Source organism: Capra hircus, chromosome 4 (assembly GCF_001704415.2).
Source record: "Capra hircus breed San Clemente chromosome 4, ASM170441v1, whole genome shotgun sequence".
Classification (NCBI taxonomy): domain Eukaryota; kingdom Metazoa; phylum Chordata; class Mammalia; order Artiodactyla; family Bovidae; genus Capra; species Capra hircus.
This window is the reverse complement of record NC_030811.1, coordinates 105,960,324-106,104,326: the sequence shown is the minus strand read 5'-3', so window position 1 is coordinate 106,104,326 and position 144,003 is coordinate 105,960,324. Positions and strand designations below refer to the sequence as shown.

Genomic DNA, 144,003 nt, shown 5'->3' with positions numbered 1-144,003 from the left:
ATTTGCTCTGTTTTGCTGTCTTGTCTTCTTTAGTCCAAACTCTCATCTCTCTCACCTGGACTATTAAGAACTTACTGCTGATCATTTTCCCTGTATCCTCTGTGACCACTTACAATCTATCTCATATACAAATATCAGAGTCATATTTTTAAAATGTACATTTATGGCCGCCAAGTCCCTCAGTCCTTTCTTCCATCTCTCTTGGAGTCAGTCTGTAGATGGATGGGTGAGGCTTTCCTCATAAGCTAAGCGGTTAGTAATTACTCTTTACATTATAACAGGCTCTAGGAATAAACAGTGAACAAGATAAGACTGTTACCCTGAAGTTTAAAATCTTAACTACATTCAGGAATGCTGTTTCATCATAAACAGATACACTACTTCCTCAGAACTTTATAGTACTATTTTCAGTTTGGTTATAGTTTGTTTTTCTTGTTCTTTGGTTCCTGACTCATCCCTCTTCATCTCATGTCTTGCCTTCGTTTTGGTGACCTTAGTATTAATCCATGTGGCCGACTTAACCTAGTAATCAGGTGATTCTCTCTTGGTTTCACTAATGCAGCCACCCATTTTCTTGGCTACACTTAAAACTGCTTTATTCAAAACTGACTAAGGCTTCCGTTTTGAAATTACTAATTGTAGCATTCCATGCTTTTGGCATTGCTTTCTAATGTGATCAGATTTTCACTCCTAGTGTGCCTGGTCATTCCTTCAACAAATCCCTGTTGTCCTGATGAACCTGTCTGCAGAGCAGCGATGGAGATAAGACACTGAGAACAGACTTCCGGACGTGGTTGGCAGGGAGGAGGGAGAGGGTGAGAGGCTCGGAGAGGGGAACCAGGAAGCATACATTACCACATGTAAAATAGACAGCCAATGGGAGCTTGCTGTGTGACTCAGGGAACTCAAACTGGGGCTCGGTAACAAAGAGGGGTGGAATGGCGAGGGATGTTCAGGTGGGAGGGGACATGGGTAGACCTATGACTGATTCATGTTGATGTTTGGTAGAAACCAACACAATACTGTAAAGCAATGATCCTCCCATTAAAAATGAATAAGTAAATAAAATACCTATTGAGAACCTTCATATGCCAGGCATCATTTTAGAGACGAATACAACACTTGTCAAAGACAAAATGTCTGTCCCTAGGGAATTTACATCCTAAAGGAGAGGGACAAAATGCACAAAATAGGTAGGTGATAAGAATAATGAAGAAAAATAAAGCAGGGGTGGGGGGCAGAGCTGTGGTTCCCACATTATGCACCCTGATCCCCCAGGGCACCACAGAGAACCTGCAGTGTGTTACAGGGTATGTCAGATTTTCCAGGAAATCGCAGCTCTGTTTATTGCATAGCACACAGTTACTTGCTTGAGGTAGTTCATAGTTTTACTGTTCTATTGCAACGTTCTTTTGGATGACTTATCTTATGTAAACTGTGGCTTTAGCAATTGATGTGAGAAAAGCAAATAGCACACAAAAATTAGTGACAGAAAATGTTCGGTATGATTACAGTATTTGAGAAGCTGTGGTGTCCAACAGGTGCTAAATTGTTAGGCCCTTAATACCTACTGAGTTGTTTGAACTGTATTCTGAAACTGTTGTGGAATTCTGTTTCACGTAGGTGTACCGTGCAAACGGATGAAATCAGCAGTGTTGGAGAATGGTGTGTAGCTGAACTCATTACCTTCCTTTCCATCCCAGCCCTGATTTCTGTGATCTTTCGCTTCGGCCATGTAGCAATACCCTTGATGTCACTGTCTGCTCTTCCCTCATCTGTTCCACCAAGGTAACCGCTCACTTGCCAAAATTAATGGTGTATTCCTCAGTATAAGGTCAATATGTTACCCTGTGAGACTGGAGAATGTGACTTACTGTCTCCTGCTTTTAAATCACTGCTGCCTGGTTTGTATACTGCCTAACTCTTCTCTGCATTATAGGTTTTCTCTTTTTTAAAATAGTGGTATTCTCTGGGATTTCATGTTTAGGACTCCCACTTTATACATCCATTACTTCAGATATTAGCTCTTCTCAGATCTGTAACACCAACCTAAACCTCATTTCTGAGCTCCAGATCTGTGTTTGGCATTTCCAACTCATATTTAAAATGAAACTTATTTTTCTTCCCTCCTCAGGGAATGAATGGTATTAACGTATACTCAGTCCAGAATTCTGTAACTTAGCCTAGATCTTCACAGTTTGCCTGGAGGCCTCCTTCTCATTATTCAGGTCTAACAACTCCAGGTGGTGAATTGCAAAACAACCATAGTTCTCTATCTTTCCTGATACCCATGGCCTTTGCACTGTGACTCTTCAGCTCCTCCCAGTGGCAATACCATTCATTTTACAATTCCCTAAACCTGGACTGGTCTTGTTTCTTGATTTGCTAGAAAGAATGTGGGCAGTGTGACATGAGGGAAGCCTAGGCTCTAGGCTGTGGAGCTGTATCCTTTTCCACCTGTGCTGCTGCAAACCTGCCCAGCTGCCGTGTGAACAAACCCACCCCTGTGGAGAATGTGGAGCAGAGGCAAAGCCATCCTGCACCAGCCAGCTCACAGCCAAGGGCAGACACACCAAGCACCCCAGCTGAGCTCTGAAGGACCGCCTGGCTGATCCCACCAGCCCAGACTGCCAAGTGTAAGTTAAGTAAAGGAGAGTTCTTTTAAATCCCCATGCTTTATTATGTAGAAAAAATAACTGATTTTAAAATCATTACTTTTTCTTTACCTGAGATTTTAGACTTAGAATTTTTTTTTCCCCTATAGTAACTTACATGTGGTTTCCTTATCTTTGGCATACTTCTTAATATATTCTCTATGTGGCTGTAAACGTTGCCTTATTGACATGCAAGTCTGATCTGGAAATGGTACAGTTAGCATCCTACCATGGTGGTGATAGTTTAGGGGAAGCTAACACAGGTTCAGTTCAGTTTAGTCGCTGTCGTGTCCGACTCTTTGCGACCCCATGAACCGCAGCACGCCAGGCCTCCCTGTCCATCACCAACTCCTGGAGTCTACCCAAACATGTCCATTGAGTCGGTGATGCCATCCAGCCATCTCATCCTCTGTCATCCCCTTCTCCTCCTGCCTTCAATCTTTCCCAGCATCAGGGTCTTTTCAAATGTGTCAGCTCTTCGTATCAGATGGCCCAAGTATTGGAGTTTTAACTTCAACATCAGTCTTTCCAGTGAACACCCAGGACTGATCTCCTTTAGGATGGACTGGTTGGATCTCCTTGCAGTCCAAGGGACTCTCCAGAGTCTTCTCCAACACCACAGTTCAAAAGCATCAATTCTTTGGCGCTCAGCTTCCTTCACAGTCCAACTCTCACATCCATACATGACCACTGGAAAAACCATAGCCTTGACAAAACAGACCTTTGTTAACAAAGTAATGTCTCTGCTTTTTCATATGCTGTCTAGGTTGGTCATAACTTTTCTTTCCAAAGAGTAAGCATCTTTTAATTTCATGGCTGCAGTCACCAACTGCAGTGATCTTGGAGCCCAGAAAAATAAAGTCTGACATTGTTTCCCCATCTGTTTGCCAGGAAGTTATGGGACCAGATGCCATGATCTTAGTTTTCTGAATGTTGAGCTTTAAGCCAACTTTTTCACTCTCCTCTTTCCCTTTCATCAAGAAGCTCTTTAGTTCCTCTTCACTTTCTGCCATACAGGTGGTGTCATCTGCATACCTGAGGTTATTGATATTTCTCCTGGCAATCTTGATTCCAGCTTGTGTTTCCTCCAGTCCAGCATTTCTCATGATGTACTCTGCATATAAGTTAAATAAACAGGGTGACAACATACAGCCTTGACGTACTCCTTTTCCTATTTGGAACCAGTCTGTTGTTCCATGTCCAGTTGTAACTGTTGCTTCTTGACCTGCCTATAGGTTTCTCAAGAGGCAGGTCAGGTGGTCTGGTATTCCCATCTCTTTCAGAATTTTCCACAGTTTCTTGTGATCCACATAGTCAAAGGCTTCGGCATAGTCAACAAAGCAGAAATAGATGTTTTTCTGGAACTCTCTTGCTTTTTCCATGATCCATCGGATGTTGGCAATTTGATCTCTAGTTCCTCTGCCTTTTCTAAAACCAGCTTGAACATTTCACAGTTCACCTACTGCTGAAGCCTGGCTTGGAGAATTTTGAGCATTACTTTACTAGCGCGTGAGATGAGTGCAATTGTGTGGTAGTTTGAGCATTCTTTAGCATTGCCTTTCTGTGTGATTGGAATGAAAACTGACCTTTTCCAGTCCTGTGGCCACTGCTGAGTTTTACAAATTTGCTGGCATATTGAGCTCAGCACTTTCACACCATCATCTTTCAGGATTTGAAATAGCTCAACTAGAATTCCATCACCTGCACTAGCTTTGTTCGTAGTGATGCTTTCTAAGGCCCACTTGACTTCACATTCCAGGATGTCTGGCTCTAGGTGAGTGATCACACCATCGTGATTATCTGGGTCGTGAACATCTTTTTTGTATAGTTCTTTTGTGTATTCTTGCCACCTCTTCTTAATATCTTCTGCTTCTGTTAGGTCCAAACCATTTCTGTCCTTTATCAAGCCCATCTTGGCATGAAATGTTCCCTTGGGATCTCTGATTTTCTTGAAGAGATCTCTAGTCTTTCCCATTCTGTTGTTTTCTTCTATTTCTTTGCATTGATCACTGAGGAAGGCTTTCTTATCTGTCCTTGTTATTCTTTGGAACTCTGCATTCAAATGGGTATATCTTTCCTTTTCTCCTTTGCTTTTCACTTCCCTTCTTTTCACAGCTATTTGTAAGGCCTCCTCAGACAGCCATTTTGCTTTTTTGCATTTCTTTTCCGTGGGGATGGTCTTGATTCCTGTCTCCTATACAGTGTTACAAGCCTCCATCCATAGTTCATCAGGCACTCTATCAGATCCAGTCCCTTAAATCTATTTCTCACTTCCACTGTATAGTCGTAAGGGATTTGATTTAGGTCATACCTGAATGGTCTAGTGGTTTTCTCCAATCAGTCTCTATTTGGCAATACGGAATTCATGATCTGAGCCTCATTCAGCTCTCGATCTTGTTTTTGCTGACTGTATAGAGCTTCTCCATCTTTGGCTGCAAAGATTATAATCAGTCTGATTTCAGTGTTGACCATCTGGTGATGTCTATGTGTAGAGCCTTGTCTTATGTTGTTGGAAGAGGATGTTTGCTATGACCAGTGTGTTCTCTTGGCAGAATTCTATTAGCCTTAGCCCTGCTTCATTCTGTACTCCAAGGCCAAATTTGCCTGTTCCTCCAGGTGTTTGTTGACTTCCTATTTTTGCATTCCAGTCCCCTATAATAAAAAGAACATCTTTTTAGGGTGTTAGTTCTAGAAGGTCTTATAGGTCTTCATAGAACTGTTCAGCTTCTTCAGCATTACTGTTCGGGGCATAGACCTGGATGACCGTGATATTGAATGGTTTGCCTTGGAAATGAACAGAGATCATTCTGTCATTTTTGAGAGTGCATCCAAGTACTGCGTTTCAGACTCTTTTGTTGACCATGATGGCTACTCCATTTCTTTAAGGGATTCCTGCCCACAGTAGTAGATACAATGGTTATGTGAGTTAAATTCACCCATTCCAGTCCATTTTAGTTTGCTGATTCCTAGAATGTCGACCACTTCCAATTTGCCTTGATTCATGGACCTGACATTCCAGATTCCTATGCAATATTGCTCTTTACAGCATCGGACCTTGCTTCTATCACCATCCCATCCACAGCTGTGTATTGTTTTTGCTTTGGCTCCATCCTTTCATTCTTTCTAGAGTTATTTCTCCACTGATCTCCAGTAGCATATTGGGCACCTACTGACCTGGAGAGTTCATCTTTCAGTATCCTATCATTTTGCCTTTTCATGCTGTTCATGGGGTTCTCAAGGCAAGAATATTGAAGTGGTTTGCCATTCCCTTCTCCAGTGGACCACATTCTGTCAGACCTCTCCACCATGACCCGTCCATCTTGGGTGGACCCACACGGCATAGCTTAGTTTCGTTGAGTTAGACAAGGCTGTGGTCCTAGTGTGATTAGATTGGCTAGTCATCTGTGATTATGGTTTCAGTGTGTCTGCCCTCTGATGCCCTCTCAGAACACCTACCATCTTACTTGGGTTTCTCTTACCTTAGATGTGGGGTATCTCTTCATGGCTGCTCCTGCAAAGCGCAGCTGCCACTCCTTATCTTGGATGTGGGGTAGCTCCTTTCCACCATGGAAATCAGTTGGCAATGTGTATTGATAACTTTAAAGTTTATCATACATTTTTGGACCTAGTAACTCTTTCTAGAATCCTATCCTAAGGGGAAATAATTAGAAGTGTGGACAAAGCTTTTGATATAAACATGTTATTAGAATTGGTGTTTAAAAGAGTCAAAATTTGAGAACAAAAATTTCCCACGTGTCAGAAAGATTGAGTTGTAATTACTTGATAATCGAAAAATTTAAATTTAGGTTTACAAAGGGTTTTTAAGGACATGGGAAGTTTCTCGACGTTAATAAGCATGGAAAGGATGCTATGAAATAGACAACATTTCCAACAAAGACGCTAGATTTACTTTTCGGTACTGTGGCAGACTTTGTTAACAGTTCTCATGAAAATGAACTTTTCAGTTCAGTTCAGTCGCTCAGTCATGTCCGACTCTTTGCGACCCCATGAATCGCAGCACGCCAGGCCTCCCTGTCCATCACCAACTCCCGGAGTTCACTCAGACTCACGTCCATCAAGTCAGTGATGCCATCCAGCCATCTCATCCTCTGTCGTCCCCTTCTCCTGCCCCCGATCCCTCTTTTAGGCAGAATATGAAAGCATTTTTGAGAAGCATTTAGAGTTGGCAGTATCCTAAGAGATTATGTAATTATAAGGCCAATATCTCAGTGAAACTGCTGAAGCCTCTTTTGCCTAAAGGGTGAATTTCAGCTTTGGTTTTGATGGTCCTTTTGAACCCAGTAAGCAGAAGACAAAATGTACAGCCCACCAGAGGTGGGGAAAGCCAGCCCCTAAGGACTACACCCTCAAGGTAAGAGTGAGCCAGAAGTGAACCAGCTCCACTGTTGCTGCAGAATTGGTCACCCCAAATTCAAATTGGGTGCTAAAACAACTCAAGCTGTGAATTTAGCGGCCCCAGAATGAATACCTGGCAGGTGTAATCAAATCTTTGGGGGGTGCTAGGTTCACAAACAGTTTTCCTAGGAAATGAATGCCTTTTAAGTTTAAATTAATGAAGTCCATAAGGAAGAGACTAGCATCATGAATGAAAGGCAGCAAAGACCACAAGAGAACAACTTTGAAATTAGCACACGTATAATACAAAACGTCTGTGTTTATATGTTTAAAAAATAAAAATCAAGTTGTAAAATATCTACAGGGAACAAGGCATTATAAAAACTGACTTAGCATATGTGAAAAAGAACCAAGTAGAAATTCTAGAAATGGAAAACAGAAGAATTAAAATTAAAAATAAGCCAATGAGGAGGTTTAACTCAGGATTAGGTGGGCCCGAAAAGAGACCCAGCGGGTACAGAACAGAACAGGATGTAACACTGAAGAGAAACTTGAAAATGAGCGTGGAGAATAAAACTAAAGGGTCTAAGGTCTAGCTGGTAATAGTCTCAAGTAGATAAATGGGGCAGAAGCAATATTTGAAGAAATAACTGGTGAGGATTTTTAAATCAGTGAAAAATACCAGTCCACAGATTTATCCCAAGTAGGATAAAGATGAAAGGCTCAGCTGGGTAAACAATAGTGAAACAGTAGGATGCTAAAGACAGAAAGTCGTGAAAGCAGCTAACAGAAGTGGCGTGATAACCTTCAGGGCAGCGTCAGCTAGACTTTTCTTTAGCTGACTTCTCAACAGCAGCAGTGGAAGCCAGAAACCAGTTGGATAACTGTCTACAATGTGTGAGAGAAAAATAATTTTCAACTTAAAATTCTACACTCAGCAAATTTATCTCAAGAATGATGGTTGAATACAGTTTGAGATGGCAAAGCGTGAGCATGGTTGCCCCCTGCAGGTTCGTTCTCATTAAAGGAAATGCTTTATATAGTATGTAGAAAAATAATGAAAGGAATAAAGGACCAAGATTGTTATATAGATTAATCTAAAGGGACATTTACCATATGGAACCGTAATGATGTTTCTTGAGGTTAAGAAGTGAGGGATTTAAAAACACAAGAATAATATGTAAGTTGGTAGAATAGCGATTGGAACAAAATCCGTGTTACTTTTTTTCATTAAAAGGAGTACAGAGTGCAGATGCAAGCCTCAGAGTATGAAGAAATGGTTGCACCTCAGATAATGGCCAAAGAAGTAATACTCAGAACATCTAAATTCCTACATATTGTGAGAAAGATGTAAAATCCAATAGAAAATAGGCAAAAAAAACTTGAACCAGAAATTCACGAATAGGAAACCCACATGATCAGTAGACATAAAAGATATCCTTTGCCTCATTTGTAATGGAGAAATGAAAGTATAAATCAGCGGTACTGCATCACACAACTTCCAGGTTAAAATAAGGACACTGACAAATAACAAATGCTGTCAAAGATAGGAAGTAATGGAAACTCTCTTATTCTACTAATGCGGTTATAACCTCTTTGGAAAACATTTTGACATTCTCTGACAAATTTGAAGGTGTTTATAGTAAACCCACTCAAGCACTCTGGCCTGGAAAATCCCATGGATGGAGAAGCCTGGTAGGCTACAGCCCATGAAGTCTCAAAGAGTCGGACACGACGGAGTGCCTTCCCTTTCCTTTCCTGTACTTACTGTTGCATTATGATGTGGCGATTGAGTATAGACTTTGCTGCCCGCTATATGGACTTGATTCCCATCTTTCTAGCTGTGTGACCTTGAGTATATGACTTTATACATAAAAGAGTAAGACTTTGTCTCTCCTCCCCTAGCCCCTTCGTGCAAGAATCAGTTTTGCCCTCTTAAGATTTTTGTGAGGGTTAAGTGGGTTAATCTATGTGAACTACTCAGAACAGTACCTGGGAAATAATGAACACTGTAAAGTATTTGCTATCATTTTTACTTGCTAATCCTATTGTTATTAATATTACTGTACCACCAACAAAACCACTCCTGCATATACTTGCGGAAGATTAGGATGCTATACAAGAATGTTCATGTGAAGTGAGAATTATTTTAGCAGCTACAAGTTGGAAACAGTCCTAATGTCTTCATCAGTAGAATGGATAAGAAGTTATGGTATAGTCGTGTAGAAATGAAACTGAACTGTATCCCTTCTCATAATACTAATTGAAAGAAGTCAAACACATGTAGTATGAATTCATTTGTACAAGTTCAAAAACAGGCCAAATGAAACAAAGTTGTAAGAGATGCAGATATTAATGGTAAACTTGTCAAGAAAAGCAAGTAAATAACAGTCATAAACACTGGGAGGGTGGTATTTGCATGGGAACAAGGTCGTGTGACTGGGAATGGACACGTGGGGTCTTCTGTGGTCTGGGAGGCAGTGTTTTATATTTTGACTGTGAGATGTTTGTGTGAATATTTATCATTTTTCTTTAATTATGTTTTATACATTCTCCTGTATATGTGGTATACCTCACTGTTTCATTTTTTAAACTAGTAAAAACTTTGGAAGTGGGAAAAATAGCTATTGTTCAAAATAACAGCAAAGGAAACAGAGAAATAATGAAAATCTCTAAGTATACTGGAAGACTTTTGGAGACATTTGCTTAAGGTCATAGAAAAAAGGTAAGATCGTTGAAGAAGATACCAATAACCTCCTGCCCTGTCCAATACCCAGCGTAGTGGGCCTTGTTTAAAGAGCATTTCACCGTTGACTATGGTGTTGGATTTTTAAAACTACAAATTACTGGGTAGTTATTTTCCTTCTTTATTGGTATGGGATAGATTACCAGTTTAGAGGGTTAGAGTTTTTAAAAGCTCTCTAGGAAATTTTGACGAATTTCTGAGATTGAGTTTTACTGCTTTACAAAAACAAGAGTCCGTCATTAAACGAATAAAGCAGGGAAATATTTTATTTCAATTAAGGAGCAACCACAAGTTTTCTTTCCGTCAGCTTAGTTAGCTCCCCTCTTTTAGCATAAATCAACTCTCCACAATTTTGATGTATTCATAACATTTCATGACGTTAATCAAAATGGTGATGTAAGAACTTACCCATTTGTGAGAGAAATAAGAGTGTTACTTCTGTGTCTGCACTTGTTACTTTAATTCATCTGTTATAAAGGTCTTTGCTTTCTAGCCCTGGCACCATTTTATATTGATGTTTCAAATAAACTTGGCTTTGTAGTGAACACTTGGGATTGTTTGCATTTTCTCCTTGGTTTGTAATTTTGTTCTTTCATTGAGAGACCTGGTAGAAAAAAGACTAGAGGATCTTTGTAATGTCAGTTAAATTCATATGAAATTATTGACTTTGAAGATGGTAAGTTTATATAGCCCAATGTCATTTTTCACCCTTTCATTCTCAGAAATGATTTAGAAATGCATTTTGACTCTCAAGATTAGTGAATTAGAAACAGAAATTCACTTGTTCAAATTAATTTTGTGTTCTGGATTTCTGACAGAAACACAGAAATGCTAGGTTCAGTTGGCAATTATCATGAGCTTTAACAGATATTTCATTTCTGTACAAATTTTAAGATTAACTCGTGCTATTTTAGCAAAGAAATAATAGAATTCAGTGCTATATACCTGAAATAGTACACTCTCTTCAGGGTTTAAAACATCTTAGGGCAAAAGCTGATAAAAGTTGAATATTGAATAATTGTTGCTAAGCAACTTTGAGATGATTATCTGCATATGAGTGGCATATCTAATGATACTGCCACTCACCCTAGGTGACTGAAAGGGGAACCAACCACCAGGATAGTAAAGAATAGTAAAATCTTAAACTTAAAAATATATTGTTAATGAACTTATAAGACAAGCTCACTCAAAAGCATTTTGATTTTTAAATATGATTAAACAAAAAGGTTATGGTAAAAACAGTTGAATGAACTGGATTTGAATTTGTCAGTATTTTAAACCAACTTTTCTAAAGTATTTGGAGGAGATGAGCCTCCAGGTCAAATCTGTTTTTCTTGAGCACTGTATCTCTGAATCCAACCACCCCCCAATGTCCTAAGACCTAAAGACCACAGTTCAAAACTGAATTGATGCAACTGCCCTGAACCTGATTACCCTTCAGGGTTGGGGCTTCTTTTTCTGAACTGACTCTCCAGCTGTCATCACCAGAGTCTGCACATCATCCTCGATGGTGCCCTTTCTCACCTCCAAGTGAAATAAATTCCTTTTCCTCCTTCCCACTTTGGTGCCATTCATCACCAATTCCTATTGATTCTAACAGCACTTACATTCATTCATTTTTTTTTTCTTCTGTCAACACTTTCGCTTCACTCAAGCCAGTGTCTCATCTGTATTTCTGCCCTACCTGCTTAACTGTCTCTAGTCTTGACCCCTCCAACCTCTTCTGAGCGCGGCCAGGACAGTTTTTCTCATATTTAAATCTGATTATGTCACTTTCCTGCTTTAAAAACTCTTAAACCATTTTATTGAGGAGAAGTCCAAACTTCTTACCAGGTTTTGTAGGATTCTTTATGATCCAGTCTGTGTCTTTGGAATCAGGGGCCATGCAGGAGATAGACACCATACCAGGCACTTTTACTGGGCTAATTTAATATAAAGACTTGTTAAGTAGTTACTGAAGAGCTGAGAAAGCAAAAAGAGAACACCAAAATATCAGAGAGATGCCAGAAAGCAGCTCTCAGTTCTAGGGCTGGGAGTAAAAACGGAGAGGTTGAAATGACTAAGCTTTTGAAGCTTAGAGAGTGATTTGAGCAGCTGAAACCCAGACCTTTGAGGAGAGGGCAGTGGACAGCTGGTGTTTGTGTCTCTGAGATGGGCTGATGAGGCTAGTTTGCAAATGTCAGAGAAGGAGTTGCCGCTTTTAAAGTGAATGAGGCGACATTGATAGGCGAGCAGTGAGAGGTGAGAGTAGGCCTCTTCCCCACCTGTCTAGTAGTTGTCCTCTGGCGCCCCCTAGTGGCAGAGACTAACAAAGCCTTCTGGCAAAGCAAGGGTCTGCAGAGTTCCAAACCCAACATCACAAAACAGGGTGGGTTAAAGCGAAGGGACAGTTAATTACCTAATAACTGACAAACTCCATTCCTTCAACTACTCAGCACACATCCATATCCTTTCTATGCCTATCTTTCTTCAAACAATGACAACAACAACTCATACGTTTTCACCCAGAAATGCAACTATGCTTTGTTCAAATATATTCTCACCCTTTTCTGAAAATAAATGAATTTACCTTCATTGTTAGTCACACTATTTATCTCTGGGCTGTATTAATTGTTCCAGAAGCTCAGTCCCAGTTCTGTCTGAATATTTGGTCACCTATATTGTAAACTTGTATAAAATAATAAGTGGAAGGACATGAAAGAAAAATAAATTTGTGTTTACAAATACACAGACATACACCCACTCATACAACAAGCAAAGAGGAAATAACTTAGAGCGATTTCAGCCAATGTTTCTGCAGCTAGTCACAGGCTGTAACTCCCTTCTTCCACTCCCGTCTCATGTTTCCTGGTCTCAGCCATAACTTCAGAAGGTCATGGTTTCATGCCTGGTGGGATGTTCTAAAGCTTCATTCCTGATGGGTCAGAATCTTCAGGGGACTTGCTTTGGAGAGGGGTAGAGGAATTCCTGGAATCCAAATAGTCCTCTCTGTTCCATGCAGAGCAGCAACCCAGTTTCCTTTCAGTAATCAGGGTCAGTCAGCTCAGCAGTGGACTCAGCCCACCTTTACCTGGAGGAGCAGGAGTAGCATGAGGCCTTCTGCCTCCAAGTCACACGCAGCCAGAACCTTAATCCCTGGTCACCAGAGTGAGTTTCCCGTTTGGATTGTTACCCAGACTGTCGAGGCACAATAGGCTTACCCAGCACAATGATTGGGCTTCCCAGGTGATGCTAGTGGTAAAGAAGCAGCCGGCCCATACAGGAGATGTAAGGGACTCGGGTTCGATCCCTGGGTCAGGAAGATCCCCTGGGGGAGGAAACAGCAACCCACTCCAGTATTCCTGCATGGAGAATCCCATGAACTCCAGTATTCCTGCATGGAGAATCCTATGAACTCCAGTATTCCTGCATGGAGAATCCCATGAACTCCAGTATTCCTGCATGGAGAATCCCATGAACTCCAGTATTCCTGCATGGAGAATCCCATGAACAGAGGAGCCTGGCGGGCTGTGGCCCATAGTATCGGGCCACAAAGAGTCGGATGTGATTGAAGTGCTTTAGCACCCAGCACAGCACAGTGGTTGCTTAGCTTTAAGAAAGGATCCAGGAGAGAGACTTCCATTCACATTCATAATCCTCAACTTTACAAATTTGAAATCTCTATTTTTAAATTATTCTGGACATGTATGGAGACATTTTTATGAAGAAAATAGCACTACATAAACAATTAGCTGGCATCAGCTGGAGAGGCAGAAGCAAAAATACCTCAAATGAACCTGAATCCATAGTAGAGAGAAATGTCAGATCATTATCTTCTAGGTCAGAATCTCAAAAGGCACTTCTGTATACACACACATACACACACAAAGTGAAGTGACGTGAAAGTCACTCAGTTGTGCCCAACTCTTTGCTACCCCATGGACTGCCCGCTCTATGGAATTCTCCAGGCCAGAATACTGGAGTGGGTAGCCTTTCCCTTCTCCAGGGGATCTTCCCAACCCAGGATTGAACCTATGTCTCCTGCATTGCAAGTGGATTCTTTGCCAGCTGAGTCCCAAGGGAAGCCCAAGAATACTGGAGTGGGATCTTCCCAACCCAGGAATCGAACCGGGGTCTCCTGCATTGCAGGCAGATTCTTTACCAACTGAGCTATCAGGGAACACAGACACACAACCACATTTGAGTCAATGGTTGTGTGTCCATGATGTCTATATGTGGCCGTTTATTTACTGCCTTGGGATCTTTCCATCTGACTTACCTTTCATCACAAATCTGCCTAAGTGCTTTTGCCATAGGAATGGTAGAGGTCTATCCATTATCTTTTTAGAATGATAAAACCTCTTATTGAAAGGGCATAATGACTACAGAAGCAGAACTGAGAGATATGCTATAATAAATTAACTTAGAAATGAAAAATCCTCTCACCACAAGCGATAATGCACCTCACTGCACTGGTCACCAAACCACCTCTCTCTCCCCAAGTTGGTTATTTTTACAAGTTTAATGCACTGAAACCTAATGTGACTATGTGTCCAGTCACTTAGTGCAGATAGTAGGGATAACTAAGAAGATAGGAGAAACATTAACATATTTTGGCAAATGCTTTGAGTACTTCTCAGGGGCATTATCTTTTGCCTTTGAGGGTGTGATTGATTTTGGAAAAGAGTCAAATGTAGTAAATACAGTGGATGTATGGATCTGACACTACACCTGGCGTATGATTCAAAAAGTTCATGATAAACAGGCTGATTTCCTGGGCAGATGAGAACCAGTTCTGTTGAGGAATTGGACATATGGTTGATCAGGCTCCTACATGGAGGATTTCGTGTTCTGATATTCACTTGCACAGTTCTTCATGGTCCACCCTAATTCCCAGCCCTCTCAGTTTTTAAACTCGGAGGCTAGGTTATAGGTCTTAAATTACTTCTCAAAATGACCTCCAACTCTCGGCTTTTTCTTCCTAGTTTTAGAGTAAGTCTATAATGGAAGAGACCAGAATGTACTTTTACCTGAAAAGGTCTGAAATCCTTGATTGACTGGGGAGTTTAGAGAGTGGGCAGGCCAGAAGAGCCGCTGGAAAGCTTAGCAACCTCTGAGGGAAATAAATATAAAATGAGTCCCTTCACTTGTCCACCTCTGTGACATAAAAACAAATCACCAGGACTTTGTGAGGTCTACATGTCTATCCCTTTTACATTCAAAGTGCTCAGAGATCCAGTTGCCATGGCTTTATTAAGTTTAGAGTTGGGGAAATATTTTATATTTTATATCTCTGTCTTTAGAAATGTTTTCATCACAAAAATAATCCTAATATATAAAAGAGCAAGCAAGGACATACTATCCTGTCCCTAATAAAGAACTGAAAGGGGACACTTAAAAATTGGATCAAATAAAAAGAGTGGCGTGAGTAGCAACACATAAAGGTGCCAAATAAAGTTGGGGAAAAAAGGCTTTAAAGTACAGCCCAAAAATACGAGGTTGTTCCCGGGAAGATGGCGGTGCCAAGGAAGGATTCATAGGAAGAACATTACCAGTTTATTTCTGTTTCAGGATTGTCCTAATGTCTGCCTTGGTGACAAGGAAAAGACAGAAAGGAGTGGAAGTTCGTAGAGGTCGGCGTCAGAAAAGTGTGACAGGACACTTCGTTTTTCAACTAAGACGTTAGAGTGGAAACGGGCACTGACTGGATAGTGGGTTCTCTTGGGAGGGAACGCTGAGCAGGCAGGTCCTAGCAAAAGATGAATCATGGCCTCCGGGAGGAGACGTGAGCCGGCAGGAAGGAATCTTGGAGGCAGCGCTGACAGATTCGATAACAAAATGAAACAAAACCTGCAGCGCAAGACAAAAGCAACCCGGACACTCGGTCACATTTGAATTCAAAGAGAAAAGCGTGTGTCGTCGTTTTGTCAGTCCCAGTGGACACACTAGATGATTAATCCAATGAATGTACTCAACTCAAATTTAACTGGGAATTTCTTTCATTTCAGAGGAACCTGAGACAGTCTGCTAGAGGAGAGCAGGGGCGCAGGGCTGCACCAGAGTCGGGGCCTGACGCTGGTGCTGGTTTTGGCAGGGACGGGAAGGAAGCAGTGGCTGCAAGAGGGCTGCAGGAGGGGCCAGAACCGGGTGCCTTGGGAGCATGCAGGGTTTCTGGAAGTGTCCCCTCCTCCTCTATCGTGGCTATCCCACCTGGCTGGAGGCATAAAGGACAAAGCCGCAGGACAGAGTTCTCTACTGAGCACCTCAGACTCGCTGGGCTGTATAGGTGGCGGAGGCAGGGGAAGCTACGTGATACCCCTCTCCGTTTTCTGGAAGCATGAGGCTTTTCCTGTCTCATTTCCTTATGTTTGCTCATCTGCTTTCTGGAAGCATGAGGCTTTTCCTGTCTTTCATTTCCTTATGTTTGCTCATCTGCTTTCTGGAAGCATGAGGCTTTTCCCTCTTTCATTTCCTTGTTTGCTCTAGACATGAGTACCAAAAGGGTGTTTCTTTCATAAGAAAAATGACATAGCACACACACATGATCAGTGGTAGATGTTGGGGAGGCAGAGGGTATGGTGAGGATCACATCCACAGGATCGCCAACGTCTGGGTCCTGAGGGGGCAGAATCCAAAGCCAGGGAAGGTACAACCCAAAGACTGAACCCTAAGGTGAACTGTGACTTCAGTTAATAGCAGTGCATCAATACTGACTCCGCTGCACAGTGACCCACGTTGATGCAGGATGTTAATAAAAGGGAATACTAAGGGTGCATGTGGGCCTTCCCTGGTGGCTCCCTTGGTAAAGCATCTGCCTGCAAGGCAGGAGACCCAGGTTCCATCCCTGGAATGGGAAGATCCCCTGGGGAAGGGAATGGCAACCCACTCCAGTATTCTTGCCTGGAGAATCCCATGGACAGAGGAGCCTGGTGGGCTACAGTCCATGGGGTCATAAAGAGTTGGATATGATTGAGCAATTAACACACACAAGTGTGTGGGGACAGGAGAGGGTGTATATGGGACTCCACTACGTAAACTTCTGTAGACAAACTGTTCTAAAACATAAAGTAATAATTTTAAAAAGAATTTTAAAAGCTACAAAAACTTTGAAATTCACTGAATTAAAAAGAAATTAACTTTAGGTGCAATTAGAAACAATCTGAAGATTTAAAATGTAACAAGTAATTTCACCAGTCATTGTGGCCTTTGGAAAAATGGGATTCTTGCTTTCCTGAAGGAATAGATCCCAATGCCAGCAAACAGCCTCAACTTGCTGGAGGGCGGGGGGGCGGTGGGCACTGACCAGCATCACCGGGAGCTCCTTAGAACTGAGGCCTCCCAGGCCCCTGCTGAAGGGGGAGGAGTCAGAATCTGCATTTTAACAAGGTCCTGGAGAGGTTTCCAGGCAGGATAAGAAGCCCTAGCAGAGAGGTCAGAAACAGGGGGTATGGTATCAGGTGGCCTTGGTTCTGAGTTCGATTTATCACATGCTTGCTTCTAAGTGGGCCCCTGTGGTTACCTGAATGTCTTTAAGCCTCAGTTTTTAAATTTCCAATACAAGGGGAGTGAGAGTACCTATGTCAGTGGGTTATTATGAGGATAAAATGAGGTCATGCTTGTAAAGCTCTTAGCATGGTGCTTAGCAACCCGCTCAAACAGTACAAATGAACATAGTCAGTGAAGGTTAAGGATTGATATTGCTAATGATGTCAATGATAGCAAATGTCGAGGAAGCATTTGAATTTCTTATGTTAGAGTTTTGCCTTTTTAACTTCCAATATGGTTCCCCACCACCACCAAGGAAAGAAGGAAGAAAGAGGGTGACTAAAGGGAAAAAGGAAGAAAAGTTTTTTTTTAAAGGAATCATTATGTTAAAGTTACTCCTCAGATAATTGTCTGTCTGTGGACATGATGGGTCTGGTTCTCTTGGTATTCTGCATAAAAAACTAATGAATCACTTAGTCCAAATGACTCCTTGCTAGCTACTCATCTGACTTTCTTTCACACAGAAAGAAATACAAGGGTCCCCTCCTAGTCCTGGGCTTCTCTGATGGCTTAGACGGCAAAGAATCTGCCTGCAATGCAGGAGACCTGGCTTCAATCCCTGGGTGGTAAGATCCCCTGGAGAAGGTAATGGCAACCCACTCCAGTATTCTTGACTGGGAAATCCATGGACAGAGGAGCCTGGCAAGCTACAGACCTTGGGGTCACAAAGAGTCAGACACGACTGAGCTACTAACACACACATGTCCTAGCAAAAGTCCTAATACGTCTCACCTAGAAGACATAGTCCCATGAGATGCCATGCTGGGACAGTGCTGGAACCTGGAACCTGCCACTGGTATTTGTTTTGGATCCTACCGTTCCAAAAAAGGTGTTTAATGCTAAAATAATTTCTTTAAGGTGGGCAACTTAGGGAGTAGAATTGCATTTGATCTACACTGGACTCAGTGGTATGAAAGGTGTTCGTCTTCATCACGCCTTTTTATCTTCTGCATTTCAGATGCTTTGATTCTGGGTGCCTTGCTGACCCTAGAGAGTCTGTCCCTCCCCAGGGCTGCCAAGTCCTGGAGGCAGTAAACTCAGGAAAGCCCGGAGCATAACCTTCATACACAAATTAACCAGCCCAGACAGGGACACCGTGTACCCTCTATCTGGCTCTCACACTCTGGACTACTCTTTACCCACCCTGCTCACCCTGGCACCAGACAACCAGAGACAGCCCTCACCCCCCAGAGCCCTCTGAAATGATCCAAACCAGCCATCCTGAGCCTGCTTACCTGGCTCCTCCTCTTCCTCCCCATAGAAACCTCAGCAAAGGTCATAAGTGTCATGTTCTCCTCCAACGGCCTCTGCCTCCTGACTAACCCCACTGCTCCCCACCGTGGCATCCACAGTGTGCTGTGCCCTCCTCTTGGGAAATGAAGCAGACTTTGTGCACCAAACAAAGGGGTGCCTTAGGGTAACTCCTCGCAGTGTCAGAAGGTATACGGTTTGTTTGAATGAATAGGAGGACATCGCTGTGTTTGAACATGGACAGTGATTCAGCCATGAAGTGAAGTGTTAGTTGCTTGGTTGTGTCTGACTCTTTGCGACCCCATGGACTGTAGCCCGCCAGGGTCCTCTGTCCATGGGATTCTCCAGGCAAGAATACTGGAGTGGGTTGCCATGCACTTCTCCAAGGGATCTTCCCAAACCAGGGATTGAACCTGGGTCTCCTGCATTGCAGGCAGTTTCCTTACTGTCCGAGCCATCAGGGAAGTCCCACAGTAAAATATTACTGTGGGGTCCTTTCCTAATACTATTCCATTTTCAACAGTCCTTGTTCCTTCCATTTCCTTAGAATTCCTATGTGTTCCTTCCTTCTGGCCTAAAAGCACCTCCTCTGTGAGGCCCTCCTCAGCTCCCTTGGGCACAGCTCACGTGTTTGCACTCACTGTCTTTGGTGTTCATTTCTGTCTCATTCTGGGAAACCCTCTTCTCAGTGTTGGCCTTTGGTGTGTCTGCCTCCCCCAGCCCTGCTCCCCTGGAAACGGGGCTCATGCCATTAATCTCTGAATTCCTAGCACGTGGTGTAGAGAGACAGCAGTGGACACCTAAATACTCACTAAGTGAGGTAGTAGTAGAGCTGTTTCTTGGATGGTGTATTAGTTTGCTAGGGCTGCTGTAATGAAGTGACACAAGCTGAGTGGCTTCAAACAGTAGAAATCTATTCTCAGTTCTGAAGGCTGCATGTCTGGAGTGAATGTGTCATTGAGCCATACCTGCTACCAAACGTCCAGGAGAGACTCAGTTCTTGCCTCTGCCAGCTTCTGGTAGCCCCAGATGTTCCTTGGCTGGGACAGCGCAACTCCAGTTTGCCTCAGCCTTCACATGGCCCTCTTCCCTTTGTGTCTTTGTCCAAATCTCTCCTTATGCGGACACCAGTCGTATTGGATTAAAAGCCCACGCCACTCCAGCACGACCTCATCTTAACTACTGACTTCTGCAACAACCCCATTCCCAAATAAAGCCACATTGTGAAGTACGCGGGGGCTATGTATCTTTTGTGGGGATGCAATTCAAGCCGTAACAGATAGTAAGGATCTTATGGGAAACTCCTTGGAAGGCATGGTCTGTGTCTTCCTCACCGTCTTTCACAGGTGAATTCTGATGCAGAATTAAGATCACAGGCAGCTTTAATAAATAGCATTGTGGAAATTGAATGTTAGAGAAAATCTGTTAAATGAATGAAAATTAATTTATAATGGTCACAGGCCTGATCCAGGTATTAGAATCCTAAATATTATCTGTTATTTTATGCTAACCAAAATACATTTGACAATTTATCAAAGTATTGGCAGCTCAATTTGAATAACTTTAGACAATAACAAGAGAAAAGCAGGTGAATTACTTCTTGAGGACGGCATCAGGAAAACTGAAAAGGACGTTGCAATGTTAAACGCCTAAGATGCTAGCAGCATGGGTGTTGGCACCAATGGCAGGTGGCACCCTGGGCAGATGTCAGTACCTTTAACCTTCAGTCACTGGCAGCCTTGCCCTGAGGAGAAGTGATGGTGGGGACGACTTGCACCCCCTGCCACGGGTCCCAGCAGGGGCAGAAACCGCCACCGTGCTGAGTTGGGACCACCGAGAAAGTGAATGGCAGGTGCCAACAGGCAGCAAAGAGGCCTTGACATAATACACATCAGGCGCCCTCTTCAGGTCCAAGAACCACTGGAGACGATTTAGATGAAGCACTGAGCTCTAAGGTTTCGGCAGAACACCGAGGCAAACAGCTGTGGAGTGCTGACAGTCACAGTGACGTCGTTTTACTTCCAGACTTGTCTGGCTTTAAGCTCCTGATTCTACAAAAAAAGCAAGTAACAAAGATCAGAGAGCTTGAGGGGGGGCAAAAAAAAAGAGCAGAGGGCAAGAGAGAGGGTTGGCATGAAGGGAAGAAGATAGAATGAGAAGAGGGAGAGCAGCAAGGCCTGATGACCACCAGGCATGCTCTGAACGCAGAGCACACGCGCGGCAGGGCTTGAGGCTGGGAAGGTGTCTCCAGGCTTTCTACCTAAGAGACATGTTAGAGGCAGGAGAATGATGGGTGAGGAAGCTTTTCATGCACAAGATGGCAAGGGCGTGGAGAGTATCTAGTGTGACTCTTTAGGGTACAGTGGTGGGAGAGTAACTGAGGACCTGGGGCAACTGGTGTGTGGAGAAGGGAGCAACAAAAGCAGGTTGAAAGGACTCATGGAAGGGCTGTCTGCATACACCGGGGCAGGGCTGTTACGCACTGCTGTGCAGGCGGGGCTGTGTGCACGGCAGATGGCTGTGGGGCCGAGTGGGGTTTACAGGATGGCACCCCTTGGGAGAAGGGGACACGGTTTTAAAGACTCACAAGCCCTGTGTGCACCAGCACTGCCTTGGCCGCTAGCACTGACTCTGGTCGTTTTTGACACCGGAACCACTAACACAGGAGCTTCTTCTTTCATCATTTCCCCTATCTGGAAACACCTCGTGCTAAAGAACCGCCTGCTGATGACGCAGACATAAGAGAGTTGGGCTTGATTCCTGGGTCGGGAAGATTCCCTGGCAGGAGGGAATGGCAGCCCACTCCAGTATTCTTGCGTGGAGAATCCCATGGACAGAGGAGCTTAGTGGGCTGCAGTTGATGGGGTCGCACAGACCCCACGACACGACTGAAGTGACTCAGCATGCGTCCATGCCTGCCCCTTTACCTCCCCCCATTCCATTCTGTAAACCTTTGGGCCGGGGCTCATTTTCTCAGTTGGCTCTGATGAAAGTCCTGATGCAAACTGGAGAAAGTTTTATGCCTCAGCGCCATCTCAAGCTCCCTCATCAGTTGCTCCTGAAAACCTTGCTGTCTCAATATGCCCGTCTCCTTGTCTTCATAGAAACTTCATAGAATCTTCATAGAAACTTGCCTGTTCAGCGCTCAATCATTCTTCAGCCTCAACAAGCTCTTCCTACCATTCACTCAGGGCCGACCTACGTGCTCCCTGAGAGGGGATGGCATTTCTCTTTGCCTTCCTTTGGCTAAAGCTTTCTCTTTTGGGTCTTGTACCTATTTGAATATTTATAAAGCTGTGAATTCTCTCTCCACAAAAGTACACACAATTACATATCAGATGGTAAAGAATCTGCATGCAGTGTAGGAGACGTAGGTTCGATCCCTGGGTTGGGAAGATCCCCTGGAGAAGGAAATGGCTGCCCACTCCAGTACTTTGGCCTGGAGAATCCCATGGACAGAGGAGCCTGGTGGGCCACAGTCCATGGGGTCCCAAAGAGCAGATACACGACTGAGCAACTATCACTAACATTTTCAGTAGCTTCTGGATTCTGTAAAATTTATTCACAGCACTCATTGAGAATATAAGTCCTAGCTCTAGAGACCATTTCAGGTAATTGTTGACTCCTGTATGCTGTATTTTACTTTATTATTATTTTTTTTTTGGTAGAACTCAATCTCAAATGCAAAACAAAATCCTGACGTAACCACATGTCTACGTGTGCTTAAGGTGTGTGCTTTCACTGCCACTGCTCCGGGACGCCTACACTGCTATGATTTTGCTTAGGTCCACTGGCTGGTCTCCAACTTCATTCCCTGCGTTTAGGCCTTCATAATTTCTCACCTGGTTTATCATGTATGTCCTCCTCACTTATCTTGGTTCTTACCCTTCCTCATTCCATGTTCCACTTTGGCTTCTAGAGTGCGCCTTGTAAAATAAAATTCAGACGTCTTTCCCTTGATTAAAACCATTCAAGGGACCATCCCTGGTGGTGCAGTGGCTTAGACTTCCGACCTCCCAATGCAGGGGGCCCAGGTTTGATTCCTCATCAGGGAACCAGATCTTAATATGCCACAGCTAAGAGTTCACCTGTCGCAGCCACAGAGCCTGCACGCCATAACTAAGAGCCGGTGCAGCCAGATAAACAAACGGGAAGAAACCAGCCCAGGATGTATTGTGCACGTGTGACCATCAGTCCTTCACAGATCGAAGTGTAGAGATTTGATCAATGTGTAAAATCTGTTTGTGCTCCGACTGAGAGCATACGGTGGGGCAGTCAGAACGTGAGCTGAGAGCGTCGTGTGATTCAGTGGAGCTGGTGGAGACCTTGCTGTGACCCTAACATCAAGCCAGGATACATGAAAGGCCATGTGTTTCCTGAAACTGCAGTTCCTCTGAGTGAGTAGGAGACATTCTACCTTGATGGGCCACACGGTGCTGATGGATGATCAGAGTTAGGCTCTGGTAGAGGAGATCTGGGCTTCCCTTGTAGCTCAGTCGGTAAAGAATCTGCCTGCAGTGCAGGAGACCCAGGTTCAATCCCTGGGTTGGGAAGATCCCCTGGAGAAAGAAATGGCAACCCACTCCAGTATCCTTGCCTGGAAAATCTCATGGACAGAGGAGCCTGGTGGACTGCAGTCCATGGGGTCGCAAAGAGTCAGACACGACTGAGCGACTAGCACACACACACACAGAGGAAATCAACCCTCAGTATTCGCTGGAAGGACTCATGCTGAAGCTGCGATACTTTGACCACCTGATGCAAAGAGCTGACTCATTGGGGAAGACCCTGACGCTGGGAAAGACTGAAGGCAGGAGGAGAAGGGGGCAACAGAGGATGAGATGGCTGGATGGCATCACCAATTCAATGGACATGAGCTTGAGCGGACTCCAGTAGATAGTGAAGGACAGGGAAGCCTGGCATGCTGCAGTCCATGGGGTCACAAAGAGTCTGGACACGACTTATAACTGAACAACAACAAACTCTAAAATAGTTTTCTGTCCAAATCTCTGCACATTGGGATTGTTCATTCTTATAATCTTCTGTACTCTTGTAATAGATGAGAACAAGGAAATACTTGAGTTCTATTGAGGCAAGGCTTACAGTTTTTTTTCCTCCTAACATTTCTAAAATACACAAAACACATGAATTTCTTAGACCCCCCAAGACAAGAATTTAAAGCATGGCTGGGGAGCAGGAGTGAGGCAGGGAAGGAAAGGACCACTCAGTACATTAGTGAGGGGGTAACTGCTATGGGCGCCTGGACTGCCTGCTGGGGCCTTTTAGGGGGGGAACAGAAGCAAACCTGAGAACCGTCTCTCTGAGGGTCTGCGGAAGCAGGAGTATTTTCTCAACAACACCCTTCCTTCACTGTTGCAGAGGTGCCTTGGGGCACTCCTGGGCACTTTTGAGCTGGTACTTTTGGTCCCTTTGGCAGGCAGAAGATGATGTTTTCACCACCAGCAAAAGCCCTCAGTTAGACAAAACTCACTTTAAAATGTGAACTAATTTACAATTACAATTTTGAATAATTATGGCACTTATTTCCTTAGAATATGGGCCTCCCAGGTGGCGTTAGTGGTAAAGAACCCACCTGGCAAAGCAGGAAACGTAAGAGACGTGAGTTTAATCCCTGGATTGGGAAGATCCCCTGAAGGAGGGAGTGGCAACCCACTCCAGGATTCTTGCCTGGAGAATCCCATGGACAGAGGAGCTTGGCGGGCTCCAGGCCACAGATAGGGTCACAAAGAGTAGGGCACAATTGAACCGACTTAGCACAGCACCACAGAATATAAATACTGTTTTCTTCGTATATTCGCACACACACTGCTGTATGTCTTCACGTAGTTTTTAAACATGATGTCACCATGTCGTTTTCCATTCAGGTCGCTACCATAGACTCATGGAGTGTTGAAAAGCGCTGGCTTGAAGACTGGCAATCAACCCACTAGCATGCCATTCAGGTCCCTCGTGTCTAGCCCCAGCCTGGTCATCCCCCTCTATGACCTGTCCTCCGGTGCTTTATGGCCCAACATAGCAAAACCCGTATGGTGCTGTTTAACGCTCCTGGGCCAAAATTTTAACATGCTGCCCCTCTCCCGGGACTGGTTCTCTCTGCTTTGTTGACTTCATCTTCCAGTCCCGTATTTAGTCATCTTATCTTTTGTGCAGTCTTGTCTGGCTGTCTGCCTCCCAACAGTCACTCCCTGCCTCGCCCACAACTCCATCCTGAATGCACTTTTTTGGCATGTATCTCGTTTTTCTGTAGCTACTGATTTATATATGTCTCCTCCAACAGACTACACCATTGTCCATATATTATGAACATATATATACCCCCATCACCTACCATGAACTTGACATATGGTAGGTACTTAATATTATGTAACCAAGTTGAACTGTAATTTGTGCATCTTTGTAACATGTTGCACTGCTGCTTATAAAGTCAAGGGCAAAAGAAATAACATAGGCAAGCAAATCTTTATTTTTTTTCCTGCTCTGTTGAAGAGTTTGGATTTTATTGTAAAAGCGAAGGAATGCCATTGAAGGAGAGGAGGCCCATGATTCAATTCGCATGTTAAATATATCACTCTGCTATGCTTCTATTTTGATACTAAAGAGAGCATTGTTCATGGGTACTGAACCATTTATACCATACGCATTATGCAAGAACAAGTCCACATCATTAAAATCTCCAAGGATGACTGGAAGGAAATTTAAATTTAAGTCAGACAAAGGGTTTAGCCTGTCACGTTCATATTCTCCCATGTGTGAATTTTCTATTGGGAAATCATAACCTTCCCAAAGTAACATTTCAGCTAAAACAAAGAAGTATGTCTTTTAAGTCTTTGTCAGGAAACCTAATGGAAGTTCACAAGGTAAAAGGTATACAATGTCCTAATGATGCACTTTCTGGAAGTTAAAAAAGGTCAGCGTTCTTTTTCCTGTGTGTCATCATCGGGGCCTCTGGCAGGCTGCACCAGCTGGGGAGCTGAACAGTGGGGCGATGGCCTGATCCAATCTTCCCAGCCCCAGGAAGGCGAACCTCCCTCCACAGTGATCCTGAGGCCAGATGGTGCCTCTTGATCCTCCGTGTCTACCACCACCTGTCCAGCAGTGCCCACTCCAGGACCACCTCTGCGTGGACAGCTTTCTTGAGCTCTTGTCTGCTAGCATTTACCTGGGCTGAGACATTTCTACTACCACATCGCCTGGACCACATGACACTGACTGGGATTTCAGAACGAAAACCACTCTTTCAAGAAAACGTACATTAACAGACTTTTAATATATTTACCAACTACTCATGTAGCAATGTGAACCTAATTTCAGGGGCCCTGTTTGGGGACTTTCTAAAGCAGCAACAAGGAGAGGGACAGGAGTCAGATCCGCTGCTGTGTGACCCTGGCATGCTCACTTCTCTGACTCCAGTTTTGTTACTAATGTTTATAATGTGAGGATAGTGATACCTGCCATACGGGGTTTTTAAAGACTTTAGAGATGGGGTATATATAGTGCTTGGCACGTAACAGATGCTAAACTAAAAGTGAAAGTTGCTCAGTCGTGTCTGACTCTTTGGGACCTCATGGCCTATACAGTCCATGGAATTCTCCAGGCCAGAATACTGGAGTGGGTAGCCTTTCCCTTCTCCAGGGGATCTTCCCAACCCAGGGATCGAACCCAGGTCTCCCGCATTGCAGGCGGATTCTTTACCAGCTGAGCCACCAGGGAAGCCCATGGTAAACTAATGATACCTTTTATTGCTTTTTATTTGCCACTTCGGCCTCTGGTCGCACTATTCGTAAGGAACCTGCCTTCCAATGCAGGAGACATAAGAGACACGGGCTCAGTCCCTGGGTCAGGAAGATTCCCTGGAGGAGGAAATGGCAGCCCACTCCAGTATTCTTGCCTGGAGAATCCCATGGACAGAGGAGCCTGGCGGGCTATGGTCCATGGGATTGCAAAGAGTCAGACATGACTGAAGTGATGTCACATGGTAATGTATGGAGTTAATAATCTTTCCAATCATGAGTGAATTAGTTAGAGCTACAATATCCTTGTTCTCTTTTGTGTATTTATTCCAGCATCCATTTAGTTATTCTTTTTAAATTTTTTTTCCACAAATAAGCCATCCCTCCCCAAAGGGAGATGTCAGAATTCGAGATGCAAGCTTCCTTTGCAGTTAAGGTATGTGATGGAATACTGTCAATGGGGCTTCCACTTTTTGCTGGTACAGGTCACAGGAACAGTAGTAGTGGTGCTTTTCTAGTGCTTGCAAGGTTGAGTTTCTAAGGCAGAAACAGCCCTAGTGAAAGAGCTACAGTGGTTGCAGTAAAGTCAAGTTCCTGGTGTTAATAACATTTAGTGGTGTGATTTGAGGCTTTGTTTTTTAACCTTAAGACTCCTCCACTTAGTATCCTATATCTGCTTTATATTCCAGAGAAGATTCTGGTATATTCTGGGTTGTTTGTTTTGTTTTCAAGTGAACATTTTTATTTGAAATTACTTTAGATATATGGAGAAGTTGCAAAGCAATTTGCAAGGTTAGGGAACATTCCACAAAATCATTCTCTTCTTATACCATTTGCAAGCTCAGAGCTCCCCAAGACTATCCTCAGTTTTTATATTCACTAGAAAGAGGCATAGAACTCACTGAAATGACTCTCAGCTACAGTGTGTTACGTGACAATGATACAGATTAAAATCAGCCAAAGAAAGATGCATGGAGCTTCCTACTGCCCTCTTGTGGAGTTTTGAATAGTTAACATTCCTGGCAACAATGTATGCCAACACACAGAAAGGACTGCTAACCAGGGAAGCCCACCAGAGCGTTGGTGTCCAGAAGCTTTATTGGTCATGTAGACCTGGTTGGCTGTACATATGGCTGACCTCAGTCCCCAGCTCCTGGAGAGGCTGAGCTAATATCATGGGACCCAAAGCACCGACCCTGAATCACACTGTTAGACTATCTTGGAGACTTGAAACCCCCAGGTGGGCAAAGACATTTTTATTAGGTAGGATATTCTCCAGACCTCTTTGAGCAAGGGTGAATTCTTTACAACATACACATCTAAACAAAAGTTTAAATATACCTCACATCAGTCTGACAAGAAGCCATTCTTTGTAGTAGCTACCATTTAAATACCTTATATATTCCAGGATATTTACAAGCACGATTTCTAATCATTGCAGCAATATTTTAAAGTAGCTGTTATAGTATTTTAGAGATGAAATAGGAATATTTTATAGAGAAGAAGTATAAATATGTCCAAAGTCATCAAGATAATAAAGGATAGAGTCTTATTTCAGAAACAGCCTTGACGCCAAAGTCTTTTTCTCTTTATTTCATCGCAAGGGCTCCTATGAGGCTCTGGCTTTTACTCTGTGATACGAGACATTTACCCTGGACTCTACAAAGTGTAGACAAGACTGATGACTGTTTCTCTCTCCAATAAACTTTGATTAGACGTGCATGTTTGGGGGACCAGACTGCAAACGTGTATTATCCACATGCATATGAACATTCCTTAAAAGACAAAAAGTAACCAACATGTTATTACAAATAGCATTGGTGCTGTGCTTAGCTGCTCAGTCCTGTCTGACAATTTGTGACCCCTTGGACTATAGCCTGCCAGGCTCCTCTGCCCACGGGATTTTCCAGGCAGGAATACTGGAGTGGGGTGCCATCTCCTACTCCAGCAAATAGCATTAGTATATTGCAAGGTCCTACTCCTGTAATTTTTACTATGGCTTTTCTTAAGCTTATCAGAATCTCATTCCTTTCTCCCTTCACAAGCTTCAGTTAAAAGGTTGCTGATAGCACTTAAAATGTTCCATGTTCATCCCTTGTCAATAAGTAAATCTGATTTCCTATCTCCTTTGAAAAGGGCATCAACTTTTCAATGTGCTTGTGTGGGATTTGTGTAAGTTCAGAGCTCATTTTTAATTCTTATTTTGTTTCAGAGAGAAGGGAAGTTTGGCCCCTTCTGCACCTCATCCTGCCTCAGGATCTGGAAGTGCAATCTAAGCCCTTCACTCAAAGGAGGGGCAGGCAAGGTGATGCTGCCAAGGCTAGTGCTGCTGGGGAGCCGAGATCTCAGTGTTAGGTGAGTAATTCTAAGTACTGAGCATCAGGCGCTGCAGGGAGCTGGTAATGGGGTGAAACAAATAACAGATCAGACAAAAAGAACTCTGTCCTCCACAATTAAAGTAGATTTAAATAAACCTGAGCCAGGAAGGCTGACAGAGAAATATTTACATGCACACATTTCTAAGGAAATAGCATTAAATTAACTCCCAGCCACTGCATTTGAAAATGAGAATGCAGGAGCATGATGTTGTTGGGTAGCAATATTAATAACAGCAGTAACAGCAGCTACTACTTACAAAGAGGTTCCTGGGTGGCAAGTGTTGTATGAAACACAGCACATTATATCATTTGCTCCTCACGGTAACCATGAGACAGAAATGATTACAGTCTTGATCTGTAAATTGAGGACTGGAGATTTATAGAGATTAAGTAACTTGCCCAAAGTTACACAATTGCTAAATGATGGAAACAGAGTTTGAGTCAAGGAAGTCTATCTCAAAACTCATGCCTTTAACCACTAATTCCTCTGATGAGGAACCCATAGCCAATAATGGAACCATAAGAAGAATCTGTCCTTCCACCAGGAAAATCAAAATACAACAGACCTTGAACTTTCCAGACTGATTTTCCTTCTCTGTCTCTCTCTTCCCCTCTGTCTCTCCCTTCCTCTCTGTCCTTCAGAACGTCACACTGACTTTGGTTCGGGTTCAGCACATGTCACAGAAATTGGGAGTGAAAAGTGAGATTGATGAGAAAACATATCAATACAGGTATCTTCCTGTACAACCCTGCCCCCAAGTTCCTGAAGGGTAGATGAGAGAGAAGCAGGCCTAAAAAGTGACAGGCTCGTTCTGAAGAAATAGGATGCATCATCTGGGAAGATGGGAAGTCTTACAGCTTGTGTTGATATGCCGTAAGAGAGCCACCTTCCTCATAGCCTTTAGGGACCTCAAACTTAACTGTGTCCTTCTCACACAAGAGCAGATATATTAATGGGAAAAGCCAGACACTGTGGCATCATAACAGTGCAATTTAGGAAAACAATTTAATGAATCACACACCCCAAGTGATAGAGCAGCTAAATGTATAAGGCAACCAGTATTAGATCTGCAAGATAGGTTGGCAGAAGCACAACCATAGTGAGGGACTTTAATGTACATATTTTCAGAATAAGACAACTGTATTGGAAAAAAAAAATAAGCAAGGATGTAGAAAAATAGTAGTAGATAGGCATGGAATGGCTTGCGAGTGGTATGGCCATAAACTGATTCCAGGATCCAAAGCTGATGCTTTTCCCTTTATATCCTAAAAGCCTGAACTATGAAAGGGGAAAAGGGTGATTGGATATAAGAGAATTTCTGGAAGCAAGAATGGCATTTTTTTTTTTTTTTTTTTTTACTTCTTTGATTTGTATAATGGAAGAGGAAAAACTGAATAAGCCTTTGAGGTTCACTGCAGAAAATAGTGACTGTCTTCAGTTATTAAGTAGAAAAAGATTCAGTAGCAGTAATCAATGCTTTGAAAATCACAGGAAGCCAGAAGACTGGAATCTAGCCTAGGTCTCCAGAAATCACTCCCAGATCCCACATCTGACCTACTAGGGGACTTACTACTACAGAGGCCATCCCTGGAATCCCTGAGTTCAAAGACACAGCACCATCTAGGCTAGGTTCATGCCAGCAATGCTGCGTCCATTGTGGCTGGGCACCAGAATCCAGAGCCTGACTGCTGCGACCACCAGAATTTCTTGTTAATTACACAAGGAGTTGGACACTGGATGCGGGTGTAAGTTGTGCAGAAACTCACGTCTCTATAACTTTGATTTGAAAAAATAAGATAGCCAAAAAGGGTGTCCTCTAATCCTGGGTGTGTACCTCCAATTGGCAGAACCTAATCAGTATTCTGAGCCATGGCTCCAAAGGAATCTGAAAAATGTTGTTTTTCCACCTTTGTAGGCAAATTAAAAAACAAAAAGGCATCTGATATGGATGCCTACTGTCATTATCTTTATTCAACATAGTCTTAAAAGTCCTACCTGTAGCAATCAGGGAAGAAAAAGAAATAAAAGGAGTCCAGACTGGAAAGGAAGAAGTATAACTCTCACTGTTTGCAGATAACATGATTCTATACCCATGCACTTATGGTCAAGTAATCTATGACAAAGGAGGCAAGAATACATGGTGGTAAAAAGCCAATCTCTTCAACAAGTGGTGCTGGGAAAACTGTACAGCTACATGTAAAAGAAAGAAGTTAGAACATTCTGTAACACCATATGCAAAAATAAACCCAACATGGATTAAAGATCTAAACATAAAGCCAGATACTATGAAACTTGTTGAGGTAAACATAGGCAGAGCACTCTTTGGCATACGTCATAGCAATAATATTTTTTTGGATCTGTCTCCTAAAGCAAAAGAAATAAAAGCGTAAACAAACAAATGTGACCTAATTAAACTTAAAAGCTTTTGCACAGGAAACCATCGACAAAACAAAATGACAGCCTTCCGAATAGGAGGAAATATTTGCAAATGATGTGACCAATAAGAGATTAGTATTCAACTTATATAAAAAGCTCATATAGCTCAATATCAAATGAACAAAAAATCTGATTAAAAAATGTGTAGAAAATTGAATAGATATTTTTTTCCAAAGAGGAAATGTGAAATAGAAATCAAAACCACAATGAGATATTACTTTACACTTGTCAGAATGGGTATCATGAAAAAGAACACAAATAACGCATGTTGGCAAGGATGAGGAGAAGAGGGAGCCCTTGAATACTGTTGGTGGGAATGTAAATTGGTACTGCCGCTGTGGAAAACAGTATGGGAGTTTCTCAAGAAACCAAAAATAGAACTACATTAGTGAGTGAGTGAAGTCGCTCAGCCGTGTCCGACTCTTTGCCACCCGTGGAGTGTAGCCCACCAAGCTCCTCCGTCCATGGGATTCTCCAGGCAAGAATACTGGAGAGGATCTAAATGTAAGACCAGAAACTATAAAACTCCTAGAGGAGAACATAGGCAAAACACTCTCCGACATACATCACAGCAGGATCCTCTATGACCCACCTTCCAGAATTTTGGAAATAAAAGCAAAAATAAACAAATGGGACCTAATTAAACTTAAAAGCTTCTGTACAACAAAGGAAACTATAAGCAAGGTGAAAAGACAGTCTTCAGAATGGGAGAAAATAATAGCAAATGAAGCAACTGACAAACAACTGATCTCAAAAATATACAAGCCATTATACTTCTATTAAAAAATAAAACTAACAAAAATAGTCAATAGCAAAGGCACAGATATTTGTTAAAAATTACTTAAATTTCTTTTACTACATGTAACATTTTAGCCTCTGTTAGTGGGGAAAAAAACAAAAAAGGACATTATAAATAGATAAAAACAAAGATCAGGAGATTTTGCCCAAGGTCATGTTAATGCACATAATAATATAGATCAAATATATAAAGCAACAATGAATAGATCTATGGGGAGAAAAAATAAATAACCATTCTTGATTAGAGGCTTTATACAGCCTTGTTAGAAAATGATAGAACAGTAAATCATATGAAAAAATTGAAAAAAATTAAATTTTCTGCTAGTTTTCTGCCATGAAATAATTTACACATATCACAAGATTTATAATACACATCAACAGCAAACTGGTTGAATATCACCAATTCAAAGTCTGTCTTAAGACTTGTTAGTTATTGAAATGTCCTAAAATCTTATACTCCTATGTATAGTTTAAAAAAAAAAACTTGAATGAAGTCACAAACTTGGTAACAATTTAAAAAATATATGACTTACAAAGAATGAGACATGAAACTGAAAGAAAAAATTTCTAAACTATAAATTAAAAAAATTTTACTATAAAAAGAGACTGAATTAGCATTATATTATTCTATAAAATATTATAAAATTATTTTCATGTGAGTATGTGTTCAATGAATGTGAAGTCAAAATGTATAGAGGTGTGCTGTGTAGTTAGTTGATAAAAGCATTGTTATCTTTCTGGATTTGTTTTTACATCATTCATATTGTAAAGTTTAAAACACGTTATTTATTTTTATTTTGTTCTCATTCTAAATCAATTTGCTTGAGTACTTAACTCTTTATGTGTAATCTTATATTCTTTTTCTAAAAGATAGTTCTCTAAGTTAAGCATATGCTTCAGGCCCCACGAAACGTGAATCTGCTCCTTTTTTCCCAAAGAGCACACTAGTCTTAAATGAATAAAGTTTCTAAAACCCTATTGAACTATATCGATCAGTAAATGAAGAGCTGTCATATTAATATGTGGCCAACTTAATATTGTTTCCAAATAAATTCTTTCAAAATTAATCTGCACATTTAGAGCGATTGAAATACAAATATTCTGAATGTTATGTAACATTCTGGATGGGAGAGGGGTCTGGGGGAGAATGGATACATGTATATGTATGGCTGAGTCCCTTTGCTGTTCACCTCAAACTACCACATCACTGTTAATTGGCTATACCCCAATACAAAATAAAAAGTTTATAAAGTTTGGGGGGAGAAAAAGAAATACAAATATTGTGGAATTTTTCTTTCTGAATTTGACTGATTTGATTCTGAACTTGTTATTTGTCTCAGTCAAGATATAGTCGGAAATTTAAAACCACACCAGTTATATAGCAGAGGTAAGTTCAGTTCAGTTCAGTTCAGTTCAGTCGCTCAGTCGTGTCTGACTCTCAGCGACCCCATGAATCACAGCACGCCAGGCCTCCCTGTCCATCACCATCTCCTGGAGTTCACTCAGACTCAACGTCCATCGAGTCCGTGATGCCATCCAGCCATCTCATCCTCTGTCGTCCCCTTCTCCTCCTGCCCTCAATCTCTCCTAGCATCAGAGTCTTTTCCAATGAGTCAACTCTTCTCATGAGGTGGCCAAAGTACTGGAGCTTCAGCTTTAGCATCATAGAGGTAAATTTATATATATATAATTGTAAGCAGGTATTGCGGAACTAAGAGGCAAAAAGAAAGCAGTGAGTTTCTCTAGGGCTGGAGAATCAAAGGGACAGGGCTAGAGGTCTGGTCTCTTGGAGCTGGGACTCAAGACAGTTGGGCGGAGGGCAATTCATGCTCAGAGCGCTGACAATCTCAGCCCAGCCAGCTGATTCCAGCAAACCAAAGGCAATGTGATGAGGCTGATTTTTGGAGAACAGGAAGCACCACAAATTGGAGTCAGTTGCTGCTGTTGGGGTGAAGAAGTTGGGCTAGGGCAACACAGACAGCAACCAAAAGGCAGACGTTAAGGAACAAGCCCTTGTTCTCCGCCAGCCCTCCAGTTATCCTTTGGTGACAGGTAGCCACTCAGTAAAGGAGAAATGTGATTTGTTGACCCCAGCTTCAGCATCACAAAGAGACTTGTAAAAGGTAGGCTAGAAGCTGAAAGACGCAGCTTCATAATAAGCATAACATGGAAGAACACAGATCTCTTAACAGTTAAGATAATTTTGAAAATTTTGAAAATTATCTTGAAGAATAAAGGTGAGGGACTTGCCCTCTCACACTTTAGAACGTAACTATAAAGAAGAGTTTGGAGCTAACTTGAGGATAGAAAAGTAAACCAAAGGTACAAAGGCCTAGAAATAATCCTTGTAAGTGGTCCATATTGATATTATGATAGAGGTGGCCTCATAAATCAATCAGGAAATTTCTTTGCACTGGAAAAAACCAAAGTGTTTTACTGTCCTATAGAAAATAATATACCAGATGTTTTAAAAGCCTAAATAAGAAAGGTAAGATTATAAAGCTTATTATTAAAGAAAATATAGGGGAATATCTTTGTGGCATGCATATGAGAAATGATTGCTTAAACCAGACCTCAAAGCATAAGTCATGTGGCTGAAAGTTGGATTTCTTATGTGACGTCACCAAAGACACAATTAGGAAATGAAAGGGGAAAGATATAATATCTGAAAGTAACAAGAAATAAACATTATTCTAGTACATATAAGCAGCTCCAATGAATCAAGGGGAAAAAAAGAAAACCCAATTAAAAATTGGCAAAATAGATGAAATAGGTCTTTTGTAGAAGGGAAAACTGAAATGGAAAAATATATTGGTGATGTCATTTAAAACACATGAAGGCTAACGGGAATGTATTTTATAAGCTATTATACACTTTTGCAATAAGGAAAAAAAAAACAGTGACTCTTGACTCTCAGCCCTTCTTTCAGGCTTCAAATTTAAAAAATGCATTGCAGCTATTTAAATACAGTGGGAAAATTTTGACATGATTTATTAATTTTTGCACCAAATAAAGCAAAAACATAGTTAGATTTATTCTTAAATTCACTCAGCACCTTACTTGTCTTAACTCACAGCTCTGTTAACTTTAGTTTCTTCACCCAGTCAAAATACAGCCTTTCAGGGCACACCATCTATTCAAAGCTTTTGTAGGTCCCAAGTACTTTACTTTGGTTATTCACTCTTTTTTTCTTTAATTGATTTTTTGGAGTATATTCCTTTACAATGTTGTGTTAGCTTCTACTGCACAGCAAAATGAATCAGCCGCACATATACACGTATCCCCTCCCTTTTGGACTTCCGCCCCGTTCAGGTCCCCACAGAGCACTGAGCGGCGTTCCCTGTGCCCGACAGTGTGGTCATCAGTTATCCATTTTACACACAGTATCAGTAGGGCCCATGTGTCTATCCCAGTCTCCCAGTTCCTTCCTCCCTCCCTTCCCACCTTGCTATTTATATATTTACTCTCAACTGGTTGGTTATTCTTAGTAATGTTTTAATTACGCAGTTTGTCCTAAGAAAGGATATATGTATGTATGTGTGTGTGTGTGTATGAGAGAGAGAGAGAGACTTCTTATCCATCAGACTGACCAAAGTTTTAACACTGGATAATGTGCAGTACTGGGGATCACACGGAGAAATAGGACTGTTCATGCATTGCTGGTGGACTTTTAAACTGATGCAGCCTTTTTGGAGGTTGGTGAAACTGAACGCGCGTTCACCTTTTGACGCCTCATCTCACCGAGCCAGAATAGCTGGGATGTGAACAGGGATCTTTATTTATCACAGCACCACTGGGAGTTGAAGGCTGCCGGTTGTCAACCCCACTCCAGTGCTCTTGCCTGGAAAATCCCAGGGACGGAGGAGCCTGGTAGGCTACAGTCCATGGGGTCGCTAAGAGTCGGACACGACTGAGCGACTTCACTTTCACTTTTCACTTTCATGCATTGGAGAAGGAAATGGCAGCCCACTGCAGTGTTCTTGCCTGGAGAATTCCCAGGAAGGGGGGAGCGTGGTGGGCTGCCGTCTATGGGGTCGCACAGAGTCGGACACGACTGAAGCGACTTAGCAGCAGCAGCAGCAGTTTTCCATTTCCAGGGAAAAGATTTAGTGTGTTCTAGAGAACGCAAGCAGGGAGTGCCCTGTGTCAGCCAGCAGAAATCAGCTACACGCATACTGAACGGCGACAAGGGTGGGTATTGCGACAGTATTAAAATAAGTAAGAGGGGATGATGTCTGTGGCGCAGATCATTCATGTAGGTCAAGAAAGAACAAGCTCTACAGAGCAAAAGAAAAATCTATTTTATATTTATATAAGATTCAATTGCACACTATAAACAGGGCTATGTCACTGTCTCTATATTTCTACATAAAATCATATCATTTTCAGAGGTAACGTGTATTTCCAAAACACATACAACCATATGGGAGCCACAATCAAGGTGGGAGTAGAAATAAAGTATGATAGGGGAAATAATAAAACAAGTGAGAAACAGATCAAAGTTGAAAAGTGTGCCCCCTACAGTGACAAACTGTTGTTTAGTCGCTGAACTGTGACCAACTCTTTGCAACCCCATGGACCACAGCCTGCCAGGCTCCTCTGTCCATGGGATTCTCTAGGCAAGAATACTGGAGTGGGTTGCCATTTCCTTCTCCAGGGGATCTTTCTGACCCAGGGACTGAACTTGCAGCTCCTGCGGCTTCTTTACCATGGAACCACCTGGGAAGCTCCTGTCAGCTCTGATTTCCCCCTTATTTTCTTCTCTGTAACAATGGGCCCTAAAAGTATTTCTTCCTTGCCAGTGGGCATGCTATCAAGCTTTGTCAGGAGAGGCTCTCAGGGGGAAGGAATTTTTTTTCTTCTGGCAACTGTATGTTCCTCTGGGAAGGTTCTGCAGAGGGTGCGTTTCTGCAGCCCCAGGCTCTCCTGGCAGCCAGGGGCAGCAGCACATGGAATTTCCCCGTGGGCACTCCCTCAGCACCTCCCCTCACAGCACAGCTCTACCAGTCTGACATCCCCCGTGAGCGGCTTTCCCCACAGCCCCCAGTGAACATGGCCTCAGGGGACTTTTCTGCCGTCCTGGGCTGTGATCTGTCCAGTGAGGTCTGGGTCCCTGGTGAAGTCCTCTTCCAGGTCTGTCCCTTCCTGATTCTGTGCCTCAGCCCCAGGGCTCGGGGTTCCTCCTGTAACTGCTCTTTCTCTTTACTCCTCATTAGACAATCCTCTGTTTCTTCAACTTCCTCTTACAGTGAGGAATTCTCTATATTCGAGTTTGGGTTTCACAGATGATGCACTGGTAAAGAGTATGCCTGGCCAGTGCAGGAGACCCAAGAGACGCAGGTTCGATCCTTGGGTCAGGAAGATCCCCTGGAGGAGGGAATGGCAACCCACTCTAGTATTCTTGCCTGGAGAATCCCATGGGCAGAGGAGTCTGGCGGGCTACAGTCCATGGGGTCGCAAAGAGTCAGAAATGACTGAACAGACGCACGTATTAGATTTTGCCTTAAAGCTTACCTATTCCAATTGCTCTGTGCTTTCTGTGTCTGAACTGGACCATGACTGATATAACTATGAAACCGTAATTATAAGACTCTGCCCAAGAGCTTGATAATTATGAAGGAAAACATCATCTTTTAATATTTTACAAACAGGTCATTTTTTTCACAATTGTTTCTGAACTCTGATACAGCTAACTCAAAACAATCTTTTCCATGTATATTATGTGTTAAACTATTTAAGTGTACAAAAATAAAGCACTTCTCTAAACTCACAAAAGTTTTGAGTATGAGATGAGAATATTTTCTGATGGTGTCACTGATTTTCAGATGCTGTGGTAAAAGAGTTTCTGAAAGATGCTAAATCCTCTTCATTAAAACCAGTGACGGGGATTTAGTTTGAATCTGCATGAAAAATTGCCTGAAAGGTAAAAATGGTTTCTCTCAAATGCTTGCCCTCACTTTGAGAAACTTTATCTATCTGGGGCTAGAAAACCTCCTTAGAAAGAAGGGTTAGGCCCTGGTGGTATCTTCAGCTCTTCAGGTATTTTCAGCTCTTCAGAACACCCAAATGTTATCCAAATAAATAGTCAGAGAGGCACTCGAGTAACTTACTGGGTGGCTGACAGGCTGGAATTCAGTTCCATTCTCAGGAAATTTCATGTAAAGAAAGCTTAGAATTACCACATATAATTTTCTGGATTTCATGGTTATGCTCTCAAACACTACTATAGATTCCCAAAAATGATACATATGTGAACATTATTTTTATTTAGACAAAACAAACCAAGACTATGACTGGATATAATTCTTGTGAAGGGTCACAAGGCCAGAGATCAGGACTCTAGCCTTTACACTGCAACAAACTGGTTGTATAACCTCGACCTGTTTCAGTTCAGTTCAGTTCGACCTGGTTATTTGAGCCTTTCTAAGCCTCATTTACAGACACGTGTAAATTGAAAGGGATTGGCTAGTCAAATTTCTGCCAGAGTTAAAGCTTTTGGACTCTGAAGAGAAGAGCTTCTTTTAAGTTCTTTACACGCCTCCAGTTTAGACTTTATTCTTTCTACTCATATTTTCTCGTGGTTTTTTTTTTGTTGTTGTTTTTGTTTTTTTAGCTTTTCGTTTACTGTGTTTCAAGTTCTGGACTTTTTCTTTCTAAATCAGACTTGGACTTCTTTCTGAATTGCAGTCTAACTGTTGTACAATATTATATGTTACAGATGTACAATATAGTGATTCACAATTTTTAAAGGTTTACCGCATTTAGGGCTTCCCAGGTGGCGCTAGTGGTGAAGAATGCTCCTGCTGATATAGAAGACACAAGAGACGTGGGTTCAATCCCTGGGTCAGGAAGACCCCCTGTAGGAGGAAATGGCAACCCACTTCAGTATTCGTGCCTGGAAAACTCCATGGAGAGAGGAGCCTGCTGGGCTACAATTCCATAGGGCCACAAAGAGTCGGATGAGACTGAGCAAATACTCCATTTATTGTTATGATAAAATACCGGCTCTATCCCCTATGTTGTATGATATATCCCCTTGTAGCTTATTCTCATCATTCTTTGACTCTCCCACAGCTAATTTTCAAATACTCTGTTGACATGACACACTGAAAAGTTAGTTATCGACTGTGGGTCTGTAGCAAGTGACCTGACCATCTTTCTCCTGGTTCTCTTGATTCCTCTCTCTGACTAATCTGACTAAGTGAGGAATCACCTCACTTCCATGTCTGGTCACTCAATAAATATTACTACCTGCAGGCATATAACTTTTGCTTTATCTCAGCCAATTTTCACAACACTTCTTTTTCTTTTGGCCTTACTGCATGGCTTGCAGGATCTTCCCTGAGCAGGGATTGAACCCTGACTCCACCAGGAAATTCCCTCACTTGCTTCTCGTGTTCAGAGCCTCATCCCTTCAAACTGAAGTTGAACATTTTTTTCCCTCCAGGTTCCTGAGCAGAATGCTATCCACATGCATGTGTACGAAGTCGCTCAGTCGTGTCTAACTCTTTCTGATGCCATGGACTGTGGCCTGCCAGGCTCCTCTGTCCATGGGATTCTCCAGGCAAGGATACTGAAGCAGGTTGCCATTTCTTCCTCCAGGGGATCTTCCCAACAGGTGGATTCTTTTTTTCTTGTGGCTACTATTAAAATAATTTATTGTAATTGGAGGCTAATTACTTCACAGTATTGTAGTGGTTTCTGCCATACACTGACATGAATCAGCCATGGGTGTACATGTGTCCCCCATCCTGAACCCTCCTCCCACCTCCCTCCCCATCCCATCCCTCAGGGTTGTCCCAGTACACCGGATTTGAGTCCCTGATTTCATGCGTCGAACTTGGACTGGTCCTCTGTTTTACATATGGTGATATACATGTTTCATTGCTAGTCTCTCAAATCATCCCACCGTTGCCTTCTCCCACAGAGTCCAAAAGTCTGTTCATTATATCTGTGTCTCTTTTGCTGTCTCTTTTATACAGTCATTGTTACCATCTTTCTAAATTCCTTATATATGTGTTAGTATACTGTATTGGTGTTTTTCTTTCTGGCTTACTTCACTCTGTATAATAGGCTCCAGTTTCATCCACCTCATTAGAACTGATCCAAATGTATTCTTTTTAATGGCTGAGTAATATTCTATGGTGTATATGTACCACAGCTTTCTTACCCATTCATCTGCCGATGGACATCTAGGTTGCTTCCATGTCCTAGCTATTGTAAACAGTGCTGTGGTGAACATTGGGGTACAATTCTGGTTTCCTCACTGTGTGTGCCTAGCAGTGGGATTGCTGGGTGGTATGGCAGTTGTATTTCCAGTTTTTTTAAGGAATCTCCAAACTGTTCTCCATAGTGGCTGTACTAGTTTGCATTCCCAGACAGATGGATTCTTTATCACCCAACCACGAGGAAGTCACATTGATTGCTATATACCCTTTGACTAAAGATGGATGAACATAATTAAAGACTGAAAAGCAAATCTTCATCTTTCTGAGATTCTTCCCCTAAGGAAAAAGTACAATCAGAGAAAAGAATATTGGCAACAGTCTCCCCCCACAATTTATGTTTTAATTCTTAAGACTCAAAAAATATAGAAGTGAATAAAGTAGAAAAAAATTCTGTACTCTTCCCTATTATTTGACAGTTCAGGGCATAATCTTTCAATCTTTCCTTCAGTAGATAGACAGACAGATAGACATCACTCGTGTTTTTTACAGCATTTGGGAAAGTACTGAGGTACATACACTCTATTACCAAGGGAAAAGAACTCTCTTATCACCAGTTAACATACACAGAATACAGAACAAGGGCTTTCCAGGTGGCACAGTGCTAAAGAATCCACCTGCCAATGCAGGAGACCTGGTTTCCATCTCTGGGTTGAGAAGATCCCCGGAGAAGGAAATGGCAAGCCACTGCAGTATTCTTGCCTGGAAAAGTCCAAGGACAGAGGAGCCTGGCAGGCTACAGTCCATGGGGGCTCAAAGAATCAGACATGACTGAGTGGCTGAGCACGCTGCTACTGCTGCTAAGTTGCTTCAGTCGTGTCCGACTCTGTGCAACCCCATAGACGACAATCCATCAGGCTCCTCTGTCCATGGGATTTTCCAGCCAAGAGTACCGGAGTGGATTGCCAATGCCTTCTCCGGGCTGAGCACACAGGCATGAATAAAGAACAGAGAGGTATAAAATATTTCCTCATTTTCTCACTCAGTTCTTTCCCACTCCTTTAACTCCTGCAGGGATTCCTTTGTCTTTTGCATCCTGAGAAAGCACTCCCCCGACTCCCCCACCCATTCAGGCTCCTGACTCCCGCATTGCAAGGTCCCTGGGAGGGCCTTCCTGAGAATGAAGTAAAATCTCTTTATTTCTTCACAGTGGAATAGCTGTTATACACCTTTCTCTTCCCGATATCAAACATCTTTTGAGGCAAACCTTAGAACTTTGTAGCATAAAATATGAAAAGTTCTTTTTTCTTGCCTTAAGATCTTCTCTTTATCAAGTAAAAATAGGGGAAGAAAATAGGAGATGAAGAAGAAGACAAGCTCCCTCTAATAGTTTATTATTCTATGATGGTTTGCTATTATACAACTGATATATATGTATAAAACTATACATATAAACTACACATATACATACAGATATCTAATGCATTATTCCTTTTCACAAGTTCACATACCCTTCCTAGCCAGACCAGACCTCTTCTCACCTCTGCCTTCTTTTATAAACCAAGAGTTTTTTGTTCTTTTTTTTTGAATACTGACTCTATGACTCAGTGAAGGCTATAGGGATACTGAATATCTGAGGCTTGGAAATCCAGGGTGGTCATAAAACTCAAGACCAACAATATTATCAGAAAAAATTATCTTTGTACATTAGGTAAGTTAAAAAGGTATATGAGAATTACTTTAGAGCTATGAGAAAATATTCCTGTGTAATCATTTTTCTGAAAGTTACATATGTTCTTATTTGGCCAGAGGGCTATTTTCTTTCTTTTTTGACCATGCTGTGCCACATGTGGGATCTTAGTTCCCGACCACTGCCCCTTGCAGTGAAGTGTAGAGTCTTAGCCACTGGACCACCAGGAGAGTCCCCCAGAGGGCTGTTTTCAGTTTGAAATATGTGGAGTGCCGAGTAAGATAACCATTATTACACTAACAAATAACGGTTTTGTGATAGTTGCCATTTTAATTACTTAGCCATGGAAAACAAAATTGTTCTTGTATTATAAAACAGAAATGGGGGCATGGTTTAAGTTGCTCACCCTAAGAAGTCACCAGACAATTTATTTTATTCATATATTCTGAAATATTATTTTATGAGTAGTATTTAGTCTGGAATATTGGGACTTTTAAAGAGAAATCTTTTCATTTTCATTCTACTCATGTTATCCTTCTGGCATTCTTTCTTAAATATTATGAAAGCCTTAGTGATATAATTTCAAGTTTCTGATAATTACCTCAGCAAGTCTAAGGATAAGAGCCGCATAATAGGATCATAAATTGGAAGAGTTTTGGGAATGGTAGTATATAATAATAGGATGTTTGTACAGATGTTAATAAATACACGAAAAGATGCTCAACATCACTCATTATTAGAGAAATGCAAATCAAAACTACAATGAGATATCACCTCATACTGATCAGAATGGGCATCATCAAAAAATCTACAAACAATAAATGCTGGAGAGGGTATGGAGGAAAGGGAATCTCTTGCACTGTTGGTGAGAATGTAAATTGATATAGCCATTATGGAAGACAACATGGAGATTCCTTAAAAAACTAGCAATAAAACTACCATATGACCCAGCAATCCCGCTACTAGGCATATACCCTGAGGAAACCATAATTGAAAAAGACACATGAACCCCAATGTTTATTGCATCACTATTTATAATAGCTAAGACATGAAGCAACCTAGATGTCCATCAACATATGAATGGATAAAGAAGTTGTAGTATATATATACACCATGGGATATTGCTAAGCCATAAAAAGGAATGCATATTAGTCAGTTCTAATGAGGTGGATGAACCTAGAGTCTACAGAGTGAAGTTCAGTTCAGTTTAGTTCAGTTGCTCAGTCATGTCCGACTCTTTATGACCTCATGAATTGCAGCACACCAGGCCTCCTCCCTGTCTATCACCAACTCCTGGAGTTCACTCAGACTCACGTCCATCGAGTCAGTGATGCCATCTAGCCATCTCATCCTCTGTCGTCCCCTTCTCCTCCTGCTCCCAATCCCTCCCAGCATCAAAGTCTTTTCCAGTGAGTCAACTCTTCTGATGAGGTGGCCAAAGTACTGGAGTTTTCAGCTTTAGCATCATTCCTTCCAAAGAACACCCAGGGCTGATCTCCTTTAGAATGGACTGGTTGGATCTCCTTGCAGTCCAAGGGACTCTCAAGAGTCTTCTCCAATACCACAGTTCAAAAGCACCAATTCTTCGGCACTCAGCCTTCTTCACAGTCCAACTCTCACATCCATACATGACCACTGGAAAAACCATAGCCTTGACTAGATGGACCTTAGTCGGCAAAGTAGTATCTCTGCTTTTGAATATGCTATCTAGGTTGGTCATAACTTTTCTTCCAAGGATTAGAGAAACAAATATTGTATAATAATGCATATATATGGAATCTAGAGAGATGGTACTGATGAACCTAATTGAAGGGCAACGATGGAGACACATTGAGAACAGACTTATGATAAGGGGGTGGGAGATGGAGGAAAGAGAGGGTGGAATGCATGCAGAGAGTAATGTGGAAACACACATTAGCCTATGTAAAATAGATAGCCAATGGGGATTTGCTGTATGACTCAGGGAACTCAAGCCAGGACTCTGTAACAACCTAGAGAGATGGGATGGGGAGGAGTTTCAAGAGGGAGAGGACACGGGTATACCTGTGCCTGATTCATGTTGACGTTTGGCAGAAACCAACAACACTGTAAAGCAATTATCCTTCAGTTAAACATACATTTAATTAAAAATTTTTTAAAAATAGGATTTTTGGAACAGAGATTAATTCTTTAGATTGAGAACAACCATAATCTTCATTATTAGCTTGTTCAAAAATGGCAGCTATCTCTAATTGAGTGCAAAAAGACCTCCTTCAAGACATGTTGTAATGAAACCGTTAAAACTAAAGGTAAAGGAAATGCTAAAAACATCCAGGGGAAAAAAAGATTGTCATCTACAGAGAACCCCTGGGGAAATCAGTGGATTTCTCAGCAGATACCCCAAAGACCAGGAGAGAGTGGAACCACCATTCAAAGCATTAAAAGAAAAAAATGCCAATTGAGATTATGCTATCTGACAAAGTTATTTTCTGGTACAGAGGAGAAGTAAAGACTTTCCCAAACTAAAGCTGAGGGAGTTTATCACCTCAGCTTGTAAGAAATGCTGAAAGTTCTTCAAGTTGAAATGAAAAGACACTAATCAGGGACATAAAAACATATTGAAGTATACACACAGTGGTAAAACTAAATGTGTAGTCAGACTTAGGAAATGCTAATTCTGTAATAGGATGGTGTGTTAACAAATAAGCTATAAAGTAAGTATATACTTATACAAATAAGCATAAAGGTGAAAGGAAAACAGTATTAAAAATAGTTATAGCTACGAAAATCTGGGACTAAATATATAATACAAAAGAGGTAAGTAATTACATAAACATAAATATAAAAGGAGGGATAAATGTTTAAAATATCTTGAAACAAATGAAAATGGAAACAATGTATTAAAATTGATGGGGGGCAGTCCTAAGATGGCAGAGGAATAGGATGGGGCGACCACTTTCTCCCTCAAAAATTCATCAAAAGAACATTTCTATGCTGAGCAAACTCCATAAAACCACTTCTGAATGCTGGCAGAGGACATCAGGCACCCAGAAAAGCAGATCATTGTCTTCAAAAACAGGTAGGAAAAAATATAAAAGATGAAAAAAGAGACAAAGGAGGTGGGGAGGGAGCTCTGTCCCGGGAAGGGAAGCCTGTCCCGGGAAGGGAATCTTAAGAAGAGAGGTTTCCAAACACCAGGAAACACTGTCCCTGCCGAGTCTGTGGCGAGCCTTGGAAGCACAGAGGGCAACATAACAGGAAGGAAAAAAAAAAAAAAATTAAAACCAACAGATTACAAGCCCAACAGTAACTCCCCCAGTGGAAAAGCAGCACAGACGCCTGCATCTGCCACTAGCAAGTGGGGGCAGGGCAAGGAGGCGCGGGAGGTGTGGGCTGCAGTGCTTCTTAAGAATCGGCAGGAACACCCCGTGCATAACCAGAGCGAACTAACTTGGGCTAGCAAACCAGACTGTGGGATAGCTACCACGCGAAAAGCTCGAACATAAGACACTGCCAGGACTGCGCACAGAACAAAGGACGGAATGGATATAGCCGGCTGCAGACCATCCCCCGCCGGGGACAGGCAGCCAGAGCCGTAAGGGCTGGAAGGGGGCTATCGCAGCCCTGGAGAGACTTTACCTACCAAACTGCAAGCAGGCTTCTTTGCTAAGACTTCTGGGGGTCCTGGACAGTCACCATCTGCCTCACAAGGGGTGCCAGCGGTACACCCAGAAAACTGAGCAGCAGAGACGGGAAAGGCGATAAGTCGCAGCGACCCGCTCGCCAAACACCTGAGCTACTCGGACCTGGGAAGGGCACGAAACGCAGTCCCAACTGAATCTGTGCCTCTGAGGGCTACCTGAGTGCCGAGCCTGAGCGGCTTAGACCGGGGAGGTGCATGCAGCCTAAGGCTGGCCTCAGACGATTCCTGGCAGAGCAACGTAGAGCCGGAGCGGTTTGTGCGCCGCAGGGGCAGGCCCAGCGGGGCTGAGACACTGTGTGCACACGATGGTGTTATTTGTTTGCAGCATCCCTCCCTCCCCACAGCGTACTGAACAAGTGAGCCTAAAAAAAAAAAAGTGTTCATCGTCCCCCTGTGTCAGGACGGAAATCAGACACTGAAGAGACCAGCAAACAGAAGAAGTTAAACAGAGGGAACCGCCTTGGAAGTGACCCCACACTGCCCACAACACCAGAGAAAGGGCCAGATATATCTTTACTATTTTTACAGTCATTCCTTTTTTTTTCTTTCTTTTTTGTTTTGTTTTGTTTTTTGTTGATGTTGTGTGGTTGTTTTTTCTTCTTCTTTTTTTTCCTAACCTTTTAAAATTGTTAAGTCCTCTATTTCTCCTTTAATTTTTATTTCTATAACCTACTATTACTTTTCAAAAGAAAAAAAGACCCTATTTTTTAAAGCAAATGCCATATATAGTCTATGTGTGGTTGTTGTTATTGTTTTTTAAGAATTCTTATGGCTTTTTTTTCCTTCTTCTTCTTTTCTTTAATATTGTATTTTCGAAAATCCAACCTCTACTCTAGATTTTTAATCTTTGCTTTTTGGTTTTTGTTGTCAACTTTGTACATTTAAAAACCCAAACTTCACTACCCAATTTTACCTGAGAGCGAGATTACTGGCTTGACCACTCTCTCCTCCTTTGGACTCTCCTTTTTCTCCACCAGGTGGCCTCTGTTTCTTCCCTCCCCCGTCTCTTCTCTACCCAACTCTGTGAATCTCTGTGTGTTCCAGACAGTGGAGAACACCTAAGGAACTGGTTACTGGCTGGATCTGTCTCTCTCCTTTTCATTTCCCTCTTTTATCCTCCTGGCCAGCTCTGTCTACTTCCTCGCTCTCCTCTTCCCTGTATAACTCCATGAATATCTCTGAGTGGTCCAGACTGTGGAGCACACATAAGGAAGTGATTACTGGCTAGCTTGCTCTCTCCTCTTTTGATCCCACCTCATCTCATTCCAGTCACCTCTAACTGCCCCCTCCCTCTTCTCTTCTCCATGTAACTCAGTGAACCTCTCTATGTGTCCCTCAATGTGGAGAAACTTTTCATCTTTAACCTAGATGTTTTATCATTGGTGCTGTATAGATGGAGAAGTCTTGAGGCTACTGTAAAAATAAAACTGAAAACCAGAAGCAGGAAGCTTAAGTCCAAATCCTGAGAACATCAGAGAACTCCTGAATCCAGGGAACATTAATCAATAGGAGCTCATCAAACGCCTCCATACCTACACTGAAACCAAGCACCACACAAGGGCCAACAAGTTCCAGAGCAAAACATATCACGCAAATTTTCCAGCAACACAGGAACACACCCCTGAGCTTCGATATATAGGCACCTCAAAGTTACTCCAAACCATTGATGTCTCATAACCCATTACTGGTCACTCCATTGCACTCCAGAGAGAAGAAATCCAGCTCCACCCACCAGAACTCCAACACAAGCCTCCCTAACCAAGAAACCTTGACAAGCCACTGATACAACCGCACCCACAGTGAGGAAGCTCCATAATAAAGAGAACTCCACAAATTCCCAGAATATAGAAAGGCCACCCCAAATGCAGCAATATAACCAAGATGAAGAGACAGAGGAATACTCAGCAGGTAAAGGAACAGCAAAAGAGGAAGAGATAGAGAATCTACCTGAGAAAAAATTCCGAATATTGATAGTGAAAATGATCCAAAATCTTGAAATAAAAATGGAATCACAGATAAATAGCCTGGAGACAAGGATTGAGAAGATGCAAGAAAGGTTTAACAAGGACCTAGAAGAAATAAAAAAGAGTCAATATATAATGAATAATGCAATAAATGAGATCAGAAACACTCTGGAGGCAACAAATAGTAGAATAACGGAGGCAGAAGATAGGATTAGTGAAATAGAAGATAGAATGGTAGAAATAAATGAATCAGAGAGGAAAAAAGAAAAATGAATTAAAAGAAATGAGGACAATCTCAGAGACCTCCAGGACAATATGAAATGCTCAAACATTCGAATTATAGGAGTCCCAGAAGAAGAAAACAAAAAGAAAGACCATGAGAAAATCTTTGAGGAGATAATAGTTGAAAATTTCCCTAAAATGGGGAAGGAAATAATCACCCAGTCCAAGAAACCCAGAGAGTCCCAAACAGGATAAACCCAAGGCGAAACACCCCAAGACACATATTAATCAAATTAACAAAGATCAAACACAAAGAACAAATATTAAAAGCAGCAAGGGAAAAACAACAAATAACACACAAGGGGATTCCCATAAGGATAACAGCTGATCTTTCAATAGAAACTCTTCAGGCCAGAAGGGAATGGCTAGACATACTTAAAGTGATGAAAGAAAATAACCTACAGCCCAGATTACTGTACCCAGCAAGGATCTCATTCAAATACGAAGGAGAAATCAAAACTTTACAGACAAGCAAAAGCTGAGAGAATTCAGCACCACCAAACCAGCTCTCCAACAAATGCTAAAGGATATTCTCGAGACAGGAAACACAAAAAGGGTGTATAAACCTGAACCCCAAACAATAAAGTAAATGGCAACGGGATCATACTTATCAATAATTACCTTAAATGTAAATGGGTTGAATGCCCCAACCAAAAGGCAAAGACTGGCTCAATGGATACAAAAACAAGACCCCTATATATGCTGCCTACAAGAGACTCACTTCAAAACAAGGGACACATACAGACTGAAAGTGAAGGGCTAGAAAAAGATATATCATGCAAATAGAGACCAAAAGAAAGCAGGAGTGGCAATACTCATATCAGATAATATAGACTTTAAAACAAAGGCTGTGAAAAAGAGACAAAGAAGGACACTACATAATGATCAAAGGATCAATCCAAGAAGAAGATATAACAATTATAAATATATATGCACCCAACATAGAAGCACCGCAATATGTAAGACAAATGCTAACAAGTATGAAAGAGGTAATTAACAATAACACACTAATAGTGGCAGGCTTTAATACCCCACTCACACCTATGGACAGATCAACTAAACAGAAAATTAACAAAGAAATGCAAACTTTAAATGATACAATAGACCAGTTAGACCTAATTGATATCTATAGGACATTCCACCCTAAAACAATGAATTTCACCTTTTTCTCAAGTGCTCATGGAACCTTCTCCAGGATAGATCATATCCTGGGCCATAAATCTAATCTTGATAAATTCAAAAAAATCAAAGTCATTCCAAGATTCTTTTCTGACCATAATGCATTAAGATTAGATCTCAATTACAGGAGAAAAACTATTAAAAGTCCCAACATATGGAGGCTGAACAACACGCTTCTGAATAATCAACAAACCACAGAAGAAATCAAAAAAGAAATCAAAATATGCATAGAAACAAATGAAAATGAAAACACAACAATCCAAAACCTGTGGGACACTATAAAAGCAGTGCTAAGAGGAAAGTTCATAGCAATACAGGCATACCTCAAGAAACAAGAAAAAAGTCAAATAAATAACCTAACTCTACACCTAAAGCGACTAGAAAAGGAAGAAATGGAGAACCCCAGAGTTAGTAGAAGGAAAGAAATCTTAAAAATTAGGGCAGAAATAAATGCAAAAGAAACAAAAGAGACCATAGCAAAAATTAACAAAGCCAAAAGCTGGTTCTTTGAAAGGATAAATAAAATTGACGAACCATTAGCCAGACTCATCAAGAAACAAAGAGAAAAATCAAACAATAAAATTAGAAATGAAAATGGAGAGATCACAACAGACAACACAGAAATACAAAGGATCATAAGAGACTACTATCAGCAATTATATGCCAATAAAATGGACAACATGGAAGAAATGGAAAAATTCTTAAGAAAAGTACAACTTTCCAAAGCAGAACCAGGAAGAAATAGAAAATCTTAACAGACCCATCACAAGCACGGAAATTGAAACTGTAATCAGAAATCTTCCAGCAAACAAAAGCCCAGGTCCAGACGGCTTCACAGCTGAATTCTACCAAAAATTTTGAGAAGATCTAACACCTATCCTACTCAAACTCTTCCAGAAATTTGCAGAGGAAGGTAAACTTCCAAACTCATTCTATGAGGCCACCATCACCCTAATACTAAAACCTGACAAAGATGCTACAAAAAAGAAAACTACAGGCCAATATCACTGATGAACATAGATGCAAAAATCCTCAACAAAATTCTAGCAAACAGAATCCAACAACACATTAAAAAGATCATACACCATGACCAAGTGGGCTTTATCCCAGGGATGCAAGGATTCTTCAATATCCACAAATCAATCAATGTAATTCACCACATTAACAAATTGAAAAATAAAAGGCATATGATTATCTCAATAGATGCAGAGAAGGCCTTTGACAAAATTCAACATCCATTTATGATAAAAACTCTCCAGAAAGCAGGAATAGAAGGAACATACCTCAACATAATGAAAGCTGTATATGACAAACCCACAGCAAACATTATCCTCAATGGTGAAAAATTGAAAGCATTTCCCCTAAAGTCAGGAACAAGACAAGGGTGCCCACTTTCACCGCTACTATTCAACATAGTTCTGGAAGTTTTGGCCACAGCAATCAGAGCAGAAAAAGAAATAAAAGGAATCCAAATTGGAAAAGAAGAAGTAAAACTCTCACTGTTTGCAGATGACATGATCCTCTACATAGAAAATACTAAAGACTCCACCAGAAAATTACTAGAGCTAATCAATGAATATAGTAAAGTTGCAGGATATAAAATCAACACACAGAAATCCCTTGCATTCCTATACACTAATAATGAGAAAGTAGAAAGAGAAATTAAGGAAACAATTCCATTCACCATTGCAACAAAAAGAATAAAATACTTAGGAATATATCTACCTAAAGAAACTAAAGACATATATAGAAAACTATAAAACACTGGTGAAAGAAATCAAAGAGGACACTAAAAGATGGAGAAATATACCATGTTCATGGATTGGAAGAATCAATATAGTGAAAATGAGTATACTACCCAAAGCAATCTACAGATTCAAAGCAAGCCCTATCAAGCTACCAGCCATATTTTTCACAGAACTAGAACAAATAATTTCAAGATTTATATGGAAATACAAAAAACCTCGAATAGCCAAAGCAATCTTGAGAAAGAAGAATGGAACTGGAGGAATCAACTTGCCTGACTTCAGGCTCTACTACAAAGCCACAGTCATCAAGACAGTATAGTACTGGCACAAAGACAGAAATATAGATCAATGGAACAAAATAGAAAGCCCAGAGATAAATCCACACACATATGGACACCTTATCTTTGACAAAGGAGGCAAGAATATACAAGGGAGTAAAGACAATCTCTTTAACAAGTGGTGCTGGGAAAACTGCTCAACCACTTGTAAAAGAATGAAACTAGATCACTTTCTAACACCACACAGAAAAATAAACTCAAAATGGATTAACGATCTAAACATAAGACCAGAAACTATAAAACTCCTAGAGGAGAACATAGGTAAAACACTCTCCAACATAAATCACAGCAGGCTCCTCTATGACCCACCTCCCAGAATATTGGAAATAAAAGCAAAAATAAACAAATGGGATCTAATTAAACTTAAAAGCTTCTGCACAACAAAGGAAAATATAAGCAAGGTGAAAAGACAGCCTTCTGAATGGGAGAAAATAATAGCAAATGAAGCAACTGGCAAACAACTAATCTCAAAAATATACAAGCAACTTATGCAGCTCAGTTCCAGAAAAATAAAAGATCCAATCAAAAAATGGGCCAAAGAACTAAATAGACATTTCTCCAAAGAAGACATATGGATGGCTAACAAACACATGATAAGTTGCTCAACATCACTCATTATTAGAGGAATGAAAATCAAGACCACAATGAGGTACCACTTCATACCAGTCAGAATGGTTGCAATCCAAAAGTCTACAAGCAATAAATGCTGGAGAGGGTGTGGAGAAAAGGGAACCCTCTTACACTGTTGGTGGGAATGCAAACTAGTACAGCCACTATGGAGAACAGTGTGGAGATTCCTTAGAAAATTGCAAATAGAACTGCCTTATGACCCAGCAATCCCACTGCTGGGCATACACATCGAGGAAACCAGAATAGAAAGAGACATGTACCCCAGTGTTCATCACAGCACTGTTTATAATAGCCAGGACATGGAAACAACCTAGATGTCCATCGGCAGATGAATGGATAAGAAAGCTGTGGTACATATACACAATGGAGTATTACTCAGCCATTAAGAAGAATACATTTGAATCAGTTCTAATGAGATGGATGAAACTGGAGCCGATTATACAGAGTGAAGTAAGCCAGAAAGAAAAACACCAATACAGTATACTAACACATATATATGGAATTTAGAAAGATGGTAATGATGACCCTGTATGCAAGACAGCAAAAGAGACACAGATTGTGTAGATCGGACTTTTGGACTCTGAGGGAGAGGGAGAGGGTGGGATGATTTGGGAGAATGGCATTGAAACATGTATACTATCATGTAAGAAACGAATTGCCAGTCTATGTTTGATGCAGGATACAGGATGCTTGGGGCTGGTGCACAGCGATGATCCAGAGAGATGATATGGGGTGGGAGGTGGGAGGGGGCTCATGTTTGGGAACTCATGTACACCTGTGGTGGATTCATGTCAATGTATGACAAAACCAATACAGTATTGTAAAGTAAAATAAAGTAAAAATAAAAATTAAAAAAAATAAAAATAAAATAAAATTGATGGGATGCTGCAAAATAAAAAACATTTCTGACAGGAAAGTTTATATCAATGCATATATTAAGAAAGTAGAAATATCTCAAATAAACAGATTAATTTTATATCTCAAAGAACTAGAAAAAGAATAAAATCAATCCTAAGTTAGCAGAAGGAAGAAAATAACAAATGGGAAAGAAAATAAATGAAGACCAGAAAAACAATAGAAAAAAAATTAAAAACTTAAGAGTTGTTTTCTTTTTTAAAGACAAACAAAATTAACAAATCTTTAGATAAGTCAGCTAAGACAAAAAGAGAGAAGACTCAAATTCATTAAATCAGAAGTAAAAGAAGAGACACTAAAACATACAACAGAAATAGAGGATGATGAGAGACTACCATTAAACAGTCATACATCAACAAATTCAATAGTGTATAAATAGATAAATTTCTTGGAATGTACAATCTACCAAGACCAAATCAGGAAGAAACAGAAAGTCTGAAAAGACCAATTACTAGTCTGGAGGTTGAATCAGAAATTAAAACCTTCCAATACAGAGAAGTCCAGGGCCAACTGACTTTACTGTCAGATTTCACCAAATATTTAATGAGGAATCAATGCCAATTCTTCCCAAACTCTTCCAAAAAACTGAAGAAGAGGGAAAACTTTTAAGCTCATTTTACGAGGCCAAAATGGTGTTAGCATTGCTCTGACACCAAAGCCAGACAAGGACACTATGAGCAAATAAAACTAGACCGATATCCCTGATGAATATATAGGCAGAAAATATCTACAAAGTATTAGCAAACCAAATTCAACAACATATTTAAAAGATTATACACCATGACCAAATGGAATTTATCCTCGAGATGCAGGGATGGTTCAACATGGGCAAATCAATAAATGTGATAACAATATTAATAGAAAAATCACACAATCATCTTAATAACTGCAGAAAAAGCATTTGTCCAAATATAGCATCTTTTCATGATAAAAATCCTCAGCAAATATGGTTTAGAATGAACATAACTTAATAAAGGCCATATATGACAAACTCACAGCTAACATTATACTCAAGGGTAAAAAACTAAAAGCTGCCCCACTAAGATCAGGGACAGGACAATGGTGCCCACCTTCACCACTGTTATTCATCATAATACTGAAAGCTCTAGCGACAGCATTAGTCAAGACAAATAAAAGGCACCCAGATCAGAAAGGAAGAAGTAAAATTGCCTGTATTTGCAGATGATGTGATCTTATATATAGAAAATGCTATAGATCAACCAGAAAAACTGTTGGAATGAACCAATGAATTCAGCAAAGCTGCAGGATATTAAACCAGCATACAGAAGTCAGTTGCATTTCTATACACTAACAAACATCTGAAAAAGAAAACTATCCCATTCACAATAGTATCAAAAACAATAACGTGCTTAGGAATACATCTTATTAAGGAAGTGAAAGATCTGTACAATGAAAATTGCAAGCCTTGATGAAAGAAATGGAAGACAACACAGAAATGGAAAGGTAGACCATGGATCTAAAAAACTATTTATTCTTAAAATGAACATATTTCCCAAAGTCATCTATAGATTTAGTGTAATCCTTATCAAAATCCCAATGGCATTATTCACAGAAAAGAAATGAACAATCTTAAAATATGTACAGAGCCACAAAGGACCCTCAACAGTCAAAGCAATCAAAGAAAGAATAACAAAGCTGAAAGCATCACACTTCCTGACTTCAAACTATGGTAATTCAAATGTATGGTACTGGTATTTAAAAAAACTAGACAACAGACCGATGGAACGGAATAGAGCCCAGAAATAACCCCTTGCTTTTATGGTCAACTAATATTTGACAGAGGAGCCAAGGACACTCAATGGGAAAAGGACAGTCTCTTCAAAAAATGGTCTTGGGAAAACTGAATAACTTAAGGCAGAAAAATGCAATTGGACCCCATTTTACAGTTCAAAATTAACTTGAATTAAAGAGTAAATATAAGACCTGATATAATAAAAGTCCTAGTAGAAAATGTAGGAAAGAAGTTCCTTGATATTGGTCTTGGCAATGAACTTTTAGATGTGGTATCAGAAGCACAAGCAACAAAAGCAAAAAGCAGATAGGACTACATTAAATTAAAAGGCTTCCTCTTTTTTTTGCCATGCTATGAGGCATGCAGGATCTTAGTTTCCTAACCAGGAATCAAACCTATGCACCCTGTACTGAACTGCCAGGGAAGTCCCTCAAACTAAAGGGCTTCTGCACAGCAAAAGAAACAATCAAAAAATGAAAAGATGACTTACAGAATGGGAGAAAATATTTGCAAACCTTGTATCTGATAAGGTGTTAAAGTCTAAATATATAAAAATCTAATGCAACTCAATAATAAAACTCAACAATGCTGTTAAAAATGGGCAGAGGAACTAAATAGACATTTTACTAAAGACATTCAAATGGCAGAAAGATACATAAAAAGATGCTCAATATCACTAAACACTAGGGAAATGCAAATCAAAACTACAGTGACATATTCTCAAACCTGTTAGAAGGCTATTATCAAGAATATCAGAGATAATAAGTATAGAGAGGATGAAGAGAAAAAGGAAGTGTGTACACTTGCTGGGAATGCGACTTGGTAACCACTATGAAAACAGTATGGAGGTTCCTCAACAAATTAAAAATAAGACTACCCGATGATCCAGCATCTTATCTTCTGTTGCCCTGGTTGGCTGGCATTACCGATTCAATGGACATGAACTTAGGCAAATTCCGGGAAATGGTGAGGGACAGGGAGGCCTGGCGTGTTACAGTCCATGGGTTCACAAAGAGTCGGACATGACTGAACATCCAACAACGTGGTCTAGCAATCCCACTTCTGAGTATATATCCAAAGGAAATGAAAATAGGATATCAAAGAGATAGCTGCACTCCCAAGTTCATTGCTGCATTATTCACAGTAGCTAAGATACGGAACAACCCAAATGTTTGTCAATGGATGAGTGGAAACAGAAGATACGTTTTAAAAAATATGTATATACACACACATGCAAATATATACACACATGTATGTACTGACATATACATGGGTTTTCCAGGTGGCTCAATGAGAAAGAATCTGCCTGCCACTGCAGGAGACATGGGTTCGATCCCTAGGTTGGGAAGATCTCCTAGAAGAGGAAATGGCAACCCCCTGCAGTATTCTTGCCTGGAAAATGCCATGCAGGGAGCAGCCTGATGGGCTACAGTCCTTGGGGTTGCAAAGAGTCAGACAGGACTGAGCAGCTGAGCATGCACGCACACATATATACACACACAATGGAATACGTTTTAGCCATAAGAAGGAGAAAATCCTGCCATTCGTGACAACCTAGTTGGATGGACCTTGAGGGCATTATGCAAAATAAGAGGGGTCAGAAAAAGGCAAAAACTGTATGACATCACCACTTATCTGTGGAATATAAAAAAACAAAGCCAAACTCATAAAAACAGAGAGTTGAATGGTGGTTGCCAGGGGCTGGGAGCTGGGGCAAGTGGGGAGATGCTGTTAAGGGTAGATTTTTAACCAGTAGAGAAATGAGTCCTGGAGATCTAATGCATAGCATGATAATTAACCCCAACAATACTGTATTACAAACGTCACAGTTGCTTGGTGACTAGAACATAATTGTTCCCACCACAAAAAGAAATGATAATTATGTGGAACAACAGAGGTGTCACCGGTGCCACAGTGGACATCATATCACAATACACAAATGTTTTGAGTAAACATCTGGTATACTTTCAACTTACACAATGGTATATGTCAGTTATATCTCAATAAAAGTAAATGCAAAAACAAAGAAGTGGCAACAACAGGTCAGAGAGCACTTTATCAAAGGCAGAAGTAGAAACTGCTGAATTAACTCTCTGAATTCTACAACAGTTTACTATTATACAACATATACATATGTATAAAGCTCTGCATATACATACACGTATCTAATGCATCATTTGTTTTTACAAGTTCACATACCGTTCCTAACCAGACTAGATCTCTTCTCACCACTGCCTTCTTTTATAAACCAAGTTGTGTTTTTTTCTGAATCCTGATTCTATGGCTCTCAGGAAAAGGGCATTTTCTGACATACTAATAGTGATTTGAGGTGGAGGAAGACAGGGATTTATTCTCAATTGTTCTTGCCTGGAGAATCCCAGGGATGGGGGAGCCTGGTGGGCTGCCGTCTGTGGGGTCGCACAGAGTCGGACATGACTGAAGCGACTTAGTAGTAGTAGTAGTAGTAGGTCCCCCCTAAAAGCTAACATATTTCATAATCATTATAAAGATTAAATAAAGAAATCTGTAATACAGAAGGCAAATATGTCTCATAAGACAATTTCTTCAAAATTGTGCAGCCCTTGCTCTACCATTTTTTATTTTCCATTTTTTCCTGTTGAGAGGTCTGAGGTCATTCTGATTTCTAATCTTTTGTGAACACAGAGAAGGATGAAGATGTTTGAAAGCAACTGATGCAGATTCTGAAGGTAATTTACAAAGAAGTGTTTCAAGCATATATCGAGTGATGGTAGCATAATTGAGGCATGTGTATTTCAAAGTGACTCCTTTGAAAGAAACAACAGTCATTGGATGGATGAACCATGATTCAGTGTACTTCCTACTGGGCCTGCAGTACCCTTAGGCCGATTGATGAGTTCCTGGTTCACAACGACAGGGAAATGGGGAGAGGAAAGTTTGAAATCATGCTATGCCATTTATCAACGGCTGGAAAAGAACTGAATTAGTGAAAAAACCCACAAATATAATTCTGATTTTTACAAATGTGCTTCATCATGTCTTGTGTGTGTGTGTGTGTGTGTGTGTGTGTGTGTGTGTGTGTGTGTGTGTATTAGTCACTGAGTTGTGTCCGACTCTTTGCGACCCCATGGACTGTAGCCCTCCAGGCTCGTCTGTCCATGAAATTCTCCAGGCAAGAATATTGGAGTTGGTTGCCATTCCCTTCTCCAGGGGCTCTTCCTGACCCGGGGATTGAACCCTTGTCTCCTGCATTGCAGGAAAATTCTTTACCACCTGAACCACTAGGGAAGCCCCTATTATCATTTCTTGCACATACCATTACATTTTTCAAGAACAAGGCAAATGCTACCTTTTTCTTTATTTTGCAGGAATACATACTAAGTGCCAAAATTATCTTCATGGTGCATAAGGTTCAACAGAAGCAGGATGTAAGTAATCTCTGTCCTCACAGATCTTCCTTTATGTTTTTTCTTCAGTGACACTCGGTACATTTTTGTCGTTTGTAAACAGTTTACTCTCCTACAACACAGTGAATGGTTTGATGGGAGCCTCATTTTACAGTTCATCAGTGTTGCCCTGTGGCTCTTACCTCAGTACATAACAACTACAAATGGCCAAATGTGTTGAATCAATGATGTTTCCCAGTATGCTTTGTTGGAATAATCCAACAAGCTCGCCTGCTAAGCTATTAGAAGAGAACTGAATTCTTTTGTTCACATTAATTCTTAATTCATATTAAGAAGATGGTACCAAGTAAACCATTAAAATGGAATAGCATTACAAAAATCAGCCTTAATTTTTTTCCTTGGAATTGTAGAATACATTTATAACAGTATTAGTGAGTCATATTTGCATTAAAAGATTATAAATGCAGAATAATGTATTTTTTCAAAAGATTTAATATCCATTTAGGATACATTACCATGTACTAGGAAAGATTATCATTTTATAAAATTGCATTTTACAAGAATGCTCCAAATACATCTTTGTGATTGATCCTGCCACCATGGGGGAAAACTTTGAAATTATCTCATATTCTGATTTGTTTTATAGAAGGTTTTTCATCTTTTGTGGAATCCAGCTCTAAAGGTAAGTATTCTGAAGAATTACAAAACTGTATCCTCAAACTTAAGTCACGAAGGAGAAGTGCTGACAATCTGCTGATAACTGTCAGCGACCCAGGTGCGTTCTTTTCCTCGGAGTTACTAACTCAGAAAGTTTCATTTCTCTCTTCAGGTTTTCTCTCAGTATGCTGTACCCGATAACTGTATTTTCATATTTTCTTCCATCCAAAACTATATTATTCTTGCATAAGTTATTTTAGTTAATGTATCACACATAAGGTCTTAAAAGTATTAAGTCCCTCAGCAGACCCACTTAACTGGTTTCCTACTGGAGATATTCCACTGAACTTTTAATCTTGCCGTTATTCACTTTTGAAGGGATGGGCCAGAAGCAACATTATTACAGTTTAGCAGTTTTCTAGAATTTGAAATTAATGTCAGAATGTTACTTACACGTAACAGACAGACACACAGCTTCTCAGGTACTTAAGTATGTACCTTACTTGTAAAATATACACAGCTCCTTACATACTTAAGTATCTCACTCTAGAACTGAGGTGTTTATGTTAGAACACAATAATTATCAGATCATACACACCACTTTGCTGACAATCTGCTACACTCTTACCTAATGAGGAAGCTGAGGATGATGGAGCTGTAGTAGGATTTCTCTTGAATCAGTAAATTTAAAATGATGTTTCTATCACTAAATGTACCAAATCCAGGAAAATATACAAAATTCCTCCCTGTTACCTGATTCAGTGTACAGCCAGATACCCAGGGATGGTAAGTCCTGTTTCCCAGCACTCTCTTTGACTTTGGCCCCTATTTTATGAAGGGCTCCTGCAAGCTTCCAGGAAAGCAGAAACTAGACTATGGTAAGCCATCACTCTTGTCTCCTCAGAGCCTTCATCTAATAGAATCAGAAGTTCATTTTCTTTCCCATGCTAGCTTTGAACTTGTGACTCAGTTTTACAAAACAAAGCAACCAGAACCATGTTCTTTATTTCTCACTTCTAAGTCTGCATGGGCCACATTTGGCTCCTGAAGGGAGATCAGAGCAGAAGAAATGAGTTCTCTGTTGAGAAATACTAAGAATCTGAGATTTTACCCTACTTGCAAGCTCACGAGGTATCCTGATTCCATTTCATGAGTGTTGACAGAAGACACAAGACTCCTGAGCCACAGACAAAGAACGGTTTGTTACTCACAGCCATAGCAGTAGCCTTCAGCTACCAGTCATTTTCTCTGTTTGTTTGGAGCTGATTTCCAGAGATTTAACCCTTTCAAGGGATGCAAAGGAGAGCAGATGGCAGCTGCACATATGGTAGGCTGAGTTACAGGCGAAGAACCCTGAGTTAGGGGACACAGATCTCGCTAATGGACACTAAACACATCTGCCCTTTGCTCTAGGGTGAGGCATTATCTTTATACAGAGATATTATACAGTGGGTCTAATTCCAGACCACTGCAATAAAGTGACTGTCACAATAAAGTGACTCACTTGAATGTTTCGGCTTACAGTAAATATAAAACTTCTGTTTACACCGTACTATATAGTCTATTGGGCTTCCCATGTGGCACTAGTGGTAAAGAACCCACTTGCCAATGCAGGAGACATAAGAGATGTGGGTAGGAGAGGTCCTCTGGATGAGGACATAGCAACCTATTTCAGTATTCTTGCCTGGAGAATCCCATGAACAGTGGAGCCTGCTGGGCTCCATCCATAGCACTGCAAAGAGTTGGACACGACTGAAGCAACTTGGCACGCAGGCACATCCAGTCTATTAAGTGTGCAATTGTATTGTGTCTAAGTAAGCAATGTATACCTCAATTTTAAAAAATGCTTTATTGCTAAAAAAGAGCTAACCATCATCAGAGCCTTCAGTGAGCTGTAACAGTTAACATCAAAGATCACTGACCACAGCTTACTGCGACAAATGTAACGGTAATGACAAAGTTTGCTTTCTGCCTCTGCTGAGCATTTCCTTCCTCATGCGAAGAAAAGACCCTGCTGCTGGGAGGGATTGGGGGCAGGAGAAGAAGGGGACGACAGAGGATGAGATGGCTGGATGGCATCACAGACTCTATGGACACGGGTTTGGGTAAACTCCGGGAGTTGGTGATGGACAGGGAGGCCTGGCGTGCTGCGATTCTTGGAGTCGCAAAGAGTCGGACACGGCTGAGCGACTGAACTGAACTGAACTGATAGCCATTCCTGATTCCTAGCTTTTTGTGGAGCAGTCTTTGGTCAAGCACAAGCAACGTGGATTCAGGTCTAGTCTCAGCACCACCCCATTCCCACCCTTCCTCCTAGGCCCTGTGTCCTAGGTGTGGACATGTTATCCTTTTTGTTCCTGCCTTCAGATGAGTTTTTAAAAACTGTCTTCCAAGTTCTTCCATTGGTTTACAAGATTTTACCCATTTTTTTCCCTTTGCATTTTTGACTGTTTTGTAGCCAGGGTGCACTGTGGTATCTTGTTGCCAGAAAAAATAAAAATAAAAATCCAGGGCTTTCTCTGGTGATTCAGTGGTAAAGAATCAGCCTGTCAATGCAGAGGACGTGGGTTCGATCCCTGATCTGGAAGATCCCACATACTGCAGGGTAACTAAGCCCCTGTGCCTTAACTGCTGACCCTGTGCTCTAAAGCCCCTAAGCTGCAACTACTGAAGCCCATGTGCCCCAAAGCCCGTGCTCTGCAACAAGAGAAGCCACTGCAACAAGAAGCCATGCACTGCAGCTAGAGAGAAGCCCCTGGTTGATGCAACTAGACAAAAGCCTGTGCAGCAGTGAAGACCCAGCACAGCCAAAAATAAATAAAGAAAGAAAATTGTTAAAAAAAATTCCGAGGTCTATACTTAATTTATTTTTGTTTTTTTCTAAACATTCTACCCATTCTGGTTGGAATTTTATAGAAATATATACCAACAGTTTGAAATGTAAAATTGAGTTTCTGCACTAGATACTAACTTTCAAAATTTGGGAATGCATGTAAGAATTAAAGATTTTAAAATTTAAAAAAAATAAAAAATTAAAAAAAAATAAAGAGGAGTGCCTTAGCTAACTATGTTCCTGTTTTTAAGGGAATCAACTCCTCTTTTTACTATGGTTGAGAAGTTAATTAGAGCTAAGAACTCTAATGTATTAGTTAATGGGTAATCTGGATAAAGTTGAGGGGGTGATGTTTTAGTTTAAGTGAATTTACCTTTGCAGTAATAAGTGTTTCCTATGATAAACATCCTTAGCTTCAAGGTTACAACTTGATAGTCTTTGGAAATACTAAAACAAAACTTTCCACATTGCAGAGAAGCACATTGTCATTCCAAAAAAACAATCTAAGAAGTTCAAATTTTATGTTTATGGGAATTAGTGTGTATGTGTTTCTAACCTGCTCCTCATTTAACAAGATGCTAAGCAGCCTAATGTGTCTTCTCAAAGCCCTGTGTCAAGTTTCGTTCTTTCAAGAGGCTCGCCATTGAAGTTCCTTTACCACAGTTGTATTTCTAGCCAAGACTGAGTTAAAAACATTATGCTTATAGTTATTTATTTCCACTGGAGAAGTAGGTAAATTAAACGATTGTTTAAAGAGACTCGTTCCTGAGTAGAAACATCCCACACAGGTTAAGGCAGCTAGAGGTCAAAATGCTAAGGCAGCAGTAAGCCTGGAAGATAAAAAGCTCTGAGAGATTACAAGATCAAGATACTTGTTTAAACAAATCCTAGCTCCATTTATTTCTGAAAATTTATCTCATGACTTACTAAGAGCAAAGGAGAATGCTGTCATAATTCTAAAATTTACATAAATCATATTTGACAAGTGGGATATTTTCATCCTATAAATTACTTCTGTCTAAAATTGGAGCAATTTTACTCTCAACAGTGTCAGTCAAGCAAGGCCCCCAGGTTCCTTTCATTGCCTGTGGACAACCTAAGGCGTAAGGGCCCATGCACAAGATTAGCGTGCCCGTGTGTCCTTCGGTTGCTATATACTTGGCACAGTAATACCTGCTGGAGATGCTGGTAGTGGAAATAAACTGTTGTGGGGCTGAAAGTCATAAAAACTGACTCTTTTGTGGTTCAAAATTTTCATCATTGGGGAGTCAACAGCATAAACAAAAGAAATAAAATATAATAGTAGGGCACTCTTAACATTAATGTGCATATAGGTCAATCTGTCATGTATGTAAAAATGTATATTCCAGGCCCCTTCCATAAGAGATTCAGATTCAATGGATTTGATTTAAGGCCTAGAAATATGCAACTTTTGAAAACGCCCCAAATTATTCATTTGGAGGAACACTACAATTGGAGCTTATTAAATACTCTAACAAAGGCTATTTTAGGCCAAATATCTGTCAGGGAAGATTTCAAAGAAAGGTGAGACTCCAAATTGCCAAAGCAATCTTGAGAAAGAAAAATGGAGCTGGCGAATCAACTGCCCTGACTGCAGACTATACTCCAAAGCTACACTAATCAAGACAGTACAGTACTGGCACAAAAGCGGGCACATAGATCGATGGAACAGAGTAGAAAGTCCAAAAATAAACCCACACAACTACGGTCAGTTAATCTACAACAGAGAAAAGAGTCTCTTCAATAAGTTGTGTTGGGAAAACTGGACAGCTACATGCAAAAGAATGAAATTAGAACATTATCAAATACCATACACAAAAATCAACCTGAAATGGATTAAAGACCTAAATGTAAGACCAGAGACTATAAAACTACTAGAGGAAAATATAGGCAGAACACTCAGTGACATAAACCACAACAATATTTTTTTTGGATCCATCTCCTAGAATAATGGAAATAAAAGCAAAAATAAATAAATGGGACCTAATTAAGCTTAAAAGCTTTTGCACAGCAAAGGAACTCATAAACAAAACAAAGAAAAACAACACGGAGAATGGGAGAAAATATTTGCAAGCCATGCAACCAATAAGAGATTAATTAAAAAAAACAAAAAACAGCTCATACAGCTCAATGTCAAGAAACAAACAACCCAATCAAAAAATGGGCAGAACTGAATAGACATTTCTCCACAGATAGCCAAAAAGCCAGGCCTGGAGGTAGCAATGGTCCCATTGAGAAGGGTCAATGAGGAGAGATTGTCCTGAGGTCATGCTAGGATCCACTGAGTAGACCAGAAGCACTGATGTTCCGTAAATACTTGACATTTTCCCAAAGAAGACATATAGATGGCCAAGAGTCATATAAGATTTCCAACATCACTAATCATCAGGGAAGTGCAAATCAAAACCACAATGAAATATCACTCCACACCTGTCAGAATGGCTATTATCAGAAAGACAGTGACAAATGTTGGCAAGAATGTGGAAAAAAGGGAACACTTGTTAACTGTTGTTAGGAATGTAAATTGATGCGGTTGCTACGAAAAATGGTATGGAGCTTCCTTAAAAAGTTAAAAATAGAACTACCATGTGGTCCAGCTATTTCATTCCTGGGTATTTATCTGAATGGGCTTCCTAGGTGGCGCTAGTGGTAAAGAACTCACCTGCCAATGCAGGAGACACGAGAGATGCAGGGTTTCATCCCTGGGTGGGGAAGAGCCTCTGGAGGAGGGCATGGCAGCCCACTGCAGTATTCAGTATTGCCTGAAAAATTCCAGAGGAGCCTGGTGGGTCACAAAGAGTCGGACATGCCTGAGCACGCATGCATATAGTGCTATGAACATAGTGGAAGTTGCTCAGTCTTGTCCAAACTTTGCAACCGCATGGACTGTAGCCTGCCAGGCTCCTCCGTCCATGGGATTCTCCAGGCAAGAACAATGGAGTGGGCTGCCACTCCCTCCTCCAGGGGATCATCCCAACCCAGGGATCGAACCTGGGTCTCAAACTTTGCAGGCAGATTCTTTACCATCTGAGCCACCAGGGAAGCCCAAGAATACTGGGGTGGATAGCCTAGCCCTTCTCCAGGGGATCTTCTCCAACCAGGAATCGAACCAGGGTCTCCTGCACTGCAGGCAGATTCTTTACCAGCTGAGATACCAGGGGAGATGGCTATGAACATAGGTAGGACTCAGAACACTTGTTTAAAGAATCAATTGACTTTATTACTTTATCAGTGAGTATACCTCATGTGTCAGATACTATGCTAGGTACTTTGTATGTAACACCGCACTTGGTTTAATAAACCTAGTGTAAGTTTGGCATTGTTATTCACACATTTCAGGAAAGGGTGGGGGGGGTGGGGGGGTGGGCGGTGGCGGTGAGCCTTAAGATATTCTGAAATGTAATGTGCAGCCAAGCTTGAGGAATCCTGTCCCAAGGTTTCACTTTATTTCCTGGACACTAGGATCTGGTGTCACTGATTTCATAGCTCTGCCATCCACAGGTATCCTTCATGGTAAAAAAATATCACTGCTGAGGTTACTGGTTTCCTGATGTTAAATAAAAACAAGATGATTTTTCCCAGGGAATTGCTCTGTTTTTGTTAGATGGGAGTCATCTCTTTCTGAGAAAGTCCTGCATTCCAAGTGATTTTGCTTCTGGGACCAAATTATGCTGTCATTGGCATCAGCCTGGCTTTGCAAAATTAATGAAAGTATAATTAAGCAAGTTTCCCTCATCTGTGCTGTTTGAAGGGTCCTTATAATTTTTTTAAATAATAAGGTAATAAGATAAATTAAGAAAATGATTGTTTAAACTACGTTAGGCTTTTCAATTAAACTCAAATTACATCTCTAATGAAGTGGATCATTAGTGATAGTGATAATTTCAAATCATAGAGCTAGATTTCAGTGACAAAGCATGGGCTAGGTCTAAAATCTGACTTTGAAGTATTAGATGGATAACTTTGGGGAAGACATGTAAGGTCGACGCATGAATAAATTTCCTTATTTATAAGGTGAGGATAATAATCTATCAGTTGGGTACTGATATGGAGGGGAGGCTGATTTGTGGTATTTTCCAATTTCTGACCTGTCAGTACTTCCATCATGTCAGCCCTCAAGTTACCAAGAGGACTGTCTCACAAGTTTCCTGGAAATTTAACAGTGATCCCTTGTGCATACATCAAGACAGTATGGTGATAAAATGAGGTAATCTGTAAATCATGGAACTAGAGGTCACTCCTGATTTGCTCAATATGTAGAGTGTTTCTTAACTCTGAAATTTTCAAAAATTGAGTGTTGAAGGTAGAATTGCTAGCCATATGAAAATCAAGATATTTTACTCATGGCAAAAAAGGGGCACTATTGTTTTGTTAATCTGAGACTGAAATAGGTTTACAGTCTTCCAAGCTGGATTAGTCCTAAATTCACTGTCTTCCATCATGAGTCCTGGAAAAATCTATACTTTCATATTTGGGAATTATTAGATCTGTGTGGAGATTTGATCGCATGTATTTATTTTGATCACATGAGCATATTTTGAGTTCTCAGGACTATGGTATATGCTGTGGACTATGCCAGTAACTTCTTTAAAAGGCAAGATTTGCATGAGAGTCTTAGAGTGTCTTTAACATCTTTGTACTTTTCTTTTCAATGACTATGTCTCCGTTGTTGGTATTCAGTGCCTCTCCTTGCCTATTACCTGCTTTCAACCCAGCCACCCATGTTAGGGGCTTTTTTTTCCCCCACTAAGGGACACCACTAGAAAAATAATGGTCAAATCTGAGACAAGAGGATGGAGGTGGAATAGCTTTGAAGGAAGCCAGATATTTGCCAGAAAGAGAGGTGGAGTGGTAGCTATAAATTATCTTGACTTTAGCAAGGAGTTTGGTGCCAACAGGGGGCGTCAGTGAAGGTCCGTCAAAGCTCTCCCTATCAAGGCATCCAAGCCCCTCCCTATTTCCTGAGTCCTGGATACACGGGAGGCAGAGCTAACAACCATCACCTTTGCTTTCTCCCTTGGGCAGTCCTCCCGCCCTGGGCTTATTTCCACAACTTTTGCCATACATGCTGAATAAATCCAGCCTCTTGCCAAGGCCTGAAGACCCTGCATGATTAGACCCTGCCTGCTGCTCCAATAATGAAACCAACTGACGTTTATCGAGTACTCACTGCAAGCTAGGCATTGCTCTGCATACTGACTAGAATTTAGTCATTAACAAACCTGTGCGGTACTAATCCCACTTTCCAGATGAGGAAACCAAGGCCTTAGTTTGAATCCCTTGTCTGAGGCCACACAGGTGCAAAGTGGCGGGCGGGGGGTGGGGTGGGATTTAAACAGAGGTGGTCCAGTGGAATCTTCTTTCTTAAAGGACGTGCTGTAAGGTCAGTTGGAGTTCTGAGCATGGCCAGACAGGCCATCTAAAGGGGGTGAGGTGTGTACAACTCCCTCGGGAAGCAGTACCAGGGAAAGGCCAGGAGACGGGCAGTGGTGGCCCTTGTTTATGTCGCAGTATGGATGGTATGACACAACATGTGGTTGTCTGTCTCCCCATTGCCATCCATCCTCAAATTAACTTTTTAATTGATATATATATATACACACACATATACATACATATATATATATATGTACTCCATATATATATATATACACTCCATATATATATATACTCCATATATATATATATATAAAACTGCTCCAGCACAGAGCTTGACACTCTTTCACAAGGGGATCGGACCTGCGTAAGACCACCCAGATAAAAATTGGATAATCACCAGTACTCCAACAGCTCCCTTACACCCTTTCTCATTTATTCACACTATCCTCCTCAAAGGCAACCACCATCCTGAATTTTTTTTAATTTATGGATTGGCTTGTTCTATGTTTGAACCTTATATAAAAGGGATCATGTATATTTACTCTTTTTTTTGTTTGGCTTATGTTTCTCAGTCTCTTATTTCTTAGATTCACCCATGCTGTTTAATACAGCAATAACTCACCTTGTTCCCACTGCTGTGTAATGCTCCATACTTAAACATGTCATGATTTACTTATCTGCTCTAAGCTGATGGGCTGTTTCTAGCTTTTGGCTACTATGACTTGTGTGTTTATAAACACTTCTGTACATGTATTTTGCTTGCACATTCGTTGTACATGACATGTCCCGTACATGTCATGTCCCATACATGTCACGTATATAAAAATATGCATTCTGTTGGGTATATTCAGAGGAGTGGAATGTCTGGGTCATAGGCTATGCATATGCCCACTTCAGTGAAAAGTGAAAGTTGCTTGGTCTTGTCCGACTCTTTGCAACCCCAGGGACTATATAGTCCATGGAATTCTTCAGCCCAAAATACTGGAGTGGGTAGCCTTTCACTTCTCCAGGGGATCTTCCCAACTCAACCAGGGATGGAACCCAGGTCTCCTGCATTGTAGGTGGACTCTTTACCAGCTGAGCCACAAGGGAAGGAAGTCTATGCCCACTTCAGTAGATGATACCAAACAATTTCCTAAAGTTCCAGACCAAGTGACACTCCCACCAGCACGACCAGAGCACTCTGGTCAGTGCACAGTGGCGCTCTCATTCTCTTTCATTCTGATGGGTGCATTTTGGTATTTCATGGTGGTTTTAATTTGCAGTCCCCTCAGGATTAATGATGTTGAGTTCTATTGTTTACTGGTACTTGGCATGTCCACTTTTGTGAAGTGACTGTTGAAGCTTTTTGCTCATTTTTAATTGGATTGTCTTCTTTCTATTGAAAAAAAGAAAAATTGGAAGAAATTGAAAAAAGAAAACATTAGATTGTCTTGCAAATGTATTTCATGAATGTATTTTGCAAGGATTTACAAAAATCTAGATATTATTAGCCAAATATCTATTTTCATATCTGAAGCTGTGAAAGTGTTAGTCGCTTAGTTGTGTCTGACTCTTTGTGACCCCATGGACTGTAGCCTGCCAGGCTCTTCTGTCCATGGAATTCTCCAGGCAAGAATACTGGAGTGGGTAGCCATTCCCTTTTCCAGATCCAAAGCTAAGAATACTATTTAATACTTTGTTAATTGTTAAAAAAAACTCATCATTTAGCAGTCTGGGCCCAGACCTTGCCTCTTTCATACATTTCTGTACTCAGTGATGACAAGTTAGTTTTCTAGGAAAGATCTTGCTTGTCCTTTCTCTTCCCCCTCTGTTCCCCTCCCTTCATCTCTGTCTCTTCCTATCCTATTCACTCCTTCTCTTCCTTATTTCATTCCCACTCTTTCTTTCTTCCCACCTTTATGCTGAGTTTCTTGTAGAGAGTTTGGTCTCATTCCATAGTCCCCAGCCTGTTTTCTGAGTATGCTGTGTAAACAGCCGCGACTCAGCTTATGTACATAGCCATATTAGAATTACAGGATGATGTTCCTTTCTGAGTAAATGTCACTCAGAGTCCATCAGAGTCACTTAAAATTCCTTTGAGAGAGAAAGAGAAGATTCCCAAACATATAAAATTTCAAATGAATCATGGAATTCAAAGAGAATATCTCTAAAATACAGAGTAACAAGTAATGCTGTCCTTCCCGTGCATGTGAGCTTGCTAAAGCACCCGTGATACATGAACATTTAAGCTGCAGGAAAGACAGATGCCTTCCTTACGGAAGCATGCCCTGGATTACCAAGGGATCCACAATAACTCGCACAATCCTCTTTTGCGTCTCTATCTTCTTTTTGCTCATTCTGTTTCATCCTTTTTAAAAAACTTATTTTATTCAAGTATAGTTGATTTACAGTGTTTTGTTCATTTCTACTGTATAGCAAAGTACTTCAGTTATACATGTTCATATATATTATTTTTCATATTCTTTTCCATCATGATTTACTACAGGGTCTTGAATATATAGCTCCCCATGTTATAGAGTAGGACCTTATTGTTTATCCATTCTGTAGATAATAGTTTGCATCTGTGTTTCATCTTTTTACATAGCAAGCTCTCCAACAATGCCTAAGACAGAATTTTATGTACAGAAAATGATTTATACATAAACCTATGTCAAAATATTGTATCACATAGGATCTATCGGTAGGAAAAGAACACTTATCGGACATCCCTGGGAGGGAGTCCCTTTCAGTGCTCTCTCTCTCTCAGTTGTTCCGATAGATTTCTGTAGATCACACCCAACTCTGAAGCCATACAATAGAAGGTGGCCAAGGAGTTCATGAAATTCTACTGTCCCTTCCAAGATCGATTTCCATGTCTTTTTACTGCTAAATTTCAAATTAATGCCAAAAAAGAACCAGCCACATTTGAAATGCAAGCTACAACCTAAAGCTCAATCTGCTCAAAGAAACGTCCTGAAGTCAAAGGCATTGAAGGCGTCTCCATGGTTGTAAACCTCTGACAGAGAATTAGAGAAGGAATACAAAGCCACCTGGACTACTGAACGCCAGGGAGAATACATGAATTATTTGGTGAGTTATGCTCTCAAGGGTAACAGAGAAATGGCCTGGTAGGAGGAGGAGATCTGCAGCCATGAAATGATTACTTTCAGTTCAGTTCAGTCGCTCAGTCATGTTCAACTCTGCAACCGCATGGACTGCAGCACGCCAGGCTTCCCTATCCATCACCAACTTCCAGAGCTTACTCAAGCTCATGTCCATTGATTCAGTGATGCCATCCAACCATGATTACTTTAAGATGGAAGAAGTAACAGGATATTTGCAGGATGACTGGAATGATCCAGTAGAGAGAGAAAGTTGATGATACAGAAGAGAGAGGAGAGAATTACCGGAGTACACCCTGCTGGAGTACACCCTGCTGAAGTACATGAGGAGATGAGAACCTGTGCACAGGGGAGGGGCTGGCCTTACATGTGCTTCAAACATGTTGAAGCAATGAATGACTAAGCAGGTGGGGACTTATTTTCACTTTTATAGTTAGTATTACACAGGACACATATGGTATAGCAATCAAAAGCAGAGAACTTGGTAACTAAGAGACCCTCTGATGTCTTGGGGACATTACTTTGATGCTGACCTAGTTTATGTATCTGTAAAGTGGATATAATAATCACACCTCCCTCATAGGGTTGTTGGCATTATTCAATGTGATGGGGCATGGAAACAGCCTAGCGAAGTGCCTGGCGCAAGACAGGGCCCCTGGATAGTAATTTCTATTGTTCGTACCGCCTCTGACTTGGAGCAGCAGCCCTGGGTCTCCAGATCCCGATCTGGAGTCAGTGCTGCATGAAGCTCACGTGCATCCTGAGAGGAGCCCAGGATTGCTTCCTTCTTCAGCATCTGCTGCAAACATGCAGGGCACAGGTCCTTTGCTCTAGCCTCACAGCCCTGAGCTACCCTGGAGATCTGAAGGAGAGGCTCAGGAGAGTGATTTCCTTTCTTGAGAGCCTTCCCTAGAATACAGCAGATGGGGAGGCTGAGGGGAACTGCCAGAGAGCAGGAATGGGAGCATAGCAAGGGGGCTTCCCCAGCACGAGCTGGATAAACAGCTGCTACCACTTCCCGGGGAAGCTGAAAGCCTGGGGTGATGTAAACCTGAATATGAATTAATAACACTTATAGAGATGGGCTGGTTTTTAGTTTCTCAGTAAATTGAATAAATATTTACAATTTGCCAAAGTATATCTCCCAGGCTGTCACTCAAGATTTCTCGTCAATGGCTGCTAGAGACTTTATTTTGACAGATTGTGCAGTTGCATCCAAAACATGAAATTAGCTATGATTAATACTTCATAGTTGGTAGTTTTGGTTGTTTTGGGAGCAATATTAGGGAAAAACAAGTTATGGTAGCTCTGAATATATGTTCAGCAATTTTATTAAGTATAAGGTTCATATTCTGGAAAAATATTGATGAGAAAAGGGAACCGGTAGAATAATTAGAGAGAAGAGAAAATTATGGGCTTTCTTAATTAAAAAAAAAAAAACAGCATGTGCTGGAGTCACTCAGAATAAAACGACTTCATTAAATTTCCATGACAACATCCGAAGGGCTGAAGTCCAGTGATATAATTAAGAGTATGTTACACTTGGATTGTCAGCTACAATCATATCAGATTTACCATTTCTAATTTTTGTATCAATCTTAGTGCCTACCAGTAAATGACAGTGTCCCTCAATTCAGTAATGTGAATAGTGCCTTGTAAATTACAGACACTCAATAATATCTCATTTATTAAGTTTTATGGCTTTAATTTACCAGAGGGCTCATCTTCAGTCAGTATCTTCACAGAGTTAAGGTCATAAATTATAGAATATTTTTTAAACTAATTAAACAGTTTTTGAATTTGACTTGTAAATTTTTTTGTTATTCACTTTTAGATTTTATTATTATAATCATAATGACATAAAAAGGAAACATCTAAAGATAACCTTCAAGGTTGAAGGTTTTTCACTCATTCCTAAATCTTACCTGTTTTGATACTTGCCAAAATATCAAGGGTTGGCCAATTCTTAAAGGGTCAAAGAAATAGCCACAGACTAGGAGCGCGGCCCCAAAGTAGGAAATGGCAACCCACTCCAGTATTCCTGCCTGGAAAATTCTATGGACAGAGCAGCCTGGCAGGTTACAGTCCATGGGGTCACAAAGGGCCAGATACAACTGAGCAACTGGGCACGCGTGCACATAGGAGTGTGGCGTCACTGATGGGCTTTCTAAGTCCCCCAAATCTAGTTCCTGAATTGCCTTCAATACCATACCAAAAGGTGGCATGACCTGAGCCAGCTCCCCTTCTAGACTCAGTGGACAGACAAGGTTGACAATGATACGACAGACAAGGGCTTAATTTCCAAAATATACAGACAGCACATGCAACTCAATATCAAAAAAACGAACAGTCCAATCAAACCATGGGCAGAAGACAGACAGTTCTCCAAAGAAGACATACAGATGGCCAATAGGCACATGAAAATTGTTCCTTGCTTCCAACTATTAGAGAAATGCAAATCAAAACTACAATGAGTTACAACCTCACACCAGTCAGACTAACCATCACCAAAAAGTTTACAAAAAATAAATGCTGCTGGTGGAAATGTAAATTGGTGCAGTCACTATGGAGAATATAGTATAGAGGTCGCTTAAGAAACCAAAAATAGAGTTACCAGAGGATCTAGCAATGCCATTCCTGGGCATATATGCAGAGAAAGTATGAAAACTCTAATTAAAAGATCTTTGCAATGTTTGTAGCAGCACTGTTTACAATAGCTAAGACATGGAAGCAACCTGAATGTCAGCCAACACATGACAAAAGAAGACGTGGTTCAGTTCAGTTCAGTTCAGTCGTGTCTGAGTCTTTGTGACCCCATGGACTGCAGCACACCGGGCCTCCCTGTCCATCACCAAGTCCCAGAGCTCAAACTCATGTCTGTTGAGCCAGTGATGCCATCCAACCATCTCATCCTCTGTCATCCCGTTTTCCTCCTGCCTTCAATCTTTCCCAGCATCAGGGTCTTTTCCAATGAGTCAGTTCTTCGCATCAGGTGGCCAAAGTATTGGAGTTTCTGCTTCAGCATCAGTCCTTCCAATGAATATTCAGGACTGATTTCCTTTAGGATGGACTGGTTGAATCTCCTTGCAGTTCAAGGGACTCTCAAGAGTCTTCTCCAACACCACAGTTCAAAAGCATCAATTCTTCACTGCTCAGCTTTCTTTATAGTCCAACTCTCACATCCATACATGACTACTGGAAAAACCATAGCTTTAACTAGATGGACCTTTGTTAGCAAAGAAGTGTCTCTGCTTTTTAATATGCTGTCTAGGCTGGTCATAACTTTTCTTCCAAGGAGCAAGCATCTTTCATTTCATGGCTGCAGTCACCATCTGCAGTGATTTTGGAGCCCAAAGAAATAGTCTGTCATTGTTTCCACTGTTTCCCTATCTATTTGCCATGAATAACCTCTGCATATCTGAGATTATTGATATTTCTCCTGGGAATCTTGATTCCAGCTTGTACTTCATTCAGCTCGGCATTTCGCATGATGTACTCTGCATATAAGTTAAATGAGCAGGGTAACAATATACAGCCTTGATGTATTCCTTTCCTGATTTGGAACCAGTCTGTTGTTCCATGTCCAGTTCTAGCTGTTGCTTCTTGACCTGTATACAGATTTCTCATGAGGCAGGTAAGGTGGTCTGATATTCCCATCTCTTTAAGAATTTTCCACAGTTTGTTGTGATCCACATAGTCAAAGGCTTTGGCATAGTCAATAAAGCAGAAATCAATGTTTTTCTGGAACTCTTTTGCTTTTTCTATGATCCAACGAATGTTGGCAATTTGATCTCTGGTTCCTCTGCCTTTTGTAAATCCAGGTTGAACATCTGGAAGTTCTTGGTTCATAGACTATTGAAGCCTGGCTTGGAGAATTTTGAGCATGACTTTGCTAGCCTGTGAGATGAGTGCAACTGTGTGGTAGTTTGAACATTCTTTGGCATTGCCTTTCTTTGGGACTGGAATGAAAATTGATCTTTTCCAGTCCCGTGCCCACTGCTGTATATTCCAAATTTGCTGGCATATTGAGTGCAGCACTTTCCCAGCATCATCTTTTAGGACTTGAAATAGCTCAATTGGAATTCCATTACCTCCACTAGCTTTGTTCATACTGATGCTTCCTAAGGTCCACTTGACTTCACATTCCAGGATGTCTGGCTCTAGGTGAGTGATCACACCATCGTGGTTATCTGGGTCATAAAGATCTTTTTTGTGTAGTATTTATGTGTATTCTTGCCACCCTTCTTAATATCTTTTGCTTCTATTAGGTCCATACCATTTCTGTCCTTTTCTGTGTCCATCTTTGTATGAAATGTTCCTTTGGTATCTCTAATTTTCTTGAAGAGATCTCTAGTCTTTCCCATTCTGTTGTTTTCCTATATTCCTTTGCATTGACCACTTAGGAAGGCTTTCTTATCTCTCCTTGCTATTCTTTGGAACTCTGCATTCAGATGGATATATCTTTACTTTTCTCCTTTGTCTTTCGCTTCTCTTCTTTTCTCAGCTATTTGCAAGGCCTCCTCAGACAACCATTTTGCTTTTTTGCATTTCTTTTTCTTGGGGATGGTCTTGATCACCACTTTTTGTACAATGTCATGAACCTCCACTCTCTTCAGGCCCTCTATCAGATCTAATCCCTTAATCTATTTGTCGCTTCCACTGTATAATCATAAGGAATTTGAAACTGAGTGGTCTAGTGGTTTTCCCTACTTTCTTCAATGTGAGTCTGAATTTTGCAATAAGAAGTTCATGATCTGAGCCACAGTCAACTCCCGGTCTTGTTTTTGCTGACTGTGCAGAGCTTCTCCAATTTTGGCTGAATCTTTCCCTTTCCCTGAATATCCCAAATCAGCAGAGCAGCGAGAGCCATTTGGCAGGAGGTTTGGAAAGCAGACGTTTCCGTGATGGCTCAGTAGGTAAAGAATTCACCTGCAGTGCAGGAAACACAGGAGTTGTGGGTTTGATCCCTGGGTTGGCAAGATCCCCTGGAGAAGGAACTGACAATCCACTCCAGTATTCTTTCCTGAAAAATCCCACAGACAGAGGAGCCTGGCAGGCTGCAGTTCAAAGGGTCGCAAAGAGTCAGACACAACTAAGTGCTTTTGGAAAGCAGAAGTGAAGCAGCAGCCACTCTGCTTTCGTGCAGGAAGGTCGGTGTGGCGGCAGCTGCTCTCTCAGCTCATGAACACTGCTGCTCTCCTACAGGTATACCTTGTCTAGCTTGGAGGCAGCTGCAGAGCTTGCATCTCTCTTTAGCTTCTCTGCTGGGTGGAATACATGTAGCTCTACAATGAAGGGTGCCAGCTTCTACTGCGGGGCTCTTGTGTCATGCAAGTTGGAGGCAACGAGACACCAGAGTCAGTCCATACAGTCCTGGTGGGTTCCAGCTCACCTTCACTTTTTTCAGTCTTCCTCCTGGTCTCTCCTCCTTCCCACCCATCTTCCCTTCCCTGCTGACTTGAGGTTGTACCATCAGGCACAAAGCCTTACACACATGGTTTAACCGGTTCACACACTGTATCAGTTGGAGTCTCTGTCATGAATATCTTACTCTCTGTCACATCTAATGGTTCCGTTTCTATAGTTGAATGCTGACTGATGATGCTCTGTGTTAGAGGAAGATTAGTTTACTTTGTTCCATACTGAATTTGAACGGCCTGTGAAGTAGCCAAATAGGGGTATCAAATAGGGAGCTGGATATTCATGTCTGGGGATCAAAGATAACTGCAAATTCAGGAACTATGCAGATAATAATGGAGGTTGTGATAAAATAAAATATATATCTGCCCTTTTCTCTGGTTCCTAGCACAAAGCTTCAAACGCCCTTGGGATTTCTTTTGTGCAAGGAGTGTTGGGAAGATTCCCTGGAGGAGGGCATGGCAACCCACTCCAGTATTCCTGCCTGGAGAATCCCACGGACAGAGAAGCCTGGTGGGCTACAGACCGTGGGGTCACAGAGTTGGATGCGACTGAGCGACTACACACAATGTCTTTCTTATGTTAACAAGGTGACTCCTGGTGGGCCCCTGGATAGTTTCAGGAGGCGGGCTGGTCATCAGAAAGACTTGCATGTGATACATGGAAACAACCTAAATGTCCATCAGCAGAGGGATGGATAAAGAGGAGGTGGCACATGTATATGATGGAACATTACTCAGCCATTGCAAAGGAACAAGATTGGTTCATTTGTAGAGATGTGGATGGACCTGGAGACTGTCATACAGAGGGAAGTAAGTTAGAAAGAGAAAAACAGATATTGTATATCAACGCATATATGTGGAATCTGAAAAAATTGGTATAAACTATCTTTTTACAAAGTAGAAACAGACACAGATGTAGAGAAAAATGCATGGATACTAAGAAAGAAGGGAGGTGTGTGGGATAAATTGGGAGACTGGGATTGACATATATACATGATTGAGACTATGTGTAAAGTAGGTAACTGATGAGAACCTACTGCATAACACAGGGAACCCTACTCGGTGCTCTGTGATGCCCTACATGGGAAGGAAATCCAAAAAAGAGGGCATATACGTATATGTATGACTGATTCACTTTGTTGTACAGTAGAAACCAACGCAACATTGTAAAGCAACTGTAGTCCAATACAAATTAAAAAAAAAATAATGTGATCTTTGGGCCAGCTTGGCCTCCAGGGAAGAGAAGAGGGCTGGAGATATTCAGTCACATGGCCAATGGTTTAATCAAATCAACATAAAGAAAACTAGTGGAAATGTCAGTTAAAAACTCTGGACATGAAGACTTGGTGGAACTTCCTGGTTAGTGAACACATGGATTTGCTGGGAGGGTGACAGGTCCTTGAGCTGCGTAGGGACAGGGCATGGAATCTATCATTCAGGACCCTTCCAGAACCTCCTCTATGTGTATCCTTTATTATCAAACTAATCCCCAGTATAGTGCTTCCTTGAGTTCCAAGAGTTGTTTTAGCAAATTGTCAACCTGAGGAGTGCCATGGGAACCCTCAAATAGGCAGTTAAGTTGGTCAAAAGTGGGGGTGGTCTGGGGGTTTTTGGAACTTGTGGCTGCCATCTGAAGTTAGGGCAATCTCATGGAGGACTCTGTCCTTAAGCTCGTGAAGTCAGAAATCAATACAACATTGTAAAGCAATTATCCTCCAATTAAAAATAAATTTAAAAACCCTGTGAAGTCTGACACTGACGCAGGGTAGTGCCAGAACTGAACTGTGGTAAATTCTGGTTGAGGTGTAAATGGAACAGGAGCCATGGAAATGGCTTGAGAAAATGGTTAGGAAGACTTTAAACCCAAAGGCATCTACAGCCTTCTCTATGAAAAGTCACGGCCTCATTTGTTGACTCTGATGCTCTCTGGGAAGGGGCTGAGCTAGGAGGACAGATACGTGGGCAGGGGTTGGTCCTGCTGTGCTGATGGACTTTCTGCAGCCCGTGGGCCTTTGTGTTAGAACACAAACATTGGGTGTTTTTTTTTCCTGTTGAGGCAACTTATTTCTATTTTTGAAGATGCATAAACTACAGGTTATTTACTTTTTGTTTTGTTTCTTCAGCATCCAGTTTGCTCCTGGCGTCAACAGCCTGTCCTTTTCCTTTTGTTGGGGTGGTGGTGGGAGGGTGGTGGATGACAAAACAGATAGTGGGGGCTGTGAATTGTATTACTGAACTTCTGCCTCCCAGAACACTTTTCTGAGCAAATGCGGAATGTGTTTTCTCAGACAGCAAATCACTCCAAGTCCACAGTGAAGTTATTTGGGGCTTGCATCCAGCCTTCAATCTGAGGAAGTCATCTATGAATAATTTAGGATCTTGCAATGTTACTTGAGAGTGAAGACTCTGGGCTACTAATTAGCTACTCAAGTTAAGAAGCTTTTGGTGTTTCATTCTCACTATTTTCATAAAAGTGTAATCATGCAAGATGATTTCTCTGAGGAATAAGCACCTTCAGCCATGTTTTATGCTTTCCCATTCGGGCTTTTGCATGTAGGCAGCTGAGAGGCGAGAGGTGCTCCATTACAAAGTGGAAAGTTTAGAGAAGGAGTTCCTATGTGTGGGCTGTTTCACATCCTGAAAGATTTTGCTGTTAGAAGAGAAACTAACCCCTGAGGTTAAAGGCCCGTCACATGGATGTGTCCTCATCTCTTACTTGTCCACATGAACCCCCGGGAGACCTGAAGAGCGGGGCTGAGTCCTGCCTGCCTCCCAGGTAGATGCCCTCTGTCCTGCTCTCTCTACCAGGTTACTTGAGTGTCTTGAGACAAATTCTGGCTGGCAGCAGGGAAAAGTGGGTCCCAGCTCATCACTGGCTCTGTATCAGTAGAAAGTCACTGAAACCGTAAGGGTTAATTCTGAGCTGGATCTGCTTCTGTGGCTTTAGCCTTTATCTCCTTGCTTCTGTTATTGTGCGTGTGTACTAAGTTGCTTCAGTCATGCCTGACCTTTTGCAACTCTATGGACCATAGCCCACCAGGCTCCTCTGTCTATGGGATTTCCCAGGTAAGAATACTGGAATGCGCTGCCATTTCTTTCTCCAGGGGATCTTCCCGACACAGAATTGAACTCAGGCCTCTTATGTCTCCTGCATTGCCAGGTGGGTTCTTTACCACTAAGTGCACCCCTAATGACCTGTCTCAGGGCGATAGCCTGAGCCTGCCCACCTGTAGGAGATTGTGAGGAAGTGAAACTAACACATCCCCCTGCCTGAGGCTTGCCATTCTAGGAGATATTTGCAAGAATTAAATGGTCTTTTTACTTTGTTTCCTTACTTCCCCGCCTCTGATCCATAAAAGAACCTGCCATCTAGGTCTGACAAGATGGTTGTTTCGGAGATGCTAGTCTGACATCTTCTCAGTAAGCTGGTTTTCTGAATAAAGTCATATTCTTAGCCTCAACATCTTGTCTCTCACATTTATTGGTCTATCATGTGGCAAGCAGAGCAAGCTTGGACTCGGTAACATCATTACTCCAGACACCTGTTCATTCACAGCCCTCTAAACTTGACCTTGCCATTTGCACAACAGGCTTCAAGTTCCTCTGGATTTTGGATAGGGGTGGGGAGTTAGGAAGGGGCCTCCAGATATATCTGGATTCAAATCCAGGCTGTTACTAGTTGTGTGATTTTAGCAGCTCACACAACTTCCGTAAACGTGGAGCTCTTCTCTGTAAAAGTAGATAAAAATGACCTCCTAAGTTTGTTGTGATGAAGGAAGAAACAAACAGAACAGGCTCCATCTTGAAAGCAAGACTCCATCTTGGGCTGGACCGTGGACTTTGAGCTATATGCCCAGTATCTATGGAAACCACATACCAACTGGAAAACCAGGCCCCCAGAAGGAAGAGCCCCAGGACTAGTACCTAGACTCTCCTTTGCCTAAAAGAATAACCTAATCTGTGTAACCGAATAAAATCACACATTCTATTATGCTTATTGGGGTATGACCACAGCCCTATTGATAATTGTCCACTGTTAACTACCTAGGCTTTATTTTTGGGGGCTCCAAAATCACTGCCAATGGTGATTGCAGCCATGAAATTAAAAGATGCTTACTCCTTGGAAGGAAAGTTATGGCTAACCTAGACAGCATATTAAAAAGCAGAGACATTACTTTGTCAAAAAAGGTCCATCTAGTCAACGCAATGGTTTTTCCAGTAGTCATGTATGGATGTGAGAGTTGGACTATAAAGAAAGCTGAGCACAGAAGAATTGATGCCTTTGAACTGTGGTGTTGGAGAAGACTGTTGAGAGTCCCTTGGACTGCAGAGATCCAACCAGTCCATCCTAAAGCAGATCAGTCCTGGGTGTTCATTGGAAGGACTGATGTTGAAGCTGAAACTCCAATACTTTGGCCACCTGATGTGAAGAACTGACTCACTTGAAAAGACCCTGATGCTGAGAAAGATTGAGAGCAGGAGGAGAAGGGGGTGACAGAAGATGAGATGGTTGGATGGCAACATCAACTCAATAGAGATGAGTTTGGGTAACTCTGGGAGTTGGTGATGGACAGGGTGTCGCAGTCCATGAGGTCACAAAGAGTCAGACACAACTGAGCAACTGAACTGAACTGAACTACCTAGGCTTATTGTGAGCCACACAGTCAAAGGCTTTGGCATAGTCAATAAAGCAGAAATAATTGTTTTTCTGGAACTCTCTGCTTTTTTGATGATCCAGCAGATGTTGGCAATTTGATCTCTGGTTCCTCTGCCTTTTCTAAAACCAGCTTGAACATCTGGAATTTCACGGTTCACGTATTGCTGAAGCCTGGCTTGGAGAATTTTGAGCATTACTTTACTAGCATGTGAGATAAGTGTAATTATGCAGTAGTTTGAGCATTCTTTGGCCTTGCCTTTCTTTGGGATTGGAATGAACACCGACCTTTTCTAGTCCTGTGGCCACTGCTGAGTTTTCCAAATTTTCTGGCATATTGAGTGCAGCACTTTCACAGCATCATCTTTCAGGATTTGAAATAGCTCTACTGGAATTCCATCACCTCCACTAGCTTTGTCCATAGTGATGATTTCTAGGGCCCACTTGACTTCACATTCCAGGATGTCTGGCTCTAGGTGAGTGATCACACCATCATGATTATCTGAGTCTTGCCACCTCATCTTAATATCTTCTGCTTCTGTTAGGTCCATACCATTTCTGTCCTTTATCGAGCCCATCTTTGCATGAAATGTGCCCTTGGTATCTCTAATTTTCTTGAAGAGATCTCTAGTCTTTCCCATTCTGTTCTTTTCCTCTAATTCTTTGCACGGATCGCTGAGGAAGGCTTTCTTATCTCTTCTTGCTATTCTTTGGAACTCTGCATTCAGATGCTTATATCTTTCCTTTTCTCCTTTGCTTTTCACTTCTCTTTTCACAGCTATTTGTAAGGCCTCCTCAGACAGCCATTTTGCTTTTTTACATTTCTTTTCCATGAGGATGGTCTTGATCCCTGTCTCCTGTACAATGTCATGAACCTCGGTCCATAGTTCATCAGGCACTCTATCTATCAGATCTAGTCCCTTAAATCTATTTCTCACTTCCACTGTATAATCATAAGGTGTTTGATTTAGGTCATACCTGAATGGTCTAGTGGTTTTCCCTACTTTCTTCAATTTCAGTCTGAATTTGGTAATAAGGAGTTCATGATCTGAGCCACAGTCAGCTCCTGGCCTTGCTTTTGCTGATTGTCTAGAGCTTCTCCATCTTTGGCTGCAAAGAATATAATCAATCTGATTTGGTGTTGACCATCTGGTGATGTCCATGTGTAGAGTCTTCTCTTGTGTTGTTGGGAGAGGGTGTTTGCTATGACCAGTATGTTCTCTTGGCAAAACTCTATTAACCTTTGCCCTGCTTCATTCCATACTTTGCCAAATTTGCCTGTTATTCCAGGTGTTTCTTGACCTCCTACTTTTGCATTCCAGTCCCCTATAATGAGAAGGACATCTTTTTTGGGTGTTAGTTCTAAGAGGTCTTGTAGGTCTTCATAGAACCATTCAACTTCAGCTTCTTCAGTGTTACTGGTTGGGGCATAGGCTTGGATCACTGTGATATTGAATGGTTTGCCTTGGAAATGAACAGAGATCATTCTCTTGTTTTTGGGATTGCATCCAAGGACTGCATTTCAGACTCTTTTGTTGACCATTGTGGCTACTCCATTTCTTCTAAGGGATTCCTCCCCTCAGTAGTAGATATAATGTTCATCTGAGTTAAATTCACCCATTCCAGTCCATTTTAGTCCATCCAGAAAAACATCTATTTCTGCTTTATTGACTATGCCAAACTATTTGACTATGTGGATCACAATAAACTGTGGAAAATTCTGAAAGAGATGGGAGTACCAGACCACCTGACCTGCCTCCTGAGAAACCTGTATGCAGGTCAGGAAGCAAGAGTTAAAACTGGACATGGAACAACAGACTGGTTCCAAATAGGAAAGGAGTACATCAAGGCTATACACTGTCACCCTGCTTATTTAACTGATATGCAGAGTACATCATGAGAAACACTGGGCTGGAAGAAGCACAAGCTGGAATCAAGATTGCCAGGAGAAATATCAATAACCTCAGATACGCAGATGACACCACCCTTATGGCAGAAAGTGAAGAGGAACTAAAGAGCCTGTTGATGAAAATGAAAGAGGAGAGTGAAAAAGTTGGCTTAAAGCTCTACATTCAGAAAACTAAGATCATGGCATCTGGTCCCATCACTTCATGGGAAATAGATGGGGAAACAGTGGAAACAGTGTTAGAGTTAATTTTGGGGGGGGGGCTCCAAAATCACTGCAGATGGTGATTGCAGTCATGAAATTAAAAGACCCTTACTCCTTGGAAGGAAAATTATGACCAACCTAGACAGCATATTAAAAAGCAGAGACATTACTTTGCCAACAAAGGTCCGTCTAGTCAAGGCTATGGTTTTTCTAGTGGTCAGATATGGATGTGAGAATTGGACTGTGAAGAAAGCTGAGAGCCGAAGTATTGATTCTTTTGAAGTGTGGTGTTGGAGAAGACTCTTGAGAGTCCTTTGGACTGCAAGGAGATCCAATCAATCCATCCTAAAGGAGATCAGTCCTGGGTGTTCATTGGAAGGACTGATGCTGAGGCTGAAACTCCAATACTTGGCCACCTCATGCAGAGTTGACTCACTGGAAAAGACTCTGATTCTGGGAGGGAATGGGGGCAGAAGGAGAAGGGGACAACAGAGGATGAGATGGCTGGATGGCATCACTGAGTTGATGCACATGAGTCTGGGTGAACTCTGGGAGTTGGTGATGGACAGGGAGGCCTGGCATGGTGCGATTCATTGGGTAGCAAAGAGTCAGACATGACTGAGCGACTGAACTGATTCAGTTAGGTTCACCTAGGTTCACCTAGGCTTAAGGCATATGAATCAAGGATTAACTTTGATAGTATCTTTCTTTTCCTTTGCTGAGACTAATTTCAGGGAATTTGGGGAGGTGGGTTAGGCAGGTACACTTAGGGTATAAAAGGTTTTCACAAAAACTGGTCGGGGTTCTTGGCTAAGAGGAGACTCTGCCTTGGGCCCACTGGTGTAATAAGCTGCACTCCACTATCTGCATTGTCCTTCTGAGTGAGTTTGTTTCCTGGAACACAACAGGGAGATTTAATTACAATAACATACATAAAACTCTCAGTACAGAGCCTGACATATACTAAGTACTACTAAATTGTAGCTTATAGCATTATTATTTACATCACATTTATCACCAGTCAACAGTTTTACTCAGAAGGCCACATGGTTCATGAAGAAGCTAATTTCTAGAGTGCAGTTAAATTGCTTACAGTGCTTCTGAGGAAAAGAAGGACTGAGTTGCCTTTTTTTCGGTTTCATGGTGGCCAGACTTGTTTCTAACCAGACATTGGAATAGGCACTGTGTAGATATCAACTGATGATTATAGCAAGGCCAGACCTCCCCCAGAAAAATCTCCCCCAGAATACAGCTCAGTGTGTATACTGATGCAAGTTTTAAAGATAAAGAATTTTTTTCCTTTAAGTATCCTACCATTACAAATTAGAAATAAGCCTCAATACTCTCTTTTCTTAGTCTCCATGGAGGCACTTTTGGTTGCAAAGAGCCAACTCATTCAGGAAGACTCAAGTAAGAATTCCTAAGGCAATAAAAGGAGAGAAATCTGCAAATAGAGACTGAACCATGGCAGCCTGGGGAGACCAGCCCTGGGGCTGGTCAGGAGTCACCACCGTTGTCTGCGCTCCCGTCCCCTCCACCAATGTAGCTTGGCTCCTGTCCTTTCCCCTACTTCTGCACTTTCCTTTTGACCTAGTCTTTCTTAGTTCCCCCAGTCTGAATTCCCAAAGGGAAAATCCAGTTGGTCTATTGATCATTATCCCTATCAGGAGTGCTTCTCATGGCCAGCAATAGAACGAAGAAGGATGAGCCCCAGATTTTCTGACTCAGCCTGGGATTGTGTTTGAGTCGATGACAGAAACCACTCATCTCAATTAGCCGTGGAAGAAAGAACCTTAAACGGCTAGAGACACTCTAAGGCCCAGGTGTTCTGTGTTCTCAAACAGCTACCTTTTCCATCTCCTCTAAAGTTAGGGGAAAAGTCTGTAGTCGGTCTATGAATCAACCACACTAAAGACACCCAGAATATAAACACTGGGCAAATTGGAGCGGAAATTTTTTTTTTTTTTTTTTGCCAGGTTTACATCTTTTTTTGTCTTGTCACCATAAATGAATGCTGACTAGTTTATTTGCAAGAAATTTCTGAGGGACTCCAGTTTAACTACAAAGATTTATTTTCACATAGCCCTTAACCTTGAGTCTACAATGTTGTTTACTTACTGGATATGGAAAATAAGTCACTCTTCATGTGTTTGTTGTTATGCATTTAAATTCACTGACTGACCTTCTAGTAGTTAACCCTTTGACTATTGCTTTGCTGATTATGTAACTATTCATTCAATTAGCGAAAAAGCCTCTTCGGGTTCTCTTCTGAGTTGGGCAAGGGAGAGAGGAACAAACATTTTCTTCTTTGGTACAATTATAAATAAATGGCATGTTTAATTGAGCAGTTTTGATACTTCTGCCACTTCCACTGACCCATCCTGACCCAATTAATCAGCCTCTTTGGTCAGGATTTTTGCAAAAGTCTTCCATCTGATCTCTAATCTTTGGCCCTTGCCTTCCTGTGGCTTATATTCAATACAGCAGTCAGAGAGGTGCTAAATGAGTGTGTCTCATTGGCTCATTAACTTCTCATGTGTCTCAGAACAAATCCTGAATCCTGACATGGTCAGCGTGGCCACGGCCCCTGACCTCACTCACCTCCTCTTCTAGCTGGCTCTTTGGTGGTTAAGATGCATATTATAGAATGGTTTCAACAAGCCAGACACTTGCATCTTGCCATACACCGAAAGGCTCTAAAATCATTAACTTGAAAGTCTGCTTTTTGGGATTAGTAATGATTTTTTGATGTTTGGCTAGATGGTTTTTTCCTTTATTCCAGATATCCCCCAATATTTCCTGGCTCCTCCCTATGTCTTTGGAACAGTCCCTCAGAGATTTCTAAGAGACTGTTATCCCAGGCTATATTTCTCAGTAAACAGTAAGGTACCCGAATAAGCATAATTCTCAATTTTAAAGTGTTAGTCACTCAGTCGTGTCCAACTGTTTGCGATCCCATGGACTGTAGTCCGCCAGGCTCCTCTGTCCATGGGATTCTCCAGGCAAGAACACTGGAGTGGGTTGCCATTTCCTTCTCCAGGGACTCTTCCCGACCCAGGGATTGAACCCAGGTCTCCTGCACTGCAGGCAGATTCTTTACCATCTGAGCCATTAGGGAAGCAAATTCTCAACTTTAAGATTTTGCAATTTTTTTCATTGACAATAGCAGCTGTCACCAACAGTGTATACATATTTTGCTTGTTTACTTTGTCATCATCTGTTTCCCCTCATTTGATGGGAGTTCCATTAGAGCAGGGATATTTTCCTCACCAGTCCCGTCACTGTACTGCTGAATTTCTATCACCTAGAACAATTTCTGACACAAGCAAGCTCTCAATAAAGATATTTAATGAATAGAAAAATAAATTTAAAATAAGTACAAATCTGATCTTTTTCCTTAATAGAGATTCCTGGGTCTCCTACTGTTTGGTTGATCTTATGCTGGGTGCCCTGCAAGGTCTGTGATAGGACAGTTTACCTAACAAGGAATGTGGCAGTACTAGAATGCATTCAAGTTAATCCACAGATATTTACATTGCAGTTAAGTCATTTAACTCAAAGTTGTGGGAAAATCAGACTTCTCAGAGAGATATACAATGTTGGCATTTTCCTGAATGCAGGTGCATCCAGAGATCCCCAGGGAGATGAAATTAGGTGCATGCTCTTGGTCTTAACAGCTGATCATGACTGGTCACAAGCTGGACCACCAAGACAGGAGCTGAGTCAACTCAGACTTACTCCTACCCACTAGAAAAACAGCTCAAGGCACTTATGATTCCAAGGCTGGGGCAGAAACTTGACTTGCTGGCAGATCCAAGAGTTTCCAAAGAGGGATGCTTTGAGGGAGTAAAAGAAGACCTCCTATTTGAAATATATTTCTACCACCTCAACTTTCACAACATCCAGAATTCTATCATTAGGAATCTATCCCCATTAGACTTGGAGATTTTCTTGTTCTAATAAAGATGCTCTTGTGCCCAGAGCAGACAATATTTAGGGGAAATACCAATCCATAACAGGTAGCTTTTAGAAAAGCTTCAGAAATTGATCACTGGCTAAACAACTAGAAGGAAGGAAAAAGAGTAGGAGATAGGTAAAATCAGGAAGAAAATCATCTAGACATAATACAGTAAGAAAAAATAACTCCCAAATAAGTATTTCTGTACTTGATGTTAGGTCACAGGGATGTGTATAATCCAAGGGGTCCTACTGGGAAGGCAGTCCCTTTCTGCTGGAATAATTTTTTGATAAACAAATGATGTAGCCCTTTCCCAAATTATGCTTTGGGAATGCTGAATTCCTATCACCTAGAACAATCATTCCCTAGATTAGGACCAATGCAAAACAAAGAGATGCATATTCTGTTATCCATGGGTTAAGTTTTCAGGCAGATGTTTCAGTTTACAGGAAGGCATTGATAGTTAAGAGGATAAGGTTCAGTTCAGTTCAGTCGCTCAGTCGTGTCCGAATCTTTGCGACCCCATGAATCGCAGGACTCCAGGCCTCCCTGGCCATCCTTATCCTTAAGAGAATAAAGTAGCTCTCAGTAAAGTAGGAAGATGGAATTAAAGCAGTCCAAACTAAAAGTAGAACTACCATATGACCCAGTAATCCCACTTCTGGGCATATACCTGGAGAGAATCATAATTCAAGAAGACATATGCACCCCAATGTTCATTGTAGCACTACTTACAATAGGCAGGACATGGACGCAACCTAGATGTCCATCGACAGATGAATGGGTAAAGAAGATGTGGTATGTATATACAATGGAACGTTCAGTTCACTTCCGTTGCTCAGTCATGTCCGACTCTGCGACCCCATGAATCACAGCACGCCAGGCCTCCCTGTCCATCACCAACTCCCGGAGTTCACTCAGACTCACGTCCATCAGGTCAGTGATGGCATCCAGCCATCTCATCCTCGGTCGTCCCCTTCTCCTCCTGCCCCCAATCCCTCCCAGCAACAGGGACTTTTCCAATGAGTCGACTCTTCGCATGAGGTGGCTAAAGTACTGGAGCTACAGCTTCAGCATCCTTCCCTCCAAAGAAATCCCAGGGCTGATCTCCTTCAGAATGGACTGGTTGGATCTCCTTGCAGTCCAGGGGACTCTCAAGAGTCTTCTCCAACACCACAGTTCAAAAGCATCAATTCTTCAGCGCTCAGCCCTCTTCACAGTCCAACTCTCACATCCATACATGACCACAGGAAAAACCATAGCCTTGACTAGATGGACCTTAGTCGGCAAAGTAATGTCTTTGCTTTTGAATATACTATCTAGGTTGGTCATAACTTTTCTTCCAAGGAGTAAGCGTCTTTTAATTTCATGGCTGCGATCACCATCTGCAGTGATTTTAGAGCCCCCCAAAATGAAATCTGACACTGTTTCCACTGTTTCCCCGTCTATTTCCCATGAAGTGATGGGACCAGATGCTATGATCTTCGTTTTCTGAATGTTGAGCTTTAAGCCAACTTTTTCACTCTCCACTTTCACTTTCGTCAAGAGGCTTTTTAGTTCCTCTTCACTTTCTGCCATAAGGGTGGTGTCATCTGCATATCTGAAGTTATTGATATTTCTCCTGGCAATCTTGATTCCAGCTTGTGTTAATTCCAGTCCAGCGTTTCTCATGATGTACTCTGCATATCAGTTAAATAAGCAGGGTGACAATAAACAGCCTTGACGTACTCCCTTTCCTATTTGGAACCAGTCTGTTGTTCCATGTCCAGTTCTAACTGTTGCTTCCTGACCTGCATATAGGTTTCTCAAGAGGCAGGTCAGGTGGTCTGGTGTTCCTCAGCTATAAAAAGGAATGAAATTGTGCCATTTGGAGAAAGATGGATGGATTTAGAGACTGTCACACAAAGTAAAGTAAATCAGAAAAGCAAGTATCATGTAATATTGCTTATATGTATAATAGAATCTAGAAAATGGTGAAAGTCACTCAGTCACATCTGACTCTTTGAGACCCCATGGACTATATAGTCCATGGAATTCTTCAGGCCAGAATACTGGAATGGGTAGTTGTTCCCTTCTCCAGGGGATCAAACCCAGGTCTCCTGCATTGCAAGTGGATTCTTTACCAGCTGAGCCACCAGAGAAGCCCAGAAAATGGTACAGATGAACTTATTTGCAAAGTAGAAATAGAGACACATGTAGAGAACAAATATATGGATACCAAGAGTGGTAGGAAGGGTTGGGTCAATTGGGAGATTGGGATTAACATATATACACTAATATGTATAAAATACATACCTTGCTGCAATGAATATTGGGGTACATGTGTCTCTTTCAATTCTGGTTTCCTCAGTGTATATGCTCAGCAGTGGGATTGCTGGGTCATATGGCAGTTCTATTTGCAATTTTTTAAGGAATCTCCACACTGTTCTCCATAGTGGCTGTACTAGTTTGCATTCCCACCAACAGTGTAAGAGGGTTCCCTTTTCTCTGCACCCTCTCCAGCATTTATTGCTTGCAGACTTTTGGATCACAGCTATTCTGACTGGTGTGAAATGGTACCTCATTGTGGTCTTGATTTGCATTTCTCTAATAATGAGTGATGATGAGCATCTTTTCATGTGTTTGTTAGCCATCCAAATGTCTTCTTTGGAGAAATGTCTATTTAGTTCTTTGGCCCATTTTTTGATTGGGTCATTTATTTTTCTGGAATTGAGTTGCATAAGTTACTTGTATATTTTTGAGATTAGTTGTTTGTCAGTTGCTTCATTTGTTATTATTTTCTCCCATTCAGAAGGCTGTCTTTTCACCTTGCTTATAGTTTCCTTTGTTGTGCAGAAGGTTTACATATACACAATGGAGTATTACTCAGCCATTAAAAAGAATACATTTGAATCAGTTCTAATGAGATGGATGAAACTGGAGCCGATTTATACAGAGTGAAGAAAGCCAGAAAGAAAAACACCAATACAGTATACTAACACATTTATATGAAATTTAGAAAGATGGTAATGATAACCCTGTATGCGAAACAGCAAAAGAGACACAGATGTATAGAACAGACTTTTGGACTCTGAGGGAGAGGGAGAGGGTGGGATGATTTGGGAGAATGGCACTGAAACATGTATACTATCATGTAAGAAACGAATCACCAGTCTATGTTCGATACAGGATACAGGATGCTTGGGGCTGGTGCACGGGGATGATCCAGAGAGATGATATGGGCTGCGAGGGAGGGGGGTTCAGGATTGGGAACTCATGTACACCCGTGGCAGATTCATGTCAATGTATGGCAAAACCAATACAGTATTGTAAAGTAAAATAAAGTTAAAAAAAAAAAAGACCCTAAAAAAAAAAAAAAACAACCTGATGAGAACCTAATCTATAGCACAGGGAACTCTATTCAGTGCTCTATGGTGACCTCAATGGGGAGGACATCCAAAAAAAGAGAAGATATATGTACACATATAGCTGATTCACTTTGCTGTACAGCAGAACCTGACACAACATTGTAAAGCAACTATACTCCAGTAAAAATTAATACTAATAAAATAAGCAGTGCAAGGTATATGGGAGGTTTTCCCCTTGCATAATAGCTGTTTAACTCTAAGGGGCACATGTAATCCCCTAGAGGTTTCTGTATTTCCTTAATATAAATTTTACCTGAAGATATACGTCCTTGTCTCTGAACTAAAAGAGGCTATTCCATGTGGGTTCTGAGGCTAAGGAAGCATAGTTGGAGATGGGACCCTTGGGGAGCGAATGGCCCAAAGATGTAACTAAGTTCTTTGGGGGAGGCTTGCCTTCTTTTACATCAGGGAAAGACAAGGAAAGGGGCACTCTGGGGTAGAGAATTCTCTTAGAATAATGGTCTCACTTAAAGAAAGAGGAAAATATATTTCTAATTAACTCCCTCTACCTTGACCTACAGCAACTGCATTTTTTTTCTGAGTCAAATATTAGATTGTAAAGTAATAATTTTTCAGATTGAGTAGGCTGTAGAAAAACTTTTCCTTCTATTTTCTAAACAATGTTGACCTTTATCATTTTAAAAGCAACCACACATTTGTGTTTAAAAATTTGTAAACTACAGAAAGGTAGTATAAAGGAATAAAAATCCCTCACAATTCTATCACATAGTATTTTGATGTTTACATTTAAATCTTTTTCTGTTTGTATACATACTTTTAAATTAATGCAATTATACCGTATATCCTGCTCTGTGGTTTGCTTCTTTCCTTAATTTCTCATGTATTTTATATTTTCCTACATCATTAAATGTTTTTCTAAATAATTTTTAACTGTGACCTAGTTTCTTAATATAGACAGGTATCAATATTTCTTTAACTGTTCTCCTATTGCTGGACATTTAGGTGTCCTTTTTATTGCAATGTAAATGTGCTCTTAAATTTTAAATAGAAATTAAAAACTACATACGCATTTTAAAATTAAGTTTTAATTTCTTCTTCCTAAAACTTTAACCCACTAAACTTCCAAAACATCTCTTGGCTGTTGCCTGAAGGCAGAAACCTTTCTTGACAATCCTGAGAATTGAAGAGGATTGAATTGAATGATTGAATTGAGAACTGAACAATCCTAGACTGTTTTCCAGAGGAAGATGGGGGGAGTGGGGTCATCGGGTGGCAAGGGGAGTGAGGGTGGTTTTCATTAGTAGGTAGTCATGAAATTAAATCTTAATGCTTGAAATATTTAGAAGGCCAAGTTATGAGTACATGAATTTCAAGGTATGTGTATGTTTGGCAAGTGGGATGGGGTTAGTTGGTGGTAAATACGAGCTACTCAGAACAGAATCAAAACATTTGCAGGTGACTTGGATAAATCCTTGTGTCCTGCAGCACTCTTGAGATACATTTAACTTGTGACATTTGTAAGTTTAAGGTATATAGTGTGATGCTTTTGTATCTGTATATATTTCAAAGTGTTTGCCGCAGTAAGGTTAGTTAACACATCACTCACCTGGTGTAATTTCCATTCTGTTGTTGTCATGGTGAGAGCATTAAAGCTCTGCTGTCACGGCAGCTTTCAAGAGTGTAGTTCAGTGTTGCCAACCATAGGCACCATGCTGTCCACTTGTCCCCAGACTTATTCCTCGTGCACTAGGAAGTTGCAACCTTTAACCAACATGTGCCGTGTCCCCCATCCCTCAGCCCCTGGCAACTGGCATGCAATTCTCTATTTCTATGGTTTCAATATTCTTAGTTATTTGTGCCCCCCAGTTTGGGGGCACAATCCGTCTTATCCATCATTGTGCTTCTGTGCCTGGCACAGAGCTCTCCACAGGGGCTCAGCAAATATTTGTGGTGACATCAAATAGAATAAATAAAAGTCCTGGAGATAAGATAAAGCATTGGGTTACGTATACTTTCATCCCTTTTAATTTCCTTATATTTGTTATTTCCTTATCAATTACTCAGGATTAGGATATTTTATTTAAATTTCACTTATTCAAAGTCTTTGCACTCTTAGAAGAAGCTACAAGAATAAAAGCAATTAAATATGTAAACTTAGGTGAATGTATCATGTTAAACATCAACTACAACCAGTAATAAAATATAAATATCTCTTCATTTAAATCTTTACAGATCAAGAGCTGACCATTTTCTGTGGGTTATTCTTTTTTCTGGACATGTCCACATATGTAGAATTAGACAATAAACCTAGCATGTATAGGGCTAATTCTTGTGTTAGGTGAAAAGAATGTTAGTGGGAATGAACGTCCTTTTTGTCCATGGGGAATTTTGCTGCTAGATTTAATTGAATTGTTGCTTTGTACAGTACTTGAAGTCCAAGGAAAATTTCACTTGTTTATCAAATTGGAGAAACAGGATTTTATATAGATCCCGAGTGACTTGATAAACACGCAGTATAAAGAAATATCTATTCTTAGGCTTAATTCAATTTAATAAACCTCTATGGGAACCTACTAGGTCCCTGGTGGCTCAGATGGTAAAGTGTCTGCCTGCAATGCAGGAGACCTGAGTTCGATCCGTGGGCCGGGAAGATCCCCTGGAGGAGGAAATGGCAACCCACTCCAGTACTCTTGCCTGGAAAATCCTGTGGACAGAGGAGCCTGGTAGGCTACAGTCTATGGGGTCGCAAAGAGTTGGATACGACTTCACTTTCACTTTCATGGGGACCTACTAGAGCTGAGGCACACTGCAGGCCTGCAGAGTCCTGAAAGGAGGAAAGATGGCTTTTACTCCCAGGAAGCTAAGATTTCAGGAATTGTACATATTACTCTATGAAATTGCTATTTAAAATAGACATCTTGATGGGAAGAGGGCAAGGTGGAGTTTTCCTACTGCAAACACACACTGTTAACGAACAGAGGCCCTTCAGGACTGAGTGCAGAAATGTCATGGAGGGGCCCAGGCTGAGCAGATGGACCACCACACCCTTCTCTATCCATGCCAACACTCCTGTCTTGGCCCTTCTCCCAGCCTCCACCACGCCCCCACAGGTAGAGAAGGGAGACATGCAACAAAGACATTGCTTCCTTAGAGGTGCAGGAACATCCTCAAGAACTGAGAGAAGCAATAGTAACTGCAGTTTTCAACCTGTTTTGGGTCATAGGTAGCAATGAAAACTTTTGGAGCTTCTCCTCAAAAATTGGAAACATAGGATTCTTCCCTAGTGGTCTGGTGGTTGGGACTCTGTGCTGTTAATGCAGGGGCCCAGGTCTGATTCCCAGTCAGGGAACTAGATCCCACGTGCTGAAACTAAGAATTTGCATACTGTAAGGAAAGAGTCCTCATGCTGCCACTGAGACCTGGCAAAGCCAAATAAACAAATATTAAAAGAAAATTGAAACATGTTCATACAGACAATCCTATGAGCAATTTCTAGACTCTCCTGACACTCACCCAGGGCAAAAGCTGAATCCATTCTCTTTCTAGCACTAATGGTTCTTCCATCTTCTGTGCTCACTATACAAATGAAAAAACTCCTGAAAACCAGCAATGGGACACAGGAAACATAAATCTAAACACTCACGCTCAACTACTTGGGAAGGAAACAAAATAAAACATTAAAAGTAATGGCTCTCTATCTCTAGCTTGACATAGAATTTTTTTTTAACAGAAAAAAAAAATTTTTAACAGAGCAAGTTGCAAATTTTAATTGTATGACATTTAAAATTCTAAAATAGTAGCAAAACCTCCGAGACTAATCTCATATAAAATACCTATTTCTATGATGACAGGAAAAATGACTTTTACCTGGTAGATAGTTTCAAGAATTTGCAGGGATAATGGAAAGTAGTACAAAATGATTTGTATTTTTGAAAACAAAGACTTATTTGTGATAAAGGCGAGGAAATGAGGTTGTGGTATTATAATTTACCCTCACTTTATTCCTTCCTGCCTTTCTCAATCATCCTTTCTACATGTGAGCTCAGGCAATTGATATAGGAAGGACTAAAGATTTATTAAGCCATCAAAAAGAAATAACTTTTTCAAATGTCAAGCAATGTTTATGGGAGAAAAACAATCCCTTAAGCTAAGTAGGTGTTTGGAAATGTGATCTATCAGAAAATATTGAAGACCTTAATAAGATAAGCTGATTGTTCTGGTTCAAATCTGATTTGTTGTTAAATGTATATAGCTATGAACCTAACTCAATCATAGTCTATGCAAATTTTACTTCCATAGCCTGAGCCAAGCAGGCAGAAATAGCCTTCATCAAAAATAAGCAAAGTAAGTCAGAAAGAGAAAGACAAATACCATATATTAGATAGCATCATCAACTCAATGAACATGAATTTGAGCAAACTTCAGGAAATAGAGAAGGACAGGGAAGCCTGGAATGCTGCAGTCCATGAGGTTGCAAAGTGTCGGATATGACTTAATGACTGAACAACAATGAACAGTCACTTATATGTGGAATCTAATCCATGATATTACTTACATGTGTTCATTCGAATGAACATATAAACAAAGTAGAAACAAATTCACAGACATAGAAAACAGACGTGTTTGCCAAGGTACAGGAGGAGGCAAGGACTGGGAATTTGGGATTAGCAGATGTAAAGTAGCTCTTGAGAGTCCCTTGGACAGTAAGGAGATCAAACCAGTCAATCCACAGGAAATCAATCCTGAATATTCAAGGGAAGGATTGATGCTGAAGCTGAAGCTCCAATACTTTGGCCACCTGATGTTAAGAGGCAGCTCATTGGAAAAGACCCTGATGCTGGGAAAGACTGAGGGCAGGAGGAGAAGGGAGCGACAGAGGATGAGATGGTTGGATGGTATCACTGTCTCAATGGACATGAGCTTGAGGAACTCCAGCATAATGAAGGACAGTGAAACCTGGCATGCTGCAGTCCATGGGGTCCCAAAGAGTCAGACATGACTTAAGCTACTGAACAACAACAATTAGATATAGGATGGATGAACAACAAGGTCCTACTGTATAGCACAGGAAACTATATTCAGCATCCCATGAAAAGCTATAATTGAAAAGAATGTAAAAATGAATGTCTATATGTGTATAACTGAATCACTCTGCTGTACAGCAAAGACTGGCACAACATTGTAAATCAGCTATACTTCAGTAAAAATAAATAAAGTAAAAAAAAAAAGAGAATCAAAAATACTTTAATGCAGAGTTTTGTTTTTTAAGTGAACTGTGATCTCACTTTGATTTTCTAATGTTCCTCTTCTTAGCTGCCCTAAACCAATGTTCTGAATACAGAGGATTGCAGAGGAATGAGCATGAAAATCCTCAGCATTCAAGAACCCATACAGAGATATCTCTGAAAAAAAACAACACTGTAAATATAGTTTATTACATAGAGTTGAAACACATAACAGAATTGTATCCCTTGGTGGTACATTCCTATCGCATGAAATTCTACATAACCATTTGACCAGAAAGATGCAATCACCTAGGAAACTTGCACTGAGGCCAGGGCTGTATCTTGAGTTGGTATGTGCTTGAGGCTCGTGTGTAATTACAAAAGAGATCCTTGGACCCCAAGAAGATGCTGGGAAAAAATAAGGTTGGAAGGATCGGCTATGGGCCTAATTTATCAGAGGCAACACAGATGTGGCAGAGACTGTTCATGTCTCCTTAGCACCCAGTCTTTTTTTCCTTTTAAAAATAGATCTATGCAAGTTTTAGTTGAACCCATAGTCACCTACATAGAGAGTGCATTTTCCAGGTTCCCTCATACTGGGCATGGGTCATAGGATTTGAATGAAAGTATTCTATGTACGGAACTCAAAAATGTTAAATTTATAAATGCAGGTTAAAAATAAAGAATGTAAATTAAATTAGCTTGTAAGAGGGTCCAATCATTAGTCAGAAACCTCTTAACATTATTTCTAAACTTTTCTGTATTTGTAATATAATAAAGTTTGTAAGTAACTTAAATTCTGAAGAAACTAGGCTTTGAGTTCTGAATATGCTTGTTTTATTATTAAATATTGTACTAAATTTAATAATAAAAATGTAACTTGTGGTAAGGCCTGCAAGGCTGTTTGGGGTAAGCCTACGGTGTTAACACTTCAGATTTTCAACGAGGCATGAAAAATGAGATGTGACCTTCCAATAGATCTGAATCACTGGCCAACTCCCTGAGGCCCACACTTCTGCATACTCTATTCATCATAACCCCCAGGCAGATGACGGCTACCCGAGACTGGAGATAATAATAAATTGTTCTCCACAAAAACAATCGAAGCTGTGTACAGGGTCGATTGACTCATCTTTTCTTTGTTCCCGGAGAACAAGTGGGGGCTTTGCAGTTCAGAGATTGCAGCAGCAGATCTCTGAGGCCTTTAATAATTTCAGACTGAGGATGGATACCATCTTCTTTGATTAACTCTGACCTTTTGCTAAGAGAGAACAAATGAATGAAAATGAATATGCTTGGAGTTAAAAGAACTGCAGCAGGCGTTGCTTTTCTCATATCCATGAGACAAAATTTTGATCAAAATTAAATCATGGAGGGATGAAAGAATTTCTCAGAGCCAGGCTTTCTTCTCTGGGTCTTGAGCCAGCAGACCACTCTGATACTGAACTTTAAATTCTTGGGAGTATCCATTTTCCCATAGTTCTCTGCCATTTAAGTAGAGTTTTCACCAGCCTTTCAGAATATTGAAGTAATCAGAGTCTACAAAGTTTGATTCTGCGAGCCTGACGTGGTGGTGGTGGTGGTTACAGGATGGGACGTGCTGAAGCCCAGTTACCACTTGGTAAAGAGCCCTAGCTTAGGGGTCAGAAGAAGCGAACACGAGTCCCGCATCCTTCACTTAATAACAGCATCAGTTGGGTCAGGTCGTCTCAGCAATTTGAGCTTGAGTTTCCTCATTTGGAAGAACTTTTCTAAAAACTGGATGACACATCATGTATAGAAAACGGTAGCAAACTAAAGAGTGTCATCTAGCAATGGAGACAGACGTAGAGAACAGAATTATGGACACAGTGGGGAAGGAGAGGGTGGGACAAATGGAGAGAGTGGCATGGAAACAGGCACCATCATATATAAAAACAGATAGCCATGGGAATTTGCTGTCTGACTCAGGGACTCAAACTCTGTAACAATCTAGAGGGGTGGGATGGGGTGGGAGGTAGGAGGAAGGTTCAAGAGGGAGGGGACGTATGTATACCTGTGGCTGATTCATGCTGATGTATGGCAGAAACCAACACAGTATTGTGAAGCAATTATCCTCCAATTAAAATTAAATTTATAAAAAAACCCACTAGACAGTAATAGTAAAACAATTAAAAAAGAGTGCCATCTACATATAAGGGATCCTATAGGTTGTGGTTTATTAAAAAAAGTCCAGAAACATGATTCATAAGTGGACACTTTTTAATGGATTACAGTATATATATTTAGATGTACTTTTCTTACTTCTAAAAGGGAACTTGTAACAAGACAAGAAAAATTGTGGTTGAATTAAAAAAAATCTTTTTTCTTAACAAGTCCAGACCAGTTTGCTAGGACTGGAAGTTAAGAAATTAACTTACACAAAGAGAGGGCATTCTGGAACATCATGATTTGTATTACCCAGATGGACGGCTGCTTGCTAATGACTGTTTATTTTCAGGTTAGACTTAAGCTCAGATAGCTTTTCAACCATCCGTCAGGCACCCACTCTTGGAGGCTGCACAAGCACCAAAGTCTGCATCTTCCCGCATGGCTTCCTCTAACTCTCCCCCGAGACCAAGTGTGTCCCCTCCCAGACAAAACAGCCAAAGTCCTTCCTCTAGTGTGTGTGTATGTGTTGGCTGTTGAAGGCTCCATCAGTCCTAAGAAAACTTAGGATAAATCCATGGACAATGTACAAGGGTGGGAAACCTGGGAACCACAGGCATTTCTTTCTTCCTCTCTACTGCCTCATATACGTCCCCCTGATCGCCAAATCCTGCTGACTTCCCCTAATAATTACCTGTTATTTGTTTTTGTTGTGATATGCACTCAAACCCTTAGCATTTCTTGGTAGAGCTACTGCAAGTGCCCTCTCACAGGTCTTCCTAGCTTTAGTAAATGCTCCCCTCAAATTTCTTCTCCTCATTCCAGCCAGAACTTGGGTACATAAGCAAAACTTCTCATCTCTGCTTAAAACCCTTTGACTCTGGTATCTGCCCGGACTTGGAGAAGACTAGTGATGCTCAGAGTTGGCTGCCATTTGAATCAACTAGGAAGCTTTTTATGTCTCCTGGACATAAGCTTGTATTTCAGGTGATTTGGCAATGTGTATACTGTGTTTATGAGTTGACTCCCCACCAGACTAAAGTAATGATAACAGAGAAGAGCCTTTTGTGATGCGTCAGATTTCCAGCTGACTGTGTCATGTGCAATGCACTTTCTTGTAAATGCTAAATAAGTATTCGTTGACTGATCTACAAGGTCATTTTAGGTCTAATTTGAATACTAAGTCAAAGTCAGGCTAGAATCATTATTTATCATATCACTATTTCTGCAAACCTTTTCTCAAGGTCTGGGGCTGGCTTTCCTCTTGGAGCCAGGTCATATATAATATGGAAGGCTTTTTAAAAAAATTTTTAACAAAAATAAGAACACATCTAATCTCTGAAACTTGCAGGTACAGTATAATGAATCTTCAAGCTTGTGTACTTTCCTTGACATTTGATGTAACGTGTGAGCAGTGAGGAACACAGAAGACAGCGTTCTTGTGATCTGCTTCTCTTGGAGTATGAAACGCTGGCTAACGTCCAACATATATAAAAGACAAACATGACCTCTGGCCTCCACATCTGCATGTACAGTCTACTTAAACTCTGAATGATTTCAGTGGAACATCCTGCTCTTACGTAGGAGTATTATAAAAATTCTACAGTACCCACAAAAGATAGAATTTTCCTTAGTTGGTCAATAAGGACTTGTTAAGCAATGTTAAGTTAGTGACTAAACAGTTACATGAGATTGGATACTATATCTACAGCTTTACTTTGCTTTTTAAAACAAACACCACTGACTGGGGGCTTCCCTGGTGGCTCAGATGGTAAAGAATCTGCCTGCAATGCAGGAGACTCAGGTTCGATCCCTGGGTTGGGAAGATCCCTTGGAGAAGGAAATGACTACCCACTCCAGTATTCTTGCCTGGAGAATTCCATGGACAGGGAAGCCTGGCGTGGCATAGTCCATGGGGTTGCAAGGAGTCAGACATGACTGAGCGACTATCACTTTCACCACTGAATGGAGTCTTCCTAACACTAACTCACCTGGGATTGAGGTACTGAACAAAAAGGATGTGATGACTTACAATTATGTTCAATAGAGTCTCTGGAAAATTCCAGGAAGGAAATTTTGTTTCCTTGTACCTTCATAACATTTAAAGAGTTAACAGTTCCATTTGTTCTAGAGAAAATTTTATAAGCACTTGCAGCATAGTACTGAACCACGGTAGATGAGATAGAAGTGATTTATTTTTTCTTTCTCAAATGGGAAGAAATCTTTTCAGTTTGGATGTAATGGGAAAAAACCACCCACAATTCAGAGACAAGAACTGAAAGTGCAGGTGCAGGCAGCTCCGTCTGAGGCTGAACTCCGGAGAAATGCAGGCCGTTGCTTGCTGAGGAATGCTAAATGCAACTTTAACAAGCTTAGTTAGTGGAAACTTGGATGAGATGAGAACCAGAGGCTTTGTGGAGTACCAGGGTGGGATTTCCTCAAACGCTGCTTAGCAAGGTCTACAGCCAAGCACAGGCTCTCATCCAAGTCAAGGAAAGGCCCCAGGGCCTATGAGCCCAATGCCAACACAGATAACAGCATGAATTTGGAAATCTGACAAATATGTTAGTTTTCTTTCACTAAGAAAATGACATTATTTTGCTTCATCTTAACTTTGGAAAAAATGTGTGTACTTCGCAGAAAAATAGTCAAGATTTCATATACTTTGTTTTCTTCATCACAATATACTATTTATCTCTTTTGGATTAACAGGGTGGTATGTGTCATCATCTTTTCCAAATGGAAGCCACTTTCCTTATAATTGCATCTCTCCCAATTGTCAGTATTTAAGACAAATATCCATCTCCCTCAGACAATTCCATTGTTTTTGTTCTGAATAAATTATGAGGTTTTAGAGAAAGAAAGCACTCTTTCTGGTGCTTTCTTTCTCTAAAAGGTTACAATCCATAAATTCTTGTATATTTAACAGTGAAGTAGTTTTCATGCCAATGTGCTATACAGTGTAGGGAAGCCATCTTGAGGTTTCAAATTTGATGCAAATGAAGTTCATAGGATACACTGTCTTCAAATCAAATTCTGACACATAACAGGAGTAATACTTGATAACTGGGGTTACCTAGGCTACATTCTAATTGAGTATTTCATAAGCCTGGAAAGGTCTATGTGTGTGTGTGTGCTCAGTCGCTCGGTTGTATTCGGCTCTTGGCAACCCTGTGGACTGTAGCCCTCCACGCTCCTCTGTCAATGGGATTCTCCAGGCAAGAGAACTGGAGTGGATTGTCATTTCCTTCTCCAGGGCTCTTTTTTAAAAATATATTTTAAAAATTAATTTATTTTAATTGGAGGCTAATTACTTTACTGTATTGTGGTGGTTTCTGCCATACAATGACATGAATCATCCATGGGTGTACATGTGTCCCCCATCCCAAATCCACCCCCTGCTCCCCGCAACCTCCCTTCCCATCCCATCCCTCTGGGTCATCCCCGTGCACCAGCTTTGAGTGCCCCACTTCATGCATCAAACTTGGATTGGTCATCTATTTCTCATATGGTGATATACATGTTTCAATGCTATTCTGTCAAATCATCCCACCTGCAGCTTCTCCCACCGAGGCTAAAAGTCTCTTCTTTACCTCTTTCTCTCTTTTGCTGTCTTGCACATAGGGTTGTCATTACCATCTTTCTAAATTTCATATATATGCCTTAATATACTGTATTGGTGTTTTTCTTTCTGAATTACTTCACTTTGTATAATAGGCTCCAGATTCACCCACCTTGTTAGAACTGATTCAAATGTGTTCTTTTTAATAGCTGAGTAATATTACATTGTGCATATGTACCACAGCTTTCTTAGCCAGCTTGTGCTTGTTCTCAAGGTCTATCGGCCCCCTCCAATGCTTTGTCAGTGTTGACCACAGGGTTTTAATCTGTTGCACCTGTCACTTCCAGAGCAGGTCCCTCTTTGTTTATTTTGGTTTCCGCTGTTTGCAAGTCTCTTCAGTGTCTAATTTCCACCCTGACACAAGGGGGCAAAGATGGTCACTTATTTTGGCTCACTTGTTCAGTTGTGCTGTGGGGAGTGGAGAAGGCGATGGCACCCCACTCCAGTACTCTTGCCTGGAAAATCCCATGGACGGAGGAGCCTGGTGGGTTGCAGCCCATGGGGTCGCGAAGAGTTGGACATGACTGAGTGACTTCCCTTTCACTTTTCACTTTCATGCACTGGAGAAGGAAATGGCAACCCACTCCAGTACTCTTGCCTGGAAAATTCCATGGACAGAGGAGCCTGGTAGGCTACAGTCCATGCAGTCGTGAAGAGTTGGACAGGACCGAGCAACTTCACTTTTACTTTTCACTTTCCTGCATTGGAGAAGGAAGTGGCAACCCACTTCAGTGTTCTTGCCTGGAGAATCCCAGGGACTGGGGAGCCTGGTGGGCTGCTGTCTATGGGGTCACACAGAGTCGGACACTACTGAAGTGACTTAGTAGCAGCAGAAGCTGTGGGGAGTAAGGGACTCTGCAAACAAATATCGCTGGCGTGTGAGGGGAGTGCTCGCAGTGGATGGACCACACTGGGTTTGCCCCTGCTCACGGTGTGTGTGCTTGCCTGGGTCTACACGCTCAGGCTCCAGGGTGCTCTGCAGGGGCACTGTCTAAAGTGGGCCCTGCATTTTGTGCACTTCCCAGGTCTAAGCCACTCAGGTTCTTGGGTACTCTGCAAGGGCACAGACTAGGCTGGGCATGCATTTAGTACCCTTCCCAGGCCTGAGCAGCTCAGACAATACCAGGCGCTTGGTGAGCACCCTGTCCCAGTTGGGCCGTGCATCTTAATCACCTCCCCAGTCCTGGCCTCTCAGTTTCCCAGGTGTACCGGGAGAGTACCATCTCAGGTGTGCCGTGTGTCTCCTCTAGGGAGCCCATCTCAGGCTGTGACCCTCCTGGAAGATGTCTACCATCCGGGATCCCAGGAAGATATGGTTAGCATTCAGGCCCAGTCCTTACCCTAAGCCCTGATTATGCAGCCTGTGCTTCCCTTTCCAGCCCCTGCTTGCTGGTGGCAGACGCAAGTGACTGGGCCACTTCTCCACTGGCAGCTGCGTATTCTGTGGGTTTTTGTTTTTGTTTTTTATTTCCTTTCCCAGTTATGTTGCCCTCTGAGATTCCCCACAGACCCGCCTGTGAGAGGGTTTCCCACTATTTGGAAACTTCTCCTCCTTCCGACTCCCTCCCCAGAACAGGTCTTCATCCCTAACTCTTTTATCTCTCCTTTTGTTTTTTATATTTTGTCCTACCTCCTTTCCTAGAGAATGGGCTGCCTTTCTGGATGCCTGGTGTCCTCCACCAGCATTCAGAAGTTGTTTTGGGGAAGTTGCTCAGCATTCAAATGATATTTTGATGAACTTGTGCAGGAGAAAGTGGTCTCCCCGTCCTATTCTTCCACCATCTCTGGACCACCCCTTATTTGTCTTTATATCTTTTTAAAATTCCCTTTTATTTTCTTTTTCAGTTTAGCGGTTGTTCAAGAGTGTGTTGTTAAGTTTACATATTTTGTGTATTTTCCAACTTGCTTACTGCTGTTAATTTCTAGTTTCATTCCATTTTGGTCTAAAAGATACTTTGTGTGATTTCACAAGTAGACTCCTCCTCTAACAGCCACAGTGATGAATTTGTACATCCCTGTTTCAAGCTGTGGGGTTTAGCTGAATGTTAGATCACTAGGTGACCTCTTTAAGTGCCAGAGCACCCCATACCACACAACTGCTCTTGATGCTCAAGTCAGCCCCAAGCTTTCTGCTCACCCATATTTTTATGTCACCTGCTTACCTGAGACAATCAACTGATGGTCTAAGGGACCTCTCAAATGTAGCATATTCTAAAGAAAACAAGCCATTTCTACCAGCAACTCCGTTTTGCCCCTGAAGTCTTCCTTCTCTAGCTAGCTGCATTCCGCATTCAGTCATTCAAGCCAAAATAGGGATTGTGTTAAATATTCTTTCTCTCATCTCCCATAATCAATCCATCATCAAGTTCTCTTGGTTCTACTCAAGATAAATTTCAAATCTGGCTCCTTCTTCCTAAGCTATCTGCTGGTACTCTGGTCCCAATCATATCATCATCTTGCACCTACATTAAGGCAGCACATCCTAAGGGTTCTCACTGTTGACCCTTGATGACATCCCCACTTACTGCTCCTCTAAAGGCAGCTCTATCCACTCACCTGTGTTGCAAAAGTTTTCTAAACTTAGAGGGGACTAGTGTCAGTAAAAGATACTTGATGGCTTGTTCAAGTGTCTATTTCCATTTATTTGTTGCACATGAAATTATATAAAAGAACATTTTAAATTTCAAAGTATTGAAGAGTTGAGAAAGTAGGTCTATCTACCCATAAGATGCATATTCCCTCTCCCTCCTGCATATTGGATATTATAAATGTTTAAATCTCACATTGATAAAGATGGGTATTATTCTCTTTTTAAACAAAGTATTGATGAGGATGTGGAGAAATTGAAACCCTTGTGCATTGGCTGATGGGAATATAAATGATAGTCTGTCAAAGATAGTATGTATGGTGGTTCCTCAAAAACTTAAACATAGAATTACCATGTGGCCTAGCAATTTCACTTCTAGACATATACCCAAAAGTGTTGAAAGCAACAAATGGAAGAGATGTTCATAGAAGCAATATTCACAATAGCAAAAATGTAAAAATAACCCAGATGTCCACTGCTGGATGAACAGATAAGCAAAATGTAGTATACACAAATAATGGAATATTATTCAGCCCTCAAGAAGAATGCAATTTTGATATGTGCTACAACATGGATGATCCTTGAAAGTATTGTGCTAAGTGAAATAAGCTAGACACAAAAGGACAATATTGTATAATTCCACTTATATGAGGTACCTAGAATACAGTGGGAATTCCTAATAACATACTCTCACAGCCTGGAGAAATTTCACAGAAATAGCACCTGGAAAACCAGCATATATTAAGAAACTGTTAATGATTATCTTTCATGTTTTTGTTAGAATAATCGGCTTGTTACAAACCCCAAGGCCAGACCCAGACGGGAGAATGACCGGGATCATTAGAGCATGGACCTTGGAACACCAGGCATGAATGCTGCCTATGTACTTGCTAACTGTCCCTGAGACTACCCGAGAAGGGAATGGCCTGGGGTGAAAACAAGGAGATCTAGACTAGTGTCTGGAGAAAGGTAAGATCTGAGAAAGCCTTGCAGTGTGCAATCAGGAATAACAGCTGGACTCACACTGGACTCTGCACCTCAGTCTGATGGAGGCTGCAGGTCCCCTGACCCATTGCACCAGATTTCATGTTCTGTCTTCATTCTCGTCGCTTGTTCCTGGACCATTAGGGCAACACTAGAACCGGTAAATGTGTGCAGGAAGAAAAGAGTGGTGAGAGGCTGATTACCAGGGCCTGGAAGGAGAGGGGGATGTGAAGTTATTGTTTGCGTACAGAGTTTCTCTTTGGGATGATGGAAAACCTCTGGAGATGAATTGTAGTGATGGTTGTGAAACCACCGCGTGAAAGTACCTAATGTCACTAAATTGTATGCTCAAAAAAAGATTCAAAATGGTAAATTTTGTTTTATGTATCTTATCAGAGTTTTTAAAATAATTGAACTTGTAGTCTTTATTTCCATAATCTCTTAGCTCATTTTCCACTGAGCAAACTTAAAAAAACTTTTAATTTTGTATTGAGGTATAGCCAACTAACAGTGTTGTGACAGTCTCAGGTGAACAGCGAAGGGACTCAGCTATACATACACATGTACCCATTCTCCCCCAAAACTCCCCTCCCATCCAGGCTGCCGTATAATATCGAGCAGAGTTCTATGTGCTACACAGTAGGTCCTGGTTGATTATCCATTTTAAATACAGCAGTGTGTATGTGTCGATCCCAAACCCCTTAACTATCCCCTCCCTTTATCCCTCTTCCTGGTAACCTTAAGTTCATTCTCCACACTTTTAAAAAGTACAAAGTCAGTCGTGTTTCTTTTCTATTGGAAACTTTCCACTGTACTTTCTGTGGAATCCAGACTTCTTTCCAGGGCTCCTAGTCCTATAGGTCCTGACCCTGTTCCTCCCACTTCCTATTCTCTCTGCTCCAGCCATACTAGCCTTGCTGGACCCTAAATGTGCAAAGCCCAGTCCTGCTCGAGGTCTTTATACTTCCTTTCCTCTACCTGAAGTATAATTTTATCTCCAGAGTTCCATGCCACTTGCCCCTGCCTACTAACAAGTCTCTCCTGAATTGTCACCTCCTCAGCGAAGACCGTCCTGACCTCCATCCTGAGCTTGAACCTACCTCTCTGCCTATTCAGTCATTCTATTTTCTCACCTGTTTTGTCTGTCTTCAATCCACTTCCTATTACCAAAATATGTTACTAATTTATTGGACTGCCTTTTTAACCTAAATACCTCTCTACAATGAGGGTAGTGACTTTTCATCAGCGTATCGCTAGCACCCAAAACAGTGCCTGGAACATTAATGAATACTATTTGACAGTGTGCTGCAGTCCATGGGGTCGCAAAGAGTCGGACACAACTGAGAACCTGAACAAAAATTTGAGTGAGTTCTGAGAGTAGATATCCTGCTTTTCTGAAGTGGGTCCCATTTAAAGCCCATCAAACTTGTGTCAACTAAAGCTTATTGGAAGTAGATTGGGTTGTGGGACAGATATGGAGGTACACCACCCAGAAATGCCTTCAGAAAGGGTGTGTGCCACTGGGAAAGATGTCAGCAGATGGCCTTTTGCTGTCAGTCGTTTCAGGAATTGCTACAACTGCAAGGGGTCACCTTGACTAAAGTCAGCCCTTCTTGGGGGAGCCCACATTCACTGGCATACAGAGACACAGCAATTTCATTCCAATGCAGACCAACTCCAAAGAGCTGTCTTAACTTTGGAGCAAGAGGAGGTCAGCAGAGGCTGTCCTCAGGGCTGGCTCAAGGTGCCATTTTCCCTGTTCTCACATCTGCTTCCTTCCCTGCGTCTCACAGGTGTTGATCCCCATCTCTCCTTGAAGAACAATCCGCACACTACCCTCCATCTCAGCATCTCAATCCACTTCCCTGGGAACCTAACCTGTAGTAGCTTGTATATATATGATTGGCACAGAAAGACTGTGATCTGAATTCATCCCCTTGAGCTACAGATGATCAAATGCAGCTTGTGTCAACTTTGTTGAAAGCCTGAAACCAGACACTTCACAGCAGTGCCAGTGAGGCTGGAGAAAGTTGCCCTAGTGGCAGAACTTTCCCCACTTAGGAGAGAGATACAAAAAGAAGGATGTGTGCTCGGTGGGGTGCCGAGCCCAGGGGAGATGACTTGGGCAGTTTGCTAAGAGGGTAGGCCCAAGGCTTTAACGAGTTCACAGATGAGCTTCAGGGGATGCTCAGTTCAGTTCAGTTCAGTCACTCAGTCATGTCTGACTCTTTGCGACCCCATGAATCAAAGCATGCCAGGCCTCCCTGTCCATCACCAACTCCCGGAGTTCACTCAGACTCACGTCCATCGAGTCAGTGATGCCATCCAGCCATCTCATCCTCTGTTGTCCCCTTCTCCTCCTGCCCCCAATCCCTCCCAGCATCAGAGTCTTTCTTTTCCAATGAGTCAACTCTTCGCATGAGGTGGCAAGGGTTCCCTTAAAGTACAAGATGTTTTACACAAGTATGCTTTTCCAGGAATCCAGATGATCAGAGGGCCAGTGCTGTAAAAAGGGTTAAGGGTCCATGATCTTTGAGAACTTTTGTCTCCAAGCATGTCCTGTGAGGTTTCCCCATCTTGTCTTCAAATTTGCACCAAAGACTTATGACTACTTTCAGCCGCTTTGATTCAGTCTCATCTGCGCCTTGAGTTTGTATGTTCTTTTTTGTTCTGGGTTGTTGGCTTGATGTATTTGACCCTTAGCAGTTTACTTTCACTGTTTCATCTCTTATCCTGGTAGAGCTTTCTTTTAGTTTTTTCTTTTTTTTTTTTTCTGTTGTTTTTTTTTCTTTCTCCTTTTTGTCTCATATATCTTTTACTTTTAAAACAGAAATGCTGGTATAAGGGGGATAGTCTGCACAGCCTTTTTATGAATGAGAAATGGATTTTCATTCATTTCCCAATTTACTCCTCAGGGCTCTACCAGTGTAGCAAATACAACTGCCAGGTTAGTGGCAGGCATTTGGGATAAAATCAGATTTCTAGGAAAGCCTCATTTTAAACAGACGTTGGGCTCTGATGTGCATATTAACGTAAAAACACACATGGATACGTATAAGGGAGGAAGAATTTGTACCTTCCTGTCACACCACCATCCCAAGAACAAATTATAAATGCAAACATATAAATTAAACCTGATCTTCTCACCTTATAAAACTGTAATTGAATATAAATTCTCTATTTCTTCTTTTCTGGGTTTTCTTTTCTTTTCTTTTTTTTTTTTTTTGCCATGCTGCATACCACACAGGATCTTTATTCCCAACTAGGAATTGAACCTGTGCACCCTACATTGGAAGTGTGGAGTCTTCGCCATTAGACTGTCAGGGAGGTCCCTTTATTGCTTCTTAGAGATGGCTAATATTTATTACCTAATTTGGACAATTATCCATTCTAGACTGACCCAAGTAAATAATGAAAGAGTTTATTGGGCATCTTGATATCTCCTTTCTTGCATATCAAACATTTATCATTTACTTCGTGCAGTCATGAATGAAACATCATCCCTGCCCTCAAAGAGCTCACAATGTACTCTGACATGCCACTCTGCACTTGGAATCCTGGCTCATGAGTGGCACTGATTAAGAGGGTGGTGTGTGCCTAATGGTATTGCAAGGCCACATGTATGTGTAACTTTACCCCTGGGTCTAACGACTACATTGTTGCCTCTTCACTGGTTCTCATACTCATTACTCACAAATGGACCTATCACTGATGTCTCCATTTTAAGGTCCCAACTCAGACAAGTTCTACAGGGTGGCCCCGACATTAATTTTTATCTTTCAAAGAGCCATTCCTTAGGTATTTAAACTGGAACTTTTTCTGTCATAACATTTAGTTCTTATATTTGGAAAATTATTTTCTAGAATGTTACTAACCTTTTTTTGGAGATGACATTTATATCCATATTTGTAGTTAGGTTTGATAGCTTATCTTATGACTTTGCAATAACTTCCATGTCATATACATATATTTATTTAAAATGACAATTTTTGTTTGTGAATTGTATGCTGTGTTGCTTTTGGTATTCAGACCAGTTGGGCTTTATAAATATGCACTCGATATGGTGGATGAGTGGATATATACTTGCCTTACTCCCTATTCTGAATTATTTGATCTATATGTCCAACTACTAATTGCCAACACTCTCCGAACAAGATGCCTTTTAATGTTTTAATAATTTACTTGGTATCAGAGACTGAGCCAGACTTGCCTTTGAATGTTTGAGTGTCTCCTGTGGAGGTATGGGTCAGCAGTGGTCTGCCGCAGGGGCAGGGGCTCTGGGTGCAGGAGACCTGGGTGTGGCATAAGCCCTCTTGGAGGAGGTCACCATTAACCCCACCAGAACTTACACAGGACTGGAGAAACAGACTCTTGGAGGGCACAAACAAAACGTTGTTGTGTGCACCAGGATCCAGGAGAAAGGAGCAGTGACCCCAAAAGAAAATGACCCAGACTTTCCTGTGAATGTCCAGGAGGCTCCAGTGGAGGCATGGGTCAGCTGTGGCCTGCTGCAGGGTCGGGGCACTGACTACGGCAGTGCCTGCAGGGGACCTTTGAAGGAGGTTGCCATTTTCCTCATTACCTCCACCATAGTTTGGTCTCAGGTCAAACAGGGAGGGAACACAGCACCCATCAGAACAGAAAATTGGGTCAAAGATTTACTGAGCATGGCCTCACCCATCAGAACAAGACCCAGTTTCCCCCACAGTCAGCTCTCTCCCATCAGGAAGCTTCCATAAGCCTCTTATCCTTATTTGTCAGAGGGCAGACAGAATGAAAACCGCAATGATAGAAAACATTAAACTGATCACATGGATCACAGCTTTGTATAACCCACTGAAACTATGAGCCATATCATGGGCCAACCCAAGATGGACGGGTCATGGTGGAGAGTTCTGACAAAATATGGTCCACTGGAGAAGGGAATGGCAAAATACTTCAGTATTCTTGCCTTGAGAACACCATGAACAGTACGAAAAGGCAAAAGACAGGACACTGAAAGATGAACTCCCCAGGTCAGTAGTTTCCCAATATGCTGCTGGAGACAAGTGGAGAAATAACTCCAGAATAAATGAAGAGACAGAGCCAAAGCAAAAACAATGCCCAGTTGTAGATGTGACTGGTGATGGAAGTAAAGTCCAATGCTGTAAAGAACAATACTGCATATGAACCTGGAATGTTAGGTCCATGAATCAAGATAAATCGGAAGTGTTCAAACAGGCAAGGGTAAACATTGACATTTTGTGAATCAGAGAACTAAAATGGACTGGAATGGGTGCATTTAACTCAGATGACCATTATATCTACTACTGTGGGCAAGAATTCCTTAGAAGAAATGGAGTAGCCATCATGGTCAACAAAAGAATCTGAAATGCAGTACTTGGATGCAATCTCAAAAAAGACAGAATAATCTCTATTCACTTCCAAGGCAAACCATTCAATATCACAGTAATCCAAGTCTACGCCCCAACCAGTAATGCTGAAGAAGCTGAACGGTTCTCTGAAGACCTATAAGACCTTTTAGAACTAACACCAAAAAAAGATGTCCTTTTCATCATAGGGGACTGGAATGCAAAAGTAGGAAGTCAAGAAACACCTGGAGTAACAGGCAAACTTGACCTTGGAGTTCAAAATGAAGCAGGGCAAAGGATAACAGAGTTTTGCCAAGAGAACGCACTGGTCATAGCGAACACCCTCTTCCAACAACAAAAGAGAAGACTCTACATATGGACATCACCAGGTGGTCAATACCAAAATCAGACTGATTATATTCTTTGCAGCCAAAGATGGAGATGCTCTATACAGTCAGCAAAAACAAGACCGGAAGCTGACTCAGATCATGAACTTCTTATTGCCAAATTCAGACTAAAATTGAAGAAAGTAGGTATAGGTATACATTAAGGAAACACAAATCATGAAATAGAGATTTAGAACAGAAAAATTAGGATTTAATTCTTCATTTTACATGGGAATTGATACAGCCTTCTAGTAAGCAGCATACATGTGTGCTAAGTTGCATCAGTCATGTCTGACTCTTTGTGACACTATGAACTGTAGCCTGCCAGGCTCCTCTGTCCATGGGATTCTCCAGACAGGAATGGTGGAGTGGGTTGTCATCCCTTTTCCAGGGGATCTTCCAGACCCAGGGATCAAACCGGCATCTCTTATGTCTCCTGCAATGGCAGTTGGGTTCTTCACCACTAGCACCACCTGGGAAGTCCATCTTTTAAGCAGCACTTTCCCTTATTTATTGTGTTTACAGTATGTGTGACTTTAACATACATGTTAGATGTTAGGCGATTACAATAACCCTTCTCATATTTTCTGAAGTGGAAGAATCCTTCATGTCAGGAATCCTCCATGACCTTATCCCTTGGTCATGGAGCTCTTGTGGTAATGAATAGGTTTACCAGTAGATATAAAGGTGGGAAGTTGGGAAAGGAATGTAGATGTGAAGGAAAGATCAGAAGGGAGCTGATTGAGGGAGCATCAAGGGGAAAGGCTTTCAGAGGGAAAGAAAGAGCAGAGGGTACAATGAGAGAAAGAAGAGAGAACAGATAGATTTTCACAACTGCTGAAGAAATGCTGTTAAGTTAGGTAAGAAAAAATTGGGAGCAACTTTTAAAAATTGAGATGTGTTGTTAACCCTATCCCCTACTTCCTTGGTGTGTTTTAAATGAATATCTTATTGTGGGATTATAGAATATTTTATGTGATTATGCATAGGTTAAATCTAGAAGATAGAATGAGCATATGTGTTTACCAGTCTTCCCGTTATATATCCCTTGAAATATCATAATACATAGGTTTAAAAATAAAACTTTATAATACTGGGAGAGTCTTGGTACTTAATAATACTCAAGAACTTATGAGTATATACTTATCCCCAGATGCATCAAGTTGTATACATTAAATAGGTACAACTTTTTATATGTCAATAATACCTTAATGAAGTGACTTAAAACAAAAAAGAATTAAAAGTGATAAAAGATGTCAACATGGGTAACTAAGTGAGGAGGGACATCAGTAAATGATTAGGTTTTTGACCTGTTCAATGAAAGGGTAAAGACAAGACATTAATTCTGAACAGGAAGATAAAAACATAGCTTCAACATGTGCTTCAAAGTATTAATGGTAAACACTTAAGGATAGGCGTAGGGTGTAGGACTTCAACATAATTAGAGAGAAAATAAAACACTCCACAATCAACAACAAACTTTAATCTGACAAAACACAAGAAAGAAAAAGAAGCAAAAAGAAGACAGCATGTGGTATATGAAGATTAAGTTTGACTTCATATAAACAGAAAACCTGAAATGACGGTGAATTAACATTTAAGAAATGCACCAAATAACAGAATAATGAACAGGATACAGAGTCCAAAACAGGGGTGCTCCAAAACTCTCGTGAACCTGGGCTCCGCCTGCCTCTCAGGAGGATGTACTTGCCATATGACTTCTATCTTTAAGGCCATTTAGCAATAAAAGACAGCTTCTGGTACTCAGATGTTGTATCTATGTTGCAAACCGAGTGAAGAAGAAAAGGTAAGAGAACAAAAATTTGTACACTTTCCAATGAGTCAAACCCTGTTAACAGTTTTCCCCCAAGAAAACAATGGAAGGAAATAAGGGAGCCATCACATACACAGACACCAACAATAGTGCTCTGAACTATTACCTGGGCCACCAGGGAAATGAGCCACTGCTTTTCCCCAATCCCGATTTCCTAACATCCAGGTTTTTATGAAACAAAGATGTCATATAGGCTGGTCCTTATGCAACAACTTGGTGTTTGACTTCATGCCATCTCTGACCCAAGTTGGGGAACAGAGGGCCGATATGACAGGTCATGTGTGTGCTAAGTCACTTCAGTTGTGTTCAACTCTTTGCAGCCATATGGACTTTACCTGCCAGGCTCCTCTGTCCATGGGGGTTCTCCAGGCAAGAACACTGGAATGGGTTGCCACTTCCTTCTCCAGGGGATCGTCCTGATCCAGGGATTAAACCTGCCTCTCTTTATGCATTCTGCATTGGCAGGTGCGTTCTTTACCACTAGTGCCACCTGGGAAGCCCCAATATGACAAGTCAGTGATGCCCAGAAGCCCTTAGAGCAGACAGACCTGTGATGTGCGTCAGCCCTGCTGGGGTCGTTGTGTCCTTTTCTCTCTTGACTTTTTTTTTTTTTTGTAAGGCACGAACCCCTTCTTAACTCTGGGCCACCCATCACAGTAAACCTACTTAGAGTTTGTAGCAGCCCCTCTCTTCTAATCACTATTCATGCATCTGTCTGTGGTTTATCTCATTAGAATGCCATTACCACGAACTGCAGGTCATGCAACTTGAGCACAGAGAATGCATTATGCACATTGCCACTTTTACAAGAGCTTTCCTTCTATTTGGTCAAATCCCTTCCTGGCTTCTGCCTGTTTTAACATTTGTAATTTTAAAAATGCAAATCTTTCCTTGGTTGTGTTCCCCTCTTGTTGTAACTCAGTCTCTTTTAAAACTCTTGTTAACTTTATCAATACTAACCAAACTTGATGTTTTACCCCTTCCATACAAGGAATACTCCTAAGATTACCCTCCAATTTCTTCCTCTGCTAAGCAATTCCCACCTAACATTTATCTGCATAAATGTAAAGAGAAATTTCTGAAAAGATCTATGTTCAACTCTTGCAGTTTTTATCTCAGTGGATCTCAGTAGCAAAGAACATTCACTTTTTAGTCAATATACTTCCAAACTGCCTTAATTTATGACAGAGAAAACATCTTATGTGTTGTATTTTTTACAGAAGGAAAATGAAAGAAATTTAAAATTCTGCATTACCCTTCAATGCTTTTGAATTAGATTTTTGTGAAAGGTTTATGGTGTTTTTTTTTAACTTTGGTTGGCTATTTTATTTTCCTTTTTTATTTCTTTATTAAGGTAACTAGACAATTGGCTTCAAGTCAGAGAAAGAAAGAGGGGGTAAGGGGCCCATTCTTATTTCAATTACACAATTAAAGCTAATATCTGGGGTGTGGGAGCTGAGGTCTGTAGAGTAAGTTGAGGCGGGGAGAAACCTTCACCATACCTGACAATGAAATTGATTTATGGAGCAAGAAAAAGTCAAGCTGACATAAGCTATAACAATCACTGGAATACCACCTCAAATCCAGAAAGAAATTGTGGAAATTACTCTGAGATGAGAATTTAACCTGTAGAAAAAACCTGTAGGAGAATTTAACCCATAGAAAAAAACTTTCTGTGGTTGGATGTTTCAGGCAGACAGCTAGGTGATGTGAATTCAAATGGGAAAAAAAGCCAAAGAACTTCCACACAGACATGTAGACTCAAAGTTAGTTTTCCTGCCAGCATCGCATTGCACTGACACGCGTTTCTTAGCAGAATCCTTCCTGTATGGGGAGGTAAGCTGGTGTTCACGAGCTCTGAATGGTTCTAGGTCTTTGCTCTACTTGAGGTTTGAGAAAGGACCCCTGCATAATCCCATTAGCAGGTGAGGAGGCCCTTGGATAGCGTCACTCAGCACGTGTCCCTGTGGCTCCTCTTCCATGCCCACAGGCACGTCTCCTCCAGCCTTCTCCTTGCCACCTATTTCACCCTGAAGTTGGTGGGTTTCTCCCTTTGCATGCTCATTGCTTCCCAGAGCTGGTCAGGAGTCAGGAGGGAAGTGAGGCTGCCTGCAGAGAGGAGAGAGTGCAGGTGGGAACCATAGTCTTTCATGGGGGAAGCATTCCTAAGGTGCTGGGAGTTGGACTTCTCATGGTTCTTTTGTGGTGTCCCTAATGGGTAACCGGAGACACTAGAAGGGAGAAAATGGGAGAATAATTAACATTCTCAGGGAATAGATAACTTTGTCGGCTTTAGAGGCAACATCGAGGTCAGAAGACACTTTCTTTCCTGGTTTTTGTTTTTGTGCTTTCGTTCTATCAATTAGGATACTTTCATCTGTAAGGAAAAGACTGGCCCAACTGGCTTAAACAATAAGGAAATTTACTTTAGATCTTAACAAAAAATCCCAGAACAAGGTGGTTCTTCCATTGTTAGCTAATTCCACGGCCTCGTCAGGAACATAAGTTCCCCCCCCATCTCTTTGCTCCTGACATTCTTGGCTTGCTTGCTTTGTCCTTGGAAGTCACTCTGCTCAGGGTCACAGGATGCTCCTATAATTCCAGACTTTACATCTAGACACAGCATCCAACATATGAAAGGTCATTTTGTCCCAGGTATCCCTTTTCAAAGAATGATGAAACCTTTCCCAGAAACCCCCCTTGACAGACTTTCCTCATGTCTCATTGGCCCAGTGCCTCCTTGCTTTTGTCTGACACGATCACTGGCAGTGGGTGAGAAAGCTGGGATTGTCCTCTGTTTATTAAGAGTTAGCCTGAGCTGGGGAGAGGGTCATAATCTCTGAGGAATAAACACCTACACAAAAGTGGGGCTCATTGAAAAATAAGAATAGGATAATAGATATTGGAGACAGAAACATGAATTTCTGCTGCAACAGTTGATCATACAGAAATAATAAAAACATCAATAATATTTATTAAACACATTGCAGTATGTGCTTTGCACAGAGCTACTTATGCAATTTCTATGATATACCTTAAGAACAAACTTATGAGATAGGTGCTAATATCAGCTCCAATTTATAGATGAACTTTGAGAAATAAGCTTCAGTTCAGTTCAGTTGCTCAGTTGTGTCCGACTCTTTGCGACCCCATGAATCGCAGCATGCCAGGCCTCCCTGTTCATCACCAACTCCCGGAGTTCACTCAGACTCACGTCCATCGAGTTAGTGATGCCATCCAGCCATCTCATCCTCTGTCGTCCCCTTCTCCTCCTGTCCCCAATTCCTCCCAGCATCAGGGACTTTTCCATTGAGTCAACTCTTCGTATGAGGTGGCCAAAGTACTGGAGCTTCAGCTTCAGCATCATTCCTTCCAAAGAAATCCCAGGGCTGATCTCCTTCAGAATGGACTGGCTGGATCTCCTTGCAGTCCAAGGGACTCTCAAGAGTCTTCTCCAACACCACACTTCAAAAGCATCAATTCTTTGGCACTCAGCTTTCTTCACAGTCCAACTCTCGCATCCATACATGACCACTGGAAAAACCATAGCCTTGACCAGATGGACCTTTGTTGGCAAAGTAATGTCTCTGCTTTTCAATATGCTATTTAGGTTGGTCATAACTTTCCTTCCAAGGAGTAAGCATCTTTTAATTTCATGGATGCAATCACCATCTGCAGTGATTTTGGAGCCCCAAAAAATAAAGTCTGACACTGTTTCCCCATCTATTTCCCATGAAGCGATGGGACCAGATGTCATGATCTTCGTTTTCTGAATGTTGAGCTTTAAGCCAACTTTTTCACTCTCCACTTTCAGTTTCATCAAGAGGCTTTTTAGTTCCTCTTCTGTAAATAACATGTCCCAGAAAACAAGAGCATATAGAAATGAGCAGAATCAGAGCTCCTAATGACTTCAAATTTTATGTTCCTTCACCTGTCCTAAAATGGCTTCTCATGTGCTTTTTACCTTGGCTTGTATATTTGCTTTAAGAATGCTTGCCTTTTTTTTTTTTTTTAATTGTAGTGGCTCAGATGGTAAAGAATCTGCCTGAAACGCAGGAGACCTGGATTCAATTCCGGGGTTGGGAAGATCCCCTGGAGAAGGAAATTATTATCCACTCCAGTATTCTTGCCTGGAGAATTCCAGGGACAGAAGACCCTGACTGGCTACAGTCCATGGGGTCGCACACATGACTGAGTGACCAACACTGACACTTCCTTCTACTGCCTAAAGACTGTAGGTGTTGCCTGTTATTCTCTGTTGCAAACTGTAACTGCTCCAGGAGCCTGGATAGGTTAGTTTTGTGAGGGGCACCTAGAAGGGGATGTAATCATAAAGGTCCTTTTCTATTGTCTTGTCTTTCAAGTTCCCAGTGCTATTTCCTCTACAACTTTTTGCTCCACTCTCATTTTCTCTTGTTACAATTTCAATCAAAAGAGCTGGAAATTGCCATCTCTGTGTTTTAATTATCATTCCCCTGCTCTCGCCTTTTATCACCAGCTCCACATTATGAGCTGATTTGTCAGTAAAGTGTCACAGCAAAACAGATTGTTTCACAACACAGTACTGGTCTGGTAAAACCTGAGGCCTCAACTGGGGACACCATCAAGGACTTCATTGCTGTCTCTCTGCTGCCAGAAGCTCCTTCTGGCCCCCTGCACAGAAGGGAGCTGTGGTGATGCGAAGCGCTCCTCCAGGAAGGGGGAGCGAAGAAGTGTATGCTCCATTATGTTTGATGTTTCGTGTCTGAACCTTGCTACAGGCTATTAACATCAAGCACTGGATTGCAAAGATACAATTTATTTCTCATTTAAAGCTGTAACTTTTTTTTTCTCAAGTTTTTAAGTTTGTGTTTGCTTACTCTTCAGACATGTTTCAGTTTCTGAGAGGGGAGGGTTCAACTTTGTAGGAGATTCATCAAAACTTCGGGTCTTAAATCTGATAACAGGGAAAGTTACATGCTGTATTGAATTTGGATGGTTCTGAGTGAGCTTTAGAATCCAAGATGAATTATTTTAATGTGAAACTTTTAGTTTAGGATTTCTTTGAAATTGAAAATATCACAATTGTGTTTGTATATGTATATTTAACATGAAGGGTATTTGGTATCACTGAGATTTTTTTTTAAAGCAGGTCATTTGATGGTGAGACTAGAAACTGTCATTTTAAAGTTAAGTCATTTTTCATGCCACCTTTAGGAGCATAAACTTAAATTATTTCTGAGGAAGTGACTTGTTGGATAATGGATAAAGTTGGTCTGGTCCAAAATACTTGGTTTTTCCACAAGAGAACAATTTAAGAGGCTTCCCCAAGGTCACAGTAGTCATTAGGATCAGAATTGAACCAGGACAGTAGGTTTCTCCTTCACACACCAAGGCATTGCCTCTTCATTCACACAGTCACCCATCACTCCCCAGCTCAGAAGGGTCCTGAACTTGGGATTTAATGCTGTACAGTCCCCATCTTGAAATTCTTAATGTGCTTATCTCTGAATTTGTAACTGAGTTCCAATGGTTAATTGCCTAAGCAGGTTCAAGTTGGTTTTCTGACTCTTGCAACTAAAAGAGATTTGGCATATTTTAGAGCCCTTCATGGACTTGCCAGGTGGCACAGTGGTAAAGAATCCAACTGCCAATGCAAGAGACCCCCGGGTTCAGTCCTTGGGTCAAGAAGAACCCCTGAGGGGTGTCCCAAGTTGGTGGAGGAATTGGACGGGGAGACCACTTTCTCCCCCACAAATTCATCAAAAGATCATTTGAATGCTGAGCAACTTCCACGAAACAACTTCTGAATGCTGGCAGAGGACACCCGGCACCCAGAAAGGCAGCCCATTCTCTTCAAAAGGAGGCAGGACAAAATATAAAAGACAAAAGGAGAGACAAAAGAGTTAGGGATGGAGACCCATCCTGGGGAGGGAGTCTGGAGGAGAAGTTTCCAAACAGTAGGAAACCCTCTCACATGTGGGTCTGTGGGGAGTCTTGGAATCTCAGAGGGCAACACAACCAGGAGAGAGGAAAAAAAAAACCAAACCTACAGAATATGCAGCTGCCAGCGGAGAAGTAGCCCAGTCAATCGCGTCTGCCACCAGCAAGCGGGGGCTGGAAAGGGAGGCACGGGCTGCATAATCAGTGCTTAGGGTAAGAACCAGGCCTGAATGCCCTGGGGACAACCTGAGGGAGCTAACCTGAGATAGCAACCCAAACTGTGGGATTGCCAGAGAGAGAAAAAGAGAACTTTCCCATGAAAGGCTTGAACACGCAGCCTGGCACACTCACAGAATGAAGGATTAAGTGAACACCAAAGGAGAGCTAGCCGGCTGTGTACAGGCCCCTCATCCAGGGGATGTAGAGACACATGTGTGTGACAGTCAGAGCCGGAAGGCAAGGGCTGCTGCAATCTCGGCCCCAGAGACTGGCATCCTCCACCAAACTGTGAGCAGGAATCCAGTTGCTAACCACATCCTCCTGAGATCCTGGATGGTAGACATCTGCCAGGAGCCTGAGATGGGCTCCCCAGAGGAGACACACGGCACACCTGAGATGGTACTCTCCCGGTACACCTGCAGAACTGAGCGGCCAGGACCGGGGAGGTGATTAAGACACATGGCCCAACTGGGACAGGGTGCTCGCCAAGCGCCTGGTATTGCCTGAGCTGCTCAGGCCTGGGAAGGGCACTAAACACATGCCCAACCGAGTCTGTGCCCTTGCGGAGTACCCGAGAACCTGAGTGGCTTAGACCTGGGAAGTGCACAAAATGCAGGGCCCACTTTAGACAGTGCCCCTGCAGAGCACCCTGGAGCCTGAGCGTGTAGACCCAGGCAAGCACACACACCGTGAGCCAGGGCAAACCCAGTGTGGTCCATCTACTGCGAGCACTCCCCACACACGCCAGCGATATTTGCAGTGTCCCTCCCTCCCCACAGCACAACTGAACAAGTGAGCCGAAATAAGTGACCACCTTTGCCCCCTTGTGTCAGGGTGGAAATTAGACCCTGAAGAGACTTGCAAACAGCGGAAGCCAAAATAAAGAAGAGGGCACTGCTCTGGAAGTGACAGGTGCAGCAGATTAAAACCCTGTGGTCAACACTGACAAAGCATGGGAGGGGGCCGATAGACCTTGAGAACAAGTGCAGGCTGGAAAAAGGAACTACCTGAAACTGAGCTGACTCTACATGCCCACAACAGCTCCAGAGAAATTCCTAGATATATTTTTTACTATTATCAATTTTGAATTTTAAACATAAGTTCTTTAGTACTCCTTGACTTTTCATTTTTATAACCTACTATTACTTGCAAAAAAAGACCCTATTTTTAAAGCAAACTTCATATATATATATTTTATAGTTTTTGTGATAGATTTTGTTTTGTATTTTTAATTTATTTATTTCTTTTAGAGTCTAAACTCTACTCTAGATTTTTAATCTTTGCTTTTTGGTATTTGTTATCAATTGTGTACCTTTAAGGATCTAATCTCTTCAGTATCCATTTTCACTTAGGGGTGTGACTACTGGCTAGATTGGTCTCTCCCCTTTTGACTCCCTCTCTTCTCCTCCTGGTCACCTCTATCTCCCTCCTCCCTTTTCTCTTCTCTGTGTAACTCTGTGAATCTCTCTGGATGTTCCAGACTGTGGAGACACTTAGGGAACTGATTACTGGCTAGATTTCTCTCTCCCTTTTTGACTCCCCCTCTTCTCTTCCTGGTCACCTCTATCTCCCTCCTCCCTCTTTTCTCCATGTAACTCTGTGAACCTCTCTGGGTATCCCTTGCTGTGGAGAACTGTTTCACCATTAACCTAGATGTTTTATCTTTTGTGCTGTATGGATGGAGAAGTCTTGAGGCTACTGTAGAATAAAGCTGAAAGCCAGAGGCAGGAGGCTTAACGCCAAAACTTGAGAACATCAGAGAACTTCTGATTCCAGGGAACATTAATCAACAAGAGCTCACCCCAAAACCCCCATACCTACACCAAAACCAAGCTCCACCCAAGAGCCAACAAGTTACAGAGCAAGATAGACCATGCTAATTCTCCAGCAATGGAGGAACATAGCCCTGAGTATTAAAATACAGGCTGCCCAAAGCCATGCCAAACCCATAGACACCCCAAAACTCACTACTGGACCCTTCCTTGCACTTCAGAGAGAAGAGATCCAGCTCCACCCACCAGAACACACATGCAATTTCCCCTAACCAGGAAACCTTGTCAAGCCACTAGTCAAACCCCACCCACAGGGAGCAGGCTCCACAATAACAAGAAACCACGAACATACAGCCTACAGAAAGGACACCCCAAATACAGCAATCCAAACAAAATGAAAAGACAGAGAAGTATTCAGTAGGTAAAGGAACATGCTAAATTCCCCCCACACCAAGCAAAAGAGGAGGCTACAAGGAGTCTATCTAAAAAAGAATGCAGAATAATGATAGTAAAGATGATTCAAAATCTTGAAAACAAAATGGAGTTACAGATAAATAGACTAGAGACAAGGATTGAGAAGATGCAAGAAAGGTTTAACAAGGACCTAGAAGAAATAAGGAAGAGTCAATCAATAATGAATAATGCAATAACTGAGATCAAAAGCCCTCTAAAGGGAACCAACAGTAGAATAACTGAGGCAGAAGAAAGGATAAGTGAGGTGGAAGATAGAATGGTGGAAATAAATAAAGCAGAGAAGAAAAAAGAATTAAAAGAAATGAGGACAACCTCAGAGACCTCTAGGATATGTTAAATCCCCCAACATTCGAATCATAGAAGTCCCAGAAGAAGACAAAAAGAAAGGCCATGAGAAAATGCTTGAGGAGATAATAGTTGAAAACTTCCCTAAAATGGGGAAGGAAATAATCACCCAAGTCCAAGAAATCCAGAGAGTCCCAAATAGGGTAAAACCAAGGTAAAACACCTCAAGACACATATTAATCAAACTAATGAAGATCAAACACAAAGAGCAAATATTAAAAGCAGCAAGGGAAAAACAACAAATAACACACAAGCGGATTCCCATGAGGATAACAGCTGATCTTTCAGTAGAAACTCTTCAGGCCAGAGGGAATGGCAGGACACCCTCAAAGTGATGAAATAGAAAAAGCTACAACCCAGCAAGGATCTCATTCAAATATGAAGGAGATATCAAAAGCTTTACAGACAAGCTTTTTTCTTTTTTCTTACAGACAAGCAAAAGCTGAGAGAATTCAGCACCTCCAAACCAGCTCTTCAACAAGTGCTAAAGGATCTTCTCTAGACAGGAAACACAGAAAACGTTTATAAACTCAAACCCAAAACAACAAAGTAAATGGCAATGGGGGTCATACTTATCAATAATTACCTTAAATGTAGATGGGTTGAATGCCCCAACCAAAAGACAAGGACTGGCTGAATGGATACAAAAATAAGACCCCTATATATGCTCTCTACAAGAGATTCACCTCAGACCAAGGAACACATACAGACTGAAAGTGAAGGGCTGGAAAAAGATATTTCACGCAAATGGAGACCAAAAGAAAGCAGGGGTAGCAATACTCATATCAGATAAAATAGGCTTTGAAATAAAAATCAGGAAAAGAGACAAAGAAGGGCACTACATAATGATCGAAGGATCAATCCAAGGAGAAGATATAACAATTATAAATATATATACACCCAACATAGGAACACCTCAATACATAAGGCAAATGCTAACAAGTATGAAAGGGGAAATTACCAATAACACTATAATAGTGGGAGACTTTAATATCCCACTCATACCTATGGATAGATCAACCAAAGAGAAAATTAGCAAGGAAACACAAATTTAAAATTATACAATGGACCAATTAGATCTAATTGATATCTGTAGGACATTTCACCCCAAAACAATGAATTTCACCTTTTTCTCAAGTGCACACGGAACATTCTCCAGGATAGATCACATCCTGAGCCATAAATATAGCCTTGGTAAATTCAAAAAAATTGAAATAATTTCAAGTATCTTTTCTGATCACAATGCAGTAAGATTAGATGTCAACTACAGGATAGAAACTATTAAAAATACAAACATATGGAGGCTAAACAACATGCTTCTGAATAACCAACAAATCATGAAAAAAAAGGAAATAAAAATATGCATAGAAACAAATGAAAATGAAAACACAACAACTCAAAACCTATGGGATTCGGTAAAAGCAGTGCTAAGGGGAAGGTTCAAAGCAATACAAGCTTACCTCAAGAAACAAGAGAAACAGCAAATAAATAACCTAACTTTACACCTAAAGCAACTAGAAAAAGAAATCAAGAACCTCAAAGTTAGTAGAAGAAAAGAAACCATAAAAACATCAGAGCAGAAATAAATGAAAAAGACACAAAGGAGACTATAGCAAAAATCAACAAACTAAAAGCTGGTTCTTTGAGAAGATAAATAAAATAGACATACCATTAGCCAGACTCATCAAGGAAAAAAGGGAGAAGAATCAAATCAACCAAATTAGAAATGAAAATGGAGAAATCACAATAGACAACACAGAAATACAAAGGATCATAAGAGACTACTATCAGCAACTGTATGACAAAAAAATGGACAACTTGGAAGAAATGGATGAATTCTTAGAAAAGTATAACCTTCAAAACTGAACCAGGAAGAAACAGAAAATCTTAACAGACCCTTCACAAGCATGGAAATCAAAACTGAAATTAAAAAATCTTCCAACAAACAAAAGCCCAGGACCAGATGGATTTACAGGTGAATTCTACCAAAAATTTAGAGAAAAACTAACATCTATCCTACTCAAACTCTTCCAGAAAATTTCAGAGGAAGGTAAACTCCCAAACTCATTCTATGAGGCCACCATCACCCTAATACCAAAATCAGACAAAGATGCCACAAAAAAAGAAAACTACAGGCCAATATCACTGATGAACATAGATGCAAAAAATCCTCAACAAATTCTAGCAAACAGAATCTAACAACATATTAAAAAGATCATACATCATGACCAAGTGGACTTTATCCCAGGGATGCAAGGATTCTTCAATATTTGCAAATTAATCAAGGTGATACACCACATTAACAAATTGAAAGATAAAATCCATATGGTTATCTCAATAGATTCAGAGGATGCCCTTGACAAAATTCAACACCTATTTATGATAAAAACTCTCCAGAAAGCAGGCATAGAAGGACCATACCTCAACATAATAAAAGCCCTATATGACAAACCCACAGCAAACATTATCCTCAATGGCAAAAAATTGAAAGCTTTTCCCCTAAAGTCAGGAACAAGACAAGGGTGCCCGCTCTCACCACTACTATTCAACATAGTTTGGAAGTTTTGGCCACAGCAATCAGAGAAGAAAAAGAAATAAAAGGAATCCAGATTAGAAGAGAAGAAGTAAAACTCGCACTATTTGCGGATGACATGATCCTCTACATAGAAAATACTAAAGACTCCACCAGAAAATTACTAGAGCTAATCAAAGAATAATGTAAAGTTTCAGGATATAAAATTAATACACGAATCCCATACACTAAAAATGAGAAAGCAGAAAGGGAAATTAAGGAAACAATCCCATTCACTACTGCGATGAGAAGAATAAAATATTTAGGAATAAATTTACCTAAAGAAACAAAAGACCTATATATAGAAAACTATAAAACCCTGATGAAAGAAATCAAAGATGACACAAATAGATGGAGGAATATACAATGTTCACGGATCAGAAGCACCAATATAGTGAAAATGAGTACACTACCCAAAGCAATCTATAGATTCAATGCAATCCCTATCAAGCTGCCAACAATATTTTTCACAGAAGTAGAACAAATAATTTCACAGTTTGTATGGAAGCACAAAAAACCTCAAATAGCCAAAGCAATCTTGAGAAAGAAGAATGGAACTGGACAAATCAACCTGCCTGACTTCAGACTATACTACAAAGCTACAGTCACCAAGACAGAATGGCACTGGCACAAAGACAGAAATACAGATCAATGGAACAAAATAGAGAGCCCAGAGATAAATCCATGCACCTATGAACACCTTATCTTTGACAAAGGAGGCAAAAATACACAATGGAGAAAAGACAATCTCTTCAACAAGTGGTGCTAGGAAAACTGGTCAACTACATTTTATTTTATTTATTTTTTTTTTTTGAAAATTTTTTATTTTTTTTTAAAAATTTTAAAATCTTTAATTCTTACATGCGTTCCCAAACATGAACCCCCCTCCCACCTCCCTCCCCACAACATCTCTCTGGGTCATCCCCATGCACCTGCCCCAAGCAAGCTGCACCCTACGTCAGACATGGACTGGCGATTCAATTCTTACATGATAGTATACATGTTAGAATTCCCATTCTCCCAAATCATCCCACCCTCTCCCTCTCCCTCTGAGTCCAAAAGTCCGTTATTCACATCTGTGTCTTTTTTCCTGTCTTGCATACAGGGTCGTCATTGCCATCTTCCTAAATTCCATATATATGTGTTAGTATACTGTATTGGTGTTTTTCTTTCTGGCTTACTTCACTCTGTATAATTGGCTCCAGTTTCATCCATCTCATCAGAACTGATTCAAATGAATTCTTTTTAACGGCTGAGTAATACTCCATTGTGTATATGTACCACAGCTTTCTTATCCATTCATCTGCTGATGGACATCTAGGTTGTTTCCATGTCCTGGCTATTATAAACAGTGCTGCGATGAACATTGGGGTACATGTGTCTCTTTCAATTCTGGTTTCCTCCGTGTGTATGCCCAGAAGTGGGATTGCTGGGTCATAAGGCAGTTCTATTTGCAATTTTTTAAGGAATCTCCACACTGTTCTCCATAGTGGCTGTACTAGTTTGCATTCCCACCAACAGTGTAGGAGGGTTCCCTTTTCTCCACACCCTCTCCAGCATTTATTGCTTGCAGATTTTTGGATCGCAGCCATTCTGACTGGTGTGAAGTGGTACCTCATTGTGGTTTTGATTTGCATTTCTCTAATAATGAGTGATGTTGAGCATCTTTTCATGTGTTTGTTAGCCATCCGTATGTCTTCTTTGGAGAAATGTCTATTTAGTTCTTTGGCCCATTTTTTGATTGGGTCGTTTATTTTTCTGGAATTGAGCTGCAGAAGTTGCTTGTATATTTTTGAGATTAGTTGTTTGTCAGTTGTTTCATTTGCTATTATTTTCTCCCATTCAGAAGGCTGTCTTTTCACCTTGCTTATATTTTCCTTTGTTGTACAGAAGCTTTTAATTTTAATTAGATCCCATTTGTTTATTTTTGCTTTTATTTCCAGAATTCTGGGAGGTGGATCATAGAGGATCCTGCTGTGATTTATGTCTGAGAGTGTTTTGCCTATGTTCTCCTCTAGGAGTTTTATAGTTTCTGATCTTACATTTAGATCTTTAATCCATTTTGAGTTTATTTTTGTGTGCGGTGTTAGAAAGTGATCTAGTTTCATTCTTTTACAAGTGGTTGACCAGTTTTCCCAGCACCACTTGTTAAAGAGATTGTCTTTACTCCATTGTATATTCTTGCCTCCTTTGTCAAAGATAAGGTGTCCATATGTGTGTGGATTTATCTCTGGGCTTTCTATTTTGTTCCATTGATCTATATGTCTGTCTTTGTGCCAGTACCATACTGTCTTGATGACTGTGGCTTTGTAGTAGAGCCTGAAGTCAGGCAAGTTGATTCCTCCAGTTCCATTCTTCTTTCTCAAGATTGCTTTGGCTATTCGAGGTCTTTTGTGTTTCCATACAAATCTTGAAATTATTTGTTCTAGTTCTGTGAAAAATGTGGCTGGTAGCTTGACAGGGATTGCATTAAATTTGTAAATTGCTTTGGGTAGTATACTCATTTTCACTATATTGATTCTTCCGATCCATGAACATGGTATATTTCTCCATCTATTAGTGTCCTCTTTGATTTCTTTCATCAGTGTTTTATAGTTTTCTATATATAGGTCTTTAGTTTCTTTAGGTAGATATATTCCTAAGTATTTTATTCTTTTCGTTGCAATGGTGAATGGAATTGTTTCCTTAATTTCTTTTTCTACTTTCTCATTATTCGTGTATAGGAATGCAAGGGATTTCTGTGTGTTGATTTTATATCCTGCAACTTTACTATATTCATTGATTAGCTCTAGTAATTTTCTGGTGGAGTCTTTAGGGTTTTCCATGTAGAGGATCATGTCATCTGCAAACAGTGAGAGTTTTACTTCTTCTTTTCCAATTTGGATTCCTTTTATTTCTTTTTCTGCTCTGATTGCTGTGGCCAAAACTTCCAGAACTATGTTGAATAGTAGCGGTGAAAGTGGACACCCTTGTCTTGTTCCTGACTTTAGGGGAAATGCTTTCAATTTTTCACCATTGAGGATAATGTTTGCTGTGGGTTTGTCATATATTGCTTTTATTATGTTGAGGTATGTTCCTTCTATTCCTGCTTTCTGGAGAGTTTTTATCATAAATGGATATTGAATTTTGTCAAAGGCCTTCTCTGCATCTATTGAGATAATCATATGGTTTTTATTTTTCAATTTGTTAATGTGGTGAATTACATTGATTGATTTGCGGATATTGAAGAATCCTTGCATCCCTGGGATAAAGCCCACTTGGTCATGGTGTATGATCTTTTTAATGTGTTGTTGGATTCTGATTGCTAGAATTTTGTTGAGGATTTTTGCATCTATGTTCATCAGTGATATTGGCCTGTAGTTTTCCTTTTTTGTGACATCTTTGTCAGGTTTTGGTATTAGGGTGATGGTGGCCTCATAGAATGAGTTTGGAAGTTTACCTTCCTCTGCAATTTTCTGGAAGAGTTTAAGGAGGATAGGTGTTAGCTCTTCTCGAAATTTTTGGTAGAATTCAGCTGTGAAGCCGTCTGGACCTGGGCTTTTGTTTGCTGGAAGATTTCTGATTACCGTTTCAATTTCTGTGCTTGTGATGGGTCTGTTAAGATTTTCTATTTCTTCCTGGTTCAGTTTTGGAAAATTGTACTTTTCTAAGAATTTGTCCATTTCTTCCACGTTGTCCATTTTATTGGCATACAGCTGCTGATAGTAGTCTCTTATGATCCTTTGTATTTCTGTGTTGTCTGTTGTGATCTCTCCATTTTCATTTCTAATTTTATTGATTTGATTTTTCTCTCTTTGCTTCTTGATGAGTCTGGCTAATGGTTTGTCAATTTTATTTATCCTTTCAAAGAACCAGCTTTTGGCTTTGTTAATTTTTGCTATGGTCTCTTTTGTATCTTTTGCATTTATTTCTGCCCTAATTTTTAAGATTTCTTTCCTTCTACTAACTCTGGGGTTCTCCAACTCTTCCTTTTCTAGTTGCTTTAGTTGCAGAGTTAGGTTATTTATTTGACTTTTTTCTTGTTTCTTGAGGTATGCCTGTATTGCTATGAACTTTCCTCTTAGCACTGCTTTTATAGTGTCCCACAGGTTTTGGGTTGTTGTGTTTTCATTTCCATTAGTTTCTATGCATATTTTGATTTCTTTTTTGATTTCTTCTGTGATTTGTTGGTTATTCAGAAGTGTGTTGTTCAACCTCCATATGTTGGAATTTTTAATAGTTTTTCTCCTGTAATTGAGATCTAATCTTAATGCATTATGGTCAGAAAAGATGCTTGGAATGATTTCGATTTTTTTGAATTTATCAAGTTTAGATTTATGGCCCAGGATGTGATCTATCCTGGAGAAGGTTCCGTGAGCACTTGAAAAAAAAGTGAAATTCATTGTTTTGGGGTGAAATGTCCTATAGATATCAATTAGGTCTAACTGATCTAATGTATCATTTAAAGTTTGTGTTTCTTTGTTAATTTTCTGTTTAGTTGATCTGTCCATAGGTGTGAGTGGGGTATTAAAGTCTCCCACTATTATTGTGTTATTGTTGATTTCCCCTTTCATACTTGTTAGCATTTGTCTTACATATTGCGGGGCTCCTATATTGGGGGCATATATATTTATAATTGTTATATCTTCTTCTTGGATTGTTCCTTTGATCATTATGTAGTGGCCTTCTTTGTCTCTTTTCACAGCCTTTGTTTTAAAGTCTATTTTATCGGATATGAGTATTGCCACTCCTGCTTTCTTTTGGTCTCTATTTGCGTGGTATATCTTTTTCCAGCCCTTCACTTTCAGTCTGTATGTGTCCCTTGTTTTGAGGTGGGTCTCTTGTAAGCAGCATATAGAGGGGTCTTGTTTTTGTATCCATTCGGCCAGTCTCTGTCTTTTGGTTGGGGCGTTCAACCCATTTACGTTTAAGGTAATTATTGATAAGTGTGATCCCGTTACCATTTACTTTATTGTTTTGGGTTCGAGTTTATACACCCTTTTCGTGTTTCCTGTCTAGAGAATATCCTTTAGAATTTGTTGGAGAGCTGGTTTGGTGGTGCTGAATTCTCTCAGCTTTTGCTTGTCTGTAAAGCTTTTGATTTCTCCTTCGTATTTGAATGAGATCCTTGCTGGGTACAGTATTCTGGGCTGTAGGTTATTGTCTTTCATCACTTTAAGTATGTCTTGCCATTCCCTCCTGGCCTGAAGAGTTTCTATTGAAAGATCAGCTGTTATCCTAATAGGAATCCCCTTGTGTGTTATTTGTTGTTTTTCTCTTGCTGCTTTTAATATTTGTTCTTTGTGTTTGATCTTTGTTAATTTGATTAATATGTGTCTTGGGGTGTTTCGCCTTGGGTTTATCCTATTTGGAACTCTCTGTGTTTCTTGGACTTGGGTGATTATTTCCTTCCCCATTTTAGGGAAGTTTTCAACTATTATCTCCTCAAGGATTTTCTCATAATCTTTCTTTCTGTCTTCTTCTTCTGGGACTCCTATAATTCGAATGTTGGAGCGTTTCATATTGTCCTGGAGGTCTCTGAGATTGTCCTCATTTCTTTTAATTCGTTGTTCTTGTTTCCTCTCTGATTCATTTATTTCTACCATTCTATCTTCTATTTCACTAATCCTATCTTCTGCCTCCGTTATTCTACTAATTGTTGCCTCCAGAGTGTTTCTGATCTCATTTATTGCATTATTCATTATATTTTGACTCTTTTTTATTTCTTCTAGGTCCTTGTTAAACCTTTCTTGCATCTTCTCAATCCTTGTCTCTAGCCTATTTATCTGTGAATCCATTTTGATTTCAAGATTTTGGATCATTTTCACTATCAATATTCGGAATTCCTTCTCCGGTAGATCCCCTACTTCTTCCACTTTTGTTTGGTTTGGTGGGCAACTCTCCTGTTCCTTTACCTGCTGTGTATTCCTCTATCTCTTCATCTTGGTTATATTGCTGCGTTTGGGGTGGCCTTTTTATATTCTGGGAATTTGTGGAGTTCTCTTTATTATGGAGCTTCCTCACTTTGGGTGGGGTTCTATCAGTGGCTTGTCAAGGTTTCCTGGTTAGGGAGGCTTGTGTTGGAGTTTTGGTGGGTGGAGCTGGGTTTCTTCTCTCTGGAGTGCAATGGAGTGACCCGTAATGGGTTACGAGACATCAAAGGTTTTGGGATAATTTTGAGCTGCCTGTATATTGAAGCTCAGGGGAGTGTTCCTGTGTTGCTGGAGAATTTGTGTGGTATGTCTTGTTTTGGATTTTGTTGGCCCTTAGGTGGAACTTGGTTTCGGTGTAGGTATGAAGGCATTAGATGGGCTCCTATTGCTTAATGTTCCCTGAATTCAAGAGTTCTCTAATGTTTTCAGGCTTTGGATTTAAGCCTCCTGCTTCTTGTTTTCAGTTTTATTTTTACAGTAGCCTCTAGACTTCTCCATCTATACAGCACTGATGATAAAACATCTAGGTTAAAGATGAAAAGTTTCTCCACATTGAGGGACACTCAGAGGGGTTCACTGAGTTATAAGGAGAAGAGAAGATGGAGGGGGTAGTTAGAGGTAACTGGAATGAGATGCGGTGAGATCAAAAGAGAAGATAGCAAGCTAGCCAGTAGTCACTTCCTTATGTGCGCTCTATAGTCTGGACCGCTCAGAGGTATTTACAGAGTTATACGGGGAAGAGGAGAGGGAGGAAGTAGACAGAGGTGACCAGGAGGATCAGAGAGAGGAATGAGTAGGAGAGAGACAAATCCTGCCAGTAACCTGTTCCTTAGGTGTTCTCCATTGTCTGGAACACACAGAGATTCACAGAGTTGGATAGAGGAGAGATGGGGGAGAAAAGAGACAGAGGCCACCTGGTGGAGAAAAAGGAGAGTCCAGAGGAGGAGAGAGTGGTCAAGCCAGTAATGTCGCTCTCAGGTAAACTGGGATAGTGAAGTTTGGGTTTTTAAATGTACAAAATTGACCACAAAAACCTAAGAGCAAAGATTAAAAATCTAGAGTAGAGGTTGGATTTTCAAAGATACAATATTAGAGAGAAGCAGAAGGAAAAAGGAAGAAAGAAAGAAAAAAAAAAAAAAGAAAGAAAAAGAATTATTAAAAAACAAATAAACAAACAAACAATCAAGAAAAAAAAAAAAAGCCATCAACAACCATCCAAAGACTGTATATGGTGTTTGCCTTAAAAAAAAAAAAAAAAAAAGTCTTTTTAAAACAAACAAACAAACAAAAATATAGTAATAATAGGTTATAGAAAGAAAAATTAGAGGGGAAATAGAAGACTTAACAATTAAAAAAAAGTTAGAAAAAAAAGCAAAAAAAAAAAAAAAAAAAAAAGGAATGATTTTAAAAATATCTGGCCCTTTCTGGTGTAATGGGCCGTGTGGGATCACTTCCAAGGTGGTTCCCTCTGTTTAACTTCTTCTGTTTGCTGGCTTTTTAGGCTCACTAGTTTAGTTGCGCTGTGAGTAGGGGGGCTGCTGCTAACAAATAGCACTGTCGTGTGCACGCAGTATCTCTGCCTGGCTTGACCTGTCCTTTCTCACGGCGCACAAACCGCTCCAGCTCTAGGATGCTCAGCCGGGAACCGTCTGGGGCCGGCCCTAGGCTGCGTGCACTTCCCCGGTCCAAGCCGCTCAGGTTCGGCGCTCAGGCAGCCCTCAGAGGCACAGATTCAGCTGGAACTGCGCTTTGTGCCCTTCCCAGATCCGAGTAGCTCAGGAGTTTGGCGAGCGCGATCGCCGCGGCTTGTCACCTTTTCTGCCGCTGCTGCTCAGCTTTCTGGGTGGACCGCTGGCGCACCCCGTGCGGTAGATTGTGACTGTCCAGCACCCCCAGAAGTCTTAGCAAAGGAGCTTGCTTGCAGTTAGGTCCCGAGTCTGCAATTGCCCCTTTCCAGTCCTTACGACTCTGGCTGCCTGTCCCCAGCGGGGGATGGTCTGCAGCCGGCTTTTCCCGTTCCGTCCTTTGTTCTGTGCTCAGTCCTGGCGGTGTCTTATGTTTGAGCTTTTCGCGTGGTAGCTATCCCATAGTCTGGTTTGCTAGCCCAAGTTAGATCGTTCTGGTTGCGCGTGGGGCGTTCCTGCCCGATTCTTACAAAGCTCTGCAGCCCGCGCCTCCCGCGCGTCCCTGCCCTGCCCCCACTTCCCAGTGGCGGATGCAGGCGTCTGTGCTGCTTTTCCGCTGGGGGAGTTACTGTTGGGCTTGTAATCTGTTGGTTTTAATTATTTATCTATTTTTCCTTCCTGTTTCCAAGGCTCGCCACAGACTCGGCAGGGAGAGTGTTTCCTGGTGTTTGGAAACCTCTCTTCTTAAAATTCCCTTCCCGGGACGGGCTTCCCTTCCCGGGACGGAGCTCCCTCCCCACCTCCTTTGTCTCCTTTTCGTCTTTTATATTTTTTCCTACCTGTTTTTGAAGACAATGATCTGCTTTTCTGGTTGCCTGATGTCCTCTGCCAGCCTACAGAAGTTGTTTTGTGGAGTTTGCTCGGCGTTGAAATGTTCTTTTGAGGAATTTGTGAGGGAGAAAGTGGTCTTGCCGTCCTATTCCTCCACCATCTTTCCCTCTCCCCAACTACATTTTAAAAAAGGGAAACTAGAACACTTTTTAACACCGTACGCAAAAATAAACTCAAAATGGATTAAATATCTAAATGTAAGACCAGAAACTATGAAATTCCTGGAGGAAAACATAGGCAGAACACTCTGACATAAATCACAGCAAGATCCTCTATGACCCACCTCCCAGAGTAATGGAAATAAAAGCAAAAATAAACAAATTGGACCTAATTAAACTTAAAAGCTTTTGTATAACAAAGGAAACTATAAGTAAGGTGAAAAGACAGCCTTCAGAACAGGAGAAAATAATAGCAAACAAAACAACTGACAAGGAATTAATCTCAAAGGTATACAAGCAGCTCATTCAGCTCAATACCAGAAAAATAAATCACTCAATCAAAAAAATGAGCCAAAGAACTAAACAGACATTTCTCAAAGAAGACATACAAATGGCTAACAAACACATGAAAATATGTTCAACATCACTCATTATCAGAGAAATGCAAATCAAAACCACAATGAAGTATCATCTCATGCCAGAGAATGGCTGCCATCAAAAAGTCTACAAGCAATAAATGCTGGAGAGGGTGTGGAGAAAAGGGAACCCTCTTACACTGTTGGTAGGAGTGCAAACTAGTACAGCCACTATGGAGAACAGTGTGGAGATTCCTTAAAAAACTGGAAATAGAATTGCCATATGACCCAGCAATCCCACTGCTGGACATACACACTGAGGAAACCAGAACTGAAAGAGACACATGTATCCCAGTGTTCATTGCTGCACTGTTTACAATAGCTAGGACATGGAAGTAATCTAGATGTCCATCAGCGAATGGATAAGAAAGTTGTGATACATATACACAATGGAATATTACTCAGCTATTAGAAAGAATGCATTTGAATCCATGCTAATGAGTTGGATGAAACTGGAGCCTATTAAACAAAGTAATTCAGAAATGAAAACACCAATGCAGTATATTAAGGCATATATATGGAATTTACAAAGATGGTAATGATGACCCTATATACGAAACAGCAAAAGAGACACAGATATAAAGAACAGGCTGTTGGACTCTGTGGGAGAAGGTGAGGGTGGGATGATTTGAGAGAATAGCACTGATACATGTATATTATCATACGTGAAATGGATGACCAGTCCAAGTTCAATGCATGAAACAGGGCACTCTAAACCTGTGCGCTGGGATGACCCAGATGGATGGGATGGGGAGGGAGGTGGGAGGGAGGTTTGGGATGGGGGACACATGTACACCTGTGGCTGATTTCTGTCAATGTATGGTGAAAACCACCACAATATTGTAAAGTAATTAGCCTCCAAGTAAAACAAATTAATTAAAAAATATATTAAGACAAATGAAAATGAAAACAAAATAAAACAAAAATTATGAGAAGCAGCAAGAGAGATTTGGAAGCAGTGATTTTCTTTAAACTTATGGTGATAGGCACCTACGTTTTATAAAGTAAGTAGTGTATATCTGCTAATCCCAAATTCCTAATTAATCCCCCACTTTGGTAACCATATGTTTGTTTTCTATGTCTGTGAGTCTATTTCTATTTTTGTATTTTAGATTACACATATAAATGATAACACATGAATGATACCATGAGGTATTTGTCTTTCTCTGACTTACTTTACTTGGTGTGATAATCCCTAAGCCCATCCCTATTGCTGCAAATGGATTACTTCATTCTTTTTAATGGCTGAGTAATATTGCATTTTTTGACATGTGTGTGTGTGTGTGTGTGTGCATGTGTGTAAACAGAACATCTTCTTTATCCATTCATCTGTTGATGAGCATTTAGGTTGTTCCCATATCTTAGCTATTATAAATAGTGCTGTGCTGCTATGAACATTTGGGTGCATGTGTCTTTTTGAATTAGGATTTTTTACCTTTTCCAGATATATACCCGGGAGTGGGATTGCTATATCACATGGTAACTCTATTTTTAGTTTTTTAGGGAAACTCTATACTGTTCTCCACAGTGGCTGTAGCAATTTACATTGCCATTAATAGTGTAGGAGGGTTTGCTCTTCTCCACCCTCTCTTCTGCATTTATTATTTGTAGATGTTGAGTATCTTTTCACGTGCCTCTTGACCATCTGTATGTTTTCACACATTCCTCTTTAGAGAAACGTCGTTTAGGTCTTCTGTCCATTTTTTAACTGGGCTGTTTTTATAATATTGAGCTGTATGAGCTGTTTACATATTTTGGAAATGAACCCCTTGTCAGTCACATCATTCGTAAATACTTTCTCCCATTCTATAGGTTGTCTCCTTGTTTTGTTTTGGGTTTCCTTTGCTATGCAAATGCTTTTAAGTTTAGTTATGTCCCATTTGTTTGCTGTTTTTTCCATTACTCTAGGAAACACATCCAAACAAATATTTCTATGATTTATGTCAAAGAGCGTTCTGCCTATGTTTTCCTCTAGTAGTTTTATAGTATCCCATCTTGCATTTAGGTCTTTAATCTATTTTGAGTTTACTTTTTTCATGGTATTAGAATATGTTCTAATTTTATTCTTTTACATGCAGCTGTCCAGTTTTCCCAGAACCACTTACTGAAGAAATCATCTTTTCTCTATTGTGTATTCCTGCCTCCTTTGTCATAGATTAATTGACGGTAAGTGGGTGGGTTTATTTCTGGATTTTATATCCTGTTCTCTACTGTCTTTCCTGTCCCATATCATTTTGATTAGTGTAGTTATATAGTCTGCAGTCGGGAAGCATGATTTTTCCAGCCCTATTTTTCTTTCTTGAGGTTGTTTTGGTAGTTTGGGGTCTTTTGAGTGTCTATACAAATTTTAATATGTTTTGTTTTAGTTCTGTGAAAAATGCCCTTGATGACTCGATAGGGATTGCATTGAATCTGAGATTGCCTTGGTAGTATGGTCATTTTAACAGTATTGATTCTTCCAGTCCAGTAATATAGTATATCTTTCCTTTGTTTGTGGTGTCTTCAAGTTCTTTCATCGATGTTTTACAGTCTTCAGAGTAGAGATCTTTTGCCTTCTTAGGTAGATTTTTTCCCTACGTATTTTATTCTTTTTGATGCAATGGTAAATGGGATTGTTTCCTTAATTTCTGGCTGATAGTTTGTTGTCACACATAGAAATGCAACAAATTTCTGTACATTAATTTTGTATTCTGCAAATTTACCAAATTCATTGATGAATTCTAGTAGTTTTCTTGTACTGTATTTAGGATTTTCTAGGCACAGTATCATACTCCAAGGATCATTTCATATGTTTTTCTTGGAGACTAGTCATTTTTGACTTCAGGGAAAAATTATTATTAGTTGAATTAGCTCATTTTTTCTCAATTTCTTTCTAAGTGCTTGTTTCAGGGAAATGTTGACTTAACTTAGTCTTTATTATGAGATACAAATTCTATGAAATCTACCCACATATTTACTTAGTAATGACTTGATGAATTTAATGAAGGCAGAGTCTCTCATTAAACGTGACTGATTCTCTCTGAACAGAGCTGTATATATACCATTAATCAGTCAATAAATTAATTGTTTGCCCCTGCTGTTATTCAAAGAGAAAAATCAACTCTTCATTTAAGCTAGCAATGCTTACAGGTCTAAACAGAGGGTCACGTACCAAAACATTCTATCTAGGCTGTGAGATGCTTCTTACCGACCACTGCTCTAGGGTAGCTGCTGGCATTTTTCCTATGTCCTCTTAGCTGTTGTTGCTTTTATTTGTCTGTGACAGACAGTAAAGGACCTTCTAGGATCCTATTATAGATACAACCTCAATCATAGCATGGATGTCCTCTGCAATAAAAAAAAAGGCAAGTGCAAACAAGTTTCCACCAGATTTGTATGCATTTCAACACAAGTTTTCCAGAGATTCTTCCTTTAGGGAAACATTTACAAAAGCTCCAGATCGTCGATGCTGCCCACAATAAATGTAAATTTTCCATATTTTTCTATTTACTAAATCATGTATCTTCAGTTTGAATATTCAAGATATCCAGTTCTGGAAAAACAAGTGGCCTATTTGTGTCAGCTCATTAATTCTGGATTTATTTATTTACACATAAACTACAAAGGCCTCGCTATTTTCTGGCTACAACTATGGAGGGTGCAGAAGAGAAGAAAAACAAGGTTCCTGCTATGCCAGAAATGAAACTGTTAGTCAACTCACTCATGTCTGATTCTTTGTGACCACATGGACTGTAGCCCGCCAGGCTCTTCTGTCCATGGCATTCTCCAGGCAAGAATACGGTAGTGGGGTGCCATTCCCTTCTCCAGGATATCTTCCTGACCCAGACATCAGACACAGGTCTCCTGCCTTGCAGGCAGATTTTTTACTGTCTGAGCCACCAGGGCCAGAAACCCTTAAGAAAAAGCAAAATAATTTTGCAGAGATTAAGATCAAGTACCTGAGAAAGAAGTTTGCCCAAAAGATGCTTCAACAGGCAAGGAGGAATCTTATCTATGAAACAGCTAAGCACTATCACAAGGAATACAGGCAGATATACAGAAATGAAATCCAAATGGCTAGGATAGCAGGAAAAGCTGGTAACTTCTATGTACCTGTGGAACCCAAATGGGCGTTTGTCATCAGGGTCAGAGTTATTAGTGTTGTGAGCCCAGAGGATCAAAAGGTGTTGCGGCTTATTAGCATCTGTCAGATCTTCAACAGCACCTTTGTGAAACTCAACAAGGTTTCAGATAACATGCTGAGAATTGTGGAACCATACATTGCATCGGGATATCCAAGTGTTGTTATGACCAAATCAATATGAAGTGAATTGCCCTGATAGATAACATGCTGGTTGCTTGACCTCTAGGCAAATATGGCATAAGGATCTGATTCATGAGATCCTTACTCTTGAAAAATGTTTCAAAGAAACACACAACTTCCTGTGGCCCTTCAAATGGTCTTTTCTAGGAGATGGAATGAAGAAAAAGATCACGTGTTTTCTTGAAGGTGGAGATGCTGGCAACAGGGACAAGCTGATCAACAGGCTTATTAGAGGAATGAACTAAGTTATCTACCATGATTATTTTTGTATCTGGTCAGTTAATAAACAGTGAATGCTTTCAAATTGAACTGTAAAAAAATACAAAGGCCTCCTCATTCTGTGGTCAGTGCAGTGAACAGAAGGAATTAGGCTGGGTTTCTTGGTATAGAAGCCACACACTAGTCTGCTGTGTAAAATCAGGGCAAGTTACAGCACCTCTGCATTCCAATTTCTTCATTTGCTAAGTCAATACAATCATGCTAGATTATACTTGGAGAACTGATCTTTGATCCAATTAAGAAAATATCCCTCCAAAGCAAACTGTGGCAATATTTGTTTATGTCCTGGCAATGTTTCAAAAGATGTTCTTTTGAAGAGAGAAGCAACAAGTATGAGGTACTTAGATGCAAAATTTAATACTTGCCTTACATTTTCAAAAGAGTTTTCAGGTATACAACATCATTTATAGTTATAAGATTTAAAAGGAACAGAGACTTTTACTTACGTTTTATAAATAATGACACTGAAACTCAGAAAATTTAAAAGATGAGCCCTAGTGTAGTATCCAGGTACTTAAGAGACCTAGACCCTGGGCCAGAAGATCCAGTTGCTAATTATTGTCCAATTGCTTGTTGGGTTTCCTTATTAAGTCCTGCTGTCTTAAGCCAGATTACTTAAACCAAACTTCAGTTATCCCAATTCTGAAAGACGAGAACCATATTTTCTCTGTCAGGCGAATGGTGTAAAAATGGAGCTTCAGTGTATGAGGCCCTGAAATGCCCCCTGGGATATACAGTGGTAAATAAATTTAACTAGTGATATTGTGGAAAGGATTTGATGAGGTGATGGCAATACACAGTGACCAAGTGAACAGTGGGGCCAGCTAAACAAATATCTAGAGTTAATTGAAATCAATGTGTTTATTTCTGACAATTGTACCCTTTGATTTTGGGATAATTCCATTTCATTTAACTTTCTTACTGATAAAGTGCCAGAGGTACAAAGGTTTTTACTGTCACATTAGCCTTTTTCTCATGGGATTTTGGAACTTAGAAATTAAATAAACATTTCAGCTAAATAGACAGTGAAGAATTAAGTCAATTTTATAGCCTTTACGGTAAGATTTGCTGATATTTTAATGAGGCCTTGTTTATGCCTGGTACTGGGCAAACCTTTAATGCGTGTATTACTTAGTTAATCAATCAACCCCATTTTAAAGTGAGAAAATGGAAGTACAGAGATGTACTGGGTTGGCCAAAAAGTTTCTTTGGGATTTTCCATAAGATATTACAGAAGAACGTAAACAAACTTTTTGGCCAACCCAATAACTTATTCCGGCTTAAAGCTGAGGTTCAAAAGTGAGTCTGCTGGAGTTACAGATCTTTTTACCTACTTGTTTATACCAAGACCTTCCTAGTCAGGAATTGTGCTGGGTACTGAGAATACAGTGGGGGGAGGGGGGCGGGGGGGGGGGGAAACAGGTGATGAGTCCATCCTCTGGGTACAACTTGCTTTTGTGCTTGATTGTTCATTTATCCAGTATGCATTAAGTACTGGGTTCAGACTCCTTTCCAGGTGCTGGACAGACAACTAGACTTCACAGAGATGATCCTTTAGGAAACTTAGTGTTCCTGGGAAGAGGAGGCATGTGGACAAGCAGCAACACAGTGTCACGTGTACTCCTCTTGAAGAAAGAAATCCTATAGGAGCATAAAGAAAGGAAGGGGTAATTCTGACTTGGGAATACTTGTGACATGTCTTAAGTGGCTGCTGTATGAAGGTGGGACACTCCATTTCAAAAGGCCCATCTTTCAGACATTTAACTATTTCCCCTAAGATTCACCTTTCTGTCTCTTTTTTTGTCTTTCCCATCTTTGCTCTCCTCATCTAGACAGAGACCATACAAACAAAACCTGCATCACTAGCTGAGTTAGGATCCATCTGGGTAGCAAGTGGGTGACCAACAGAAGCAGATCTGGTCACCAAGCTGAGCCAGAAGTGTTTACTCATGACCTTCTCTTCACTGAGACAATACTTCTAGTCTAGTCAAACTGGGGGATTTAGGATGGAGAAAAACAGAATACTGATCCTAGGTAGTTAAGATGCCTATCTAAGGAATCATTTCAGTGAGCCCAGACTCTTGTCTCTTCCCATACATAGAAAAACACTAAAATCATTAACTTGAGATGTCTGATTTTTTTGTGATTGGCAGTAATCTTTGAATGTTTGACTACTTTTTTTTTTTTTTTTTTTGAGCAAAATCTCCTGTATATTCTGGTTCCTCTTTAACATCTTTGGAATCGTTCTTCGGAGACATCTTCCCTGGATTTAGTTCTCACTAATGACCCCAAATAAAACATAGTTTTCAATTTTTAGGTTGTACACTTTTTTTCAATGAACAAGTTTCTTCTGATGCATCTAAAGCCCTCCTTAACAGTTATTTCTTTTCCTTTGCCGTCTCCCCAGTAGTATGCTCAATGTGTGGGTCTTCTTTAGACTTAAAAATGAATGGAAGAGACTGTTCTCCTGCCCCAAGGCGAAAGCTGCAAGGCCTTGCCACAAGGCCACAGAAGCGGAGCCCAGACCCCAGACCCCAGGTCCCCCCAGAAGCTGACTGAGCCCCTTTGTAACTGCTGCAAAGGCCCCTGATCATCACAAGCAGGCTTCCTGAACCCCAAATTAGTCAAAGACGCCCACCCCGGTAATCACCTTATAACACCCTAAGCAATCACTTTATGCCAGTCTTCCAGCAGGAGTTTTCTTTGTCTTGAGGCAATAAAAATTGGCTACTAACCCATAAAAACTGTCGACTCTCTCTGGTTTGTCAGGAGGTCAGCCCATTGCACTCACAGTGCCCACATTATTTCTGCTCTTTGTTCTTAATAAACTCACTCCCTTCTGAAATGCTCTGTGTCTGGAAATTCTTTTCCAACCTGCATTCAGACTGACTCAACAGAAATCATATTTACAAACCAGTGGAAGCTTTAGCAGTACCCAGTCAACTCACTCCCACATAATAAAAGTACATTTTAAACAAATAAAAGGAAGTTTCTTCTCTCAGATGTATAATCCTCAAGTTTGGCCTTTAATGGAGTAAGATTATAATGCATTTGCTCCAGTGAAAAGAAAACTGTTTTCATTTTTGACAGCAGGGGGAAAAAATGATGCTGAATGTAAAAAAATGTGTAATTTTTTTCTCCCAATGGGTACCTTCTTTCAAATGTATTTATTTGCAAATTCTTGCACATTTTAAATGTCTGATAGGATTGATAAATGAAAGCCTAGGTTTATTTTGTGGAGAAGGCAATGGCACCCCACTCCAGTACTCTTGCCTGGAAAATCCCATGGATGAAGGAGCCTGGTAGGCTGCAGTCCATGGGGTTGCCAATAATCAGACATGACTGAACGATTTCACTTTCACACATTGGAGAAGGAAATGGCAGCCCACTCCAGTGTTCTTGCCTGGAGAATCCCAGGGATGGGGGAGCCTGATGGGCTGCCGTCTATGGGGTTGCACAGAGTCGGACACAACTGAAGTGACTTAGCAGTAGCAGTAGCAGGTTTATTTTGCAAATAATTTTATGGTCTACATTATGTTTTAGGAAAAAAATAAAAATTGTCTCTGTGGTATAAACACTATTTGTTTTTCAGAAGCTAGATAAAATTTCTTGTTTAGGCTTTTCTTATTATCTGTTCTTAAGGTTTACATATATTCAGAACAAGGATATTATGCAGAAAGGTTAAAAATTATTCATCTAGTTACCTAAGAAATTTATCTACACTAAAACTGGTGAGGATAAAGGCACATAAAGGCACAAATTAAAGTGAAATAAACTTAACAATGTATTAAGCCACCCTGCAGTTTTGGGCTTGGTTGCTCTTCTGAAGACAGTGTGAGTCTGGCTAAGCTGAGAGAGTCTGCAGCAAGAATGCGAAGCCCAGCTTTGGCAGACTAACTCCTCCATCTGGGCTACAAGGCTTTCCCATGTGTAGAACATACTGATGACAACACTCACATAATTTACAATAACCTTACAGAGACAACTAACAGTATACTCGGGGCACATCTTATTGAGCATTGCTGTAATGGAAAATTCACTGTTTATCCAGAATCAAAAGCTTGGTTCTAGAACCAAAATTCTCATGCCCATTGAACAGAGGCATAAGTGAGCTATGTCACGCTTTACCCAAAGGCAGATTTCTGTGCTGTCAAAGTGATGCTGTGGACTTCATCTCCCACTGGCATGGGAATCATTTGACCATTTTCCTTCCCTAGATTGAGAACTTTTTAATTCCCTCAATGCAAATGTGAATTTCCCTCTGTTTCACCCATGTTAAACACATAATAGTATATTTTTGTGTCTTTTTAAACATTTCTAACAATAAAATAGGTGTAGAAACACCCAGAAAATGGGATCCATCAGAGGAAGGAGAAAGAACCCATGTTGGAAACAGCACAAGAGGGAAAGAGCTCCCCTTAGTTGTTTGTATGGATCTGTCCCAGGTGCTTATTGGAACCTTACAAATCTCGAACTTCTGAATGCCTGAATTAAGTTCTTGGCAAAAGAATATGTTTTGGGCACCCTGACAAAGACAATGGGCACATGGAGAGATGAGAAAAATGTATCTGTGTTTGCTAAGCTGAACTTGGAAGTTTCATTGCCTTTGGAGTAAGTGAATCCTCTTGATCACCTTGCCCAGTTCCAGTCTTCCCCGAGAAAGGTAAAGGTTTCCACATTTGGCCACTGGGAGTGTCATTATCACTGGTAAGGCTATCTTTTCACTATACAAATGATAAGATTATTACTGCCTGAAAACTGTGGTAAGTTGTTTCAAGACCTTTGAAGCAAAGCTACTGAGTGAGTCATGGCATTATTCTTGATCAGTGTGTAATGGTGCAGGCCATGGTCTTTCAGGTAGAAGAAGCCATGGGCTGGGGCCACTTCCCTTTCTTCCCCCTCCCGTCCTTTAACTGAGAGGGATGGGAGGAGGGGGTGCTCAGGGGTCCAATAAGATGTTCATGTTCTCCCACTACAAAATGACTGTCTGGGTTCCAAGCAACTTTTCTCTCCCCACAAAAATTTGCCCTGGTAGCAAACTCATAACACCTTTTCAGGCAGACAGGCAGCCTTAAAAAGTTTTCTGGCAAGGCTGAGAGCCAGGAGATTATTTAGATTTACTCTCAGATTATTTAGATTTACTATTTGTCTATGATTATATTCAGAGTAGATATGACTACAGGACTCCTATATAACTGTTAGAAACTGCCACTGCTCTGGCCAACTTTGGATACCTTATTATAAGTATAAAACATTCATTTCATCAAGTCATTTCTTACATGTCTTCAAGTTATCATTCTCCATTCTTACAAGAAATAAGAATAGATTTTAATTTTATCCTAACCAAAATGCTTTCTGCTCCCTGAATATAGTTCTTTACAGTTGAATAGCACCAGAAACTGGCAGTTTTTAAATTTCTTTTCCTCCACTTTGATGATTTACATGGTATCAGTTCAGTTCAGTTGCTCAGTCATGTCCAGCTCTTTGCAACCCCATGAATCGCAGCATGCCAGGCCTCCTTGTCCATCACTAACTCTTGGAGTTCACTCAGATTCATGTCCATCGAGTCAGTGATGCCATCCAGCCATCTCATCCTCTGTCATCCCCTTCTCCTCCTGCCCCCAGTACCTCCCAGCATCAGGGTCTTTTCCAATGAGTCAGCTCTTCACTAGAATAGTTACCTCTGTGATAAAGGCACCACCACGACGAGAAATAAAACCTGCCTGATCTTTAGAGTCTTAGTTTAAAGAGACTTCTCTGGGAGTGATAAGCAAAGTGGTCTTCTGGTATAATGATGTTTAATGGTGGAACTGACAGTAAACTGAGATTCAATACAGATTCAGGAAACCTGCCTTATGCTAAAAACAAATTTTATTAGGAAAATCTTGAAACTCAAATTTTAAAGACTACAACTGAGATTCATGTTGAGGTTTGATAGAAAACAACAAAATTCTGTATAGCAATTATCCTTCAATAAAAATTAAATTTAAAAAGTTACAGCTGAAATATAACCATTCCTTAATAGTTGGTTAATCTCAGAAGTTTTATTTTGATCTCTGAACTTGTTATTTTCTCACTGTGCACACCCTTTCTTTGAAAATAAAAATTTCCACATGGCTTAAAACTCTAACCAGTCAATATTCACAATGTATTGATGTGATAAAAGGATAGAAAAATTGCTATGAATGTGATTCTCTTTGAAGACTGAAATTTCTTGAGGAAATGAATCAAACATTTCCTGAGTTGGAGTTAATATAAAGCAAAATATATAAACATGGTAAATTTACAGTTAGTTGCACTAAAGATAACACTTTCAGATTGATGGAAAAGAGAGAGCCTCTCTTTTGAGTTGAGAAAAGAGAAAGGAACACTGATATGTGACAATAAATGAGGAAACTGAGTTTCAGATGTCTAATAGATACACGAAAAGATGCTCAACACTGCTCCTTGTCAGAGAAATGCAAATCAAAACTACAGTGAGATACTTCACACCACTCAGAATGGCCATCATGAAAAAGTCTACAGACAACAAATGCTGGAGATGGTGTGGAGAAAAGGGAAGTCTCTTGCACTGCTGGTGAGGAATGTAAATTGATGCAGCCACTATGAAGAACAGTATGGAGATTCCTTAAAAAACTAGGAATAAAACTACCATATGACCCTGTAATCCCACTACTGGGCATATACACCCTGAGGAAACCATAATTGAAAAAGACATATGTACCCCAGTGTTCATCACAGCACTGTGCATAATAGCCAGAACATAGAAGCAACCTAGATGAATTGATTAAAAAAATTGACAGATAAATGGATAAAGAAGTTGTGGTATATATACCCAATAGAACATTACTCAGCTGTAAAAAGGGATGCATTTGAGTCAGTTCTAATGAGGTAGATGAACCCAGAGCCTATTGTACAGAGTGAAGTAAGTCAGAAAGAGAAAGACAAATATAACGTACTAATGCATATATATGGAATCTAGAAAAATAGTACTGATGATCCTACTTGCAGAGCAGCAAAGGAGAGGCAGACATGAAGAACATACTTTTGGACACAGTAGGGGAAGGAGAGGGTGGGGTGATCGGAGAGAATAGCATTGAAACATATACAATACAATATGCAATACAGATAGCCAGTAGCAATTTGCTGTATGATGCAGGGAACCCAAAGCTGACGCTCTGCGACAACATAGAGGGGTGGGATGGGGAGGGCGGTGGGAGGGAGGTTCAAGAGGGAGAAGACATATGTATACATGTGGCCAGTTCACGTTGATGTATGGCAGAAACCATCACAATATTATGAAGCAACTATCCTCTAATTAAAAATTTTAAAAGAGAAAATAAAGAAAAAAAATGAACAGTTTCACAAAGAGTCAGGGAAGTGGCTGGCACTGTGGGAATTGTCAAGATGTAGTCCCAAGGATGGTTCACAAGAGACAGCCCCTCCTGTAACTCCCCTGGGGGCTGTTCTAATTGAATTGGACAAGTAAGAGAGTGGAGATTTACTGCCGCCAGCAAGCTAATCCCTTATCAGAGCTAAGAGGAAGAAGGAGCAGAAAGAGTCACCATTATGTCGATCTTCATATCAGGGAACTATTGCACTCTAACTGTTTATTCTCCAGATCTAGGCTTCATGTTGGAAGTGAGCAGGATTCCTTTTGGAAACACATCATCAGAGGGTCAATTTCTTAAAGGACCCATATGAGTTGTGCTGAACAGCCTGTGGCTGTAATCATCAATGGGGAGATTAGGAGAGCAGTCAAAACATGGTAACTCATAAACTGCACTCGATAAGCAGAGCCACAACCCAAATCAAGAATGTGTGTCTTGTGAATGAATTTCAATTTGTTTTCAATTGAGCTTCTGTTC

General features: G+C 40.9%; 1 pseudogene; it reads left to right on the top strand.

The window, feature by feature from the left end:
* On the top strand, positions 26,695-136,101 carry LOC102185057 (annotated as a pseudogene).